Raw genomic sequence first — 121,896 nt, forward strand, 5'->3', positions numbered from 1 at the left:
TCGTGGAAGAAGAGGAAGGGAAATGTACAATGTTCTTAGCATGGATGGAGGCCAATAAAAAAATTGAAGCAGGTCAAACTTTGACGTATGCTGAATTTCCAAATCAATTTGTTTATGATAGAGAATCAAGGGTATGGCATCCACGCAAAAGAGGGTATTCTATCGGGAGGTTAAATTATGTTCCACCGGGTACAGGTGATATTTATTATATGAGAATTTTGTTAGCTGTTCAGAGAGGTTGCACAACATATGAGTCTATTAGGACAGTTAATGGAATTACATATTCTAGCTTCCAAGATGCTTGCTATTCCATGGGACTACTGTGCGATGATAGAGAATTCATTACAGCTATTAATGAGGTAGCTAAACTTGCATCTGGTCATCAATTGAGAAAATTATTTGCGATGCTACTGATATCTAATAGCATTAGCAACCCAGAGCGTGTTTGGAATGCAACTTGGACATTATTGGCTGATGGAATACTATATGAGAGGAGAAAAGCTTTGAAAAACCAAGGTATTTTACTATGTCTTTTTTTTATATCAAGATTGTATTCTCTTATTATCTTTATTTTTATTAAGAATATTAATAGTTTTATTTTAGAATTACTTATTAAATATTTCATAAAACCACTATGTGCTTTTTCTAGGACTAAACATGACTGATGACGAATTGAAAAACCTCTGCCTTATTGAGATTGAGAAGATACTCAACAGCAATGCGAGATCTTTAAGAGACTATCAATCAATGCCATATCCTGAGATGTCTCATGTTCGCCTTTTTCAGAATAAGCTAATAGAGGAGGAGTTAGCATATGACACAAATGAGTTGACTCATACAAACTTATATACAGAACAAAAGATGACTCATGAGCAAAGGTTAGTATTTGATGAGATACTCAATGCTGTTGTTACAGACTCTGGTGGTTTTTACTTCGTTTATGGGCATGGTGGGTGTGGTAAGACATTTATTTGGAATGGACTTTCTTCTGCTATTCGGTCTAGAGAAAAAATTGTTTTAAATGTCGCATCCAGTGGAATTGCTTCTTTACTCCTACCTGGTGGCAGAACGGCTCATTCTAGACCCTTGCTAATGTGCTGGCTAGTCTTCCTTCATGACTGTAGATTGTTAAATCTTGAATTTGATCAATTGGTTGAAAGTTTCCTGGGAAGACGGACATGAATATTACTTGGTGTGCTGGAACTAAGCATTCTTCTTCTTCACTAAAAATAGGTTGACTATTTGTAAATTTTAGGGATATATCCCTTGGATTTACATTGTCAATCATATTTTTAAATCTCTTTACTGCATCAACAAATCCTGCAGGAAACTCACTAATAATTTTTAGATCATTAAAAATTAAAATTGTATCAATTAATCCATACTGGAAAAACTGATAAGTGTCAGATGGGGAAGCCTTTGGAAAAATAACCAGCTTTGTTGGTTGTTCTTTGGCAATAGGATAGTATCCCAAACTTGTCCTTTTTTCTTCGGTCCAATTCAGGACTATATTAAGGGTTTCTCTGAGATTTGATCTACAGACCCTTTTCTTGATTTCAGCCCTTGTAGGAATGTTTCTCATTATTCCTGTTCTTTGGGCTTGAATTGGAGCTTTATCTGCTCTTTTTAGGGTTTGCTCTGGATGAAGAGTTTCATATTCCCTGAAGGATTCCTTTACCTCTTCTAGTGTTAAAAATCCTCCTTTATGAACTATCTTTGATTGATGTGTGAATGGTGCTGCTTTTTTCCAAGCATCATATACTCCTTTCATGGGGCCATTATAAATTATATAATATTTTTTATCTTATGTGGATTTTTTAATAATTTCAGCAATTATTTTATTTTCTGAAATTTTTTCTTCACTTGAATTGTCCACCATGCTTAGCTGGCCGAACTCTGATGGTTTTGCTTGTTGTGTTGATTTCATTGCTTCAATTGCTTTCTTGAGGGATTGGATCTGTGCCCTTATTTGCAGACAATGCTTGCATTCTTCGAGTTCTTGCTGATATTTTTGAATTTTTTGATTTAATGCGTTGTAAACGAACTCCATTCTCTTGTCAATGTATCTGCAATAATATTTTTGTCATCCTTAATATATTCAATTTTTATTAGATATTGTAACAAAAATAATTGCCATCTTACCAATCTCCCATGATTATAATCAACTTTTAAATTGTATCGAATGAAACCTGTTAGGTAACTTGAATCTGTCCTTAATGTAAATTCTTTGGGTAGTAAATCAATTTTCTATTTTTTAAGACATTTAATTGCTGCTAGAGTTTTCTTTTCATGAGTAGTATATCTCTGTTCTGTTGGAGTAAAAGTCCCTGAAATATACCTGCAAAGTAATTTCTTTGGGGAATATTTAGAATCTAGTGATTCTTTTTCTTGTTCCAAACTTTTTATAACTTTCTTAGCTTTTAGACATCTTGACCAGGTTATGTCTGAAGCATCTGTTTCTACTATTAAGTAGTCATTTTCTACTGGAATATAAAGTTTCGGAAGCTTTTCACATAATTCTTTGATTCTTTGAATTTGCATACTATCTTTTTCTTCCCATTTTCATTCTTTTTTTAGTACTTATTTTTGGAAATAAGTTTTTAGTGTATTCTGTTATGTTCTTTAAAAATCCTTGATCAGAAATATAATTTATACACCCTAAAAATCTTTGTAATTGTTTTCTATTTTCTATTTTATTAGGAAATAAATTTACATTTTCTAAAATATTTGGTTGAAGTTTTAGCTTTTCTTGAGTGGATAAAATTAACCCAAGAAACTCCATTTCTTGTCTTGCTATTTTTGCTTTCTTTTTGCTAAGAACTAATCCTTTTTCTTTACATCTTTCTAAAACTATTAATAATTTTTGAAGATGATCTTCTTTATCCTGTTTTGTAAAAATTAATATATCATCAATGTAAACTAGAATAAATTCATTTAACTCTTTTAGATTTTCTTCCATAAATCTTTGATAGATGCCTGGGCCTTGTTTTAATCCGAATGGTAAAAACATTCCATTCATAGAGCAACACACTTGCTGATTCTTTTGTTGAGCAAGTAAAAGCAGTTAATTTCTTTGTTTCTTCGTCTAAACGAAGTTGCCAATATCCTGATTTTGCATCAAGAGATGAAAACCAAGTTGCTCCTTTGATTTTTTTCAAAATAGAGAGCATCACCAATAGTTGCTTCATTCATTTTCTTATAATTAATTACCATTCTTCGTTTTTCCCTTTTAATTTCATTATTGTTTTCGACATAAAAGGCTGGAGCCGCATGAGGACTTTTGCTTAATCTTATAATTCCTTTTTCCAAAAGATCTTTACATTCTAATGAGAACTCTTCTCTATCTCTTGTGGAATAAAAAATTTTATTTGGAACATTTATTTTTTTTGTAGGATCTTTTAATTTAATGCTTACTAATTTTTTATTTGTATTTTTAACATTTAAAGAATTTTCAGCGCAAGTTTCATCCAAAAGTTCTTCTATTTTTATTTCAAGATTATTTTTTGGGATATTTATCTGAAAATATAAATTTAAATAACATTTTTCTAATATAGAAAACATTTTAAATTTTAAAATCTTATCTATGGTAGTAGTTAGTATCTTTATACGTTTTGATTTTTGATTTATTGAAGAATTGTGTGGAGCTTTTAAAACTATATATGTTAATTCTTGAATGAATGGATGATATAGCTTTAAGAAGTTATTTCCTATGATAAAATCCATCCCAGAATCTAACATATATATGGATAGAACAATGAACCTATAATTTTGAATAAATATTTCAGCCATTTATGATTTTTGGTCAATTTTATGTATTGATTTGTCAGCTATTCTAACTCTTAATGATTTCTTTAATTTTTTCCAATCAAGTTTTATATTTGTACTAACAAAGCATTGTGTTACTCAAGTATCTATGAAAGTATTTATAAACTTTTCTGTTATTTTTATAGTAATAAATGTGGCATTATTGTTCAGTCTCTGAGTCTGTTTCTGAGACATATTCAAAAATATAGTCTAAATTATCATCTGATTCTTCTAATGGTTCCATGAAACAAGACTTAACAATTTTTAATTGTTTGGTAAGGTCTTTTTTATCCTTCTTTTTTGGACATTCATTTGCATAGTGTCCTTCTTCTTGACAATACCAACACTTACAATTTTCTTTTTTATTTGGGCAATAGTCATTTTTTTGGTTTTTGTTTTTATTGTTACTTCTTTTTCTAAAATACCTCTTTTTTTTCCAATTTGGATAGTATTTTCTTTTTCTAAATTGATATTTTCTTTTTCTTTGAAAATTTTTATTAAGACCATATTTTTGAGGTATTTCTTCATTATCCTGACAGCAAATTCTAATTATATTTTCAAATCTTTTTTGAGTTGCTTCTTGCATACAACGTTCTTTTATTTCCTCTCTTATTGCAGAGGTTGCTCCTCCAAAATTATTTCAATTGTTCTTCTATTTATTTCTCTTATAAATCTTCCCATTATAAATTCATTAGCAGGGTATGGAAATTTTGTTATATACATACTAAGATAATGGTTTTTATCTTCTTCTTTTAGTTTATAATAATGTATTCTATATTCACATATGTAAGATTTCACATTACATAAATCATATATTTGAATATTAGCTAAATGGTTTTTCACTTCTTGATATTTTTTATTATAGACTTCTTGTCTATGATCTATAATATTTTTTCCAAAAAATTCTTTATATAGAATCATCATTATATGTAATATCTTATCGTAAACTGTTGTTTTTGTTGCTAATTCTTCTATTATTTGGTTTTCTATTGATGTCATATAATCTCTTACAGTTCCTTTAGTATGAAACCCTATATAATTCCAGATATCTCCTCCAGACAATTCACTAAGTTTTGGATTAGTAAATGCTTCTAATAAGAAGGAATTCAACCAGTTCTCGAAAATTTCTTTTTCATTCTTTTTACAGTCCAAATCGAGCATTCTTTCTCCTTCTGTTTCCTGGATTTTAGGAACGTACTTTGATGGTATTTTTGTATATTTTGTATTTTTATTTATAAATCCCTTTTTAAAAGTATAATTTTCAAAACTTGTTTCCCATTTAAATTGAGATTGATTATCCTTAGATGTTCCAGCTTCATTTTTTCTTGTATTGGAATTACTGGTTCTTCATCACTTGAATAATCTAGGATGTGTTTTTCATTTTCTATATTTTCAGAATTTACTAATTCTTCTTCTATTTGAAATTCTTGTTCCATAATATTATTTTCTTGAGCCATTTTTAATTGTTTAAAAAGCATTGTAACTTCTTCTAATTTTTCTTCAATATTCATAATTTCAATGGTGGTTTTACTTTTAATTTTGTTATGTTGACTATATTTTGAATTTTTTCTTCTTTGAGATTCTCTTTCTGAAAACATTTATTTAATATTTGTTTAATTTCGTTTATATTAGGTTCTTCTTTTTCCTTATTTCTTTGAAAATTTATGGATACTAATATTTCTTCAAGCATATCTACTATAGAATTTAATTGTGGGTTAAACGTATGATAGAGATGTGGGGAATCATTTCTATGGTAGCATTTTTTAGAAATTCCATGTGAAATATAAGTTTTTTCAGGTTTTTGAAATCCTTCAATAAAACTTATAGTAAAATAAAGATTTTGAGAAAAATCATTTTGTATTGATTTTAAGAATTCGGTATCATTACAATTAATATTAGTTAAAATTATTAGTTTTTGATTTATTAATTTTGATAATTTAATTATTTCTTTTCTTAAATCTTCTAATTTACTTTTTTTCATTAGGTGACGCTTTTCTCATAAAATGCTATGATTTTAAGTGTTATGTAGTTAAAAGTGTGATTTTAAAATGTATGGTTTAGATTTTGCCACGTAAGCGTCTTTAGAAAAAGTTATTTTTGGAGTCTTTATTTGAGTGGTGCCTTTATGTAGGACTTGCAATCGATAAGAGAGAATAATATTTAAATTTTATTCTAATTTTATTCGTGAGTTTATATTTTTTTAAATATTTTATTTTATTTTATTTACAAGTTAAGAATTTTTTAATTTTAATTCTAACTGTACCGTAAAAATTTATATTTGATTCAATTTATAAAAAATTATTTTTAATTAAATATAATATTTAATTATTTTATATTTTATAATCATACTAATAAAACAAAAAATATAAAATTAATTATATGATAAAATTAAAAATAATAAAATTATAATAAAATCTATATTAAAATTACAAAAAAAGAAGATATGAGTTCAATTTTTAACTATGTACTATAATATATATTAGAAGGCTACGTCTCTAGTACCTGTGGCTATGGTGGCTAACGGTGACTATGAGTTGACTCTTCAATTAAATGTTTACAAGTGAAATATTTTTTAGTGTGGTTAAGTTGTCTTAACAAGATTAAACACGGTCAAGTTTTGTTGTTTTACCGTGGGGATACCATAGCTATTAAGTGATATGCGAAGGTTAGAAATGTCAAATCATGCAACCTGTGCATAGCAGATAGCAGCGCCGCGCCGAATCTACTGTCGAAAGTCGCAATTTCTTCATCAACCAGATGGGCATCTCTACAAAGACTTCGGCAAGGACAAAGACCACAACAGAGGACAGAGGACTTCAATGGTAACAGCAGCGACATCAGGAGCGAAGCTACATGTATGGGAAGGGGGCAATGGCCCCCCAAATTTTTAATTTTTGTTAAAAAAAAAGAAATAATAGACATAGTTCCAATTTTTTTATTTTCCAGCCCCCTCTTTTTTTTTGGTACACTTTTTTAATCCTCTTTTCATTCATAAAAAAAATCAGTCTATTTTTATATAACATTAACAAAGTATTATAGTTTTAGACTTAGTCTAATAGTTTACTTTATTTAAAAAATAAAATATACATTTTTTTCTCTCAATATCTTCATCCACTCAAATTTCTCACTTTTACTTTGTAGCAGGTAATAATTTTAATAAATTATTAAATACCACCCCCCTAAATAGTTAGTCTAACTTCGTCCCTGAACGACATAGCACACACAGGAATGAAAATCCATAAAACATCTATGTCGAAGCACGTTCGGCGGGAGGGAGTCATGTCACCATGGATGCACCACCAATGGTCTGCTCCCGCGTGAAGATCCATTAAGAGGGAGCTAAAGATCAAAATGTGTTACAGTATTGGAAGAGTTACCGTTTGGATACCGGGTCGGGATATTCATATTATTATTGGTTTCTAGTCTGGGTCGGGTTTGGCTAAGGTCTTGTCTAGAAGAAAAAAAAAGTGTTGCAGGTAGTCATGGTTGAACAGTTGAAGGTGTAACAGTGAGAAAATGAAGAAGAATTGTATAAAATTTTATTCTTTTTTAATTTTTCTAACATAAATTTGCATCATTAAAAAACTTATCAACCACTAAATGTTTACCGTCCCTACTTAGTGTTCGTGATTAATAATATAGAAGTCAAAAAAAATATCTTTTTTTGTTTACGTGTAAAAAAATAATTGTAACAATTAGCATAGGCATCATAGCCACAGCAAATTTGTGACCACCATAGATTGCACCATATTAGAATTGCGAATTAGTCGAATAAGGTTAAATCTAAATTTGTATCTGACACTACTCACAGTTTAATATATTTCATTTTTAATTTAATATATTGCGGGTTAAATTGTCAATTCTACTCGAATAAATTGATTCAGATTAAATACTCGCAAATATAATTAATATTACTAACCCTACTTCTATCACCGATGAACCCAAAGTCATAGGTGACTCCTTAGTTATTTGCTGAATTTTGGTATTACTTAAAATACTACAGTTATTACTTATGAATACTCTCTGTTTAGGGCTACTTTTATTTTATTTGGATATTCACCATATTTTTATTAAAAGAAATCGGCAAGTTTCCTAATTTTTATGGTTGACAATAATTGACATGCTATGGGGTAGATCTCAATTTTTTTTTTTTGGCGGGAAGGAGGTATTGGTGGTTGTGTGTTTTCAACCTCCGCCCCTCTTCAAGAGAAAGAGTTAAGACAATCGATGTTTTCCAAATTATATTAGACTAATTACTCCAAATAAAAGTTTAAATATGAATAGTACTATAATAATATCGGTTAGCGACACTGTTTTAGAGGTAGTTTCAAAAACAGCCATTATTTACCAGTTTAGTAACAATTTTAAGAGGAGCTGTTATATATGAAGGGTGCTAGAAAGTCAATAATTTTTGTGTTATATAATTATTAATTGATTAATAATAATATTTTTAATGATGTGAGATTACATCTAATAATAAAAAATTATTCATTTTTTTGTGTGATTAATTGCTGACCACAAAACATAAAAAATGCTGATCCCTAAATTTTCTCGTTATTATATATATAGTCTTAGTTGGCAAAGGTTTAAGCATAAATAATCGCTATTTGTATTTTTCTTATTCGCATAGGTTCAGCTCAGTGGTGGAGCTTAGTTCAGACAAGGGGTGGCCATGGCCCCCCAAACTTTTATTAAAAAAATTAGTAATATTTTTTTAAAAAATAAAAAATAGTTCAGTTGCCTCAAATATTTTATTATGACTTAAAATACCAAAGTTTAATCTTCATCTCTTACTTTTATTGCACAATAATTTTTAGTTTTAAACATTCAAAATATATTGGATTTGGAATGAATTGAGTGTATTCGCATTTCGCAGCTCTCTATTCAATAAGCAACACTCCCTTTACCTTTGAGTTCAAATATAAAAAATTATGTATTTTTTATTTATGTAATTTAATATTATTTTATATTTTACCGTTTATTTAATTTAATTTTTTATATGATAAAAAATATTAGAATATTCAATAAGTATTGATATTATTGTATGCGTATAAATTGATAAAAAAAAATTCAATAAATATTATAAATTTTAATATTTGTTCTTCTAATTTCTTTTTTACATATTTTACTGGATATATATTCAAATTTTTATATAAAATAGTCATAAAAAATCAAAGAGTTGATGATGCATTTTTTAAGAGGAAGGCTAATATTCAAAAAGGAAAACATATAACTTTTATAATATCAACATTTGTAGATAGTTCTTCTACTTTAATGAATCACGAAGAAAGTAAGATACAACCTTCAAAAGTTTAAAGAGTTACGTCTGATGAGTTTGACCTTAATTCTTTAGAACGATACCCTAAAAAATGGTTTTAAATTTGGCAATATTACCCAAATCAGAAAGATGAGGTTAGACGAGCTTATCTTAAATGAGATTCATATCAAAAGCATCTTGACAATTATCTTCTATCTGGCCCCCCCAAAATTTCGTTTCAAGCTCCGCCACTGGTTCAGCTTGTCCTTCTTTTTCAAATTTAGTAGAAAATTGTAGCCATAATTTTTAAAACTCTCATGAAAAATCATGACAGTTTAAAGCTGTTGCATATATTTTAAACTGACAATGAAATAGTGGCGATTATAATCCCTCATAAATTACTTGCTTTACAATAGCTGTTCTAGTGATTAGTTAAAATAGCTGTTAAACTGCTAATGACACCTAATATAATCATCAGTAATACTATATATAAGCATTTTTGGGTTCAATTTTATGGATATGGAAGGTTTGGATGTACTATTTCTAGATGTGGAGTTATAGCGTACAAGACAAAAATGTGGGACAAATTTTTTTGAGTCAAAGGTAGAACAATTCGGACCATGCGAGTTTTTTGGAAACGAAATTTTGCTACACAAATCGCATGGTCCGATTTGTAGCCGATGGAATTTGAAATCTGGAACACGCAACTCGGACCCTTCGTTTTGCTTGTTCTGACTAAATTTGTTGAGCAAAACGCTACTCGAACCGTCCGTTTTCAGGAACACAACTCGCAGAGTCCGAATTCTAGTTTCTCTGATCCCACAACAAGGTGAAGCACCTCTTCTCCCCATACGCGAGTCCAACACCTCCTTTCCTTTCATATTCAAATTAAAAAAACGGCATTTTTGTAACAAAGTCTAATTAAGTTAGCATAAATCCAACGAAAAAAATGCTAGCATACGTCACCATTTTTTTTGTGTTTTTACAACGCGGAATTTTTTTATGGAGAGTACAGAAATTTATTGATATAGCACAAAAATTTTTGTTCATAGCACACAATTTTTTACACATAACACAAACTTATCGATATAGTTTAAAAATTTTTGCATATAGCACATAAATATTTTTACATAACACATAAATTTTTGCTGCAAATAAATTTTGTTAGTTAAATAAGTCAATATTTTGAGTATGTAGTATTCCAAAAAAAAATTTGTTGTGCACCGAAACTTTATACTGTGCATATTTTGTTGATTGGATATTAATATTCTAAAATGTGGTCCTTAAAAAAATTTATACTATATACTAAAATTTATGTATGGTATATTAAAATTTTTATACTCTAATTTTCTGAATAGATATAAAAAAAGGGAAAGAAGAAGAGAAGAAGAAAAAATAATGTCTACATACGTACGAAAGAGAAAAAACACGTAATGACTTGATTCAAAATTTAGTTTAAAAAATGTTTAAACACCTAATTTTATTGTATAATCATGAGTGATATCTCCATCCGACCCTGACAATTATTTCAAAAGGACTACGAGGTCCTAAAAAAAACACGCAACTCAATCTCTGATCGTTTTTTTAGAAATTGATTAGCCTCTATGCTAAAAGAAATAACATTAATTTTTTTTGACACAAAAACTAATTAGTCTCATACAAATAAAAATAAAAAATTAGGTTGATTTTTTTTATTAAAAATCTCGTTATTTTTTAAAATAATTGGCAGCGCGTTTAAATTTTTTTTTTCTATAATCATTGGTTGAAAAGTTACTGTAAAACCGTCTCAAAATCCCCCACAACCTTCTGATGCTTTTGGTGTAGTGAGTAAATTACCTCTATAAAAATTATCAACACTAAGAATCCTATTCTAAATTTATCCTAGTGGTTCAATGATAACGATTCTAGATTTAACTCTAAATAAACAAGAGATTTGATTTAGTTAATTCATATATAAAATTTATATTAAAATATAAAATATAAATTAAAATAAGTTATAATATATATATATATATATATATATATTTTTGTAATTTTGTATACAAATATATAGGAAGTAATTTTTAGTGGGTAGATAAAATCTTTTAATGTAAAAGATGCAGAGTAGTGTGAAGAAAAGCGATGAGTGATTAGTAAAACCGAACCCTTAGCTTATGCTTGAAGAAAGTCCTTCCAACCAATTAATGACCGCACGATTGATTTGTCCCTATCCTCATGTGAAATAATGTCTGACCTCTTCTTTAATTTCACCTTGTGCACTACGGTTTAAAATAACAGGTTGCAGTTTACACGGTTCATAAACATCAAGACCTTGACACATCATTATTAATTAATTAATTAATTTTTAGTATTTACTTAAAAGTTCAAAGCAAGTTCTTTAGTATGTAGGGCCCATGCATGCAAGCAACCATTGTTGAATTGAAGTTCGAAGTCTCTCCGGCCTCCGCCAGTTTGGCCTGGAACTTGAACGGGTAAACCGCTAGACTGAAGTACAGACATTGATGCCAACACAAAAGAGTAAAGACACACATAAGATAAGGAATATTAATTTAAAGTTTTTCTTAAATCCAAATATTAATTTTGATGAACTATCCATTGCAAAAATAATTTTACATATAAATTTAATTATATAATTTTATATTAATAAAAATAATTATTTATAGTATTAATTGTATAAATAGTTATTCAAAAAATTAAATATAATTAAACAACTATATAAATTATTTTATATGGTCACTACATCAAAATATATATATATATATATATATATATATATATATATATATAAGTTTTTGTTCAAATAAATTATAACAATATTTTAATATTTTATAAAAATTAAAGTGTAAATTATCTATTATTAATTAAGTTTAAACTTATTTTGGGTTTCGCATCAATTTTGACTCTAACATTTTAATTTATCATATTAAAACTCCTAAATATTGAATAATGATTTACATTTATCTTTGAAGTGATATTCTTAACAAAATATTGATGTAACACGTTAAATTATCAAGATGTATTTTTACATGGATTTTAGATTACCATGATAGAAGAATAATAGATATATGATATGATAAAGTTTCATATGACGCAAATGACTCCCTCCAAAAAAGAGTCAAAACTCTAAATCGTAGCCCCATTTTCGACCTTGTGAAAAAGATGATGGGTTTACGCAGCCTAGGTTCAAGGAGCTATGCCAGGTTGTGTTCTTACAGGTCTTCTATGAGAAATCCTAATCGTAGCAGATTGGAGAAGATTTCAGATTGGTGTAATTGTAGAACACATTCTATGTTTCGATGGTATGGGACGGACACAAATCTTGAGAAATTCTTTTATGGGTACTCATATTATAATGTAAGTTTTTTGTTGTTTGATTTTTCTCTTCTATGTTGTCTTTTTCAATCTGTTATTATTAAAAAATTTTCTTCTTGGGTATTCTTCTAATGTTTTGTTTCTTTGTTGTTGCTAGAATGATAGACTGTTGGGAAGATGTGCTATGCTTTTTTGTGTCGACAAATAGTGAAAAAGATGGCAGTGCAGTGGGAAGACCACAACTTATTCACAATAATGATAATTGAAAGATGAATTTAGTATGGAGAATTAACACAATAAAATCTGAAATTAGACATTTGAAAATATAAATTTCTTTTTTGAGTTTGATCATTTGCTTGGGAGGAAAATAGGAGGTAATATGGGGGAAGTGATTGACGTAAACTTTTTCTCGATGAAAAGTAAAGAGAATCGTATTTTAAAAGTGAAGATCAGATTGGATGTCACAAAATCACTAAGGAGATCATTGAGAATTGCTGGTCCTAACAAAATGATCATTGAACTCTCTATCAAACATGAAAAGATTGGGTGCTTCTGTAACTACTGCAGACATCTAGGTCATGAAGTTAGGAGCTGTGAAATTTTTTTGGAGGACTCGATGACAAGAGATGTTATGGAGGAAAGGCGGAAAAATTGGCTAAAGACAGAGTAGATTGGATGAAAAATTTTGGAGCAAAAGAAGAACTGTGACCCCAATATGCCTAAAGTTGAAATAAGCCTGAGGGAGAACTCAAATCAACTCCAGTAAGTTTGCTCAAAGGATTTGCTAATCTGTCCATGCAAGAGAGTAGTCGAGATAAAAAGTTAGATGATTGTATATCAACTGGTCAAATAGGGGGGTTTGGAAAATGAGAAAGATAAAGGCGACTCGAATGATGGGGGATAGGTGGGTTCAAGGTGATAGAGTTAGTGTTCAAAGGAGATAACCAGTAAAGAAGTCGTGCATTATGAGGAGAAAGAGGGACAACGAGTGGATAAATGACCAGAGATAGAAGAGGCTGTCAAACATAGTTTTCACATTGGCAAACCATCCAGTGAAAAAAAATCAGAAATGCAAAACTGTTAAAATTAAATATATGGCGAGGAAGATGGGAGAGGGAGGTAGCAGCAGATTGAGTGGAGAAAAAAAAACAAAAGGAGGAAGAAAAAGGAGTAACAACGAAGAAGCAGTGCAATGATGATGAAAGAATGTTGAATATAGGGGTGGGTGCCAACCCAAAAATGGCACCCCACAGAGAATGAAGATAGTGATGTGGAACTGTCGGGGTTTGGGGAACTCCCTGACAGTTCACAACATACAAGAGATCCAAAGATCTCATTCCCCTGAGGTTTTATTTTTGTGTGAAACTAAAAACAATTCTTCGATGGCAACTATGCACTATACGAAGTTTGGTTTCGAAAAGGTATATTGTGTGAAACCACATGAGATAGCAGGAGGTTTGGCATTGGCTTGGAAAAGTACTACTGATATTACAGCGATGAATAATGGAGAATACTTCATTCATTGGAGATGGGAGGATACAATAAAAAATTTGAAGTGGCATATAGTGGGAGTTCACCTTCATAGTGATAAAAATCAACGAAATCGACAATATGAGGAGCTATTAAATCTAATAGCAAGGTTAGAAGGTGATTATGTGATAATGGGAGACTTTAATGCTATAACGGCGTACCATGAAAAGGAAAGGGGCAGATCAAAATCAACCTCATCTATTGAAGGTTTCAATAATTTTCTCAACATGGGTGGTATGGTGGATTTGGGGTTTAAAGGGTGTAGATTCACATAGAGTAATAAGCAATATGGAGGCAACCTTGTCCGAGAACGGCTTGATCGGTGTTTGGCTACATCAAATTATTGCGAGGCCTACCCTAAATCTGCCGTGGTGCACCTAAATGATCAAGGTTCAGATCATAGGCATATTCTGTTGATCACACAGGAGGAGTAGAGGAGGATCGAAAGACGATTTAGATTTTAGGAGAGATGGTGTTATAAGGAAGAGGTTGGACAGATAATTAGAGAAGGATGGAAAGAAGCAGTGCAAGGGTCTCCAATGTTTCAATTATTTACCAAACTCAAGAGATGTCATCATCACTTGGTTGAGTGGCAATGGAGCAAGGGCAGCAACTCGCTGCAACAAATTAATTATATAAAATAGCAAATTGATGAAGAGAAAGATAAAGGCAACCAAGCGGACAAGCATCAGATTCTGGTTTTAGAAGAGGAATTGGCAGAAGCATACTTAAAAGAAGAAAGGTTCTGGCGAAAAAAGGCAAGGGTTCAATGGCTCAATTATGGAGATCAAAATACAAATTTTTTCACTCAAAAGCACATATCAGAAACCAATATAATAGAATTCAACAGCTGGAAGGTGAAGATGGAGCAATGCATTCAGATTCAAAAGGTATTAGACAGGTAACTCAACATTATTTTGAGTCTCTTTTCAATTCGCAAGGTGTACATGATCCTACAACAACTATTTCCATTATGAGAAAAAAAGTAACAGGGCAGAATAACTGGTTGCTTACAAGACCAATAACTGAAATTGAAATTAAAAAAAGTAGTTTTCTCAATAAATCCATTCTCAGCTCCAGGGGAAGACAGATTTACAGCAAATTTTTTTTAATTTTTCTGGTGTGTTGTTAGAGAAGAGACAGTTAGAGCAGTGCAAAATTTTTTCTCAAGTGAAAGAATGCTCAAATCCTTCAATCATACTCATATATGTCTAATTCCAAAAATTCCAAATGCAACGAGAATGACCCAGGTACGACCGATTAGCCTAAGTTTGGTCTTTTCAAAATTATTTCGAAGATATTGGTGAATTGTATGCAATTTCTTATTAATAAAGTGATTAGTAATAATCAAAGTGCATTTATTAAAGGCAGACTTATTACAGATAATGTACTAATTGCACATGAATAAATGCATTTCTTAAAGAATAAAAGAAATGGGGATTGGGATATGGCATTTAAACTAGACATGAGTAAAGCTTATGACAAAGTGGAATGGAGTTTTTTTGTGGAAGGTGATGAAACAACTGGGTTTTTGTAACCGGTGGATTAATTGGCTTAAAGAGTGTGTGATGACTGTTTTCTATTCTGTTACTGTCGATAGACAACCTAAAGTTTTGTTTAAACCTACAAGAGGTCTTCGTCAAGGAGATCCTCTTTCTCCTTATCTTTTCATATTTTGTGCAGACGGACTAGCCATCTACTCCACAGAAGAGAACAGAATCATGAGTTGGTTAGTTTAAAAATTAACAGTAATTGCCCTATTATAAGCCACTTATTTTTTTCTGATGACTCTATCATATTCACAAAGACAAATTCTACTTCTTGTCAGAACGTACTAAATATTTTGCAGATATATGGAGGATTAAGTGGTCAAGAAATTAACCTAGCTAATTCGGCAATTTTCTTTAGCCGTAACACACCGCAACAAGAGGGTAAGATTGGCGAATTTGCTACAAGTTCCAATTGTGGGAGCACAAGACAAGTATCTGGGTCTGCCTACAACTATACAAAGATCCAAAACATCCACATTTAGTTATGTAAAAGAGAAAGTGGCAAAAAAAATTACAACAGTGAAAGAGATCATTACTATCAGTAAGCAGTCGGGAGGTGCTAATAAAGGTTGTTGGAGCTGTCATCCCACTCTACACCTTTGGATGTTTCAAACTGCCTGAAAAACTCATAGAAGATATTCAAAGACAATTAATGCAGTTTTGGTGGGGTCAAAAACATGATGAATGAAAATTACAGTGGATCAGTTGGGACACATTGTGCAAACCAAAATGTCAAAGAGGTATGGGTTTTAAAGATCTCAAAGCTTTCAATCTTGCGATATTGGAAAAGCAAGGGTGGCGATTTCTTACAAAACCTTATTCACTGGTTACAAGAGTCTTTAAAAGCAAGTTCTTCAGATACTGTAATTTCTTGAAAGTAGGTATTGGGAATAATCCTTTATGGGCATGGAGAAGTCTACTAAAAGGGAGAAAAATCATTGAACAGGGGGCAATTTGGAAAGTCGGGAGACGGAGCTCAATAAATATTTGGGAAGCAAACTGGGTTGACAAAGAAGGGCCCTTAATAGCCAAACCACACATTCAAATTTAGCCAAAACTCATATGAGTTTCTCAATTGATAACAGACTCGGGAGAATGTAATTTACAATTAATTAATAGTTGTTTCCCAACAGAAATTGCCCAATCAATTCATAGAGTCAAGATATATGAAGACGGTGATAAATTGATATGGAACAAGGAAAGAAAGGGAGCTTACTCAGTCAGATCAGGTTATGGAATTGCTTTTCAGCTATACCATCCTCCAATTGAATTTCTCACTGATAGATTTAAGAACAAAGCTCTATGGAATTCTGTATGGAACTTGGAGACACCAGAGAAGGTAAAGGTTCATATGCGAAAAACGCTCCATGGAAGGCTCCCTGTCCACAGAAGAATAGCTACAATCTCTGAAACATGTCCTCACTACAACCAAGCTCTAGAATCAATTATGCATTGCTTTATCTCTAGACTATACTCAAAGCTTATTTGGCAGCTTACTGACATGTATGGAGGAATTGGAGAGGAAGATGATGAGACTTTTCGCACATAGTGGATGGGGGTAATAAGGAGGCCGAACAAAAGATCTAATACTCAGATGCGGAGTAGTTTAGTTGCTATGGAGAATATGGTTAGTAAGAAACAAATGAATTTTTGAAGAAAGGAAAATGGCACCTCAAGAAGTATGGAAAGAAGGAGTAGAACTCAATGAAGAATATCGTTTCAAAACCAAGCTAATGCAGTAGCACTAAAGTTTTCTTTTTTCTCTTAATGTTTATTTTATTATCTGATTTTTGGGATGACTGTAAGAACTGGTATAACCGTTTTAATAAAATAATAATTTTAAAGTGTCTGGGGTAGATTCAAAATTTAGAAATTTTAAATTGAAAATTTAAAGGTGAAATTTGGATTCAGTGAATTTTTCTAAGTGGAAAAATGTATCTTTTTCGAAAAGTTTTTGTAAAAATGCGTACTAGCACTTAAGCCAGCAGATCTAAAACGCTAACGGGTTGGACCAGGCCTAAAGTGGGCCCAAGGTCCAACATATATATTGTGTTTAATGAGCTTTCAGCTTATTTTATACATAGAGAGTGAGAGGGGGCGCAGCATAGAGAAGAGAGGAGAAGAGGGTGATGTTATTATTCATCACCATCTTCTGGGAGCCATATTTTGAGCTACGGAGCTCTAATTGACGAGTCGTTTGCGGCCACGCGAAGCTCTTGCCGAGTTCGTCATTTCTAGCTAGGTCCTGTTGGTAAGAACTTGAAACTCGCACTCCAGTTTCCTGACCTAATATTCTGCATTTTTGGGGTTTGGTTTTTGAGTAAGTTTTGTAGTTTTGGTTGTTTAGGTGATCTTTAGTAGTGAGTAATTGTTAGGTTTTACCCCTAATCTCGTTGGATAAGGTAAGGTTTGACTAAACCCTTGTGTTTAGTTATTTTTGTGAACCCTAGGTTTGATGTTTGTATGTTATATGATGTTAGTTTGAGCTTTGGTGCTTGTTGGAGTTGCCTTGGCTTTTTAGAAGCTTGTTTGGACTCAAAGTGGTGTTTTGTGCCTTTCTCTATGTAATATGTAATATTCTGGACACTTAGACTAGTAGGCCTTAGGATAGGGTTGAATTGATGGTAATTGTTGGTTGTTTTTTATTATTGTGGTTGATGATGATTGTTGGGAACTATTGGTGTCGATGAGTATTGATGGTGGGTTGAATTATGTATGAGACATGTGAATTGTGATGAATATTTTATGAGTTGTATGTATTGGATAGTGATTATGATGTTGTTGAGGAAATTGATAGTTGGTGTTGTTGATGAGAATTGATAGATGTAGTGGTGGTGTTGTGTGGAATGAATTAGAATAATAATAATGATGATCATATGATTTGATGATGAATGATGATAATTGGGTATATAACTTGTATATGGAATAATGTTATTGTAATTGGGATTAGTGAATGAATTGAGGAATGGAAGTGATTTGGGTATTTTGGTAGTGATATATGTTGGATTTGTGGTGGGAAAATTTGGAAGAGAATGAGTGATTAGGTGTAGAAATGTTTGGGATATGATTGAGGGATAATGGTAAAGGTGTGGTAGTGTTTTGGTAATGAATTATGGTTGTAAATGTTTGGTTTGGTTTGAGTTTTGAAAAAATTGAGAACCTTGTGAAATTTGGTAAAAAATGGATTTTTGGTGCACTTTGACAGATCATATCTTAAGCTACGGTTTTTGAAATTGAATGATTTTTGTATCAAATTAGAGATAATTTAAAGAGCTTAAAATGGTATAGATTTTGTAAAAATCGAAATTTTGCAGAGAAAGATATGATCGTCAGAAGTTGGTGCCAGAAATCTGAATTCTATGAAGTTACAGAATTTGTGATTTCTAATTTGTGTGCGCACGCACATTGCTGTGCGCGTGCTTTGAACAGTGGCTATGCTTTAACTTGTGCGTACGCACAGCCTTGTGCACACACACACCCTGTGAATTTTTGAAACTGTGCGTACGAACAATCTCGTGCGCACACATACACAGGGATATGCCTACTGTTAGGGGGTGCTAGCACACTCTGGTGTACACGCTCACCTTACGAATTTTGCAAGTTGTGCGTACGCACATCCCCGTGCGCATGCACACGCTGGAAGGTGCATTCTATTGAGGGCATTCACACGTATCTGTGCGTATACGCATAATAGAAAATTTTACTTTCTGTGCGTACGCACACTGCGCTGTCTTTTAAGTAAAGCTTTGTTTTTAACTGTTTTACCTTTCCGGCAAGCTCGTAAACTTTTGTAACACTTATTTAGGATGTCTTAACTTGTTTTTAGGCCTTGGAACATAGAGACTATCCCAAGTGAGTTTAACTAGATATTTTCTGGTAATAAGTTAGAAGGCGGAGGTTTACGTTCCTGGTGTACATGGGGATGGACTAGTTGGGTATCTGACGACGTGCTATATTGATGATGAACTTGTGATATTAAGGATGGATGATGAGTTTAAGACTTGGAAATGAATGTGTATGGTTAATGAGATGAGTATAAGCAGACTTGTGCTATGAGCAGTGACATCTGAGATTGAATATGTGATTACGATATGCATTATTCTCCGTCGTAGGTGCTGTAGCAGTCTCCTGCCTACGTTTAGATGTGAGGGTTGAAGCTGGGCTTCTCACTCATATTTATCGTTCAAGAGGAAGGTGGTAGAGCACTCTCCCTCGGAACGTTTCCCTCTGAAAGGAGAAGGTGGTAGGGCACTCATCCCTCGGAATTATTCCTTCTGAGCATGCGTTTTCTCTCTGGTTGCATGGTGGTAGGGCACTATCCCTCGAAATCATGCGGCATCTAGAGAAAGGTGGTAGGGCACTCTCCCTCGGAACATTTCCCTCTGAAAGGAGAAGGTGGTAGGGCACTCATCCCTCATAATTATTCCTCCTGAGTATGCGCAACAGAGAGACTAATCTGGGAGTTGCCGTCTGAATTTTCTGTCGGGTTTGGCACTATAACCGATAAGTGATATCACGAGCCAATAGGACAGGCATTCATCATATGCATCTCTTAAGTGCTTGTTTGCTTTAATTACTTAAGTTTGCCTAATTGTGTAATATGCCTACTTGCTTCTTGAATTACTTGTTATATATGATTACTGTCTGTGTTTTACTTGCTTGCATTATCTGTGATTGTCTGGTGCTGAGGAGGTTAGGTAGGCGGTGGCGATGGGATCGGTTGGAGGGTAAGTTGGTGAAGGCTGTGGGATAGCGGTGACTAGTTTTAGTTAGAAATCCCTTAAGTTTAGATAACCATATTTATGGTTTATGGTTTAAGTTATTTCTTTTGTTTTAAGCTTAAATATTCTGTATTAATGTGAATTTCTAGGATTGCCTCTAGCGTCCCGGGGTCTTACATTTTACATTACTGGTCATTGTTACCATACTGAGAATATCTGGTTCTCATTCCATACTTTGTTGTTGTTTTTCAGATGCAGGTCATAACCCACCTCGGTGAGTTGCGGACATGGTGACAAAGTGGAGTATGGTTTCTTCCTTGTTTATTTCTATTTTATTTTGCTGTAGTACTTTCTCTCACCTTTCTGTTTTAGACTTTATGGCCTTAGAGGCTTGATTTGAGAGATAAGTTGTATAAGTTGTTTAAACTTAAAAAATTCTTTATAGTTCAGTTTGATTAGCCGGCCTAAACTCCGCAGGCTGTATGTACTTCTCTTTTGGTATTTCATACTTATATATATATATATATATATATATATATATATATATATATATATATATATATATCTTGTCAATTTGATTATTACCTTGTACATCCTGGAGCTATCTACAAGGTTTATATGTATTATGTCTTATCCTGTTCGTGCTTACGCATTTAGTTATCATGTGTGAACAATTCGCGTTTTGTATTTCCACTTTATGCGACTTTGAGCTTCATTCGTTCATCGGGCTTCTAGTTATATCTATTTTTGGACATATATTATATATTATAAGCTTTAAAACTACCGTGACACTTTGTTATTCTTTACTTTACTGTTAGAAGTAAAATTTGGAGTAACAGAGTGTTACAATGACCCTTCCTATTCCTTGTGCGTGTCTTGTAAAAACTTTTTTGTACTCATTTTTACCATAAATATAATCCTATCTTAGTTTAAAAAAAAATAACTTAGTAAAGATATTGTCAATTAATTTTGTTTTTTAAATATACAACCACAAAATTATCATTTTTAAATTCAAGCCCATATCTTATCTTTCTTTAAATTTTGAATACGGGTTTGGTTTGAGTTTTAACCCTGTTTATGCACCAAAAGTAGAAGAGAAGGTTAAAGTTATAAAACGTCATCGTTTTGGAGGCGCATAGTTGGGTTACTTGCGAAAGTGGCAATACAAAAGGTGTTTAGAGAACCACAAACATAACGTTCCGTGTTCCACTTGAACTCAAATCTAAGCTAACTAACAAAAGCAACAAATCTTCAGCTAAAACCATAACTAAGACTTTTGTGGGGAAAACAAAAAATTCTAAAACCCTAATTTCAATTATATATCCTCTTTCATTATCCATCCCACTCCATCGCCTCTGTTTCGTTGAGAGAATAGAGACAACAAAAACAGAGGATCCTTTCGTGTTAGGTATGTAATCCTAATTCCTTGGTTTTCCTGAAAAAGCATTCAGTTTTTCTTCTTCTTGCTTCTTCTTCTTTTCGCTTTGTTCGTGGAAGCTGTGGTTTCTGATGTTTCACTGTTTGAGAATTGCAGGCACCGCCAATTCTGTTTCCAGTTTCAATATGGCCAAAATCTCCTTCAAGCTTCAACATCCTTTGGGTATTCTCTTTCTTTTTTTCAATTAATTTATTCTTTTCCCAATATGGAAGGGGTTTGCTTTCTGTAATGATGATTATGTTGGCATGATTATTGTTCAATTCCACTATGCTAAACACAGCTTACTGTTTTTTATACCTCAGAGAGAAGGCAAGGTGAAGCTTCTCGAATTCGAGAGAAGTATCCTGATAGAATACCTGTATGTATTCATTCCATGTTTATGTTATTTTTTATATCTTCGAGTACTCTTATTCATACGTGAGAATTGGGTGCAGGTGATTGTGGAGAAAGCTGACAGAAGTGATATTCCGGAGATTGATAAGAAGAAGTAAGTGTTTTTATCATGTGCTATTTTTAACCCTTCTGATTGTATGACTTGGAATATTAGTTTGCTACCTGATTTTTTTGTTCATTTATTATATGTGTGATGGTTTTATGTAAATATTTGGAATGTCATAAAAAAAATTGCATGTTCTGATGATGGTAATGAGTTTTATTATGTTATAGGAGTGTTGAAGAAGTTTGAGTATGATATAGTTTTTGTTTGCCACTTGATAACATCATGCAAAATTGTATTGAACTATTCGTAAGAGATTAACAAGTTAGGCATGCTCTGAATTTCAATGACCAAACCTTTTTTAATTTGCATATTTTATATTCGATCAATATGATTATATCTATTTATGTTGATGGATGTATGTCGTTGATTAGAGTCTGTGCACTAGAGGATTCTCAGTTGATTTTGTTGCAACTCTTGTGATGTTGCAGATACCTTGTCCCAGCTGATTTAACTGTCGGTCAGTTTGTCTACGTTGTCCGCAAAAGAATGATGCTCGGTGCTGAGAAGGCTATTTTCGTTTTTGTCAATAACACACTACCTCCAACTGGTAAGTGTCATCACTCATTAACCCAAATGTTGTTTTTGCCCTTCGTGGAAGCGCTTCTGAACTGAGTCCCCTGTTGTTGCAGCTTCATTGATGTCTGCTATTTATGAGGAACATAAGGATCAGGATGGATTTCTTTACATGACTTATAGTGGGGAGAACACCTTTGGATCTTGCTAAGCGAAATTTATGATGACCTCGGTAAATAGTTTCTGCAAGATGTAAATTATTTGCAGCTAATCATCAGTACAAAGTCCTTTGAGTAATTTCTTTTTGGTGGTATATTGAGCAATGTTATCTTACACCTTATTTTAAATTATGAATTTCAATGGATGAATTTAATATTGATTACTACACTTTCTTTTTAATTCTTAGTTGCATTGTTCGAGTAACATCATCCTCTTCTTGATGCTATAATTTGCACAAACACATTCTTAAGAGTTCCCAAATTTCCATTAGTGTTAATTAATCTTGAAGGAAGATTGATCTTTTTATTGTTATTTTTTTCCTGAGTAACAATGAAGTACACCATTAAGAATGTGTGCATCCAAAATTCCGGAGTTGTTAGGTCATTGGAGCTGTGTTCCCGTCTGACATTGTAATTTTTCGTGGCTTACTAGCTCTATCAAAGAACAATCTAATGTGAGAACGAAAAGGATGATTTTTGATTAAATCTGAACTCCTTTATAGGTTTGGGTATTTTCACAATTTAATAGTGTCTGTTAACAGGAGCTATTATACACAGTGGCAAACTATACAGAAAAAACTCTTTATTTTGAATTTTTGATCACCAATCATGTTGAGTTGGGCAAAGTATTGTGACTTACTAATACTAAAGAATGTCTTGATCCGGAAATTTAAATGTATGTCATTTAGGATTCATTTATTTTTTATTCTAAAAAACTTATGATTCGTTTATAAAATTTATAGAAATATTTTTTTAGTAAAAGGTAAGGTTTTTTTCAGTAAAAACTCAAAACATTTGTCAATTGGCACAAACATCCTCAATCAATATTAATATGATTTTTGGTTTGGGGGAAAAACAAAATTGATATTTGCAAAGCAAAACTGCTACCAGAAATTAGAAAGTATACTATGTCTCATGCTCTAATTTGTTGATCTCACTTTCATTTTCCTAATTTTTAGTAGATAACTTTTATCTTTATCACTGATACAATGTGATCAATAATAAAAAATGAGAATAAAGAGAACCACTTATTTTCGGAACATATAAAATTTTCTGTACTATAACTAGATTTAGGAAGTGTATGCAGTTGGGCACCCAGTGAAATAATCAAATAATAAAAACAAGAGTGGAGTGGGCATCCCAATTTATTTGGATGTAGTCTTTCTCTTGAGTTGGATCTTGATCCAATTGACACAAATTAAAGTGCCACTTTTGATTTTGAGCACACCTATCATTGCAAATGCTTTGACTTTGGTGAAACCACCGCCACCCTTGGTAGATTTCTTGGTGTTGTTGGCGGTATCCATGTCATTTTGGGATCTGCTGCCAATGGCATCATCATTTTCCATAGCACCAATACCTCCAGCACCCCACACATCAGCCCAACTTTCACTTCCCATGTCTCCTAGTACCATCAGAATAATTTATTAAAAAATAAATTCGTTAACAAAATGTTTCTTTTTTAGCTTATTTAACGAATATTTTAAGAATACTTGTTAATGTTTTCAAACCAGAATGTTTTAATTGAAAAATTTTAAATTTTAAATGTATCTATTAAGTTAAAAAGTTTCAAAATCCACTCTCCTTAATTACACAAGTGTTACAGCTAAACAATAAAAAATAATAAAGAATATCTTTTTTTTTCTTTTGTCTAATGTACACGTTTAAAATACTGGTTAAAAATAATAGATTAAAAAAAACTACTTTTTTTTCACACTTCCGTTTTTTTAATTGATGTCCTGAAGGAATTATTAACCGAAAAAAAAGGGGAAAAAAAGAATAGTGCTCATGTATATGGAAAATATTTTGGAAATGATACACTAAAAATATCGTGAAGATGTTATATAAATGAATTGTAAAGTTCAAATAGGTGGAAACTCAGGTGCAGTCGATTTCACGTGAAGTTGATAACTGAGAGTCATTAAATGATTTGATTGATATGACTAAATTTTTATCTAACAGTTCTCAGTTATCAACTTAACGTGAAGTCGACTGCACCTGAGTTTTCACTGTAACATCATCTTTCAAGATGGAGGAGATAGAGGCTCAAATACATACATTACTAGTCTTAGCTTGAAATTTGTTGAAACTTGCAACTTTTCATATTTGCATGTCATAAATAATACTCAAATGTGTAAATTCTAAGACCATGTCAAGTTTTCAACGCTACTACCATAATTATTAGAAAGTCTTAACTCTTAAGAGTTGCTCATAATCATAGAGGAGACGTGAATAGTACCTTGTATGAGTCGGTGTTAGATGCACTAGATTTGGGAAACTCTATAGGGAGGAGGAGGAGTTGTTAAAACGAACAAAGTGATGCGGTGTTAGAAATGGCCTATTTTTTCCTGCTATTTGCTTTTTATTTCTTCAAAGTTATATTTATCTTGTAACAATTGAGTGGCCAACCCACCAATTTTATTATTTCCATCTAACCAAAGAAAACTTTGTTTATAATTGAATTTTAAAATCCTCAAACTTGTCTCATTGTCGTGATACTTCGGCCAGCATTTGTTAAACTTGTCATAGTTGCATAGTTAGTCCAAAAGTATTTGTCGTCGTCCACTTAGATTGTATCAATGCATGGATTCTCCCTGCTCTTGTTGTATCTGCTAAGAATTAATATAATGTCATTTATTCCTTGTAATATCGTCATCTAGTAACATATATATGATTTCCGTTATTAGTGTTTATAAATTATGTTCCGATGCTATATCTAGTAAAATAAAACCTAGAAATTGTATCTTTATTTCAACACATACTAGTCAGAAGGAAATTTTGGTCAAAGATCTGGTTACTCAAGACTTTAAAAAAGAAAAAGGAAATAAAGCCTCGTCCAAAACGAGGAGGAAAAGGAACGTAACGAAAGATCACAAGGAAGTAATGTTTACGTATAAGGGAGACTGAGTTGTGTATATATGAAAATAAAATAAAGCTGTAAAGGCAAATGGAGCCTAATTCAAGTGAATGTAGTTGAATCATACTGTATGAAAATTGTTATAACCAACCCAATACTTACGCCTACGAAGCTCGGACACTATTTTTATTGTCGGATACATTTCAGATACGATACACGTCGATATATATTCTTTCGATACACATATTTTCTATGTCCAACAACTATGTCTTAACTTTTAATAAAAAATACATGTAAGTATCATTATGTATTAGTGTGTCCAATTTTATTTTTAATATGTATTATTAAAATGAGTTTAAAAATAGTATATATTATTAATTATTAAAATAAAATATATTTTAAATATTTTATATAATTAAAAAATATTAAAAATAATTAACAAATTAATTTATACATTAATGTTAATAAAATACTAATATATTATTACAATTTATGTGAAAAATATTTTATATTTTATATATATATACTGTACGGTAGAACTATATAAGAATTTTAATTCAGGTATCACATGTAAGTGTCATCATAGCTTAGGGCGTTATATTAAGCAGTCAAAAAGCACAATGGGTTGCCTCATCTTTAATCATTCTCCAAGACCATATCAAACACTTCTTTCTATTACTAGAAATTGTTGAATGACTTGTGAAAAGAACGCATGTTATTATTTTGGAATCACTGCACTAAACAAATTGAAGTGGACATTCTGGGTACAGAGCAGGGACTGAACGATTACCTAACAAAATAAATGCATGTACAGCAGCAAATTTAGAGAGCACAAGCCACTTGTGATTCTCATTGCCATATTTTTTGGTGGGTACAAGAGTTTAGTTTTCTGGAATATTGACATTGAAAAGAAAAGAAAGTTACCACTTTGCCACTACATGACGATAGGAAGGGAATGCTATTAGAAACGATAAAGTTAAACTTGGCCATCGGTTCTACCACGAAACCTTAATTCCCCTTTCCCTTTCAATTCCTGGCACCATACTCAAAAAGGCAATACAACGTCAACCACAGATAAAAAAAGAAAAAAAAAATCTATCTATTACTAAGGTATTACGAACAGAAACCACGAAATAAGCAAAGTGATTCAGTTCTAACTTGTAAGTAATGACACCTTTTATCAATCAGTATTGATTAGAAATTGAATCTGACGGCCGTGACATATTAACTGCATAACAAATACAAGTTTTAGCACCAAAACATAATCATTCCTTATTCATTATGTCACTTATGAATTATCTTCCTAGTCAGACTCCAAGTCAATATTTCTAATTTCTCAGTTACTTGGGCTTTCTCACAGGCTTGGGCTTCTTTCCTTTCCGTGATCTATCATCTATGTTACTAATCCACCTATACCCATCAGGTATAGCAAAAGGGTCTGAATCCAAATTCAAATCTAAAGCCACCGAAGAAGAAGATGATGAGGAGGATGAAAATGAAGACGACAAGGAAGAATACTCTCTTTCTGGTTTTCGCTGAGCATCATCATCGTCATCTTCACTGAACAAATGTGAAGGACTCGAGGATGGAGTATAGAATTGCTCGAAAGGTTTCAGCTCCATGAACTTGGTGAAAGTAATCACCACCTTCACCGTAGGGACCACCGGTATCGCAACCTGACCCCACACCAAAACAAATCATTCATCCCTAGAAATAATTATTTAATTATTGAACAATAATGTGATTACAGGTTGTATTTGTAATTTTGTATTGTCAAATCACATGTTTAATCCATTGAGCGGACAAGGTCCAACACTCAGAAGTCAAATCCAGTCAGTTGTTACATCTAATAATATTTTCATATCATAATCTATTATTTTCCAATTCCAAGCCTAACTGTTCTGTTTGTGGGACCCAACAAACCTAACCGTCAACCAACTAACCATCACAAGGGAGAGCGAGACGTTACCTTCACCGGGAAACTCCCCGCCGGGAGCTTTGTTGTGAGCAGCTCTCTGAGCCTCCTCACTGCTTTCACCTTGTTCGCCAGAATGTCCAGTAACGGCAGCAGCTCCTCTGTCTTCAAAGGAAACTGCTCCGTCAGCCACACCGACGGCCGCAAGCTTTTCACATATTCCTTCTCCTTCGTCTGCACCGGCAAAGGCGCTGCCGTGTTTATGTTCGCCGATGACCTCCTTGGTGGCAGGGGTGCTGTCATGTTAACGCTCGCCGATGATCTCCTTGGTGGCTGAGGTGGCACCGCTTTAATGCTCGCCGATGACCTCCTTGCAGGCTGAAGGGCTGCCGAAGGAAGCACTACGTCCACACTTTTTCTTGCCATCGGAACACACTCCCTATCTTCCCTCACGAAACTGCTGTGTCTTCTCATGTCATTGTTCATACCAAAACTCGGATACTCCGCCACGAGAAAACCATCGTCGTCTTCGTCCAGTTCCAACGGCAGCACTTTCTCGCTCGCCGTCGCGTCGGCTTCTCCAGTGACGGTGCCGCTGGTGGAAGCGGCCTTTCGTGACCGGAAACTGAAAACCACGTTGTGCACTTCGTAAACCCTAGCTTTCCACTCTCCAACTGTCTCCGTTTTCTCCTGCCGCCTCCAGTTCGTTCTTCCGACAAACTCCGCCTTCGTCACGTCCATTCCTGGACGGTAGACGCTTGTCTCGGAGCAGATCCCAGCGGCGTCTGAATAGCTCATAGGAGCTCCCGCGTGCTCGAACGCATCGAAGATTGTCCGATCGTCGCGGTTCAGCACGAGCAGTGAGCCGGAGGGGATTCGAAGCTCTGAATTGCTGTCGCCGAAGAAGAGAAAGCTCTGATCGGCGCGTTGGATTTTGAGGCCGTCGAATCCGGCGAGAGATGTATCAGCTCGGAGGTTCCCGTCACGCTTCCAGATTCGGTAGGTGTCCGACGGAGTGATCTTGCCGATAAATGGAATCACGGAACTCTCGAAGTGAAACGAGATCTCCATGTAGAAGTCTCGCATGCGACGGAGAGCGGTAACAAGACGCGGAAGGCGGCGGCGCCACTTGCCCCATGCAGAACGGTGGTGGAGGCGAACGAGGAGTTGCGCGATGTCGGAGGAGCGCCGGCAGAGCGCCTCCTGGAGCGGGTTCCATCCGGCGGCGTTCTGGAGGGATGCGTCGGCGCCGGCGAGAGCCAAAGCGCGGACAGCGTGGTAGTCGTTGAGGCGGACGGCAAGGTGGAGAGGTGTTTCTCGTAGCGGGACGTCGCGGCGGTCGAGGACGGCGGAAATCTTTTCGAAAAGTAGTTCTTGAGAGAGTGCGTCGGAGTCGGTTTTGATTTGGTCCGGGTCGGGGAATGGGGCAGCTCAGAGATGATTCTAGAAAGTGCGTTGTGGTCAGCCATAACGACGGCGTAGTGGGCGGGGCTGTGAGAATACTGCTCTGGCTTAATGACCTGAGACGACGTAGTTTCATGAGCGGCTTGCTTGGCCATCTTTGGAAAAATTGCTTCTCTGAGAGGAAGATGTGTGGGTTGGTTTCGTAAGTTGGTGGGAGTGATCAGTGATGGATGAATGAGTACGTAATAACTGTTATGCTATGCAAAGGGAACAAGCTTGCTCCGTGGATTAAGCCATCCTCTGTTTTCTTGTGCCTTTTCTTTTTCCTTCTAACTTCTCTTCTATTATTACCCTTCCCTGTTGCCATGTCACTTATCTTACTTTATTATTATAATAATAAAAATTAGGAGATGCATGCAGGGGGTAGTATATGAGCTGCATGTATGCAGTTAAGTATCAGTATGCTAAGGTTATATGAAAAGAAAATTAAGAAGCCAATAAGACAAGGTGTTGCGGAGTGATCTACTGACAAAAGGCTGCTTCTTCCACTTTGGGAGTTAGGACCATGTCTCTTTTAATATCAAATATTTTTATAAAAATATAATATGGCAGTATTACATTTCTTTTGTGATGTTGCTGTTTCCCCAATCCAATATATATTTTTTAAACAATGCAATTAAATAAAAAAAAATCAGATTAGTCCTTGAATAACTAGATTAGATGGAGGTAGACCTAAACAAAATCCACATTTGCAGGTGTCTAAAAAAGTGTTTTCAAACTTTAAGCTATTCACATAGATAGTATTAAGCTATTTCGTTCCATATACTTGCCATAATACTTGAATAGATGGTCTCTTATAATATGAAAAGAAAGTTAAATAAAGATATATAAAGAGAGATGTTAAAGAGCTATTAAAATTTATTGTTTTTAATTATTAATCTAATTTTTTTAGTCTAATAATCAAACAACATATTTTATCTTATACTTTTAAATATCAATAGCTAACACTAATTAAAAATAATAAATTCTAATAATTTTCTAATTTTTTCATACGTAAATAAAAGAGCATTTCAATGTTGGTCTAAAGTTGAGATTGAAAGTCACAAAGCATAGACCAGTCCAGAAGGTGCAACGTTCAATTTATTTATTTATTTTTCTTCTAATTACCATTGTATACACACTGTTGGGTCGAGGAGATTGGGACCATATTTGATGCCAATGTCCCCATCTAGGTAACACAATCGCCAATATTTGCCAATTATCGAAAGAGACTAATGCTAAGCGAACCTTCAATCTTACACACAGTTATTTTATGGATAAAAACGTAACACATATATCATATTTAAACATACTACTTATAATAGTAAAACTGATTTCATGAACTTATCATGTCCAACATACATTCACTTGCTCTATCGATCAAATTCATTGTGAAAGTATTCAACAATTTTCTTTGGCTTACAGCAGCAGCAAATTTCCATGAAAGTCAAACTACAGGAATCTTAAGAGATGCATCTTACAAGTAGAGTTCATCTTTTATGTACGTTGCCCATTGGTCCCCTAGAAAACTGCTACGTGAAAAGAAAACAGCTTTATTAGCTTTTGTTTCTGTTTTTTTCTTTTTTAGAAAATTAAAACTTGACTTATTCATTTTTTTATCTTTACTTTGGTTAATTGGGGAGAGAGAAAGACAAAAACCATAGGAATCAAAATGACAGCCCTAAATGAATCCCTACCTAGCTTTTCTGTACAAGTTCTATGACTTTTTACTGAAACTTGCTTGAATGCTTTTCTTTCTCGTTATGGGATTTTACAGTAATGATCATTTGTTGGCTTTTTATTTTTAATATGAAAAAGAGTGTAAGGTGATACAACGTTATAGAAAATAAGGGTGTTTTCTCTACATGTGGTGTCAGGAGAGCTGAAATCGGACCGAAGAATTTAGATCCAAGAATTCAGACAGTCCAATTAAAGGATATCTACAAAAAAAATATTTTTTAATAAAACTCGGAGGATCCGTTTTGATTTTAGGAGAAAAAAACAAAAAATCTAACGGAGGATCCGTTTTGATTTTAAGAAAAAAATAATAAAATGTGTAAACGGAGGGTCTATTTTGGTTTTAAAAAAACGAAAAAAAACAAATAGTCTAAAACAGAGAATCCGTTTTGTTTTTAAGAAAAAAAAACTAATCAGACGGTCCGATTAATGGTCAACGAATTTTTTAACAAAGAATTCGGACAGTCCGATTTCTCTCTGTTATTGTTCAGAAAAACTTGTTCCCACATCTGTGTCTAACATCTGTATACACTATAACCAAGCACAACTCCCACACTCTTTCAATATCGAAAAAAATTAGCCTCATTTGTTCCTTGAAATCGATTAAATGAATTAATTTGTTTTTTGATATTTTAAAATGATCAATTAAATAGCTCATTTTAAATGATGTATACAGTTAAATACTATTTTGATATGGTAACAATTATTTAATATAGTTACTTTTTAATTATATTTAATATGGTATTCAAAATTGATCAAAATTAGTAGACATCAATTACTTCATATGAATCAATTTCAATATTCACATAAGTTATTTTTTTAAAATAAATTATACACGCTAGTCATTATTCTCTTTACACAAACACCTCTTTATCGTGGAATCATCCATGACGTGACATTAACTGTCAATAAACTTAAGGTTGTGAGGCAAAACTTTAACATCTATCAGAAGCTACATTTTTTAAAGTAGAAAACTTATCATTTAAAAAAATTAAAAGATAAATTGACTCATCTGTTTAATTTCAAAAATATTTCACTCACTATCTAATATCTGAAGATGTTGGTAATATGTCTTAGCTAAGATCACCATTACACACAGATAGATCATAGATGGTTTGAATTTTAGTGATAATAGCCAATTAAAATGTGTCAAAAAATAACAGCAAATGGGAAAAAGGGAAAAACTTGGTCCTAGAATGTATAATACTGTAATTTTATGAAGCACAGTGGAAATAGGAGTTTTATTAACCGAGTTTAGAGTCAATTACATTACATATGGATAAAGAAACATGCTCATCACTACTCAAAGCTAGACACACATGACACATCTTATCTTATTCGTACAGAAGAAGTACTACTTCATATTTTGTGAAAAGCCAGCAGAGAGCTGTTCACTGCAGTTCCTTCAGGAAATCTTCGTTGTCCACCAACACCTACAAAAATGAATCCAACCACATAGTTATCATTCATAATGGAAGTGAATCCAACAAAGGGAAAATTAATTAATAAGAAATCATACTATCAGATAAGGCAGTTTTCTTTTCCAAACAAAACAAGTAAGAGGAAATTTTTATTTTTTATTCAAGTCAATACCATGTGTAATTGAAAAGCATGACACCTTCCTTAATTACACTTTCATGTACTAACTGAAACATCTTATTCTAATTTTGAATTTCTGATAAGTTTATGTAGGTAGTCAGGATGAACTCCATGATGCCAAGTAACAAAAGCAGAAAGGATGCATTCTTTTTATTTTGTGACTACAAATCCTTTATAATTTATATCATGAGAAACTCCCTGCCTTAACTTCACAGTTGTTACTGATTTACATCAAGCTAAACACAACAAAGAAAATGAATGTTGTTCATATTCATAATCAGAATCAACTAGATACAGGGCGAGTTATCAAGTGGAAATTAACAGAACACAATATGAGAAAAAATAAAATAAAAGCTTACAGTTTTCCATCCATCCGGATCCAAGAAAGAAACAATCTTGGTGTTAATGCCAGGAATTGGCCCTGGTTGGCGAGTAATCTTTCCTCCAAGCTCTTGTGTTACATGGTTGATTACCTCAGCGCTCTTGTATACATCATCGGTACCAATAGCAACCTGTTATACATGACACACAAATTTAAGAGGTACAGAGGAGTAACAACGGTAACCAGTTTAGGTCCAGAAGGTAAATATTAAATAATAAAATAACTATCAACCAACCTGTGCATAAGCATTTCCCTTGGTGTATTCGGTGACACCATAGTTATATGTCAACTCCAACACAGTTGTCTCGTGCTCCTCTGCATATCCAAGCATAGCTATGGTGTACTGCAAGATATACAACATGATTCAAGAAAATCTCAGGCATTAAACAATTTGTTGCCATGTAAGTTACTATGATTGCTAAGATCAGGACAAGAGAATTCACCTTGTATTCAGGTCTGTCAACTTTCTTCACCACCTTCATACCTAAAGCCTAAACAAATATGAGGTCTTTGTTAATAAAAGCATATTTGGTTTGATAAGCAACATTAAAATCATAATATATCAGTGCAGTTTTCAAGGGTTTACTGCATGCATTACAAGAATAAACCTCTATCGAATTCTAGATCTGTAATGCAACACAAAGTGGACAAACATTTTTGTCTGGTTACCCAAATGAATAGTCAATTACAACATTGCAGCTAACTCTACTTCTAGGATTGAAAAGCTTGAAACCATAAATGAAAGATTTACTTATAGAATCCAGCTGAATGTAACGAACACAGAACACATTCCTTCAAATTATTCTACTGCTTCAGCACAAACATTTGCAGTTGCTTTGCCCATTAAAACAAGTATATGATTCAATGGATGCTCATTTTTTGTTTCGATCTTCAGGTTTTATCATAAAAGTACTATTCAGATTCACCATATTAGCAGGCCAGGTTTCTGTATGCAAAAAAGCAGAATAATAACAATAAAAAGTTCATGCCCAAAAAAGGTTTATGCAACTTTCATATAACCATACAACATAATAAGGGTTTATGGAAATGACAATAGCAGTTACCTTTTCGTAAAACTTAATCGAGCGCTCTAAATCACCAACACGAAGCATTACTTGACACAGTGGCTCAGGGGTTGAAGCTCTTTGGATGAGCTCGAAAGTGTAACCATCAGGATCCTTGACAAAGGCAATAACCGATGACCCGCCCTTAACAGGACCAGGCTCCCTAGTGACATTTCCACCCTTAGCCCTGATGTCTTCAACCAATTTGTAAACCTATAATTGGTACATATATACACAACTTATTCTCAGTACAAGGAACACACCAATACACAAGCCTTTTTGCAAAGTAAGACTCGCTTACATCTGGAGTTGCAATAGCAAAATGTCCAAATCCAGTTCCAATATCGTACGATGTAACCCCATAATCTGACAATTAACATCATATATGCAAATATTTCATAATCAGTTCAATCCAACACATAACATATAGTTAGAGAACTAAAAGTCTAAAACAAATACTACAAATCAAGCACTGTTGAGAGAGAAACATACTATATGTCAATTCCACAACAAAGTTGGAGTGTTCAGGGCCAAATCCAAGAAAAGCATTGGCATATTTCTCCTCGGGAACATCCCTTTTCCTCAAGAGCTTCATTCCAAAAGCTTCAGTATAAAACCTGAGAGGTAATCACTAATTTGAATGAATAATCTAAGACACACATGATGGGAAAAAATCAACTAACAGAGTGAACAAAATTCGTACTTGATGGTGCGATCAAGGTCACCAACACGGTACACAGCATGAAGGAAGCGGCGCTTATCTTTCTTCGGCCATTCCAACAACTCAGCATTAGGTTGTGCAGTCTCAGCCATATTTAACGTGGAAGCAAATGCTCTGCAAACAGAACCCTTTTATAAATTAGACAAAAGTAAAGCATGGACGAAGATGGGGAAGCTCAATTAACAAAAAATCTGAAATGGGGTTAGTGCAAAACCTAGAAAAATCCGTTCTTTTAGCGACTTTAAGATGAAGAAGCGATTGATTAACAAGTTACATACAACAATAAAAAAGAGATTGTAATAAGTCTGGAAATTATAAAAAAAAAAAGAAGAGTGGACTAACCAGTTAGCAGAGTATGGAAGGAAGAGTGAAGCGCTCAGTAGAAGAATCAAGAATCTACAGCTCGAAAGTGGAGTCTGGGTTGGATTTTATACTATCACCATCTGAGTGAGTGAGTTGGTGAGAAATGAGAATGAGAATAGAGTAACAGCCTGTGACTTTTTGGGTAGTGTGTGCACGTGGAATTTGCTCCTTTTTTTTGGACTCCATAACTAAAATAATGGATAACTTTGTTAATGTTTTAAGTGTAAAAACTAAAAAGTGTATAAAATTAGTATCGTATTACAAAAAAAAATTATAAGTTTAAGAAATTTATTAATTTGACAACTTAAAATTTTAAATTAAATATAGTATCTTTTTATTTTATATTATTTCTGTTAATTTTTTTCTAAAATTTTTCAATGGTCGAGAGTTTTTCAATCAATTTTACAAAATTATTTTTAGATTACGGACACGTTATTATTTGATTTGATAAAAAAATTAATTTATTTTATACAAATAATTTTTGTTTAAATCAGTTTGGATAAATTAAATAATAATCTTTTAAAGTTTTTTTTATTTTTCTGCATATTATCTCTAAATAATAAATTTGATATGTTTTTTTTCTTATTTTTTTTGACTAAATTTATCTTTTACTTTTATTTATTTAATTTTATATGTAAACAGATTGTTTGAAAAAATAAAGTTTAATATTCTGAAAGAAAAAAAAAACAAAAAACAAAACTTGTGTCTTTTTAGTATAGAAATGATGAAGGAGGAAAAATTAGAAATCAAAAATAAAAGAGAAAAAAATAGAATTTACATAGAAAGAAGAAACCGAACTTAAATCTGACAAGTAACGGCAACACAATCAATTTCTGTGTTGATTATAGACAAAATTGTGAATAGTAAATCTTTTAAAATTGTTGTCCAACGTCCAACCAATTTCGTCCTAAATATCAAATGATCCGATGAAATGAACAGTTACGTATTTATTAAATGATTTTTATCATTCATAAAAAATTAAATAAAAACAAAAACTAAAAAATACATTTGAAATAAAAAATTTAATTAAGAAATACGAATAAGAAGAATATACTCAATTAAAAGTTTGAGATTAATTTTAAAAAATTAAAAGAAAACGAATTTTAAGAATGTAACAAAGAAAAAAAATAAAAATAACTGCAACTTAAATTAATTTTTTAATTAAATTATTTATATACAATAAATCAATTTTTTTTAAACTAAATAATAACATGTGTTAACAATTAAAAAACAACTTTATAAAAAATTGATTGTAGATAAATTTTTGTCTTATTTATTATGTAAATATATTTTTTTAAAAAGTTAAAAATATAAATTATAACTATTTAAAATTATTTTTAATTTTTTAATAATTTATTTTTATTATTAAAAATTTATTAAACACACCAAAAATATCATTCAAAAAAATGTTTGAATAAACACAAAAGAGAGAAATAACAATATTTATTAAACACACTAAATTTTTTTTTTAGTGTGGCGTCTATCGTTTTCTTTCCCTTAGAAGGATAAACACAAAAGTATACTATTTTTCTAATAAAATCCTTGCATACTCTTAAAATAACAAAGGTTATTGTTCTGTCTTATATATTGAAAAACAAATATGCATGTGGGAAATAAAAATATCTTTTGAAAAATAGATAGAAATAAAATTCATTAAAATAATATTCCAATAATTTTTTATATCTTAAAATAAAAGATACAACAAATATATTTTGAGAATGATTTTATAGCTAAAATGGAAAAGAGAGAGGAAACACACACCTCTATAATCATGATTTTATTTTCTTCCTTTTTTATTCCCCCAACTTTGAAGTTAGCACAATAATTACAAAAATTCTATTGGATTGCCTTGAATAAAAGGAAATGATACTATATAAATGACATTATGTTGACTATCTGAGTCTTTATATCTATTTATTAAATTATTACATTAGCATGACTATATTTAATTTCGGTAATAATAATAATAATATATGTTAAATGATAAATTCTATAAATATTCACAAATCACAAAATATTTAAAATAAATTAGTTTCCTAAAGTGACATTTATTTATTGAAAGATGGAGGAGTGTATGTGGACAGGGTTATGGACTTCGTGAAAGTTTATGCTACTGATCATTGACTGTCTTTTAAAGCAAACGGTTGTAATTCGTTGACACCTCGTGCTTTTTAATTTCAGGATTTCAAGACATGGTGGTAGCTTCTTCTTTGATCTTTGTTCTTGTTTATTTTTCCCCTCTCTTGTTGTGGATCATCAATCATGGTAGTACGTGGCTTTGTCTAAAAAAAAGAAAGTAGTGGTCTACATCAAGCGGATCAATTCTGAGGAGCCGAAATGTTTAATAACTAAAGAAAACAGTTAAAAATAATTAGAATTTGTTTTATTTAGTATTTATTAATTATTATAATATTAAATAAGATAAAATAAGTTTTGACTATTTTTTTTGTCTCTCTGGTATTATCTTTTAAGTCGAAAGAAATCACTTTAATAAAGATACTAAAAATATATTTTTTTAAATATTTACATATGTTATGTTATTATTAGATATCTTTATTAAATTGGTTAATAATTTATTTTTTATTATAAACTAGAATAAAATTGGTTTATTATAACAACAATAATAAACTCAATTGTCTGTATTATAATTATTATACCCGATTTGATTTGATCGAATTATATCATCTAAATCGAATATCTTTAACTTTTTTGATAAAAAGACTATTATATCCCTGATTTTTTATTTTTCAGACATTTAAATACCTAAAAATTTAAAAATACAGTTAAATCCTAAAAAAAATTGGGTTTATTGTTATTGTTATAAAAAAATTGGTTTTATTCTAATTTGTTAAGAAATTAAAAAATAACCAGTTCATCAATATGTCCAATAATAATACGATACGTAAATGTCTTTACATAAAGACGTTTTACGCATCTTTATGGGAGTATCCCTCTAAACCGAATAACTTTAAAAAACTTTAAATTAATTTAAATTTTTCTATTAGTCACTATTTTATTTAAATAAATATTAAAATTTTAAATTTTATTTTATACATGCAATAATTTATTAATGACAGCTTATTAGATACCATAAAAAAAACCTTAAAAAGTTTGAAAATAAATGAAGATAATTGTCAAATAAACTGTATACATAAGTCATTATTTTGACAATTCAGTTTTAGAAGAATGTTAGTATTTTAATTTTTAATTTTGAAAAAAAATTTCTTACAATCTATTTGATTTTTGTCTTATATATTTTTTCTTTAAAATTTTCCTTTTTTAATTATTTTCTGAAAGTGATTTTTGCTTTATAATCTTTTGAAAAACAAATTATGTTTGGATTGAAAAAATAATTTGTTTTGGGCTTGATTTGTTTTATGGATTTAAGTCCAAGAGCAACATTGCAGGGACTGGATGGGGGCAGAGAAGCCCTATGGAGGTAAAGCCCAACATACACCTAGTCCAAGTTTCCTAAACGAACTCGATGCTCTTCATGTAAAAAATTCCTGATGGAAGAGAAAGACCACACAAATTCTCAATTTGTTTCCTTGTTGCTGTTGAACTGTTGATAAATGACATCAATCCTAATCCACAGACCTTGTTTATGCGGAATTCGGCCTCTCTAGTTTAAGTGACGAGTGAGTTAACTGACCAACCCAAGTTGGCTTGTACCATCACTAGTTACATATTAATGTGAAAGGGTAGATATTATGGTAGCGAAAGTGTAGAGTGTAGACATTATGGTACAGGTTATTAAAGTACATTATACTTTATCAAAAGGTAGCATGGAAATGGAACTTTGAACTATGTTTTGAGTTACTTAGAAGGCATATTGAAGAATCGATACTGATTATTACACATCTTCATTTCTTCGTCATCCACCATGCGGTATCACTTACTCCGCTTCCTTCCTAAAGCTTTTGTTGTTAATCAAAACTTATAAAATTGAATCATTTATTGTTCGTATTTTTTGGATTAAAACGAGATGAATAGTTTTTGAGATTCCGATTAGAGCTGTGTTCATACCAAGTGGGAAAGACTTCCTGCAAATATACTCTGATGTTTAAGTTAGTAGTGTTTGCTAAAAGTAATGATGAAATCTCTTTTTTTATATGTTTCGAGCTCTTTTGTTCTCGATTTTATATCCTTTTTGAGTATCCGTTAAGATATTTATTGCTTCGGATGTACATTTTATTTCTAACGCTTTTCCGTTTCGCTAAGTAGCATTGTCTTTTATTGTTAGGTTCGTGTAACGTTCGAAACTAGAGAATAGGTTTTCTGATTATCTGTTCTTGTCTAGAACAGTGTCCTAACTCAGATTTCTTGACTTTCGGCCTTGTCATGTATACACAAATTTTGATGGATCAAGGCCCAATTTGATTTTTTTATTTTTTGGGAACAAAAAATTTTGAGGAGTCTTTTCAGTTTTTTCAAGCAGTTGTAACTTTTTCACAGTTTTTGAACCGTCAGCTTTATTTTGCATTTCTCTCGTTTATCATCAATCAATCTCACATTTAATTCTACTAGTGGGAACTTCTACTTCCACTTATTTTCCCATTCTCAACTTTATTTCGAAAATCATTTCTCTTCCTCTCTTTCGACTGAAAAACCTCCCATTTTCTCTCGTCTGCGTCAAGCGTTCAGGGTTCTCTTTTCTTCTTCTTTTGGAGGTTGCTCAATCATACCTAGGTAAGAGAACTTGTCTTTTCAATATTCTTCTTTTCTTGTTTTTTTATTTGTGGTCTCAGAGTTGATTTATGGATGGAATTTTTTTCTTCCTCTTATTGCTCTTTGAACGTATTGTGACTTTATTTGCTTTATTTTCTGTTGCGCTGCTTATTTCGAGTATTTTGGTTATTTTGAGTAATCAATCATTTTAGTAGAGGTACCATTATTTAGTTTTACGTACTTCAATGTTCCAGTAATTTTAGGTTTTTCCCTCTTTCCTGGAAATTACAGTGTGTTTGTTCTTTAGAGGAATGTGGAAATTTTTTCTCTTTATGATTTAGTGGTGGTGCCCCTGTAGGTATATCCGAGATGCCGAGGAAGAAAGTAATAGCCTCTCGTGAGTGAGTTGGGACATCATCCTCAGGACCACTTCCACGACTTGTCTCGACTCGGCGAGTGGATCCCCACTCTTGGGTTTCTGAGGAGGTAAAGTCTACTCCTTCCACAGTTAACCAGGACGAGTTAGATTCCCTGCGAAAAGCTGGGTCGTCTTTAATTTTGATTTATGTATCTTACACGTTTTTTCTATTCCTCACAAGAATGACTGTCTTTGTTACTACAACAAATATACGAACTTGCAACCTGATTGACTGTAGATGTACAAGACTCTCTTTATCCGCCTTGGGATTCATCTTCCTTTTACTGACTTTCAGTGGGACATCCTGGGATATACTAAATGTGCCCCTTCTCAGTTTTATCCAAACACTTGGGCCATCATTTGAGGATTTGAGCTTATGTGCTCCTTCTTAGGATTGGAAGCCTCCTATAGAATTTTTTTTCTACTGCTTTAACTTGACAATGCCTTTCAATTTTCATGATCGTGGTTTCATCTCCTTCCATGGTAACCCAAATAGGAGGATTTTCAACATATTTGAAGAATCCTATCAGGATTTTAAATAGAGATTTTTAAAAATAGAGAGAGTGGAGGGGATTACACGTTTTTTATAACTTTGAGAAATGAAAAAAGATTTAATTTGTACTGGAAGTTTAATTGTTTCTTCTCCCAAGATTCAATTACAAGGTGTCAATGCTTTCGAGTTCACAAGCATCTAAATACTTTTAGAACTCTAGAATCTTCTTAGTCTTTGTACTATTTTGGCTTATGAGCATACTGCTCGAAATGCTATTGGTAAATTTTGCACTCTTTTTGCCTTCTCTTTTTTGTTTCTTTATCTTATCTTTAAACAATCTTATGCTTTCTTTTTGTAGATGACATGGTCGTCGGCTTAGAAGCTATTATAGCAATGAGGAGGAGGTTAGCCTCTTTGGATCCTACCCACATTATAAACCTGGGAGGACAGAGATGGGGTTTCTTCTTCTGCCACTTTAAGCAGCATACCTCCCCCTCCAAAATTTTACCCGGGAGCAGATCCCAAAGTTCATGATATTGATGACCTTTCTCTCTTCAATTCTCTTAAAAAGAAAAAACAAAAGAAAGGGAAAGGACAAGTTGAAGTAGAAGAAGTCCCTCCTCCAACCTCCTTTGGTCGTATTTTGGAAAAGGAGTTTCAAGCTCCAAAATTCATTGACTGTTGACCGAGGTGATTAAGTCGGGCTTAGCCAAGCTTTCCCTTGAAGAAACCTTACCCCGTGTCCAAAGAATGTTACTTCGATCGGCTACTTATATTAGGGATGCTGAGAAAGAGATTGCTATTTTTCGATCTGAGGTTTTGGAGCATGAGAATGAGTTGAAGGAGGTTAAGTCGGAGGCTTTGAGTTTGAGAAAATCTCTAGCTACTCTTAAAGAGGAAAAGGAGAACATTCAAACCAAAGTTAAGACTTTGGAGGAGGCGAAAAAAACTTCTGAAGAGAAATACAAGAAGAAAATCTCCGAGCTTATGAAGCATATTGAGGATCTTTCTGCCTCAGTTAAGAAAGCCAAACAAGCTGCCATTATTTGATGTCGAGAAGAACATGCTTAAGTAGATTAAACTTTTAGCTCCCAACTTCGATGTCTCCGGAGTCGGTGCTTTCAAGAAAGTATTTGATGAAAAAATAGTTAACATAATTTAACTTTCCTTTGTGAAATTTGTCTAAGTTTTTTTGTGAACAAAACTTTTTTTTCTGTTTTTGTCTTGTTGAAATCGATTTGGCTGTAGCAGACTTTTATTTAGGTTGCTACTTGCACTTTAAGTGTTTCCCGGTTTTCAAACGTTATTTTGGGTGCGCCTTTTTCGTTATTTATTCTCGGCGTCAACTCACGTAATCAAATTTAAATTACACAATCACTTTTTTACAATTGGTTTATCATATAATGAATTCAGTACAAAAATTCTAAGGTAAAGCCTCATTAAAAACCTAAATTAATTAGGAAAGAGTGCCTTTTATTAAATATTAAAATACCTAAGAGTAACATTTACTCATACATCCAGTCATCTAAGAATAATAATTCTTCAAGTGAATAACATTCCACGTCTTCGAGACATCGGAACCTTCCACGCTTTCTAACTTATAAGCCCCTTTGCCTAGACTCCCCTTAATTCTGAAGGGTCCTTTCCATGTGGGAGTCAGCTTTCCTTAGGTACCTGAGACTCCAACATCAGCTTGTCTTAGCATAAGATCGCAAATCTGGAAACACCTAGGCTTAACCTTGGTGTTATACCTCTTTACAATCCTTTGCTTTAAGGCTTGTTCACCTAAGTTGGTTGTGGATCTTACTTCATCGATGGGATTTAAGTCGGGATGACTTCCCATTCCTCCGAGAAGAAGCCATGGGTTTGATTCACTAATTTCCACTGGTATCACCGCTTCCTCACCATAGGTAAGTCAGAATGATGTTTTCCTCGTAGAAGATTGGGGTGTAGTGTGATAAGATTATAGCACCGTCCATAACTCGTCAGCCCATGATCCCAGAAAGCCATCTAACCTTTTCTTTAAACCCTTAAGGATTATCTTATTTGTGGCCTCAACTTGCCCATTAGGCTAGGGGTGTTCCACTGATACAAACACTTGGTGTATACCGAAGCCACTTAAGTACTCCCGAAATTTAAAATCTGGAAATTGAGTTCTGTTATCCGTCACTATCACCTCATGGATCCCAAACCTGATTAAGACGTCTCTCCACATGAATTTCCGACATTGACATGCTGTTATTTTCGACAATGGCATAGCTTCAATCTACTTAGTGAAATAATCAATTCTCATTATAAAAAAATTGACTTGGCCAGGTCCTTATGAAAAAAGTCCTAGCAAGTTTACCCCCATTTTGCAAAAAATCTCATCAGAATTATGGAAACGAGCTCCTGAGGTAGAGCTTGATAGAGATTGCTATATACATGACACTTTAAACGTCTTTTGACATAGTTCATTGCATCTTTTATGATTGTGGACCAATAGTATCCTGCTCTTATGACCTGTGCCAACGACTTGCCTCCCATATGGTATCCACAACACTCTTTATAGTCTCTTGTAACATAATTTATTTGCTGAGGTTTAAGACATTTAAGTAGAGGCTGTGAAATGCCTCTTTTATTTAATTCTCCATTAATTATGGTATACTTTGCTAAGTTTAAATGTAACTTCCTGGCTTCCTTTGGATCATTAGGAAGAAACCCATGCTCTAGATACATACATATGGGATTTAGCCAGGAAGTGTTATTTCTTACATGGGATACCGTAATATCAGAAATACCTACGAATGGTTCTGAAAGTACTTCCTGAATTAGGCTTCAGTTACCACTACCTGGTTTAGTGCTGGCTAACTTTGATAGGACGTCAGCTCGTGTGTTTTGCTCTCGGGGCACATGCTTAATATAAAATGATTTAAAGTTTGAAATTTTGCTTTATACCTTCTTGAGATATAATTATAAGATTAGGCCTCATGCTTGATACTCTCCATTAACTTGAGAGGTTACAATTTGAAAATTATTGAACACCATGAGCTCTGTTACCCCAACTTGTATGCTAATGCTAATCCTGTAATTAAGACTTTATATTCAACTTGATTGTTTGAAATTGAGAAATCAAACTTAATGGAGATTTCAATGACCGAATCTTCTCCCTTAGTCAGGATGATTCCTGCACCTCCAAATTTCATATTCAAAGCCCCATCAATATGGAGTTCCCAGGTTGGGAGTTCGGGAGTAGAATAGGTCATATCGGCAAAAAAATCTACCATTGCTTGTGCTTTTATAGCAGAGCATGGTTCGTATTGTATATCAAATTGTGATAACTCTATTGATCAGCTCATCATCCGACTGCCAAATCAGTTTTTTGCAAAAAAAAATTTATTAGTTTGTCAGTTCGTACAATTATTAAGTAAATTTGGAAATATTGTCTTAACCAACGTGCTGATGTTAAAAGTGCAAAAACAAATTTTTCTAATATTGAGTATCTTAATTCGGGACTTTGGAGGACCCTACTAATAAAATGCACAGGTCGCTGTTGTTTGCTGTCCCATTCCAATACTAAAACTGAAGCAACAGATTCATTAGTTATAGATAAGTACAAATATAACGGCTTTCCAGACTTCAGCTTTGCTAGGACAAGAGGAGAGGATAACAAAGTTTTAAAGTTTTTGAAGGCATCCTCACACTCCTTCGTCAATTCAAAAGTAACTCATTTTCTTAGTAAATTAAAGAAAGGCTTTGCCTTTTCGACTGAGGCCCCTAAAAACCTCGATAAAGCGGGCAGACGACCTGTAAGCCTTTGCACTTCTTTGAGGCTTTTAGGGCTTGACATATCCAAAATAGCTTGATATTTTTCAAGGTTAGCTTCAATACCACTTTGGGTTACCATCAACCTCATCTTATGAAGCTGGAAGCAATGGAAAGTTTCTCGCAAATTAGTAATCAAGTCAGCATTTGTTTTGGTTTTTATCAACATATCGTCGACATAAACCTCCAAATTTCTTTCAACTTGCTCCTTGAACACTTTAGCCATCAATCTTTGATAAGTGGCTTCTGTATTTTTTAAACAAAAAGACATTACAGTATAATAGTAAATTCCTTCTAGAGTAATAAAAGCAGTTTTATCTTCATCTGGTCGGTGCATCGAAATTTGGTTGTAACCGCTATATGCATCTAAAAAATTTAATATCCAATAACCAGATGAAGAATCAATCATATTCTCAATGTTAGGTAAAGAAAAACAGTCTTTGGGACAAGCTTTATTTAAATCGGTGTAATCTATATACATTTTCAATTTTTTGTTAGACTTTTTTTTACCATTACAACATTGGACAACCGTGTTGAATATGTGAGTTTTCTAATAAAACCAGCATTCAATAACCCTTGGACTTGCCTCTTGACCTCGTCAACTCGATCTTGTGACATCTTATGACGTTGCTGTGCAACCGACTTGTGAGTAAGGTCAATAGTAAGGCGGTGGGACATGAACGTAGGATTAATGCCTACATATCGGATGGTTCCCATGCAAACAGATTGATATTACTTCTCAAGAAATCTTGGAGTTCCGACTTCAGGGAATAGAAAAAGTCTTTGTTGATCAGTATGTATTTTTCCGCATCATACCCAATTTGGAATTTTTTCAAGTTCCCATTGGACTCAGGTCTCAGTTTTTCTTGAATTCGGAAATCCAAATTCACTAGAAATATACTCGTAGACTCATTTGCTTTATCTCTCAGGGTCAAACTTGCATTGTTAGATTTGATAGCCGCTACGCGATCTCCACGGATTGTTGCAACCCATCCTTTGGACGTTAGATACTTCATGATAGAAAACTTTGTTGAAATGAAAGCAAAGATCATTAAGCGTTTTCTGTCGGAGAATCACATTATACGCTGTTGAATCTTTCAAAATGACGAATTCTGCTTGTACAACCCGAGCTTCGGATCCCTCTCCTATTGTAAAGAAGAGGTCGATAGCTCCATTAGGTTGGATATAATGGTCCCCCAAACCCACTACCCCAGGTAACTGTGGTTTGAGATGTTGATCTTTAAGGCCTGACGCATCAAATGCATTTTTGAACAACAAATTTGAGTGTGTCCCTATATCTACTAAGATTCTTCTCACAATCCCGTTACCCAACAGTTTTGACCACCAAAGGCTCATCATCTTCTAGTGTTGCATATTGAAAATTCTCAGCAGTAAATTGGACAATTGAAAAATTCTATATTTTTAGGACTTTAGAACTTACATCCTTAGCATCCTTTGTTACTGCATTTCTGGATTTTATTGAATCATTTTTTTCACAACTATGTTTACCACTACTTGTGCGGTAGCATCCTGGTTCTCACTAGGTTTGGTGTTTCTGGGATTTTGACTTCTCGGTCCTCATTGTCGTTATGCCGTCGAGGCGTCCTAATGTGTTGGATGATTTTCGGAAACTTTTCTTCTTAGATGACTTGTTCCAAAGCGTCCTTCAAATTTATATAGTCTTTCATTCTGTGACCATATGACTTATGGTAATCACAATATTGTGATTTATTTAAGGAAGCCCATGGCCTTATTTGTTTGGCTTTAGAAAGTATGCCCCTATGCGACACCTGGTGAAAAACCTCGGTCAATGATGCGACTAGAGGTGCGTAAGTGGAGAACTTGCCCACTCGAAGAGTTAACGGCTTCAGTATTGTTTGTCCCGAGTTTGTGGCCTTATTAGGTGATGGAGCTGGGTTCTTCCGTTTAGTCAAGACTATTCTGGTGACATCCCTATCTCTCATGTATTCCAAAACATTTTGGTGGATTTTCTTTGTAGATTTGACATTTTTAGAAGTAAGATGCCTCCAGAAGTCGCCCTCAAGCAACCCAGCTATAAGGCAAAGACAGACAACTTTGGGAGTTCGTGTGTTGACCTTCAAAAGTACTTTATTGAAACGGTTCAGGTAATCCTGTATACTTTTTCCGACCCTTTGTTCTATATCGAGCAGTGAGATAAGATGCTTAGCTTGGGTTAGCCTCATGGTAAAGTGAGCAAGAAATTTAATTTTGATATCATGAAATGAGAATATTGAACCAAAGGGTAAAGTATTGAACCATGTCATCGCTGGTCTAGATAGTGTAATCGAAAATGCCTTACATCTTATAGCATCTCCTACCCCTTCTAGATTTATGCGTGCTTCAAAGGCATCGATATGCTCATAAGGATTTGTTTTGCCCTCGTATATGTGATCTATTGATTTGTCAAAATGTTTAGGCAACTTGACTTGAAGAACATGCGAGGCAAATAGGGTTTGCCCCCATGATGATGTGCTCCCGAGAATCCCTATACCTCTTAGGACTCGGACTCCTTTACGGAGTTCGTTTTTTTTTTTTTAAATTAGGCAAACTGGAAATTGGATCTTCCTTGGCTTTCATACTTCTCATGATCTCAGTACCTCCCCTTGCGTCGAGGAGACTCTCTCCTATCTCGTCGCGATGAGTGATAAGGTCGGTAGCCATCTTCCCTGCTATCACCTCGAAGTTTTTCTGGGGTCCTTTCTTGGCTATTTCTCTATCCCTTAATCGTATGACTCCGAGGTCAGGATCGGCGAGATTGTGAGCGCTAAGCTATCTTACACTCTAATTCTTACATCTGATGACGCATTTTTTGCATTGCATGGAAATAATCCGGTGGACCCAAACTAATGAAGTGCCAAGTTCTGGAATAATTATTTTGAGGTTGCTCCAAAATCTGGAGGGACTTGATGTTCCTTCGTAAATTCGTGAAGCGTTTCCTTGTGAGGGGTATTTCGGTCAATGATTGATTGAATTTTGTGGTCAGCCATGGTGTGAAAAGATTCAGGGGTCCCCACAAACAGCCCTAATATTTTTTGAGTTAGAACGAGATGAATAGTTCTGGAGACCTCGACTTGAGTTGTGTTCACACCAGATTGAGAGAATTTTTTGCAAAAATACTCCGATGTTTAAGTTAATAGTGTTTGCTAAAAGTAATAATAATATCTATTTTTTCTATATGTCTCGAACTCTTTTGTTCCTAGTTTTATATTATATCTTTTTTGGGTATCCATGAAGGAATTTACTGCCTCGAATATATGTTTTGTTCTTAACGATTTTTCATTTCGCTAAGTAACGTTGTCTTCTATTATTATATTTGTGTAACATTCAAAACCGGATAATACATTTCCTGATTCTTCATTCTTGTCCAGAACATTCATGTACCCAAATATACATTTGGTAATGACAAAAATTTAAGTCAGATTCACTTCCTTAGCTTGTTTACTACTCAAATCTAAATATATTGTTTATCCAATTTAATTAACCCCAAAATCATCTTTTCCTACATTACTCGTAATAACATTTGAATTTAAGATTACGTCAACTACTCAAAGCTTCCCGCAGCTAACCACTTTAATTTTCTCCCATCCTAATTACTTCAAGAACAGAGTTATTTATCTTACGAAGTAACAAAGTATTATTGGCAATAGCTGCATAGCAGAGCATAGTGGGAGACTGGGAGGTAGCGGATGATGAAAAATTATATAAAATGCACAAGATATTTATTTTCTGCCTTCCTAGTACGTACTGATGAGTGATGATCTCGTCCAATTCATATCTTTATGACTAATAGTTTAATTATTCGAAGCCCAGCATGGAATCTCCTTTAATTAGTTATAATTTTTAAAACCATGTTTTTTCTTTTCACCTTTTCACTATTTATTGATTTGTGAGTAGGAGTATCGTGTATGGTGGTCCCATCATTATTGCATCTTATAAATTCTTAATTCATAGCAAAAATATTTTAAACCTTTCAGATCCCCAAGGGGTGGGTTTCGTTTTGTGGTGTACCTATCATCATGAACCAATCATGTGATATACCTCTTTAATCTATACAGTACCTTAATTTAATCTTGAGTTTTAGTAATAGTTTTTTTTCCCTCATCATTTAGTGGAAACTTTCGAAAATTAAACCTCAAATTAGGGTTTTGTTTGTTATGAAATGACCACCTCCAATAATATATAACGTAGAGGGTTACGTAAACAATGATCATCTTGAATAACATGAACAACTATCAATCAAATAAAAATATATTACACTCTAATTTAATATTATTAATTAAATTTACTCTTTTAATTTTATTAATTCATATTATTCACACATTATTCAAAAATGTTGTTGGTTATCTATACTTTTCCATATATAATACATCGTTTTCCACAATTTGAGTCCCACTTGCCCTGAGCCTCATATATATTGATAGTAGATTCATAGGCATGATGGATGCTTTTTCAACTTTAAAAGCCAATTGCCCTCTTTGCCTTGCAGCCTCATATTAATCATAGCATCTTTTTCAATATTCATAGCTCGTGGCTTCAATCAACTATATGTGTCCAATTCAAGTACTAAGAGTCACATGAATAAATGAAAAAATCTAACCCACAAAATCAGTTTGTGATTGGAAAATTAAAGACAAGAAACAAAAAAACATATAAACGATCGGCCAACAGCAACATATATATAATTAAAATTCTTGAGGCAAAATAGACAAAATTGAGGTTCAGTAAACTAGAATATTGGAATAACAAAGAGGGGATAGAGCACAAAAAGAACGGAATAATACGAAAGCAAGATAGAAAAGCAGACAGAATATTTATATAGATTATAGAGAATATGCTAGTACCATGGTCGCATATAATAATTTAATTGGCAGATTCCACCCTTCTCACCATTTTAAAGAGATTATTTAGCACCACCACATGGAAAAAATTTATAAATAAAATATTTTATTTTTAAATTAAGTAAAATCCCCGTTAATTCTTGTTAGATGAATGAATATTGGGAGAGAAAGTAGAGAGTGTATTCTGTTATTGATGCAGAAGAATAATGTTTTATTATCCGTACAGTGATATATATAAAAAAATATTATTTATACATTAAAATTTGTCAATAAAATTAATTATCAATGTATTTGTATATAAATATATGAATAGTTTAATTTATTTTTATTGTGTATTTATATTTTAATATGTATTTTATACTGATAACTAATTTTAGTGTACATATAACAAAATTAATATATATATTATTCTGTTAAAGTTAAACTTAAAGCAAGACTCTCAATCATTATAACTTAACTAATTCTAACTAATTTAATATACCCATCACCCAAACTTGGAGTATGAGTTAACAATTCTTAAAACAAATAAACGAAATTTAACAATAAATCCGACAGACAAAACGTCTTAACTAAAATTATGATTTAATGTAATTACGCCATGAATTAAGGAGTTTTTATTGATGCCTTTTGGATTTTAAAAACTAACGTGAATTTTAAATGTTTTAAAAAATTAAGTAATTTAAATATTGAATAATTCTATAGGACAAGTAAATATTATTATTATTTTAAATTAATATTTAATCAATAATAATTTATATCTATATTTATAAAAATTACATATAAAAAATATATAATTTATACTTATATTTATCAAAATTTAAAAACATAAATTAATACAATTTATATTTATATTTTTTAAAATTTATACACATAAATTAAAAAATATATTTATTAAAAATAATTTAATATTTATATTAATTAAATAAGAACTAAAATTACTAAAAATACTTGTTTCCAAAAGTTTTTCTTTTTTTATTATATTATTAGTGTTACGTAAAACAAATATTAAATGAAAAAAAGGGAAAAGACAGAGAAATATGTCATGTATGACACCTTGATGATCTACAGTTCGAACACAACAGCCCGGTCTAACTTGGGCGCTCAATCTTACGGAAGCCACGCGCCATCGTTTTCCTCTCCACCAATAACCACACGCCACGTAAGCACCAATAACAAACCCGTTATTCCGTCCAGGTTCAATGAACCTGCACTCTTTATATGCAAACCCTCTCTTTCCCTCATTTCTTCTCTCTCAAGCTCCATTGAAACATTGCAACAACACAATCATTTCTAGATTTTAGAGCTACCATTTCTTCTTCTATGGCGCTCGCTGTTACTTCCTCCTCTTCTACTACCGCCGCGTCAACCTCCTTCTTCTCCCGAATTGCTTCCTCCTCCGATCCCAAAGGTGTGCTTTTTATTTTGATCTATTTTTTTTTTTTTTTGAATTGCTTGTTTAATTGGATTCATTTTTAGGGTTTGACTAATGTCTCAGTGTTTCTATTGTTTTCAGCTCCTGAAATTGGTTCCTTTAAGGTTCCAGAGAGACCAAATGGTTCGTCTGGAGTTGTTAATTTGACCCAAAGACGCTCCTTGGTGAGGCGCGTCAACGCCGAGCCTCAACGTAGGGATTCCATTGTTCCTCTTGCTGCGACTATAGCAACTCCTGGTACGTGTTTTCTCTTGTTAGTGGATTGTTTGAGGGAAAATTTTGAACTTTTCTTTTTGAAATTAGTTAGTTGGTTAGTTACTTGTGCGACTGAGTTAATTGGTATTGGGATTTGCAGAGGTTAGTGAGAAGCAAGACGAGGAAGACTATGAGCAATTGGCGAGAGACCTTGAAAATGCTTCTCCTCTTGAGATAATGGACAAAGCCCTTGAGAAATTTGGCAACGACATCGCTATTGCCTTCAGGTGGGTCGAAATGTTTCATCTTTGCATGGTAATTGATGAGATAGTGTTGAATTTGCTAACTAACATTTTGGAGACTATTACTCTAGCATACATTTCAAGTTGTCATTTGCTACTACTAATTAGGGGAAAAAAGTCAAATGTATCTGGACAATTGTTTTGTAGCCTTTATTGGGAATTTTTTTATTTTTTTTATACTTTTTTATATATGCTGCCAATAAAAATTCAAAATAGTGATTAATTTTTATTCCCATTTATCACAATTTTGCAATTTATTGAACTTTTGTTACTTGCCGATAAATATGCTTTTCAGTGTATAAATGTTAAAATCAATTGATGAATTAAATCTTATCATATATCAATAAGAATTTAATTTATATATATTTATAGAAGTTTTATATAGACATTTAATCATGTGTTTAGCAGAAGTGTTTGACTCAGTCCCCATTATTCCATAAGCCCTACCTACTAGCAAATGCAGGCATGATTATAGTGTTTGTCATACAGAACAGTTAAGTTTGGTTGGTATACTCTTTGTAGATATCTTTGGACTTGGAGTTTAATGAGTAAGTTTTTTCCTTTTGCAGTGGTGCTGAAGATGTTGCTTTGATTGAGTATGCACATTTGACTGGTCGGCCCTTCAGGGTATTCAGTTTGGACACTGGGAGGTTGAATCCAGAAACTTACAGACTTTTTGATGATGTTGAGAAGCGTTATGGAATTCACATTGAATACATGTTCCCGGATGCTGTTGAGGTTCAGGCCTTAGTAAGGACTAAGGGGCTCTTCTCGTTCTATGAGGATGGCCATCAAGAGTGCTGTCGAGTGAGGAAGGTGAGACCTTTAAGGAGGGCTCTGAAAGGTCTCAAGGCGTGGATAACTGGACAGAGAAAAGACCAGTCTCCTGGTACTAGGTCTGAGATACCTGTTGTCCAGGTTGATCCGGTTTTTGAAGGATTGGATGGTGGAATTGGTAGCCTTGTAAAGTGGAACCCGGTTGCAAACGTGAAAGGCAACGACATATGGACCTTCCTTAGGACCATGAATGTGCCTGTTAATGCATTGCATTCCCAAGGATATGTTTCAATTGGTTGTGAGCCATGCACAAGGCCAGTTTTACCTGGACAACATGAAAGGGAGGGAAGATGGTGGTGGGAGGATGCCAAAGCTAAGGAGTGTGGTCTTCACAAGGGAAATATAAAACAAGATGCGGCCCAGCTTAATGGAAATGGGGTTGCCCACGAGAACAGCACTGCCACAGTTGCCGACATATTTGACACCCAAAATGTGGTTAGCTTGAGCAGGAGTGGAATTGAAAACTTGGCAAAATCGGAGGAACGAAAAGAACCCTGGGTTGTTGTTCTGTATGCACCATGGTGCCAATTCTGTCAGGTAAAATCACATTCCTTGAAGCTTAAGTATTCTAATTAAGGCTCTCAGTTTGGTTTGTTATTGCTTGAGATTATGATTGTCTAATAGCAAGTTTGTTCTGAACTAACAGGCTATGGAGCAATCATATGTTGAGTTGGCAGATAAGCTAGCAGGGTCAGGAGTGAAGGTTGGAAAATTCAGAGCGGATGGTGAGCAGAAAGAATATGCGAAGAGTGAGCTTCAACTGGGAAGCTTTCCCACAATACTCTTGTTCCCAAAACACTCTTCTCGGCCAATCAAGTATCCTTCCGAAAAGAGAGACGTTGATTCTTTGATGGCATTCGTGAATGCCCTCAGGTGATGATTATCAACTGAAATGAGTATATTGCTCGATTCATGATCCGTCAAACCATACCGTCAATAAATTTATTCACAGATTTTGGCAATACGGTGGAAGAGTGAAAGTGGGAACTGTAGTTTTGGTAGCAAAACGAATGTTCTCATGGCCTTGGTAATTGACTAATCGGTATCTATGTATACTAGTTTTAGGAAGAAACCTTCCTCAAATTTGAAGTGTATTGTTTGCTCGGCAAGGAGGGATTGATTTACTGTTTTATCCACATTAGCTGTCCTGTTTCCTCTCTTGGTGGTAAGATTTTGCGAGTTTACTTGAGCTCATGCCAAACGAAAATGGTCTAATACTAGTACCAGTCAATAAAAAAAAGTATTACTATACTAGTAACAGTTGGTGTGTTTGAAATGATAATAAGCAAGTTGCTTTGCGTAATAAGTCTAGAGCATGAGGAAAGTTAGTGTGTAAAAAAGCTATAGAAAGCACAAACTAAAGTATTTACAGTAATTATCTCTTCCCCATAATGCAAGAGCAAAAACAAATAAATGAAGGTAAAAAAGACTAAAGAAGAGAATGAAAGTAGAAAACCCAGGATTAAAGAATTGTTGAGCATACAAGTGGTAACTAATGACTAACGGGCTCTTCTAAGGGTCTTAGGGCCCAACTTAACCTGCAGACTCTGGATCCCATACAAATTAAATAGAATCGCAGAGTCATGTTGGAAAATTCTGTGGTACAGAAAGCCCAACTCATAGATCCTACAGCAACATACGAGTGCTATAATCCTATCCATTATCAATTACAAAAAAGCAACACATGATCTTGAAGACATGAACAATATGTATTATGTAGATGTCAAATTAATCTGACAAGTAAAAGATAAAAATCAATTTTCAAAAGCTAAAATTAAATTTATCAAACAAATTGTCAAACTTAAGTCATTTAAAATATTTATAAAATCCTAAAAGCATGAATGAGTAGTAATTCAAGGTTTTTGTATACACGTTAAAAAAACTGTATAAGTTTCATCGGTTCTTGTAATTGTTAACTCACTGGTTTACTCTATCATCGGAATATATTACATATTGCAGTTAGCCAGTTACGAACTATATAATGTGAAGCAGATAATCCTATTTGCAGAATTATCTTAACAAGATACTTCTTGGTTTTTGCATACAGATTCAGCAAGTATATTGAAGAGCTTAAAAGACCAACCTAAAATATTCTATTTGTGTGGTTATCTTATTCAACTTCTATAATTTGCTTTCATCGTTTATGAAAATGTCAAATTAAATTTATGCCCCAATTTTAAATCCTACACTAGTATGTTCTTTCTTCATGCTCTGAACTTATTTTTCTCGTCCTCCAAGACTATTTCTCTCATGTGCTCATCAATAATGATGAATCCAATCTACTATAAAAAAATAAATAAATTCAAATAGGCAGATATGCCAATATTGCATTATGCCAATATTGCCTATTTCATTATGCATCCTGGTTCTTTTTAGAGAAAAACCTAAATCAGTCCCTGACAATTACTTCGAAAGCCAATGAGGCCCCTGACTAAAAAAAAAAATCCAACCCGACCCCTGACAATTACCTTGAAAGGACAACGAGACCTCTGTGGACCGGATTGGGTGTTTTTTTTTCACTCTTCTTTTTAAGGATCAAAATATTCTTTTACCACCATAGAAAGCTCCATCTTTTCCTTTCCTTATTTCGTTCTAGCTCTTCATATTCCCATTTGTGATCACTGAATATTCAACCCCTTGTTTTAGTTAAAGCGTCAATATTTCTTCCTTAGTATTTGGTTTTTCAGCATAGGCAATGCCAGAACATCTTAGTCAATTACTCAATTAATAAATAATCATTACTTTATCTCAATCTAAGGCCTGCCTTTTTCTTTTGCTTTTGCCTCTTTTTTCCATGCAAAGGTTCATTCTTTTCTTAACTTTTATCATAGGATTGGGAACCTTGCCACTTTGCTAATCACTATTGAGCAACCCCACTTTAGGTCATTTATCTCATTCTTTCAATCCATGAAAGAGAGTATTTTAAGTAATCTTTGGAAGAGAGATAAAGTCTGAAAGATTGAGATTGAGAGACATAGATTAAGAGATAGAGATTGAAATATGTATTGTGTTTAATGTAAGGTGGAAGATAAAGACTGAAATAAGATTGAAGTTCTAATTTAATTTGTACAAAGAGTAAAATTAAAATTAATTAATTAAAATGAAAATATTTTAGGTATAAAATATTATTGAAGTTTTAGTCTCCTATGTCTCCACGTACTAGTCCCTAGGTTCACAAACATGATATTAAGTTTCAATCTCCCTGTCTGTGTTATCCTGCACTTCTTCTTACTTATCCAAGGTTGGCTAAGCAAACTGTTTAACAGATTTTTTGCATATCAAAATTGAAAGAATTTTTGCAAGAAATTTTTGGATTGGTTCAAAATATAATATTTAGGAGCAAAACCTACTCTCTTTAATGATATCAGTTTATCATACATCAAAGTCTTCCATTTCTGTAATGATAAAAATATTTTTATTATTTTTTAACGGTAGACTAATGAATGGAAAGCAAATTAACTTCGAAAATTAAGTGCTTGAAAAGAAAATGAAACTAGAATAGAAATTAAACTATTATGAAAACAACTTAAAAGCAAATGCACAACTATCAACATTAATCTTAATCTTGCTGGAAAAATAAATTTCATAAAGGTAAAAGAATATAAAAACATGGAAAGAAACTTACAGAAATTAATTTAAGACTAAGAATCTCAAAAAGTAGGTAGGAATGTGAGATTTTGTGAGTGTTTCTGAGAAAAATTTTCAACCCCAAAATCCTTATTTGTTATCTTATTTATAAGGGTAAAGTATACTTTTTGTCTTTGAAGTTTGGCAAAAGTTTTAAAAATATCCTTAAGTTTTATTTTGTTTCAATTTTGTCCCAGAAGTTTTCGATTTGCATCAAATATACCCCCGACGGCTAAATTTTCAAAAAAATTAAGACCAATCTAATAATAATGCCTGAAAATGATGCTTGATTTGCTTGTGTTGAGGGTTGTTCTTATGAAATTGTTGTTGAATTGGTCTTAAATTTTTTGAAAAATTAGCCGCTAAGGATATATTTGATGCAAATCGAAAACTTCTAGGACAAAATTGAAACAAAATAAAACTTAGGAATATTTTTGAAACTTTTGTCAAACTTTAGGGACAAAAAATATATTTTACCCTATTTATAAACATCTTCCACCAATCTCCTACTCACACTTTCGATCTGATAATGACTCAACAAAGTAACTGCTCCGTCAAGTATAACTTGATAACTGCTCCAAAAACCACGTCCATCACTCTGCAAAAACTGCTTTACAATCCCAAATCAAAATTTAACACTATCAAAATCAATTCGAATCTTTTTTACTATCGAATTTATATAGACAAACATTTGCCTTGCCAACTTTATCAATCGAACCCCTTCTCAACGAATGTTACTAATCTAAAACATGACTCATCGATTCTCAAAACTTTTTATCGAGTAACATAAACATAATGATTAATATTCTTTTTACTAATTATTTCGGTTTTTATTAAAAGTTTCTAAAAAACTACTAGCTGTTGCTACTATACACGGGGAAATTCTGTGTAACCGAAAGGTTCCTTTATGAGACTAAGCAAGCAATAGATGAAGTGAAGGGCTATTCAATAGTTTGATAATGGTGAAGGGATGATAAGAGCCTTGTTAATATTATAATCTGTTATTGGTGCACATGTGAATGTGATCCTTTCATTATGGTGGTGCATTATGTCTTCTATGATGTGTTCATCAAATTTTAATTATGATCATTTTGTTTAAAGTTTGTCTTTCATTTAAAATAAAACCATACTTTAATTTATTTTATAATAATGAGATAATAAATTCTAAATGAATAGATAAGAAATAGTCCTTTTATTGCTATACCTTTTACATTTTAAGGCAAACTACTTGTTCTTTAGAATTATGTTTGTATTGTTGTTGGCAGCAAAAGATTTCTCACATGTGCAAAATACTATTCACTAGCAAATTGAAATTCGATTAGTGTAACTATTAAAATTTCTTTTTTGAATTCACCCATGCCATAAAAGGCCAAAAGTAAATAATCATACTTATGTTGGGAGAACTTTTTTCAAAAGCATACACCATAGAGGCAAAATGCAGATCCTAAATAAATGAGTGAAATAATACTGAGCCTTTCAATATCCCAAAAGTTAAATTATGTTAATGAACACGTTTATGTCCACAAAGTAAATGCCTCTAGTAATCTCATTGCTGCTTTTTGAACGGACAATGCTATATGTGATGACCCCTTCACCCAATCTTAATTAATTATTCTGCTGCATAAGATTCTATATTATAGTGGCCTAGTGGGTTGTGTGTTTGGTTTTCTTATGAAATTACATCTATTTCTGAGAATGTGCTGGAAGTTTAAAGTAAGAGAGACTTTTTGAATGTTGCAGTAAACAAGCAAAGTCTCTCTCTCTCTCTCCAAGCCAGGTTGTCCTGTTGAAATTTTAAATCTATCTCTATCTAGAAAAGTTCAATTTCATTGCTAATTAGTAATTACATACATTTTTGTATGTATGTGTGTATTACATTAAAATGATGTAACAGGTTGCCGCTTAGCAAGAATAAGTAGGAGTAGGACCATATTATTAGTTAAAAGTAGGACACTCGGAGTAATACACCAACCCATTGATTTAACTTTCTTATTACTTTTATCTTGCAATTTGCAAATTCATATTTTCATCAGCAAGCATAACTTATGAGCAGTAGCCACTAGTGTCGGTTTCAGCTTTCAACAGGATTCTAGAAAGGGCCATATTTCCATCACATGGAAACTTGTTGAACCAAACAAAACAAATCCTCTGGGCCACAACAAAGAAATAATGCAGAAAGCTCCAATAACAGTTAAGCACTCCCTTTGCAAAAATAGTTGTCACGTTTAGTAAAGAATGAACTCAAAGTTTAATAGTATAATGATCTTAGTCTTACTCCAAAAGATACAGTAAAAGTGTAAAACACTCCCTTTAAAGTCTCCTACCAAACCAGTATCTTCTTCCATCCACCATTAACCACTTTAAATCTCAACACCATTTTCAATCTTCTTCCATTGAATCACCCAAGCCAAGAAAAATTAACCCCAACCCACCAACCCATGTCCAAAATCTCAATCCCAACAGAAAACTCAAAAACAAAGAGCATTTTTAGAAGACAATGCAAGAAGGATCCTCAACAACTGAACCAGAAGCAGAAGATGAAGAAATACTGAATCCAAATCCCCCTTATCATATGATCAATGGCAAAACCTAATCTTAACAACCTCATAATTCACACCCTCTTGCAGCTCATCATAGCCTTCACTCAATTCCCGACATCACCACTAGGTAATAAAAAGCCTGAAACTTTAAGCAAGCCCATTTGTTTCTGTTCTTGATTCTCACTTCAATTCTTCAACTTTCCTTGCAGCTGAATCCTCAAACAAGAACGAACCCTTCGTGGGAGTGAACATAGGAACTGATGTCTCAAACCTTCTTGCACCATCAGAGATAGTTTCGTTCCTGAAGAAGCAGAAGATAACACATATTCGAATCTACGACGCCAACCCAGACATCCTCGGAGCCTTGTCGGGTTCCAACATCAGCGTCACCATCAGCGTACCAAACAACCAGCTCCTCGGAATCGGTTCCTCCAACACCACCGCTCTTTCATGGATCCGAAAAAACGTCGTCGCTTACTACCCCAAAACTCTGATCGCCGGAATCTCCGTCGGCGACGAGGTGCTCACCACCGTGCCCTCCTCCGCCCCTCTCCTCCTCCCCGCCCTCGAATCCCTCTACACCGCACTCGTTGCATCAAAACTTGAAAACTCAATCAAAATCTCAACTCCTCACTCTGCTTCCATAATTCAAGAACCTTTTCCTCCTTCTCAAGCATTCTTCAACCAGAGCCTCTCCTCAATAATCCTCCCTCTCCTTCAGTTTCACTCGAGAACCGGGTCGCCGTTAATGCTTAACCTTTACCCTTATTATGTGTTTATGCAAAACAAAGATTTGGTTCCTCTTGAATACTCACTCTTCAAGCCTTTGAAATCTTCTAAGGAAATGGTTGATCCCAATACTCTGCTTCATTATACCAACGTTTATGATGCTATGATCGATGCTGCTTATTTCTCAATGAAGAATTTCAATATCACTGATGTTGTGATCCTTGTAACCGAAACCGGTTGGCCTAGTGAGGGTGATTCAAAAGAACCGTATGCTACTAAAGAGAATGCTGATACTTATAACTCAAATTTGATAAAGCATGTTTTTGATCGGAGTGGGACACCATTACATCCGGAAACTACTTCCAGTGTGTATATATATGAGTTGTTCAATGAGGATTTGAGGTCTGAACCCGTTTCAGAAGCAAATTGGGGTTTGTTCTATGGAAATGCTACACCTTCTTACTTGCTTCGTGTGTCTGGTGTTGGGGGTTTTCTGGCAAATGATAGTGCTAATCAGACATACTGTGTTGCAATGGATGGTGTTGATGGCAAGACTCTTCAGGCGGCATTGGATTGGGCTTGTGGTCCGGGCAGGGCCAATTGTTCTGATATTCAGCCTGGGGAGACTTGTTTTGAGCCTAATAATGTCAAGAACCATGCTTCTTATGCTTTTGATAGTTATTACCACAACCAAGGGAAGGCTACTGAGTCTTGTGACTTCAAGGGTGTAGCTATGATCACTACCAGTGACCCCAGTAAGTGCCTCATTCAATTTAAATCTTTGATACTGATGTTGAGTTCAATTTCACAAGATGCTTAGTGATCTGTATTCGAATTTATGGATTTCTGTGTGACACTGGATTTGACTATACTACTGAGTGGGGAGGGTTTCAATTTTCATATGTCCATTATGGTTTGGGTAAATTACATCTAGCTCCTATATGAGATTTTAGGTAATGTTACATATGACACTCCTCCATGTGAAGTAGACCCTTTTTCACTTCTTCTGAGATTTATGATAGTTATACATGATATCACCTAATCTTAGAGGAGTTTATGTTGTTTTCAATTATACTTGTGAGAAAATTCTTGTTATGCATGCTTAGTTTATTGAAGGAGTGCTTGTGTATTGGTATAAGCAACTCCTCTTTCACACTTTGTATATAAAATTGGAACTGTGGGAGTGGAGAGGCATGATTTCTTAAATGAAATACATTTGTGAGTGGCACCTGCATGTTACAAAGGCACTTTGGTTGTTTTGAATTTTTATGTGGGAAAAAAGGAGGAAGAGGACTGTTAATGGTATAGGCTTTGTTCAATGGGGGAACCAATTCTTGGTAATGTTGGTTTGTCTTAGAGCCCCTTGTTTTTCCTGACAATTGCAAAGATTCTGTGCATGGTGCTTAGGTATTACCTTAGTATATTATTAATCAAGTCTTACTTTTCCAGTTTCCAAAGAGGCAGTTGTTGGCAGCATTCTTGCTTGTAAATTTAAGTTTATTAAGTATGCTGCAACTAATGTTATCTCTTTGTTGGTATAGAGAAATATTCTTTTACTCGCTCTTCTTCGCACACTAAACTGGCTCACTCCTCTCACTATTGAATGAGATGTATGACCCAATTGATTTGAGTCACACATCTCATCGAATAGGGAAGGAGAGTAAGTCGTTTTAGTGTACGAATAAGATTAAGATTGAATACATGATACAACACAACCTTGGTGTAAATGACTAACAATTGTGACTGACATTATTTCTTGTTTATTGTTTCTTGCAGGTCACGGGAGCTGTATATTTCCTGGAAGGTAAGAAAAAGTGAAAAACTGTCTGCTTAGTTTGAATGCTTCTACAATTAAGATCCTCCCCCCCCCCCCCCCCCACACAAAATCTTGACTTTGATAATTTATTTCATATGATGCAGCAAACAACTGATCAACAATACCAAGCAAGTGGTGAATTCTACTCAGTCAAGCAATGCTGGGGAGAAGTTGAGTTTCATGGCCTTTAAGAGCACTCAAATTTGTGCAAGTAATAACATTTTGTACATCAGCTTGGTTGCTGCTTTCCCCTTTGTGTTTCTATTCATTTTGTGAGGTGCAAATAAATAATTCAATTTTGAGGGGGCCGCTGGTCATGTCTGGTATTATTGTTTTGAATTTTTTTTAGAGCAATGGAAAGAGAGGAGGGTGCAGGTCCAAACTTAGTGCTGAAATTAGGGTGAATAATTTTCATGTGGGGTTCCTGTAATTAATTATGTATCTCTTGAAATCATATTTGTTAGCCAAGTTGGGTACCGTATGTAACATAATGTAGACATCACCACTGATTTGTAGAGAGCTTTGTTTCTTGCTTTGTCAAATATTGTCTCCTTTTTTTTTCCTTTTAAGAGATGAGAGTGGATCTCGAAGTAGAGAATGTTATAGGTTGTGAAGCGCTTACCTTGTTACTTGTTAGGGTCACCATTTGCAAAGTGATTCTAAGTTTACCTAATTTCAGTGAAGACAGAAGTGGAAGCTATCAAGCTAGAGGGCAAGAAAATATTAAAAATAGGAAAAAATGCGGTGAGCGTTGATCGAACACGCGACCTTCAGATCTTCAGTCTGACGCTCTCCCAACTGAGCTATCCCCGCGTGTTGTTGTAATATTCCTTTAAAACTTTTATCAATAAAATCCTCAATAACGCTCTTAGATCAAGAGGCTAAAAATTTAAATATGGGACAAATTGTGGTATTTGCAAATATATTATCTTTTTCGCTTATTCTCCAAAATGTGAATTTTTTATTATGTGAAAAGTGAAATCAAAGAGTACAATTTTAACTTTAAAGATACTTTAATTTTCTGAAGACAGAAATTAAATTTTTCGATTTTAATGTTATAAAATTTTTTAATGATTTGACTACAAACGGACTATCCGATTTGTAAAATGGTTACATTGGTATCATTCACTCTTTCTAAATCACATGCGTGCATTTTTCATCATTGTTTGACCATAAAATAATGGCAACTACTTCAAGAAAATGTCAAAAATATTCTTTTATAATAATTTTAATTTAAAAAGTGTGATTTATTTATTTTGTTATATTTTAAATAAAGATAATATTTTTATACTATATGAAAATCAAGTCCTAAAATCTATTATTTAATGGTCAAAATAAATATCTTTACATGATAATAATTATAAAATTTTCCTTAAAATATTCACCACTTTGCATAATCAAGATGCATGAAAAGTTGAAAACTAACTTGTACCAAAATACATCATGAGTAAAAAAAAAAAAAAGCAGAGAGTGCGTTGAATCAGCCAGTTATATAAATGTGAGATGCAAGTTCATCAATTTCAATAACACCAACCACTAGTGGAATTTGTTCGAGTCTTCTCGTGCATGCATGGCAATACTCATACCTGGCACACTCTAACAACAACGTAACAGTGTGGCAGTGAAATAGGCCTTGTGGAATCTAAGGCTTCATAAATAGCAAGTTAGCAACACATACACTCCTTTTTGCTTCTTTTACAAGTTCCAATCAACCACCCTTAGTTTCTTGCTTCTTGGTCGTGAAAGTGTGTTCAGTATTCACAATGGGAGCATGCTATGCTCATTCTTCTTCCTTCATTCTTGTTGCTGCCATTGCATTCTTTTGTGTTGGCAGTGTCAACTCTGAAAACCCATACAGGTTCTTCACTTGGAAGGTCACCTATGGTGACATTTATCCTCTTGGTGTTAAGCAACAGGTTCTGTCACGATCCCTTTTTCCTTAATCTTAATGCACTCATCATTTACTTTCTTCTTTGTTGTTGATTACAATTCAAGAATTGCATTTCTTCTTCGTTTGTGGCTGATGCATGCTTAGTCTTTTGTTGAACAAGTTTTAGCTCATTGCAGTTCTTGATTTCTTTCTTTCAATTTTGTAGGGGATCTTGATTAATGGGCAATTTCCAGGGCCCACTATAGATGCGGTTACAAATGATAACCTGATCATCAGTGTCTATAACGACCTTAGAGAACCATTCCTCATTTCATGGTAACAATTCTTTCTTGCATCGTTTATTTTTTTTTTCTTTCTTTTTCCAATCCTATACTTTGTGTTTTGTTAATTTGTTCATATGATCATATTGCATATTTTGATTTCTGAGTGAGACAGAGGAATGGATGTATGCTATGAATAATGAGTCATCAATCTCTGATTATCAGAAAGATATTATAGCCTTGGTCCAGGAAGAGGAGTTAGCTATTTTTGTCTGATTCCATATGTTGAGGATAATAAAGTTGTCCTATTTCTTATTCTGTGTTTGTTGGGAATTCAAGTATGAAGGGAAAAATGATCTGAATATCACATCATTCATTTGAAATTTGATATTGTTAAGATACAATGATATATTATGCATTATGCAGGAATGGATTACAGAATAGAAGGAACTCATGGCAGGATGGAGTTGAAGGCACAAACTGTCCAATCCCACCAGGGAAGAACTTCACTTATGTTATTCAGCTGAAAGACCAGATTGGAAGCTTCTTCTACTTCCCTTCTCTTAAAATGCAAAAAGCCGCCGGAGGATTCGGCGCCATCAGGATCTGGAGCCGGCCAGGGATTCCGGTTCCTTTTCCTCCTCCTGCTCAGGACTTTATCATACTTGCTGGAGATTGGTACAAGAGAGGCCATCATGTAAGGAAAACCACCATCCATTTCCAATATTAAATAATGCATTTGTTTCAATTCCTTGACTTAAATTGTTTCTATGTTACTCTATAATAGAAATTGATGCATAGCCTATGGCGTGGTCATAATCTTCCTTTTCCTGATGGACTTGTTATCAATGGACGTGGTTGGAATGGAATCACATTCACTGTTGATCAAGGTTGGTTTCCAATCTAACACAGTATTGTTTTATGTAACTACTCTTCATGTCACACATATGAGTACTACTACTACTACTACTCTTCATGCAGGTAATACATATAGATTGCGGATATCAAATGTGGGGTTGACAACATCAATCAACATGAGAATCCAAGGGCACAAGATGAAACTTGTGGAGGTAGAAGGGTCTCACACCATACAGAACACTTACTCTTCCCTTGACATCCATCTTGGACAGACCTATTCTGTTCTTGTCACTGCTGATCAACCTCCAAAGGATTATTACATAGTTGTCTCCACTAGATTCACCAGAAGGGTACTCACCACCACTGCAATTCTTCACTATAGCAACTCAAATCGGCATCTATCTGCTACTCCTCCCCGAGGGCCTACCCAAGATATTGCTTCCTCTCTTTATCAAGCCAAAACTATACGGTATAGTAGAGTGTGTGCATATTACATGTTACATATTATTAGAATTAAGTAACTAAGACAATCAAGTTCTGAAGTAGTTTGAATGAAATTAGTTGGAATCTGACAGCAAGTGGACCAAGACCAAACCCACAAGGATCATACCCCTACGGACTAATCAAACCAACAAGAACCATAATTCTGGCAAACTCTGCTCATTTCATAAATGGAAAACAGAGGTATGCTGTGAATGGTGTGTCATATGTTGCACCAGATACACCATTGAAGCTAGCTGACTACTTCAACATCCCTGGAGTTTTCTCTGTTGGGACCATCCCTACAACCCCTTCAAGGGGAACCAATAATGCCTACCTCCAAACCTCTGTGATGGGGGCAAGTTTCCATGACTTTGTGGAGATTGTGTTCCAAAATGGAGAGAAGTCTGTGCAGTCATGGCATCTTGATGGACATTCCTTCTTTGTTGTAGGGTAATAAGCTTATAATTATGCTCTCTTAATCTATGTCCATGCTTTGTGTATATACATTTATGTGAGATTGTGTAACAGGTTCGGTAGTGGAAGGTGGACACCTCAAAGTAGAGCACATTACAATCTGAGAGATGCTGTATATAGATGCACCACTCAGGTACAAAGTAATAACCATGAATGCATAGTGTTATATAATTGTAACAATAGTAATGAATATATATATATATATGGATTGAGCAATCTAAGTAACCAATAACTTTCTTAAACAATGTGAATAATTATCAATTAAATCAAAACACACTATACATCTAAATTATCTGAATCTTAATATTAGAATAATTATCCGCACACTTAGTGAAATGAATATTCAATATATTCATTGTTCACATTGTTTAATATTTTCATTGTATATTTATACTTTTTCATATGGATTTGGTGAAATTATTAGGTGTACCCCAAGTCATGGACAGCAATCTACGTGGCACTAGACAACGTGGGAATGTGGAATCTAAGGTCTGAGAATTGGGGAAGGCAATACTTGGGGCAGCAACTGTATGTGAGGGTATACACACCTTCCAAATCATTCAGAGATGAACTTCCGATCCCAAAGAATGCACTCCTTTGTGGCAGGGCAAGGGGTCGCTACACTAGGCCTTTTTAATTTCATCAACACTAAAACTCTAGAACCAATGCATGTATCATGTATGGAGAATGATAATATGATATCAACACAATGCTTTTGCAAATTAAATTAGTGGCTATAGTTAGTTCCAGTGCCCGATTTGGAATTTCATAACAGGGGTCAAACAAATGCGAACCATAATTCATACAATTATATTTTATATCTTAAGTTATTAATTATATTTATATTATATAAATTAAAAAAGTCATGATGGAAGAATATACTTCACAGATGTTAAAATATTTCATAACACTAAAGTTGATAATAATTATATTTGAAGTGAATTGCAAGATTAAAAGTCTCTTGTATTTACGGCTTTTACTTATTTGATTTTTTAAATTTTAATTGCGCTATAGAAATTTTTTAAATTAGAGTGAGACTAAGGCAATGCGGGAAGAGTCAAATTAATTATACTATATAGTGTATTTTAATATAAGTATTATATTATTTAAAAATTGATTAGATAATATATAAATTAATATTAAATTTAAATTATTTTATATTACATCTTAATTTATTATTTTTATTTTTATATTTATTTTAGTTGTCATATTTTATCTCTCATATGGTGTTTTTTGGATTGTAAATAACTAAAGAAAAAAATTTTAAAAATGAATGAGAAAGAAAAACACCAAAAATATAAATTAATTTTATAATCATGATATATTTGAATATACCTAGTAAGGAGATATGTTAAATTTAAATTTAATTGAGTTTAGAAAAATGAATGAAAATAAAAAAGATAACAAAATATAAATATAAAATTATAAATTAATTTTATAATTATAGTATATTTGAATGTATTTAATAAGAAATTGTGACAAATTTAAATTTATTTAAAATAATTTTCGTTAATTGGTATGAGAGATTAAAAAATAAAGAGTAGTAGAGTCTTATGCAGTATATATATAATATAGTAGTAAGAGTATTAATATATTTAAATTGTAGAAATTAAATATTTGTAACTGAAAATTTTTATAATTATTATGATATTTTTAATGTATATTTAATATATTTAATTAGTATTTTATGTTTTAATCGAATAATAATAGATAATTTTTTTATTTTTTTATATATTTTTTACTAAAATATAATTGATTAATGTTTAAATTTTAACAAATAAAATTGTTGATATAATATTATTGAAAAAAATATCACTTAAATATAATATAAAAAAATTTAAGTATCAATTTTTATATAATAAAAATAGATAAATAGATAGATAAAAATTATGGACAGTGTGTAAAATTTTTGTGTAATTGGACACCATATATTCTCTCTATATTTTTTGGCACCAATTCAACAAATGCAATAATCATGTGGGCTGTGGCACTTAATGAATATTTTTGTTTCGCACTCAATGAAGGCCGATTGGACACTAAATGAAACATGGTCGTTTCACACAAGTCCAAAGTGGTAACTGGTAAGAAAGTGTCACATTATCACTGTGTTTGTTAATCCAATACCAAAAAAAGATCTAGAACTTATTATAGCTAGTGTCCAGAATTCAATTTAAAAGATCACTATAATATAATTAAAATTTGAAAGGCCAAATTAATAAAAGTTGTGAATCTAGCCGATTATGTAGAAATTTAATCAAATTTTGGAACTAAATTTCCAATATAATGTTATTGAATAGGTTATTTAATTACTTAATAGTTTATCCGTAACATTATTAATCTCACTTAGAATATTGGACCAAAATATCTAACTCTTAGTTCAAATTATTTTTAGATTAAAAAAAAATATTAAGCGATTATTTTTTTCTTATATTTGAGTCAATATTAATTTTTTTTGCTAAAAATATTGTTATTAATATTTCTTATTAAATTATACAGTATTCTCTATGAAATACAGATACTTTACTGAGTTATTATGTCGATATTGAAAGGTATTAGAATCTAAGCTAAAATAAGAAAGGAGAATGAGTCAAGAAAACTCGAGGAACAGAGCTCAGAGAACAAGAAAGAAAGAAAGAGAGAGAGAGAGAGAGAGAGAGAGATGAAAGGAAAGGAAAAGTTGCTTCTATTGTTATGAACTGTGAATACTGAACTGAACTGGCTAAACTAAAACAGTTACAAAATTCACTATTTATAGTCAAACTAATTATAGCTGGCATATTGTTCTGGTTGAGATTTAACTACCTTTTAACTATATTCTACTTGAAGAGTTACTCAATGCTCTATCATGCTCCCTACTTAAGCTGGCCTCTCTTTTTAATGAGTTGCTCAATACTCTGTCATGCTCCCTGTCTTCAAACAATTCTATTTGTTTAGAAACTTCTAAGTTTACTTTGTCGCAGTCTGCTTCTTGCCTCATGTCATGCCATTCTTCTATTTCTGTATTCTTGCTAAGACTTCTACTCACATTTAGCAAGTCACAAAAATTCAGAAACATAGCAGCTGGAAGAGCTTTTGTTAGCACATCAGCTATTTGTACTGACCCTGGAATGTGGCTAATTGTCACTACCTTCTTTGTGACATAATCTCGCACAAAGTGTAAGTCAGTTTTAAAATGCTTGGACTTAGAGTGTAGTATCGGATTTGCAGCCAGTAGAACAGCACTTAAATTGTCACAATAGATTAGAGGAGGAGTTGTGCTGTCAAGCTTCAATTCAACAATCAAACTCTTGATCCAGACCAGCTCAGCCACCAAGTCTGCTAGTGCTTTGTATTCGGCCTCAGTGCTGGATCGTGCCACCACTGGTTACTTTTTGGCACTTCATGATATGATGTTCCTTCCTAGGAAAACGCAGAAGCCTTCTGTGGACTTCCTGTCATCTGGGTCACCTCCCCAATCTGAGTCACTGTAGGCTGTGATCTTCATGGAGCAGCCTTTGTGTAGATGCAGACCATAGTTGCTAGTGCCTTGTACATACCTCAAAATCTTTTTGACTATTTTTCAGTGCTCAATCAAAGGATTTTGAACAAACTATGACACTTTATTAACTGCATAAGCTAACTCAGACCTTGTGATGGTTAGGTATTGTAAGCTACCCACCACTGACCTATATAGTTTGGGGTTATCAAAGCTGGGACCTCCAAAGGCAGAGAATCTCGTGGAGGAAGGAAGAGGAGTTTGACATGGTTTACACCCAGCCATTCCTGTTTTAACAAGTAAGTCTTTTACATATTTTTCCTGTGTAAGAAGCAGACCATCATCACCGAACTTAGAGACTTGAATTCCCAGGAAGTAGTGTAAATTTCCTAGATCTTTGAGCGCAAATCTGCTGTTCAACTGCTGAATCACTTGATCAATTTCTGTACTAGAGCTCCCTGTTATGATAATGTCATCGACATATACCAAAACGAAGGTCCTACATGAACCTGAGAACTTTGTGAACACTGAGATGTCTGACTTTATGGCAGTAAACCCTAAATGGTTCAGGGTTGTTGATAGTTTTTGTTACCAGGCCCTGGGTGCTTGCTTTAATCCATATAGTGCCTTTGTAAGCTTACACACTAAGGTGTTTTTGTTTATTTAAAACCCCTGTGGCTGATGCATGTACACGTCTTTACTTAAGTCACCATGCAGAAATGCATTATTGACATCAAGTTGGCAAATGCTCCAGTTCATTGTAAATGCTGCTGTTAGAATTACTCTAATTAAAGTTGGTTTTACCACTGGACTATAGGTTTTAGTGTAGTCATTCCCAGGCTTTTGAGAGAATCCTTGTGCCACTAATCTAGCCTTGTATTTTTGTAATGAGCCGTCAGCATTATATTTCACTCTAAACACCCATTTGCTTCCGATTGCTTCTTTCCCTGGTGATAACAGCACCAGTTTCCATGTCTGGTTTCTCATTAGTGCTTCATATTCTGCATCCATAGCCTGCTTCCATTTAAGATGAGCTAGAGCTTCTTTGACATTTCTTGGCTCAACTGTAGCTTGCATGACTCTTGACTTAAAAATTCCATGTTTACTTCTGGTCATCATTGGGTGATTGTTGGTGGTGTTTGCATAACTTGGAACTTCATTTGGGAGAGCTGAAGGAACAATCTCTAGATAAGAGATGGGTACCAAAATTGGAGTGTTGGAATGGGCTGTGGTGAGGATAGGCAGTGTTGTAGAAGGGCCTTGCGAGGATGAGCAGCCTTGCTGATGCTGAGACCTGAGTTTCTGTTCTTGAGAATCAACTTGCAGAATGGCTTGTTGGGTTGATTGGGGTTGAGGGTGTAATGTGGGAGGTTGAGATGGAGCTGATTGATTTTGGTGGGGTGTAGGGGGTTGTTTTCGGGTCAGGGGCCTTGGTAAGAGAGGTATGCTTGGTATGGTAGGGAGAGCACTTGCTGAGGGTTCTTTGTTAGGTGAGTTACCCAGAAAATTTCCTTCTTTGAATGGAAATCTTTCTTCAACAAATTATTATATTTCTAGTTAAGATCACTTTGCCATTGCTTGTAAGGCATTTGTACCCTTTATGAAATGAGCTATAGCCAATGAAAACAGCGGGGGATGAACGAAAGTCAAACTTGTGCTTGTTGTATGGCCTTAGGTGAGGGAAACAAAGGCAACCAAATACTCTGAGGCTGTGATAATCTAGTTTTCTGCTAAATAACTTCTCCAAGGGTGAAAGATTGTTAAGAGTGGGTGTAGAGAGTCGATTTATCAGATGGACAGCTGCAGAGAATGCCTCTCCCCAATAGTTTGTTAACATACCAGCTCCAGCTAGTATTGCTAGATCTTTCTCCACAGCATGCCTGTTTTTCCTCTCTGCATTTCCATTCTGTTGGTGAATGTGAGGACAGGAGAATCTGTGTATAACTCCCCAAGCCTGCAAATCCTTAGACAAACTAACATATTCAGCAGCATTGTCAGTTTGAAGTATTTTCAATTTAGTGCTCAATTGCAATTCAACCATTTGTTGGAAAGAATTAAAAATTGATTTGAGCTGAGACCTTACTCGAATTAGATACAACCAAGTGAATTTTGAGAAGGCATCAATGAATAAAACAAAGTAATAGTTTCCATTACTTTCAGGGGTGGGGGCAGGACCCCAAATATCATAATACACCAATTGCAATAGTTCAGTGTACACAGAATTTGACATAGGAAAAGGTAATTGGTGAAACTTTCCTATACAGCAGGCCTCACACACAGATTTATTGAAATCAAATTGAACATTACAAGATTTTAAAATTGTAGACACTACATTATTCGCTGGGTGACCCAGTCTGTTATGCCAAATCAAAAACTTGTCTTTGCTGGCAATTGACTTTATTGAGGATTTGAAATCAAGGAATTTGTACATCCCTTTTTCAACTTGTCCATGTATAACCACTTCACTGGTTTCTTGTGATTTCACACGTCACTTGTTAGAATGAAACTCAAAAAATACTGCATTATCACAGCAAAACTGATAGACACTCAACAAATTTTTGGTTATGTCAGGCACATGTAGTAACTTTTGTAGGATAAACTTTCTATTGCTCAAACCAGATTTAAAACTAGATTTTTCAACAAGGTTTATATGCAAACCTGAGCCGTTTCCAACAATCACTTAATCTGAGCCTTCATACGCCTCTCCTTCTATTAGATTTTGCTAATTTGGAGTCATGTGGTGTGTTGCTCCCGAGTCCAGGTACCAATTTAAGTCATGGATGGCTGCAGGTGTTGCAAGCAGTGCTTGAGGAGCCTAGGATGACTGAGCTGCTTGTTGGCTTTGAGAGTGTTGCATCTCTGCCTGTGAACCAAATTCAGGTCCAAAGTTGTTGCTCCTTTCATATCTGTACCAGCAGTTCTTGGCTATATGGCTAATCTTGTCACAGACTTGACACACGGGTCTATCATTGCTTGTTGCCCTTCTATTTTCATTCCTTCATGTATTGTTGTAGTAACCGGATCTTGAATAGCCATTTTGATAGGCCCCTCCATTATATTGATTGTTGTAATTTCTTCCATCAAATTCTTCATTGTTCTGAAATTGCCCTGAAAATCTATTGCCATCATTGTATGAGAACCTTCCTCTGCCTGATCTTTCGTCCCGATTTCGAGAGTCACCTCTTCTATAGTTTCCTCGAAAGCCTTGTGCCATGTTAGCTTGGATAAACACCTCTGGTTTTCTGAATCTTTCCAACATACTCTCATGTGTCAAGAGTAATGCTTCAAGTTCACCAACTGTGATGCCTCCTGGCCGTGCAATCACTTTAGTGATTAGAGGCCCATAGTCTTCTGTTAAGCCGTTCAAGATTGCATTCACGTGATCGCTTTCTCTCATTGGTTCTCCAACTGATGCCAATGTATCTATGGTTCCTTTTAGGGCAAGAACATACTTATTCACCGAATTTCCAATCTTGATGCAGCTAAGTTTGTTCTTCAATTGTATGAATTTTTTTCTTGATTTGAGAAGTAAAATGATCATCTAATCTCTTCCATACCTCATATGCATATATGCACCCTACCATTCTGGTTGTGAACGGTTTGGCCATCGATGCCAGCAGCCACGATTTTAGTAAGGCGTCTTGCCTTTTTCACACTGCAATTTGCTTCTCCATTTTCTTTGAATCTCATTGGTATTCCTTCACCAGTAATGTGATGCAACAAATTGTGTCCTTCGATTGTTGATTCGACTTGATCTTTTCACTGCAAAAATTTATCTTCATCAAGTTTCATTGAGATTGGGGAAGAAGAGAAATTAGGTCGTGCAGCTTGTTCCTCAACCATGATTGTGGATCTGGGCTCTGATACCATGAAAGGTATCAGAATCTAAGCTGAAGTAAGAAAGGAGAATGAGTCAAGAAGACTCAAGGAACAGAGCTCAGAGAGAGAGAGAGAGAGAGAGAGAGAGAGAGAGAGAGAGAGAGAGAGAGAGAGAGAGAGAGAGAGAGAGAGATGAAAGGAAAGAGAAAGTTGCTTCTATTGTTATGAACTGTGAATACTGAACTGAACTGGCTAAACTGAAACAATTACAAAATCCACTACTTATAGTCAAACTAATTACAGCTGGCATACTGTTCTGGTTGAGATATAACTACCTTCTAACAGTATTCTACTTGAAGAGTTACTCAATGCTCTATCAGATATATTAGATACATTTTGGATGAAATATCCATTTGATACTCGTTTGATATGTATATTTTTGGTGTCTAATTGTATCTTAATAAAATTTTTTTTTAACATATTTAAACATACTTAAATACTATCATGTATCAATTATATCTAACTTTATTCTTGACATATATTTTTAAAATAAATTTATAAATCATATATATTCTTATTTATTAACACAAAAAAATTATTTTAAATATTTTACAAATTAAAAATAACATTAAAAACAATTACAATATTAATTTATATTTTAATATAATTAAAACATAAAATATTATTATAATTTATTTAATATATATATATATATATATATATATATATATATATATATATATATATATATATATATATAGGCCACGTCTCTGGTGGCTACAATTTTGGTGACTAGTGGTGGCTATTCATTGACCATCCAATGAGAAGATGACAAGTGGCATCATAGTTAGTTAGGTTAATCTTTATTTAAGAAATTAATTACAGTAACTCTTGTCTCTTTTATCGGGGGTATTAGTAGAAATTGCTATCCTTTAGCAAGGGTATGAAGGTCAAGGGTTCAATGGATATCGGCGAGAGACGGCGTCGCCGGCAGCCTCAAGAAATAGGGTAGGTTGCGGCGGACGTCGTTCCAGAAAATGAGGTCGAGAGTTGATGAAGCAATATTAGTTTTGTATCGATGGTGTTGGATTTATTATTGGCCGGAGGCATGGTAGAATGCGAAACGTTGATTTTGAAGTTATTGGCGTGTTTAATGGTGAAGACTGAAGACGAGACTAAGGCGACATTGATGTTTGCGTCAATAACGTTTGATAATGTCGTTCGTTACAGAACCAGTTTATTATAGCCACTAGGTTTGCTTCAGACTCCGGAGCACAAGGTAGTAACTTGGATGAGGCGCTCCTCTCCCGGTGATGTATGAAGGGAACACCAACTTGTTCCACCTACAACATTCCACTCATGGTTTCGAAGATACTCTCCACGAATACTCCCCCGGTGATGTATGAAGGGAACACCAATTTGTTCCACCTACAACATTCCACTCATGGTTTCGAAGATACTCTCCACGAATACTAGAGACGTTACACTATCAACGACAACTTCTCCACCACACGGTCACCAAGTCGTTCACAAAAAAGGACCCTGCGCTGATAGACTCAAGAAAAGTACAACAGAAGCATAATTTATTTTTTCCCAAATCAAATACCGAATAAAATTTTAATTTTTAAAAATTTTTTTTGTGAAATTTTTGTTAATTCAGTTTTAACCACAGCAACATATATTTATTGTGTTTCATTAACAATTTTATCGTCATTAATATAGTGCATCTGAAAGTCAAACAATCTCTAAACTCTCCAGATGTCAGGCACTGGTTGGTTCAGCCGGCTTAGCCATTGTAGCCATTCAACATTTACTGCCACCATAGATAGCACCATATATATATATACCGTATTTTTATATCTTATAAAAAAATTATAATTTGTGTATCTATATATTTTATATTGTATCATATCTTGTAACTGTATCAACGTCTGATTCTTTATAGAATATTCTTAAGTGGACTGAAATTACTATATCCATGTTAAATGATATAATACATTTACAGAGGATTTAATAATACACTTAACACATTCACATATATCTGATGACATATAATTAAAACTTCTATAAACCTTGGGGAGATTTAGGCCCTTGGTTCTGCCACTGCTCAATTAGTACAATCATATTTATATCTATATCTATATTGTATATAATGAGAGGAGGATTAGTATCTAATTTATTTTTTAAAAAATATTTTTATTATATATAATTTAACAAATTGTATTTTTTTTTAAGATTTGAACACCAAAACCTTTTAATTAAATTATAAATTATTTACTTTTTTAATTAACTCAGTCTTTATTATTCTTATATATATTTAATAATAGAGTAAATCAATAGACATATTGATATGTTAGTAGTATTATATAATAGTATTTGTTATGATATCTAATTATTAAAAATAGTTAAATATTTAATTTAATTTAAAAATATAAAAATTAATAAATTTTAAATCTTTAAATTTGCTATAAAAGATAAATTAAACAAAAATTAAACACCAAATAAAAAATAACATAGAATTGGCCTTCTATATATAATAGCAATTATCATAGAGAGTCTCTTAGCATATTGATGGTGATGCTGAATACCTGCTTGACTTGTCCCTAAGATGAACAAAATTCTTCTGTCACCATCTATGACTTTGTGGTTTACAATATGACCATGAATGAGTATATAGTCACTATGCATAATCACTTTTTTGCAGCTTTAGTAATTATTCAATAAAACTCTGATTGTCGCAACTGTACTTTCATCCTACCAACAAGTAAGCGATAGTGACAAACACGTAGGTGCTTAATAATAATAACACATATACACGAATATTACTGTATGTGAATGTGATAAATTGATTCTTTTTATGTATGTGAGTATCTCTAAAATTTTGGTGATTCATTTTATAATTCATTGTTAATAGAACCTTTTGTGTTCAACTCATCTTACATTCGTTGGCCAACGAGTTTCTATCAAGGTGGTGAAGAAGTGGTGAAATTAAAATTTCAATCCGAATTTGAAATTGATTTGATTAAGTAATTCACGTGTGACCCACAATTGGACTTCGAGAATGAAGTACTTACCTGATCAAAAGAAGGTTTTCTAATTTCTTTTTCATTTCTTTGTATAAATCAAATTTTTATTTTCATATGTCCAAAAAAAATCAAACTATTAAATAGAGGAATATAAAAATCAATAATTCTAGAGAACCAAATTTTTTATGTAATCAAGTCTAATAAAATTATGATATTTTTCATTCTTTCTTTTTTTTTTTTAATTTTTTTTGTTTTTCTTTTTCTTCTCTTTTTTTATTATTATCATCATCACCCTCAATCTTTTATCTATATTATTTTTTTATACAATTTTTTATTGTTCTTATTCATTTTCTTTGTTTGTTTATTTAATTATTTGTGTATTTTAAAAATTTTATGAAAGAGAAGAATAAAAAAATAGAACACAAAAAATGATGATGATAATAAAATAAAAATAACACCAAAATTTGTTATATCAAACGCAGAAATTTTTTTTTATAAAAAACACATAATTTAAATTAATCTCTACGTCACATTGCAAGATAGTTTATTGTTTAAAACTTAAAAGTATACAATTTAATTTTAAAATAAAATTGTTTAGATAAAATCCTTTATTTTTAAAGTAAAACATAACACGATACAAAAAATATTGTATCAATAACAAAACATGAAAAAGAATAACATGTTCAAAGAAAAAAAAGGATAAAATATGAAGAAAAAAATAAAAGAAGATATGTTGGAAAAATTTTCATGTCTCAATTGAAAAATTTCAATGCTATGTTTAAGAAATTTCAGTGTTATTTTTATTTTCGATAACTTTTAATTAGTTAAGAATTTCCTGTGTCGCTACTCACTAGTTAAAAAAATTTTGGTGTTAAAATTAAAAAAATTTCTATGTCAAACTTAAAAAATTATTTTTCTGATAAATTTTGTATAATTCAAATATATCAACCTCCTCTTTTTCATCTTGTCATCATCTTTTTCTTTTTTTTTTCTTTGTCTTTTTTTTATTTTATTTTCACATAATTTTTTTTACCATGATAAAAGAAACAACAACAAGAAAAAACTAAAAAAAATAAAAAATACTGTAATAACACTAAAATCAAAAAAAAGAGGAGAAGAAAAAAAAAGAAATAGATGCAGCAATTGTAATGAAAAAACAATACAAAAAAAACATAAAAAAGAAGTGCGCGATTCAAGCGCATTTTATATCACGGATAGTTTTTGTTAAATTTAAAACAACTTAATTAAATTTAATTGATAAAAATATTTAAATTAAATGTATAACAAAATTCACAAATAATTTTTTAGTCGTTATCTTGTAGAAAAATAGTAAGTGCTTAATATTTTTTATTTAAATTAATATTAACTAATTATTTATTTTTTTACTAAAAATATTGATGGGATAGATATCTCTTAGCAGCATTCTCCAAAATAAAAAATTTATTTTTTGAAGGGGAAGAATAAATTATATCGAATTATAGATGATTCTAGCTAGATGTCATAGCAGGAGTGATGATTTGATGATTTTTGTTACGGCCTTTAAATTTGTTATGCATGGGTCTCGGTCTCTCCATCTTCTCCATACTATCATTCATTGTGCTTATGAAGACTGCACAAAAACACATGTCACAAATTCTGCTGGGATAGATATCTCTTAGCAGCATTCTCCAAAATAAAAAATTTATTTTTTGAAGGAGAAGAATAAATTATATCGAATTATAGATGATTCTAGCTAGATGTCATAGCAGGAGTGATGATTTGATGATTTTTGTTACGGCCTTTAAATCTGTTATGCATGGGTCTCGGTCTCTTCATCTTCTCCATACTATCATTCATTGTGCTTACGAAGACTGCACAAAAACACATGTCACAAATTCTGCCAAAATTTTCAATGAAATATATTCTCCCCATATTTTAAACCGCCTTATCATTACCTCCATGCTTTTGCTGTTTTGCTGCAACAAAAATCCTAGCAACAGATCCAGCTATTGTTTACTAATACCGCAATTTTAGATGCATTTGTATTTTTTGAATCATGGATATATATACACCACAACAATTATTTTTAGTGTTAATTTTTTAATAACAATAATATAATTATTATTATATATTTTATTAAATTTATTATATATTTATTATTATTATTATTATTATTATTATTATTATTATTATTATTATGGCAATTATATATTTTTTATAATCATTAAAATACTATTTATCGGTAATTATATAGAAAAAAATACTAAAAAATTAACATTCTCAATGTAGAAAAAGTAGTGGACTATTAATTTAAATATATGGCAAAATAACAAAAACATTGGTGTATAATACTTCTAAAAATATACATATTATTCCTGGAGAAGGAAAAAATTATCCCATTTATTTGTATGAGCTAAGCCTACTAATAAGGATTGTTACTTAAGATTATTTTTTTATTAATAATAAATATAATTTATTTGTTATAATTTTTTAATTAGAGTACATAAAGAGTACATAATATATAAAGTATTATAACTCAATAAATATTAAAAAAATATTATTTTTAAAATGAAAAAATTAATTTTTTAATAATTTTAAAATATTGCGTTCTAACTAAAAGAAATTATAAATAAATCTAAATCTACTATTAATAAAAAAATAATCTAAATATCAAAGATGATTATAGAAAAAAAATTAGGAGTTCACTTCCGCCATTCTAAAACTATCTGGGTGCGAAAGTTTTCATGCATGAGATAGATGATGGCCATACTAACCACACTATTTTTCAATTTTCGAAACGTTTATTTACTCACATAAAAACAGCAATAATGACAACTTCTCACACAAAGAGGTGTAAGCTCGAGAAGAAAATCAGACATGTAAAGCATATCTACATATCCACGTGGCAATGCCGGATTGATCATGGTGCATGTGAAATTGTGAATGTGAAATTGTGAATGTTGGTCGGAATATGAGGGCCTTTCGTAATAGTGTCGGAATTTTGGATTGAAGAGACTTTATTTGCTCATGGTATTTGAGTTTTCAAGAAAAAATGGTTAAAGGGACGGAAAATCGGGCCGACCTTTGTGTTGTTTTTTGTGGGACATTCAATGTTACTTATATCATTCATATTTTTAATAAGGTGAAAGTTTTTATACAATTATGTTTATGTGAAATTATTAGTTGAAAATTTTTAAATAACAGTTTTATCAAACACGTCAAATTATCTAATAAAAATAATTACATATAAATTTTTGACACTCTTTCTTAACCCGCTACCTTTTTTAACAAACATAACACGATACAAAAAATATTGTATCAATAACAAAACATGAAAAAGAACAACATGTTCAAAGAAAAAAAAGGATAAAATATGAAGAAAAAAATAAAAGAAGATATGTTGGAAAAATTTTCATGTCTCAATTGAAAAATTTCAATGTTATGTTTAAGAAATTTCAGTGTTATTTTTATTTTCGATAACTTTTAATTAGTTAAGAATTTCCTGTGTCGCTACTCACTAGTTAAAAAAATTTTGGTGTTAAAATTAAAAAAATTTCTATGTCAAACTTAAAAAATTATTTTTCTGATAAATTTTGTATAATTCAAATATATCAACCTCCTCTTTTTCATCTTGTCATCATCTTTTTCTTTTTTTTCTTTATCTTTTTTTTATTTTATTTTCACATAATTTTTTTTACCATGATAAAAGAAACAACAACAAGAAAAAACTAAAAAAAATAAAAAATACTGTAATAACAGTAAAATCAAAAAAAAAGAGGAGAAGAAAAAAAAAAGAAATAGATGCAGCAATTGTAATGAAAAAACAATACAAAAAAACATAAAAAAGAAGTGCGCGATTCAAGCGCATTTTATATCACGGATAGTTTTTGTTAAATTTAAAACAACTTAATTAAATTTAATTGATAAAAATATTTAAATTAAATGTATAACAAAATTCACAAATAATTTTTTAGTCGTTATCTTGTAGAAAAATAGTAAGTGCTTAATATTTTTTATTTAAATTAATATTAACTAATTATTTATTTTTTTACTAAAAATATTGATGGGATAGATATCTCTTAGCAGCATTCTCCAAAATAAAAAATTATTTTTTGAAGGAGAAGAATAAATTATATCGAATTATAGATGATTCTAGCTAGATGTCATAGCAGGAGTGATGATTTGATGATTTTTGTTACGGCCTTTAAATCTGTTATGCATGGGTCTCGGTCTCTCCATCTTCTCCATACTATCATTCATTGTGCTTACGAAGACTGCACAAAAACACATGTCACAAATTCTGCTGGGATAGATATCTCTTAGCAGCATTCTCCAAAATAAAAAATTTATTTTTTGAAGGGGAAAAATAAATTATATCGAATTATAGATGATTCTAGATAGATGTCATAGCAGGAGTGATGATTTGATGATTTTTGTTACGGCCTTTAAATCTGTTATGCATGGGTCTCGGTCTCTCCATCTTCTCCATACTATCATTCATTGTGCTTACGAAGACTGCACAAAAACACATGTCACAAATTCTGCCAAAATTTTCAATGAAATATATTCTCCCCATATTTTAAACCGCCTTATCATTACCTCCATGCTTTTACTGTTTTGCTGCAACAAAAATATTAGCAACAGATCCAGCTATTGTTTACTAATACCGCAATTTTAGATGCATTTGTATTTTTTAAATCATGGATATATATACACCACAACAATTATTTTTAATGTTAATTTTTTAATAACAATAATATAATTATTATTATATATTTTATTAAATTTATTATATATTTATTATTATTATTATTATTATTATTATTATTATTATTATTATTATTATTATGACAATTATATATTTTTTATAATCATTAAAATACTATTTATCGGTAATTATATAGAAAAAAATACTAAAAAGTTAACATTCTCAATGTAGAAGAAGTAGTGGACTATTAATTTAAATATATGGCAAAATAACAAAAACATTGGTGTATAATACTTCTAAAAATATACATATTATTCCTGGAGAAAGAAAAAATTATCCCATTTATTTGTATGAGTTAAGCCTACTAATAACAATTGTTACTTAAGATTATTTTTTTATTAATAATAAATATAATTTATTTGTTATAATTTTTTAATTAGAGTACATAAAGAGTACATAATATATAAAGTATTATAATTCAATAAATATTTAAAAAAATAATATTTTTAAAATGAAAAAAAATTAATTTTTTAATAATTTTAAAATATTGCGTTCTAACTGAAAGAAATTATAAATAAATCTAAATCTACTATTAATAAAAAAAATAATCTAAATATCAAAGATGATTATAGAAAAAAATTAGGAGTTCACTTCAGCCATTCTAAAACTATCTGCGTGCGAAAGTTTTCATGCATGAGATAGATGATGGCCATACTAACCACACTATTTTTTAATTTTCGAAACGTTTATTTACACACATAAAAATAGCAATAATGACAACTTCTCACACAAAGAGGTGTAAGCTCGAGAAGAAAATCAGACATGTAAAGCATATCTACATATCCACGTGGCAATGCCAGATTGATCATGGTGCATGTGAAATTGTGAATGTTGGTCGGAATATGAGGGCCTTTCGTAATAGTGTCGGGATTTTGGATTGAAGAGACTTTATTTGCTCATGGTATTTGAGTTTTCAAGAAAAAATGGTTAAAGGGACGGAGAATCAGGCCGACCTTTGTGTTGTTTTTTGTGGGACATTCAATGTTACTTATATCATTCATATTTTTAATAAGGTGAAAATTTTTATACAATTATGTTTATGTGAAATTATTAGTTGAAAATTTTTAAATAACAGTTTTATCAAACACGTTAAATTATCTAATAAAAATAATTACATATAAATTTTTGACACTCTTTCTTAACCCGCTACCTTTTTTAACAAACATAACACGATACAAAAAATATTGTATCAATAACAAAACATGAAAAAGAACAACATGTTCAAAGAAAAAAAAGGATAAAATATGAAGAAAAAAATAAAAGAAGATATATTGAAAAAAATTTTATGTCTCAATTGAAAAATTTCAATGCTATGTTTAAGAAATTTCAGTGTTATTTTTATTTTCGATAACTTTTAATTAGTTAAGAATTTCCTGTGTCGCTACTCACTAGTTAAAAAAATTTTGGTGTTAAAATTAAAAAAATTTCTATGTCAAACTTAAAAAATTATTTTTCTGATAAATTTTGTATAATTCAAATATATCAACCTCCTCTTTTTCATCTTGTCATCATCTTTTTCTTTTTTTTTCTTTGTCTTTTTTTTATTTTATTTTCACATAATTTTTTTTACCATGATAAAAGAAACAACAACAAGAAAAAACTAAAAAAAATAAAAAATACTGTAATAACACTAAAATCAAAAAAAAGAGGAGAAGAAAAAAAAAGAAATAGATGCAGCAATTGTAATGAAAAAATAATACAAAAAAAACATAAAAAAGAAGTGCGCGATTCAAGCGCATTTTATATCACGGATAGTTTTTGTTAAATTTAAAACAACTTAATTAAATTTAATTGATAAAAATATTTAAATTAAATGTATAACAAAATTCACAAATAATTTTTTAGTCGTTATCTTGTAGAAAAATAGTAAGTGCTTAATATTTTTTATTTAAATTAATATTAACTAATTATTTATTTTTTTACTAAAAATATTGATGGGATAGATATCTCTTAGCAGCATTCTCCAAAATAAAAAATTTATTTTTTGAAGGGGAAGAATAAATTATATCGAATTATAGATGATTCTAGCTAGATGTCATAGCAGGAGTGATGATTTGATGATTTTTGTTACGGCCTTTAAATCTGTTATGCATGGATCTCGGTCTCTCCATCTTCTCCATACTATCATTCATTGTACTTATGAAGACTGCACAAAAACACATGTCACAAATTCTGCCAAAATTTTCAATGGAATATATTCTCCCCATATTTTAAACCGCCTTATCATTACCTCCATGCTTTTGCTGTTTTGCTGCAACAAAAATCCTAGCAACAGATCCAGCTATTGTTTACTAATACCGCAATTTTAGATGCATTTGTATTTTTTGAATCATGGATATATATACACCACAACAATTATTTTTAGTGTTAATTTTTTAATAACAATAATATAATTATTATTATATATTTTATTAAATTTATTATATATTTATTATTATTATTATTATTATTATTATTATTATTATTATGGCAATTATATATTTTTTATAATCATTAAAATACTATTTATCGGTAATTATATAGAAAAAAATACTAAAAAATTAACATTCTCAATGTAGAAGAAGTAGTGGACTATTAATTTAAATATATGGCAAAATAACAAAAACATTGGTGTATAATACTTCTAAAAATATACATATTATTCCTGGAGAAGGAAAAAATTATCCCATTTATTTGTATGAGCTAAGCCTACTAATAAGGATTGTTACTTAAGATTATTTTTTTATTAATAATAAATATAATTTATTTGTTATAATTTTTTAATTAGAGTACATAAAGAGTACATAATATATAAAGTATTATAACTCAATAAATATTAAAAAAAATATTATTTTTAAAATGAAAAAAATTAATTTTTTAATAATTTTAAAATATTGCGTTCTAACTAAAAGAAATTATAAATAAATCTAAATCTACTATTAATAAAAAAATAATCTAAATATCAAAGATGATTATAGAAAAAAATTAGGAGTTCACTTCAGCCATTCTAAAACTATCTGCGTGCGAAAGTTTTCATGCATGAGATAGATGATGGTCATACTAACCACACTATTTTTCAATTTTCGAAACGTTTATTTACACACATAAAAACAGCAATAATGACAACTTCTCACACAAAGAGGTGTAAGCTCGAGAAGAAAATCAGACATGCAAAGCATATCTACATATCCACGTGGCAATGCCGGATTGATCATGGTGCATGTGAATTGTGAATGTTGGCCGGAATATGAGGGCCTTTCGTAATAGTGTCGGGATTTTGGATTGAAGAGACTTTATTTGCTCATGGCATTTGAGTTTTCAAGAAAAAAATGGTTAAAGGGACGGAAAATCGGGCCGACCTTTGTGTTGTTTTTTGTGGGACATTCAATGTTACTTATATCATTCATATTTTTAATAAGGTGAAAATTTTTATACAATTATGTTTATGTGAAATTATTAGTTAAAAATTTTTAAATAACAGTTTTATCAAACACGTCAAATTATCTAATAAAAATAATTACATATAAATTTTTGACACTCTTTCTTAACCTGCTACCTTTTTTAACACTTTTTCTTAACAGCTACATCACTCTTTAGTTTTTTTTCTTTTAGGCCGGCAACTTTTCACATTACTGTATTTAAGAAATTTCGGCCTTCTAGTAACACTAAAGATAGACTACTACCTTAGTGTGGTTGGCAAGCAGTTCTAGATGATAGACTCTGTTAACGTATATGTAATTATAATGACTATGATCATTATATAAATATTGTTAAAATAAATTATATTTTTTTATACTTTAGTAATTTTTTTAGTTTTTAAATTAAAAATATTAAATAATAAAAAATATTATTTAAATTTTAACAATACATATTGATATGACCAGTAAGATCGGTTACGAATTATAGCTCGGTAACGCACCGACAATAATGGCCGAACATTCGCAATAATCAGCATTCATCTCCATAACGTCGGACATGCGATTAATGCTCTCCTCAGACATTACAACGTAGACAAAACGGTCATCCCAATCCGAACAAATATAAAAGCAAAGGCCAGAAACGAAAGAGGTATGCAATCTTTCTAAAAAAGACTCCTCGTATATTTTTCACCTATTGACTTGAGCGTCGGAGTGCCTTTGCAGGTACCCACCTCCACCTCTCTCTTACCGACGAAGTCCGGGACGTATCTCGGGAGCTTGCCGACCTTACCAGAAAGAGCGACCTATACCTCGGACCAGCCTGGTAAGAACATTGGCGCCCACCGTGGGGCCCAAAAAGATTCTAAAAATATCATTCGTAGCAGGCCCCAAAAATTACATACACTTCCATGGCTAACGTTCCCCCGCCAACTCCATCCGAACTTCTGAGGATGGTGACTGAACTCCAACAAGCAAATCAGCGAATGGCAGAGGAAAACCAGAGAATGCAAAACCAAATCGCACAATTAGAACAAGCTCGGCTAGAGCATCAAAATCACGATCATGAAAACAACGAACGAACTCATGTCTCAGAGACGCCGCAGAGCGACAATGAAGGAAATCCGCGCCATGATGAAACCCAACCCGATAACGAAGAAGAACAACCCGACAACTCGGCAGGGGCATTCACAGCAGATATAATGAACTTCCAACTCCCCCGACAATTCACTCTGCCGACGACTTTAACCCCATACGACGGGTTGGGTGACCCAAAACAGCACGTCAAGAAGTTCCGATCTATCATGATCGTTAACGGTGCATCTGACCCAATTCTTTGTCGATGTTTTCCATCTTTTTTAGACGGTCCTGCACTTGACTGGTTCTGTTCTTTGCCTGCAGATTCGATATCTCGTTTTCAGGAGCTGGCCGCCCAATTTGAGGATCATTTTGCAGCATCCGCGATATATCTCCACGATTCTGATTACTTGACGACCATAAAACAGGGAGCACAAGAAAGTCTGAAGGACTATATCACCCGCTTTACAAAGGTCGCCATGAGAATTCCCGACCTCCATCCAGAAGTTCATTTGCACGCCATAAAAAGCGGCCTTCGCCCTGGCAAATTCCAGGAAACTATTGCAGTAACCAAACCAAAAACCTTAGCCGAATTTCGTGAAAAGGCCAAGGGGCAGATCGACGTTGAGGAACTCAGACAAGCAAGGAAAACGGAAAGATCGGCAACGAATAAGGACGACGATAAACCTCGGGATAGCAGAAAAGCATTTAAGCCGGTTCCACGATATGACTCATACACCAAATTCAATACAAAAAGGGATGATATCATAAAGGAGATATTAAACTCCAAACTAATCAAGCCTCCTCGCAAAGCTGGCAATTACCCCGAGTCAAAGGGCGTCGACAGATCAAAGTATTGCACCTTTCACCAGAAACACGGACACACCACCGACGAATGTGTCATCGCCAAAGATCTCCTCGAACGGCTAGCAAGACAAGGACATCTCGATAAATTTATTGCAGGGCAGATACAGAAAAATACTAGCCCCACACCAGATGCATCAGCAGCTGGCACCTCCTCAAAAGGAAAGGACAAAGCACCGGCACAACCTAGAGAGGTAATAAACTGTATCTCAGGAGGCTATGCTGGAGGAGGACACACAAGCTCAGCCAGAAAGCGTACTTACAGGGCTATGCTAGCAATTACGGATGCCCCAAGCGATCCTCGGCCACCGACGACCATTTCAGAAGTAACCTTCAGACCAACCGACTTCAACGGTGCCGACGCCAATCTAGACGACCCTGTTGTCATTTCAATTCAGCTGGGGGACCTGATAGTGAAGAAAGTTTTACTCGACCCAGGAAGCAGTGCAGATGTTCTATTTTTCACCACCTTTGAAAAGATGAAGCTGAGTAACAACATTCTGCAGCCATACATGGGAGACCTGGTTGGATTTTCAGGGGAACGAGTTCCTGTACTCGGATCAGTGTGGTTACAAACCACACTCGGTGAGCAACCGTTGCACAATACACAAGATGTCCAGTATCTTGTGGTCGACTGTTTTAGCCCATACAACGTTATATTAGGCAGACCATTTTTAAACAAATTCGCCGCAATTGTTTCCACTGTTCACCTCTGTGTTAAGTTCCCTGTGCAGGACAATGTCATAGCTACAGTCCACGGAGATCTCCAGGAGGCGAGACAATGCTACAACACAAGCCTAAAGCCACCCAAAAAAGTCGGACAATCACATGTCAACACTATAAAGTCGGAACAGATAATAATATCCGAGCTTGACCCACGGGCCGACTTTCAGGACCGGCCTATGCCGAACGAGGAGTTGACAAAAATCGTTTTAAAAGACGATCCACTAAAATTTACTTTTGTAGGTACTTCCATGACTCCAGAAGATACGAAAAGTCTGACAAGCTTCCTGCAGGAGAATGCCGACTTATTCGCATGGACCTCCGCTGACATGCCAGGAATAGACCCTTCTATTATAACACATAAATTGGCACTGAATCCAGCAGCTAGGCCGATCTCCCAGAAAAAAAGAAACCTCGGCACCGAAAAGCGACAAGCATCAATAGCCGAGGTACAAAAGCTCATTCATGCAAACTTCATCAGAGAAATCCGATTTACAACATGGCTCGCTAATGTGGTTATGGTAAGAAAAAACAATGGTAAGTGGCGCATGTGCGTCGATTTCACTGATTTAAATAAAGCATGCCCAAAAGATGCTTACCCTCTCCCTTGTATTGATACACTGGTTGATAACTCTTGTGGCTATGGTACTTTAAGCTTTATGGACGCATACTCTGTCTACAACCAGATTCTTATGCACAAAATGGACCAGGAAAAAACGGCTTTCATAACTGAAAACGGAAATTATTGTTATAATGTCATGCCTTTTGGTCTAAAGAATGCAGGAGCCACATATCAACGGCTAATGAACAAGATTTTCCAGCAGCAAATCGGCCGAAATATAGAAGTTTATGTTGATGATATGGTCGCCAAAACAAAGCTCGGCGACTCTCATATCCAAGACCTAGCTGAAATCTTCGGACAGATCCGGCGATACAACATGAGGCTAAATCCAGAAAAATGCGCCTTCGGAGTGCAGGGAGGAAAATTCCTCGGATTCATCCTCACAAGCCGAGGAATTGAAGCAAATCCAGAAAAATGTCAAGCAATACTCACCATGCAAAGCCCATCCACAGTAAAAGAGGTCCAACGGCTAACAGGACGACTAGCCGCTTTATCCAGATTTTTACCATGCTTAGCACCTAAATCGTCAAATTTCTTTCAATGTTTAAAAAAGAATGCAAAGCATTTTCAATGGAACCAGGACTGTGAGCTGGCCTTCCAGAAATTAAAGGAGTTTCTTTCAAAACCCCCTGTCTTACAAAAGCCAACACCCGGCGAGCCATTATACTTATACTTATCTATCACTGACAATGCTATCAGTTCTGTACTTGTAACAGAAACAGATCGGAACCAACAGCCAGTCTATTTTGTCAGCAAGGCCTTACAAAACGCCGAGCTTCGCTACCCAAGGTTGGAAAAGCTCGCCTTAGCTTTAGTGTTCTCATCAAGACGCCTCCGACCATATTTCCAAAGTCACACAATCATCGTCAGAACAGGACAACCTTTGCGACAAGTTCTTTCAAAACCCGAATTAGCAGGAAGACTAATTAAGTGGGCTATCGAGTTGTCAGAATTTGACATTCAATACCAGCCACGAGGGTCGGTCAAGTCCCAATACCTCGTAGACTTTATCGCCGAGCTTACAGAACCATGCTCAGACACATCAAGTCCAACCTGGACCTTATTTGTAGACGGGGCTTCCAACCCTCAAGGCGCGGGCGCTGGAATACTGCTCGAAAATTCGGACGGGATAGTGCTCGAACACTCCCTCAGATTCTCATTCAAGGCCAGCAACAACCAATCCGAATATGAAGCCCTCATCGCAGGGCTCAGGTTAGCAACCGATCTACATATTGATAGTTTAAGAGTTTACTGTGATTCATTATTAATTGTCCAGCAAGTAAACCACACTTTTCAAACAAAAGACCCGATCTTATTAAAGTACTTGGATATTGTTCATCAACTGTTACAACATTTTTCAACAATAGACATCATTCATATTCCTAGGGAACAAAACCATAGAGCAGATATTCTGTCAAAATTAGCAACTACACAGACATACACCACTACCCTCCTACAGTCAACACTAGATAAGCCGAGCATTGATACACATAACGTTCTAAACATTGTTGATAAAGAAAATTGGCAACAACCTTACATTCAATACCTCCGCTCGGGAGCAATTCCGAACTACATTGACAATAAGGGAAAATTTAGAAGACAGGCTTCCTATTATACACTGTTAAATGATAACCTGTACAGGCGAGGATACTCTCGACCTCTACTCAAATGTTTGAACAGGGCAGATGCCGAACTTGTACTATCAGAAGCACACGAGGGAATCTGTGGAATACACTCTGGAGCTCGAAGCCTATCACAGAAAATCCTCTGAGCCGGTTTCTACTGGCCGACCATATGGGAAGATAGCAAACACAAGGTCAGAACATGTGACAATTGTCAGCGGCATTCGCCGATCATTCATCTACCGGCAGAGCATCTTCACCATTCGACGGTAAGCTGGCCATTCGAAAAATGGGGAATCGATATTCTAGGACCTTTCCCCACTGCTCCAAGACAGGTAAAATACTTGGTAGTGGCAATTGATTACTTTTCCAAATGGATTGAAGCACAGCCTTTGGCAAAAATCACATCCGCACAAATGATAAGCTTCGTTTGGAAAAACATAATATGCAAATTTGGCATACCGAGTAATATTATAACTGACAATGGCCGTCAATTTATCGACCAAAGTTTTAAAGCTTTTTTGCAGAATCTTAAAATAAAACAGCATTTTTCTTCAGTCGAACATCCACAGTCAAACGGATTAGCAGAAGCCGCCAATAAGGTTATTCTCCAAGCTTTAAAGAAAAAGCTGGACGACGCAAAAGGATTATGGGCCGAGCTCGTACCAGAAGTGTTATGGGCATATAATACTACCGCTCATTCAACAACAAAAGAAAGCCCATTCCGTTTGGTATACGGATCTGAAGCCATGATCCCCATAGAAGTCTCACATGGCTCAATGCGGACGATAGCTAAAGAGCATGACCAAGCTCGGCAAGCAGAACTCGATCTAATTGAGGAAATACGAGAAACAGCAGCCATTCGACACCGAGCACTGCAACAACAACTCAGCCGACGATATGGACAGAAGGTGAGACCGAGGACCTTTAACACTGGTGACTTGGTACTCAGAAAAACCGAACAAGCCCGCCGACCTCCTTCTCATGGGAAACTCGCCGCAACATGGGATGGTCCCTACAAAATATCTGAAGTCCTCGGCAGAGGGGCGTACAAGTTAGAAGACATTAATGGCACTCAACTTCCTAGCACATGGAACGTCGGCTCCCTGAAGCGATACTACAGTTAAGTAAATCAGCAGGCCAGTACTCTTTTTCCTACCACGAGAATTTTTCCCAAAGGGTTTTTGCTCGTGGAGGTTTTAACGAGGCTGGCTTACCTTGAAAAAATTATACATTTCACAGGTACTGCTGTTAATACATTGTAATTTACATTTCACTTTAATAAAACTGATCACTCATTCCCCGAATGGGTCTTACTCCAGACCAAATTACACTCCTTTAAAGGAGAAACAGATTACATCCAAAAGTCGCATTATTACTATACGAATGCGCAAATGCAATAATCTAAACTGTCATTAAAGCCATCAGAAGGCAACAAAATACACGGTGGGGAAAGCAAACAAACCCCAATCAAAACAGTTTTCTGACAGATAAATACTTAGATACAAAATATTTCTGCTCAGTCATAATAAAACCAGATCCTCAATTCAAAACAAAAAATTTTTCTTTTCTAAAAATAAAATATCAGTTATTGTCACCGCCTTCTTCCTCTTCATCATCAACAAGATTACCATCCCGAATTACTTTACCGGGATCCATGGCGGAAAAGTCTTCTTCCGGACACAAAAACCTCGCCTGATTAACAGCCCGTTGAAAACCCTCAGCAAAAGCATCCAGCACATCTCCTTCCCTACGACTCTCAAGATCTTTCATCTTCGCCGATACCTCAATCACCTGAGTACTCAAACTCGACAAATCATTTTCCTTTTTCTTCAGCAGACCAGAAATCTCCTCATAACACTCTTTTTGGACCTTCAGTTCATTCTCGACCTCAGACAGCTTTTTCTTCAACTCAACTATGCTCGTTTCTTTCAACAAAAGTTGTTCCTTCAATTCAGAAACTTGCGAAACCTCACCAACCGACTTCCTATGTTTTTTCTCTTGGCTGCGACCAATGGAAGCTAGCCGAAACCCCAACACCTAGTACCCACAGATCAAGATTCAGTAAAAAAAAAAAAAAAACAACAACAAAAACAAGAACAACCGATACCTGTAAAAACTGATCAACACCTATATCCCCAACCTCCTCTACTCGCCTAACGTCCGTCACAGTCTGAACGACTTCATCAGCAACAATATTAAATGGAAACTTTTGGCTCCACACAGACGAGCTCTCACCTTCCTCTTCAAATACGTGTAGCCTCTGCTGCTTCGTCAAAAAGCTCGATAAATCATCCAGCCGAACATTTTCACCCTTATCCTGCATATCTCCCGACAAAGTTGACTCTGTCTTCCTTTTCTTAAAAACAATTGCCTTCCTCCTCGGTGGGGGCTGATTAACCTCGGCACCCCCATCAACCTTATCCTGATTAGACGACGAACCCTCAAAGTTTTTTGCTTTAAAACGAGACCTTAAGCTGGATGCGGTCACCCCTGGAAAAGCACCAGCTGAAAACACCAAACAGTTATTTAGCTAGGCAATCAAAAACACATAACATTAAGAAACAGTTTTTCGAAACCTTACCAAAGTATTCTATAACAGAGCCCTTATCTTCCTCCCAAGGAAGTAAATCAGACACAGAAATCAAACCACTTTTCTCAACCATCTCTAGCAGAAATGAAATTATACACTCATTTTGACCGTTTATAAACTCGGGGCCCAGTATGTGTTGCGGATGGCAACACCAATACATAGGAAATTTCTCCCCCAAATTTTCATCAATGTAAAAAGGAAATTCTTCATCAACGGATTTCACTTTCAGATACATTTCCTTGAAATCCTTAAAAGAAGATTTATAAAGTTTAAAAACCGAAAAACCTGGCGTACTATTCAGATTAATCCATACACCTTTCCATACCCCCTTAGCCTGAAACAAACAGAAAAACAGTTCTAAATCCGGCTTAACTCCAAGGAAATCCATCAAACCTTGGAAACATCTAATAAAAGCCCAGCCATTAGGATGTACTTGGGAGGGCGCACAGTTCAGTTGTTTCAAAACACTACATTCAAAACTAGTAAAGGGAAGCTTTACTCGCAACTCCTCCATAACACAGCTATACATATAAAAACTCTGAAAATCGTTCCTTCTATGAAAAACACGATCCGACCGGTTGCATGGCAACAGTTCCAGCCGAAACCCAGCCCTAGCTATCCTACCCAGATTTACCCTGTTGACACTCTCAACGTCAGAAAACAGTGAGCCTCGAATGTGCACGTCCCTGTCAACCCAACTATAATCCTCAAAACCTTCGATTTGAGGTAAAAACTTTTTCTTTTTATCACCCATTCCCAAGAAAAATTTAACAAACAAAGAGGTGGGAGAAGGTTTACTAACCTCTAGTACTCATGCTTCTATGAAAAACTGAAAGCTTCAAACTTAAACGGGAAAACAGAAAAGCCACTCTCCTTTCAAGTCACTAATTAAATGAACTTTTCAGTTCCATTATTTAATCCAAACCACACATCAACACCCACTTAGAACGGTTATGAACCAACTTGGGAAGTTGAACCAAATCATAATAACTATGCACAAGGCCCAACAAAAACAGGCCCTACACTAATACATTTCGAAATCTCTAATTAAAAAATAAAAAGAAGCAAAAAATACTACTGAGTGAGCCACGTTGACCTGGGGGCTCCATACACCGAGCTATAACCCGGCAAAAAAGCTCAACCCGTCTCCTCAAAGCCAGGCTAAGCTTGGGGGCTGTGATATGACCAGTAAGATCGGTTACGAATTATAGCTCGGTAACGCACCGACAATAATGGCCGAACATTCGCAATAATCAGCATTCATCTCCATAACGTCGGACATGCGATTAATGCTCTCCTCAGACGTTACAACGTAGACAAAACGGTCATCCCAATCCGAACAAATATAAAAGCAAAGGACAGAAACGAAAGAGGTATGCAATCTTTCTAAAAAAGACTCCTCATATATTTTTCACCTATTGACTTGAGCGTCGGAGTGCCTTTGCAGGTACCCACCTCCACCTCTCTCTTACCGACGAAGTCCGGGACGTATCTCGGGAGCTTGCCGACCTTACCAGAAGGAGCGACCTATACCTCGGACCAGCCTGGTAAGAACACATATATATCATTTTAAACTGAAAAAATAATGTATTAACATTTGTACTATTTTTATATATTTTTATGATTTAAAATTATTGACTATTTTTATTATTAAAAGTGAATAATGTACACAAAAAAAACAATATATTTCTTATCGTAAATTTGTTATGTTATTATTTTTACGCATATACATGTGTTTTTAAATGTTTTTTTTTCTTTTTAGTTGCTTTAGGAGACTGAAATAGTGTGTTATACTATTATGTTTTAGTTTTTTTCTGTGCTATACTATTTTTAGAGCATTTAATTATTTGCGTGTTAGTCTATTCATTTCAAAAATATTTATCGACACTCTTTTAGGATAATAAATAACGAACGCGTTAACTTCTTTTTCTAAGAAGCAAAATGATGTTAATTAATTAAAAAAATGTCAGAGAAAAAATAGAGATACTTTTATTTATTTGTAGTATTTTAATTCTGTTGACGTTCATGATTTTTATTTTTTTTTCCATGTTTTGGATGTAATAATGATGAGAAGTTGAATTGTGAAAAGAGACAGTATGTATATAGTACCACTACCATAATGTTTTTTAGGAAGCAACTAAAAAGAAAACTCTTTCTTTATTTTGCTATTTTGAGTTCCAAGAATTTTACAGTCTTTAACTTTTTATACTGTATTTTTAAAAATTTTGATGCTGGGATTCCCCACATTTTATAATGAAATCTAATTAGTTTGGCTAGAAATATGGTACATAAATGACTGGTGTAACAGCAAAAATGCTAAGTACACACTAAATATTAGTTATGATATATTTATATTTAAATATATATATATATATAATTTAATTTATTTTTAATATATATTAAATATTAATAACTAATTTTAATATATATTTAATATGATTAATGTAACAACATTCTAATTGTTGTTAATTTTGATTTGGAATAGAAATTTTTTTGGTATTGGGATGTCAATATATTATATTAGTAAGCTATCAGGGTTCTTTCGGATTTGATTCATATAATAAATTAGATTACATTTGTTTATCATACAAAAGGGATACACAAAGACATAGGCATAAGAATATAAACACAATAAAAATTGTGTTTGGTAAGAATAAGAATTTTTTTTACCCTCAGTTAAGAAGCATTATCAATTTTATTATTTCATCTTTTTCTTCCACCAATGTCAAAAATAACCTTTTTCTCAAAAAAAAATTACAGAACCAAGAATCAAAATAATTATATCTGCAAAATCTTATAACAAATTTAAACAAAATTTAATAGAGGGGTAAAATTAAAAAAGAAAACAAAGATAAGGATTTGCAAATCATGTAAAAGAAGTGAGAAATTATATGTTAGCATGCATTGACGTATTAAGATCTTTATTCTTTGTGCAACGGTAGGCAATGAACAACCTTCTTCGTTCCTGTAATAATGACGGCATTAAATCTGTGATGACAATCAACGACACTAGAAACGAAAACAAAGATAAAAGAGATGCAGGTAAATTTTTGCATGTCGTAGGAAATTTTTTATTGTTTTGATATTAGTAGGAGGAAATAATTGCTCAATTACTTCCACTTTAGTTTGATCTACTTCTATCCCCTTATTTGAGATCTGATATCCGAGAACAATGCCTTTAGTTACCATGAAGTGGCATTTCTCCCAGTTTAGAACTAGGTTTGTCTCTTGACATCTTTTCAGAATTAGGGTCAGATGATCAAGACAGGAGTTAAATGAGTCTCTAAAAATAGAGAAGTCATCCATGAACACTTCAAGAAACTTCTCTACCATATCAGAGAAGATGGATAACATACATCTCTGAAAAGTGGCAGGCGCATTGCACAGGCCAAATGGCATTCGCCTGTAGGCAAACACGCCAGATGGGCATGTGAATTCCGTCTTCTCTTGATCCTGTGAATCCACTACTATTTGATTATACTCGGAATATCCATCTAAAAAACAATAAAAAGCATGCCCTGCTAGTCTTTCTAGTATTTGGTCAATAATTGGTAAAGGAAAATTATCCTTCCTGGTGGTGTCATTGAGTCTTCTATAGTCAATGCACATATGCTACTCTGTAACTATCCTTTTAGGGATCAGTTTATTCTTTTCATTATGAACCACTGTCATGCCTCCCTTTTTGGGAACAACTTGGATAGAGCTCACCCAGGAGCTGTCAGAAATGGAATAAATGATTCCAGCCTCCCAGAGCTTAGTGACTTCGTTCTACACTACTTCCTTCATAGCCAGATTCAATCGCCTCTGTGGTTGTACCACTGGTTTGGCATTATCCTCCAACAGGATTTTATGCATGCATCAGACTGGGTTAATGCCCTTAAGGTCACTTATAGTCCACCTAAGGGCGGTCCTATGTGTTTTGAGCACTTTGATTAGTGTTTCTTCTTCCTGTGACTCTAAAGCAGAGCTTATGACTACATGATAAGTATCTCCATCTCCCATAAATGCATATTTCATGGAAGATGGTAATGGCTTGAACTCAAGTTTTGGAGGCTTCTCTTTTTCCTTAGGAATTTCCAAAGGATCCTCCAAGTCAGGCTGTTCATCAGTAAGGATGTCATTCAGCCTTTCCCTGAGACTCTCAACCATGTTTACTTCTTCCACTAGAGAATCAATGAGGTCAATGCTCATGCATTCCTCTGGGGTGTCTTGATGCTGCATGGCTTTTACAGCATTCAATACGAACTTTTTCTCATTAACTCTCAGGATTACTTCTCCTTTTTCAACATCAATGAGAGTTCGTCCTGTAACTAGGAAGAGTATCTCTAGGATAAGGGACGCACTCTTGTGTCCTTCCATGTCCAACACCACAAAGTCAGTGAAAAAAGTAAAGGGTCCAACCCTAACAATCATGTCTTCAATTATGCTTGATGGTATCTTAATAGAGCCATCAGCAAGTTGAAGACATATGCGGGTTGGTTTGACTTCATCAGTCAAGCAAAGCTTCTTTATTAATGAAGCAGGTATTAGGTTGATGATTGCTCCAAGGTCACATAGAGCTGTCCTTGTACAAGCATCACCTAGAGTACATGGTATCATAAAGCTTCCAGGATCCTTAAATTTTTCTGGTAAGCTATTTTGAATGATTGCATTGCACTCTTCAATGAGGATGACTGTTTCTGTCTCTCTCCAATCCTTCTTATAACTTAAGATGTCTTTCATGAACTTAGCATAAGAAAGTATATGTTCAAGAGCCTCTACAAAAGGGATCTTGATCTCTAGTGTTCTGAGATAATCCGCAAAGCAGGCAAATTATTTATCTTTTTTTTCTTGATGGAGCTTCTGAGAAAATGGCATTTTAGCCTTATACTCATCAACTTTGGTTGATGAAGACCGAGTGCCATGTGTGTTGGAAGGGGAGGTTACTAGCTTGCTTAGGAGGGTTGCTATCAGTATGTGACTGGCCTCACTTGTTTGGGCGTTCAACTCCCATGTTGCTGCCCCCTTCCTAGTGTTAAGCGCTAGGGGTATCATTCCTTTGTGGGCGTTCAACGCCAATTGTGCACGAATGAGAAAGACAAATCCAAAGAAAGAATCGTCAATCTTGTGAGTAAATACGAAGTGTTTCAAATTTGGGATAGTGGAGGATGAAATGCAGCAAATTTGAGAGATGAGGAGTTGAGACTGAGAAGCAACAGAAGAGAGACGGAGGAAGGGAGAAGAGAAGAAATACGATGATGGGGTTTTATGGTCATTTTGGAATTTAAAAAATTAGTAAGGATAAAATTGTCCAAAAATATATTTTAATTTATATTTTAAACAACATATTTGTGTTTTAATTTTTTTAAAAGATACAAAATACATATTTTTTATGGATATAAATGGATGAGAATATTTGTCTTTAATTTGTGTCTCGTAAAATAAATAATATACATGTGTTAGTGTGTCAATATTTTAAATAGAAGCGAACATCAACTAAACAATACCTTAAAGATCAACATGATGATAATACGTTTTTTTTTTCTTTAGAAATTTGTTGCCCTACTCTCTTAAATTACCAAATTATATAAATAGGTTAATCAATAATTAGTTGATGATTAAATTAAAATTAGAGTTAGATTTCAAGATTTGGTTAAAACATAAATATAATCAATAAAATTAGATGTCCAAATTTTCTTAAACAAGTAATCAATCAAGTCACAATGTGCTTTTTCAAACGTATGTATAAATGCATTATCGGTGCTGCTTCTTCATCTTTTTCCTTTTCTTCCTCCTCTTTTTCCTTCTTTATTATTGTCGTTGTCATTATCTTCTTCTTCAACAACATTGTCATTATCGTTATCGTCATCATCTTCTTCTCTTGTTCTTCTTCAACGTCTTCTTTTATTTGATTTTTTCTCCTTTTTTTCATTCGCATCCTCCTTCATCATCATCATCGTTTTTTCTTTATCTTCTTTTTCTCCTATATATGTCAGAAAACTAGAGCATAGAAATTTTGATACCCTACATATACAGAATATTAACACTCAACCAACAAAATACATAATTTTAGTGCGCATAACATAAAATTTAGTGCACAACACATAAATTTTGGTACACTGTACAAAATTTTTGAAGAATTATATATCTAACAAACATTGACGCCCAATCAACAATATACATACAACATAGAAAATTTTTTGAGGTAAATACCAAATTGGTACTTGAAAGATTCTGACGCTGATAAAATGGTACTTGATATTTGTTATTGACAAAATGATCCCCGAAAGATTTTAAAATTTGACAAAAACTATCAATTGAGTTACCTAGAGTTAAGGTTTAAAGGTGACGTGTCAGTTAACAATTACAATAATTACAAAATTTAATCACTTTTAATTTTTATAATTTTAAAAACACTCCAATTTAATTTTTTAAAAGTCCTAATCCCCTTTCTTCTGAAACTCTCATCTCTTCCCCTTCCTCATCATCATCCACCAATTTTCTTTCCTAATTAAATCCTCTTTATTTTCATTCGTTGCTGCCTCTACTTTCCTCCTTCTTCTTATTCTTCTAACCAAAGATGCTTCTCTGATAATCAACCTCTTCTTCTCAAGACTCAACCCCTTTTTCATTTCTTATTTTTTTTCTCATATGCCATTAGCTCGTCCAAAAGCTTCTCCACCTCGTAGCTCTTCTTCTTTTTTTGATGTTGGTGATCACCACTTGACCCATTTGCCACCTCCGATATCAAATCAAAACCAAATCCATACTCAGAATTATCATCAATACAACTCACAAATGGATCTGCGTTGATGGCACCACCAACACCAATATCTCCTCCATAATTCGAATCGTAACCAAACTCTAAGTTGAGGTTCAGAATCCTTACCTGGTTGTTCATGTTGTTGTTATTTTTGTTATTGGCATCACCATATTGATACAGAGGAGGATGATTACTCGATCTTCAAATGGGAGGAGGAGGAAGGTTTGGAATAATATTATAAGATTGTTGAATGGAGTGTTCGTCATTCTCGTTAGAAAAGTTCACTTTAGCTTTCTTTCTGCGAATCTTACGAGCTTCTCTATCATAGGCCTTGGTGGCTTTTTTGGTGGTGTTGAAGGTTCCAAGCCAAACGCGAACGCCTTTCCTTGGATCGCAAATCTCTGCCGCCGATTTCTCTCTTTACACGCCTTCCCAATCGCAAACTGAACCATTGTCTCAAGAACATAGGGTCTTCCATGCGATGCCTCTGCAGAAGATCCCACCCCCTCTGCCGCTATCACCACCACCACCACAACTACAACCAGAGCCTCGTTAATCACTATCTGATTCCCAAAAATAGCATCGTTAAGAGGAAAAAGAAGAAAAAAAGGAGATTAGGGTTTTAGAAAATGATGATGATTTAGAAAAAGAGACGAGAGTTTTAGGGGAAAAAAGAGGATTAGGGTTTTTAAAAAAATTGAAATTGGAGTTTTTTTTATTATAAAAATTAAAAGTGGATAAATTTTGTATATGATAATTGTTAACTGACACGTCACCTCTAAACCTTAACTCCAGGTAATTCAATTGGCAATTGGTCATTTTCGTAAAATTTTAAAATTTTTGAGGAATAATTTTATCAATAACAAAGATCAGATACTATTTTATCAGTATCAGAATTTTTCGGATACTGATTTGGTATTTACCTTAAATTTTTTTATATACAACATAATAATTTTTGAAGGATCATATGTTCAGAACATCGACTTATCATCCAACCAAAAAATTACATTCGCAGCAAAAAATTATATGTTATGTACAAAAATTTTTATACTATATTAACAAAATTTTTGCTATGTATAAAATTTTATGTGCTATTTTTTTATTAGACTTATATTAACTTAGTTAAACTTAACTACAAAAATGCTTATATGTGTAACATCACCAAAAAAATAATTATAGATCAAGAATAGGTATAAAATTTCAAGGCCAAATATATTTGTTTTTTAACAGTAATATAAAAAGAACTTGTTTGAAATGAACTAAAAGAGAAGAATTAAACAGTTAATACGAGATTACAAGTTTTTTTTATCGCGTACTTCGTTAATGTACTAAAAGAGAAATTAAATTAATGTCTGTTTATTTTGTTTTCTCTTTTATTATTTTCCTTAATTACTATGCAATTATTTACTTGTATTGGTATGTTGCTCTCCAATAGTATTTGTAACAATAAACATGCGTAGAGGGCTGATTCTCTTTTCCTCAAGAGACAAAGAATGTCAGGAAAAGACCGAAGGAATGTCTAAAGAAAATGATATCACCAAGACTCTCTCCGTCGGAACAACGGCACATTCCCTTTTTTAACCTTTAATTTTCACCCAATCATCAAGCCATTTTTTAAAACCCCAAAAATAATAATAAAAGCAAATTAAAAAATATTTTTGAATTATCAAATCGATAATAACTCTAATTTTGTTAATAATAAAAATATTTTTAAAATACTTTAAATTTGTAACAAAAATATTTACTACAAAAAAATGACCATCTTCGTTAATGGAAACGGTTGATGTGATAATAAAAAATATCGACATGACTTTGTTAAATTGATATGACAATGATATAACTTTTTGAATTTTTTAATGTCAATCCTAATTTTCTAAAATTTTTAAATTATGAATCGTAATTTTCTTAACATGAAATGAATACAGAAAATTAATAGCAGAAAATCAGTTGAATCTACCAAACTGATTCACAAAATCGACCAAAAAAATAGATTGTATCAAAATTTTTCGTCCACTAAATTAAAAAAAATGACAAGCATGTTTCGCAAAAATCATAGATTTTAGTACAAGACAGGATGAACTAACACGATTATTTTAAGAAAAAAAGATGAAAATTACAAAAATATATATACAAACTATTTTCTAAGATTTTTACCATTTTTAACTTTTTATATTATAAATCTTAATACAAATTGATATGACAATGTTATAACTTTCTAAATACAAACTTGAATTTTTCAATGTCAACCCTAATTTTCTAAAATTTTTAAATTATGAATCTTAAGTTTTTTAACATGAAATGAATACAGAGAATTAATGGCAGAAAATTAGTCGAATCTACCAAACTGATTCACAAAATCGACCAAAAATATAAATTGTACCAAGATTTTTAATCCATTAAATTAAAAAAAATGACAAGCATGTTTCGCAAAAACCATAGGTTTTAATATAGGACAGGACAAACTAACACGATTATTTTAAAAAAAAAAGATGAGAATTACGAAAATATATATACAAACTATTTTCTAAGATTTTTACCATCTTTAACATTTTATATTATAAATCTTAATACAAATTGATATGACAATGTTATAACTTTCTAAATACAAATTTTAATTTTTTACTGTCAACTCTAATTTTCTAAAATTTTTAAATTATGAATCTTAATTTTCTAACATGAAATGAATACAGAGAATTAATGATAAAAAATCAGTCGAATTTACCAAACCAATTCATAAAATTAGCCAAAAAAGTAGATTGTACCGAAATTTTTAGTCCACTAAATTTTAAAAAACATGTCAAGTATGTTTTGCAAAAACCATAAATTTTAATACGGGGATGGACGAACTAACGCGATTATTTAAAAAAAAATGAAAATTACAAAAATATATATACAAACTATTTTTCAAGATTTTTACCGTCTTTAACTTTTTATATTATAAATTTTAATACAAATTAATATGACAATGTTATAATTTTTTAAATACAAATTCTATTTTTTTACTGTCAACTCTAATTTTCTAAAATTTTTAAATTATAAATTTTAATTTTTCTAACATGAAATGAATACAGAGAGAATTAATAGTAGAAAATTTTCCTAACATAAAATAAATACAAAAAATTAGTATCAAAAAACAAGTCAAATCTGCCAAACCGATTCATAAAATTGGCAAAAAAAATAGGTTGGACCGAGACTTTTAGCCTACTAAATTTATGAAAATGACAAGTATATTTCACAAAAACCATAAATTTTAATTCAGGACATGACATACTAATGCAATTATTTTAAGAAAAAAATAAGAATTACAAAAATATATATACAAAAGTTAAAAATTAGAATTTTAAAGTACATCTCTTTTATTATTTTTTTCTGTGTATTTTTTCTTTATTTATTGAAAATTGTTATTATTTTATTCTGTAATAATTTAATAACATTATGATGAACAATTCTATTAAGATTGAAAATTAAAAAATTGAAAACATGTGTTGTAATTTAATTATTTTTAATTTGTTTTTGAATTATTATTAGATTAATTTTAATTAATTCTGCAATTAAAAAAGAGTTAAGTGTGTTGGCGGCTAATCCAAAAAAAAAAAAAAAGAATAGACTAATATTTTAGACATATTTTATTTTGACAGAGCTAAATGAAACATGTAGTCTATTTTATCATCCCTATAGAAAATGACGGATGATCCCAAATCACTGCCATTAACCACTCATGACCTAATCACATATTCAATCTAATAAAACAACACAAATAATCCTCTAACAAATATTAAGCCAAATCTAAAACAACACAAATTTCTCTAACACATATCAATCAGTTTAATGAAACTCACTACATAAGCATTTTTGTTTGTCACATCAGTCGTATTTATTAATGGGTTCGGGTATTTTTTTTTCCATAATCAGAAATAATTATAATAATTATTGATTCTTTTGGTTTAAGTAGATTAAAACGTATGTTATTTTAATATTATAAATGAAGGAGATATATAATTTATAAATAGAAAAAAAAGTGTTATTTAAATAAAGAGAACGTATATTTTATAAATAAAAAAAATATTGTTTAAGAGATAATACTCAGTTTGTTTGTTAAATTTGCATGCAAACTTCAATTTAATTTTAAAATTTTAATTATTTTTATTTAATTTTCAAATTTTATAAACATGACTCACATTAATTTTGGACAATCTTGAGACACACAAATATTAATGGAGTGCGATAAAAATAGTCAGAAATCTTGTTAAAACTAAATAATTCAAAAATAACGTTGTATCATTTATTTTAAGAACAAAATTTCAATAAAAAATCACTTAAAATATTATTTTTGGACTATTTGAATATTCCAGAATTGTCACCACCATAATATTTGATTATTCACATCACCGTTTCGTTTAAGACAAACATGAGTCATATTCAAAAAATTTAAAAAATAAATAAAAATAATAAAACTTCAAAAACTAAACTAAAACTTACCCGTAAAATGAATATTATCTCTGTCATTTAAATTGTTACAGAAGAAAGAGTCATTTTCTCTAAAATTTAAAGATAATAACGTGATCTCAGCAATAGAAAGTACAATAATATATATTTGAAAAAACTGGGTATCTCTGAGTTTGGGTGTCTGAAATTCCTATTTTGTTTTCCTTTTATCCATCGAAAGTGTTTAGGACCGAAAACTGAGGCTTGTATAGAGATCAGAGGGTAACACAAAAGCAGCGCTAAAAGACAAGGGCTTCGAGGAAGAGTAGGGTCTGGCTTAGTATTTATTATCTCTTGTTTCTTCATAAGACATTCACACTTTCTTCAATTCTCTCTCCCTCCTATTACTAACTCTCTCTCCAACACCTCCTTCATTAGGAAAGAGAGAAGCTAAAGAAAGAAACAAAACAAAAGCAAACATTTATTGTACTTGAATTAGTAGTGTTCAATGAAGAGTGAAGACGAGCGCGTTCTCATAATCGTCAAAAGTTCACCAACTACAAGTATGTCAGCGTCATCATCATCTTCTTCTTCTTCTTGTGCTTCTTTCTCTCTAGCTAGCAGTGGTGAGCCTTTGTCAACAGCTCTAAGCTTGAAGGCACCAATGGTTAGGCCTTATGTCAGATCCAGAATGCCTCGAATTTGTTGGACACCAGATCTCCACCGTTGCTTCCTGCATGCAATCCAACGGCTTGGAGGAGTTGATAGTAAGCGCTCTCATCTTCATGATTATTTCTTTCTGTAATCCTGTTTTGAGATAGATATCAAAACACGGCTCTGTACATACATGATGATGTCAACATTATTATTATTATTATTATTATTATTATCATTCCATTCTTCCTTTGCTCTTAATTAATTAATTAATTCCTTCTACTGATTTTCTGGTAACGAATTAAATTACTTATATTATACGCAGGGGCGACGCCAAAGATGGTTATGCAGCTAATGAATGTTAAGGGGGTTACCATATCTCATGTTAAAAGCCACCTACAGGTAGGTATCTTCCATTATTTTAGGCGTACACTAAAATCAGCTATTAAAGTCTGTCACTAGTATAACGAATAACATTTATTTGAATTTAGTTATGCAACATGCATAAATAGTTAATTTGAAGTTAGAAGTAAATTGAATCTGTATGTATTGACAGATGTACAGGAGCGTGAAGCAGGAAGAGATGAAACAAGGTATATAAATCGCACTACTACTGTGGCATGCCATGAGTGAGTTAATTAATAGAGATCTCTAATTCAAGAAAATAACTAGCCGTATAGGGCATTAGACATATTGTTTGGTACAATTCAGGAAATTACATATATTTATCATAAGCAGAGGTATATATAGTGGCGTCACCATAACCGATAATTATTTTGATTCCCCTTTTCCGTCACCAAAGAAAATCAAACCTACGTTACGTAAAAAATATTCTATTATTCTTTCTTCAATTCTTCCACATCTTCCAAATTTTATTAGTCCTGGAAAAATTTTGCTAAATGAATTATTAATTATCTTAACTAATATACATGATTCAATTAATTAATTAACAGCCGAAAGGAAGAAGAAAATAACGGCATCAAAAGAATTGCTGCTGCTTTCTTCATTGTCGTCACCAAGCATTAAACCATTAAGGTGGACCGGTCAACAGAGTCTTCTGCAAGGGAGCTATGGAATTAGTTATTATACCGAAGAATTTGCTCGCACCAGACTCCAAGATCTTTGGTATTTCTAATTTTAGGAATATTTTTTAATTCACATCTGGCCCTAAAATTAAAAATAAAGTTGAACAATATATAATTTCGTTACAAGTTTAGCAATATGTTATGCAAACAGGAATGAGCAGCAGCAGCAAGAGTCTCAGAATTATGCAAAGCTAGGGAGTAAGCAGTCTACTATAGTTTGTAAGGAGAATGATGAACAGAAGACTCACACTTACATCATTTTCCGAGATATTCTCACACCCCACACTGCCCAAGTAATAATCCCTTCTCCTCCTACTCCTCAGTTTTTCATCTACAATAATGATTTTGGAAGAAAATTCAGCTTTTTAATTAGTTTTCTTTTACACAACTCCTTCAAATTTTAAATGCATGCGTAATGTCACAAAATAAAATATACATATAATTATTCATGCATTTTTTTCTATTAATTTAAATTTAAAAAATTATAATTTAGTATCAAAACTTTTATGATATAAAAATTTAGAATTTTATTATTATTTAATATAATAAATTATATATTATGTTAAATATATAAGCATTCATGTAACTGTCTACCTCTTTTTATCGGTTTAAATTTTTAGAAAAAAAACTCATCTCAATTATATTATTTACTATTATTATTATATATTATAATGATAATTATATACTTTGTTATTAAAAAGATTTTTATCGAACCAACGAGTTATAAGTTAAATGACATAGTTTTGTCTTCTTCACCTAGAGATTTTATATTCGAGTCTCACTTACCGACAATTATATAATTATCACTAAAATTTATTAATAACAAAACGTAAGAAAATTAATATATAATTATCGATGAATATGTTAACATCTATTTTTATTGTCTCTAAAAATAAAATAAGGCGCCGCTAATTTTTTAGTAGTCACGTTATTTTCATAAAAGGATAATACTTGTTTCGATAGATAATAATAATGATTTATTTCTTACAATAAACAACTATTACCGTAGTATTAATTGCAAAAGTGTTTACCAGAAGAAGGTAAAAGTGTTTCTTTGTTCACTCATTCCTTAAACCATCCTCTAATGGCACATAATGATTAAAGTCAACTCATTATTAATTAGACAAACAAGAAATATAAACTCAAATAGAAAATTACTTCTATTAAAAAATTAACTTGTAAAACTCTGATTAATTCTCATAAAGTTTAATAATTATTATTATGATTACTGCCTATAAGTTTGCTATAAATAAGATACGCATATATTGAATATATATAAAATCATTGTTCGTTGATAGAGTTCCTTGTAAAAATATATGATTTGATGTTATATATATAAAATATTTTTCAGGGGAACAATAAGGATGGTGGGGGTAGAAAGGTGTCATCATCAGAAGAGATTGGTACAAGTAGCAGATTCGAAGATAGAAGCGAGAAAGGAAAGAGAGTGAGAGTGTGTGATGAAGGAAAAAACAACATGGCGTCTCTGTCACAGATGATGAGTCCAGTTAGGAATGATATCTCCCTTGAGCTCAAGCTTTCTTTATCACATCATCATCATATGCCATAGGCCCCATGAGGGGCCACCCCAGAACAAATTAATATACATTAATGTTACCTTTCTGAATTCTCATCTGTTCCCCCTTCTGCTGCAACTAGAGTATATGTCGCACTATATATGCAGTAATGTGATGGACTTAACTAGTATTTTATTAGTAATTAACTATATTTGCTAGCTGCTTCATTATTTCGTCTGATCTAAATTATATATTGGGATGTAATAGCTACGGTCAATTTGGAAAATAAAACATGAAACATTTGTGAAAAAATTGTGAGGAAAATTATATATTTTTATTTTTTTAAGTAAATAATAAATATTGGACTATCAAATTAGTTTGGATTTTGATTTTGCAAACCTGATTACATTCAGATCGTATGTAGTGGTGGCATGTATGAAAATGTAGGTATTGGTATCGAAGATGGATGACATGCAATTAACGTGGGACAACGGCAAAATTGAAGGCATAACGAACATACATAGCCAGTGGCTCCTGAATTCTGAGTGTTGTGCTATTATATATACATAGATAGGAGATTAGGAGTTGAAGAGCGAGCAAACATCTGATTAGTGATTAATTAGTAGTTAATTGATGAGTATGGTAATCATGATTTCCAAGTTGCTTTTGGTAGCTTTTATTGCTACAATAACATCATGTACCACACTCTTGCAGGCTACTACTCATGGATCTCCCCACCAGAGGCCATATCGCCTCTTGCAGGCCTACGGTGGCGGATACGCCGGTGGTTCTGGTGCCGGAATGGGAGGCGCTGGAGGATTTGGAGGCGGTTCTGGTGGTGGTGGTGGTGGTGTCATCATAGGAGGTGGATATGGTGGCGGCAATGGAGGTGGAAATAATAATGGAGGCTATGGTGGCGGCGGCGGTGGTGCTGGATATGGTGGTGGTGGTGGTGGTGCTGGATACGGTGGTGGTGGTGCTGGATACGGTGGTGGAATAGGAGGGTTTGGTGGCGGATTAGGCAGTGGTTTTGGTGGGGGCATTGGTGGACACGTTGTCAATGGGCTGCGACCATGACTTGGAAACTCCACGCTACATACAATTTCTTTCTTCTTTTTTTGTGGGCTTTTTTTCTCTTTTTTTTTTGTTTCTTAATGTTTTGTGCTTATAATTTTCAAAGGAAAAAAAATCTTCTAAAGTAGTAATATTTATTAAGGTGATAATACAAACTTGAGAAGATTCGAATCCTTTTTAAAGAGATCTAAATTTATTTAGAGTCTTTGATAATAAATTATGTAGGGACAGATGTTGTTAACATTTAGAAATAAATCTATACTTTTATTATCATAATTAAATAATAAAAATTTCAACAAAATTATTAGTTTTATTATTGTTGTGCATTTTATTTTATTTTATTTTATTTGAATTTACTTTCTATTTAATTATTATAGTCAATGAAATAAAAATAAAAAAAATCAATAGTAATATAATGCTTAATTATCTGTATTTTATTCAATTTTTATTAGGACTATTGATACTTTAAAATTAAACTTTTTATTATTTTTATTGTTATATATTAATCTCAACAATGTTAATGAACCAAAGAAATAAATATCTAATAATTAATTTATTAATTCACTTAAACAAATGTGAATTTTTTTTTTATTTTATGTATGTAATAATTTATTAGCTAACAATAAATTTTAATAAATAGAATTTAGATCTGTGAGGAAGATTTGAGAGATAGTGTAAAAACAAAAAATAAAAAAAGGATAGTGCTAGAGAGCTAATGACCTAAGTGTATAATGTGTACAATGGATTAAATCTTTGGTCCATAAATAAAATGAACATCATCCACACTATCCAGAATAACCATGTCATAAACCCACTCATCCCAAAAGCGTAACCTGACAGGACAATGTAACACTAATGGTCATATCTCTAATACTTCCTAAACTTCCATTATACACATTGTACGCTTAGACTATTGGCTTTCTATACTTTTCCATAAAAAAATACATCCTAGAGGTTGTTAGGAAATAAACTCTTTGCCTTTAAGGGGAAAAAAAAAACTAATACAATAAGAAAAAAGTATCCTATAAATGAGGAGGTAAAAACTAGAAAAATGAAAAGAAATGTAAAAAGTAGTTAAAATTTTGATGCAATCCCTTGGCTTGTTTACATACGGTGAAGAAATAGAATGAAAAAAAAGTCAAATATAAAATGTAAATTTATGAAATATACCAAAATGGCAAAATTGTCTTCAACTCTTCATGAATGTAAACATAAAATGGCCTTAACCCGTCTGCTTTAGAACACATTGGTACGCTCATCACTTACGAAAACTAACCAATCCCATAGTTATTGATAATTGCAAAATTTGAGCATCATCATTCATCCGCAACCCCTTATGATAATTAATTAATTAGAGATTAGAGGACATTATTCTCATTATTCTTAAATCTTAACTCCACTTGCAATTGCTAAGGCGGTCTAATATCAAGATAAAAATGGAAGACTACTGGAACTTTCCTAACAACCTCATCTCCTTGCATTTCATGTGGCACTGACACCTTAGTTTGCATAAGTTGGAAAACTCACAAATTAATATATATTTCACCCAATTCTAATATTCGAAAATAGTAGTGCACTATTTAGAAAGTGGCACATGAAATGAGGTCATGCTAAATTGGTAATTGAAAAAAAAAAACACACACACATATTATATATATATTAAATTGGTAATTAAAAAAAAAAACACACACACACATATTATATATATATATATATATATATATATATATATATATATACGATATTTTATAATTTAACAAATAAAAAATTAATTATCACAAATTAAAATTTTATTTAAAAATTTATTATTAATCAATAAATTAATGTATATATAATATAAAATTTAAATCTTTTGACATTCACTTAAATAACGAATAAAATTAATTACTTCATCAATTCAAATTGATTGCATCACATATATTTAATTATCGTAATTAGAGAACATAAGATCGACTAATCAATTTTTTTTTCAAATACTAACATATTTAATTTGTCTAAACATTTTCAACAGCATAAACTAATAATTTGAAAGTTTACTTAAAATAATCACCAAAAAATAATGAAAATTGCATTCGCATCAACTAGTTAATTATATCTTTTTATAGTATATGTTTTTCTCTCAAGAGTCTAGTCACATGTACAAATCTCATTACCGACTTGTTATTTTATTATACAAAATAATAAATAAATCCTTGATTTTTTTACTCGTAAATATTTAAATTTTTAAAAATTTAAAAATATATTTAAATTTTTTATTTTTTAAAATTTGAATATATTGATTTCTGAGTTTAATTTATTCTATTTTAAAAATTTTTCTTACATTTATATTTGTATATCAATTAGATCAGTTCAACATAAATCACGTTTAATTTTTTTATTGAATATAAATAAAAAGATCGCAGTGTCTAAATTTTAATAAAATCAATAATTTATATATTTTTTTAATTTTTAAAAAAATACCTATAAATTAAAAATTAAAAATTTATTTTTTTTCTTTTATTATTTACTACTCCCGCCTTGGGTAGTTGAAAGAGTGAAACGGCACTTAATCACTTATACCGCGTGTGAAGGAGATATACATATAGAACCTCATTATATTGAATTATGTCCTGGAATATATATTATTTCGGGTGAAAACATATATAAGTTTCATATTATAAAAGAGAAATAATAAATAATTAATATTTTTATATATTTATCTTATATTTCAGGTAATATTAATTTCTTTTTACACTAAAAATATTGAAAACAATACTTTTTTTGGGACAAAAAAATTGAAAACAATACTAAATGACTAATGATAAACACTGTTATTGAAGGATAAAAGAAAGATCCAATTAAAATTTGTCATAAGTTGAGAATAGCTGTCAGATAAAACTAATCGATCAAATAAATTAATCACTTAATTTTTTTTTTTAAAATTAGTGACACCAATATGTATGCGTATACAAATATTTTTTTCCGTTGATTATCATATGGGTTTATATATATATCCTTACACCTGGAAGAAAATTTTATAAAATTGATCAGAAGCAGAAGTGGGAGTAGCTGGACGTTAATTTAATTGCTCATAGATATCTTATTATAAATTCATTAAGATTTATCTATCATAAAAAAATTCAGAAGAATTTGATAAACAATATTCTCTTACCATTATAAGTAAGATCTTTGAAGGATCATTAACCTGAAACAGCTTTTAAAAATGTTACATATGCTGCTCCTAATTGATTTTTTTTTTTTTTGGAGATTAAAAAACTTTGTACATAATACATACTCTTTTAGCTTTTTTAATTAAAATGCGTCAAATTTTAGAACACTAGGAAGCATTTGCATAAAACACAATGATCTTGAGACACATGATAAGAGCTATATACACTCCATATGCAGATACTTCAATCTGCTCTCCAAATAAACAATTAATCAGGTCTCTTGAAGTCTTTATTATTCTTTTAATTCTTTACCAGGAAATGTTTGACTTTTGTTTTGCTTGATTTCGGGAAGAAAATTATATAGTGAGGTTTCCATGCAGACGCCTAAAAATTATACTGACAATAGTTATGAATTGGTACATATTAAACTAAAGAAATTAAAACTAACTATTATTGAAACGAAATGATTTTCTCTATATATAGTGTCTATATATATATTTTGTATGACATTGACTACAATACTGAAAATTTTATTGACAAAATTTAAAATAGCAACGATTCATCACATGCTTGATTAAAGTGGTATACAATAAATATTAGGAATAATAAGTACTTTTTCTTTGTTTAATTAATGCAAAGATATATAAAGATTTATCAAAAGATTTGGTGCTTGTTGGTAGATTGCCACTATCGATCAAACCAACAAGCCAAGCTGTCTTAAACTTTTGGTATCAATGATGAAATTGCAGTAGTCCTACAAGTGGGATTTGCTTGTAGTTCGTTAGGCACAATTATTTCAAGTGTTCAAGCTAAGCCATTGCAAAACCAAACAGAAAAGCCTTTCATTATTACACTTTTAACAATTTATTTATATGAATTCATGTTTAGAAAAAAAGAAATAAATTATAGAGTGTGAAAATTATCCGAAAATGCAACAATAATGGAAGGGAAGACAATAAAAAATATTGGTTTTTATACAGGAATATGTAATGACGATTATAAATCAAATAATAAACTTTGGCACTACAAAGAAGAAAGTTAAGCAGCCAAAACTCGAGAATTGATTGGTTACTGGTCACATGGCAATCACTTGGCCGATTTGGCATTCATTTTGCTTATATGGCCAACTAATCGATGATTATTGCTATTAGAGATATAATTAAAAAAATAGTATTATGATAATATATTCATTAGTTTGCAATAATTAAAGATAAGAGGGAAGATTAGATTAGAAGCAGTTAATTACATTCTAGAATCAAAGGAATAAGCTAATTAGTGATTGACACATGCATATGTACTTATGTAGTGCCAATTATGTATGTATGTATCATTAAAGTACTAATTAAATCTGATTTAATATCTCTCAAAATAAGGGTATTATACCTACTCCACTACACATAATATGTAATATTATAGCGCGCTGTTTGCCCAGCAAGCTCGAGATAATTAGTATTAAAATGCAAGATATGAAGCTATATTGTTGGATTTGTATTAGAGTAGCGAGAAATTAATGATAATATACATAGGTGTGATATAATTCAGGTAAATTATTGTAATATTTGGTGTCGGCCATGGTTGACCAATTTAGAAACTTGCTGAACCTTTTCTAGTAGGCTTGGTAGTTGAATTCTGTCTAGTGAGTGAGACAGTGATCCACTTCACTTTTCAGGCTCAATTATGAGGTTTGGGAGTTGTTTTAGCGGATGTCACATGCTATATAAAGAGAAGCAGAATGCAATGCAAGCAACAAAACGAAAAGCACTTGAATTATATTCTCTGCTTGTGAATTGTGAATGCAAATTAAGATTTGAGAGAATCGAAGATGGGTGTAAATGATAAGTGTTTGTACTTGGGTTTGGTTCTTTTGAGCACGCTTTGTGCTTTGAGTGGCATTGGTCATGGGAGTTATGTGGATGGTGGCGGTTTTGCTGATCCTAGTCGGTGGAGGTATGGTGATGATGATAATAACTGTGCGTATAGAAGTTGGAGGGGGTGTGGGAGCTTCGTTGGAGGAGGAGGAGGAGGAGGAGGAGGAGGAGGAGGAAGAGGAGGAGTTGACGGGAGTGGCGAAGGGTTTGGTCATGGGAGCGGTTTTGGTGCAGGGGGAGGCATTGGAAGTCTTGGTGGAGGAGGAGGAGGTGGTGGTGGCAGTGGAGGAGGTGGAGGTGGAGGGAGAGGGAGAGGTGAAGGTAGTGGTTTTGGAGTAGGTGGGGGAAATGGAGGAAGCAGTGGTGGGGGAGGAGGAGGAGGAGGTGGAGAAGGTGGTGGGAGTGGGAGTGGTGCTAACGGTGGACAAGGTCACGGCAGTGGCTATGGTGCTGGTGGAGGAATGGGCGGCATTGGAGGAGGTGGAGGTGGTGGTGGAGGTGGAGGTGAGGGTGGAGGAGGTGGCAGCAATGGAGGCCAAGGTCAAGGAAGTGGTTTTGGTGCAGGTGCAGGCGGAGGGATAGGCGGCATGGGAGGAGGTGCAGGAGGAGGAGGTGGTGGTGGTGAAGGTGGTGGCAATGGAGGACAAGGTCACGGTAGTGGTTATGGCGCGGGCGCAGGTGCAGGAGTAACCAGCATGGGAGGAGTAGGAGGAGGAGGAGGTGGCGGTGGTGGTGGTGGTGGTGAAGGAAGTGACAATGGAGGGCAAGGTCATGGTAGCGGTTATGGTGCAGGGGCAGGCATGGGTGTGATGGGAGGAGGAAATGGTGATGGTGAAGGTGGCGGTTATGGACTTGGCGGGGGAAATGGTCATAATAACGGTAATGGGATGGGAATGGGTATTGGAATGGGGATGGGGATGGGTTTTGGTTTTGGCATTGGAAGCAATCAAGTACGTGTTACCAATCATGGCCCTTAATTGTCATTTATCTCTTCACACATCACATATTGTAATAAATTACTATTTGTTATTCGGTTATTCCAAAATTCCTACTCTTAAGACTCTGCTGCTTCTTTTGCTTTATCTAATTGCAATGAGGTACATGCTCCTACTAAACGTAATCTTATATGGAAAAGTCTATGGGCCAGCAATTTTTGTGATTGTTAGCCATCAATAATGATTTGATGGTGTGAGATTGGTGTGAGATTTCATCCAATGGCTCACTTTTCTCTGCTGGTTACATGCTGGCCAAAATTCAATAAAACTGCTGGTCCCTAGCATTGCTCGTCTTATATATGCATTAACCTTCATCATGCATGCAGATTTGTAGAACCAAAGTAGTCTGATTTGCTGCCTCATGATTTCTTTTTTTTTTTTTGGTATGATAATGGGGCCTAAGCCCAAGAGAACAAAAACAAAATATTACTTAATGATTTTGGGGCAAGGTGACCCCATTAGCATCATCACTCAATAACGGAAGAAGTTTAAAGGGGGAAGAATCTAAGAAGCAAAAAACTTTCTTATACTTAAAAGATAGCATTCCAGTGTATAGAAGAAGTTCAAACTTGCAATAGGAATATCGTGATTAGAGAGATAAGAGAGATGAAGAAAAGGCCATGGAAATTGGAATTCAAACTTATCTATCGCGAGGCTAATCGCTGTGCTGATCGGTTAGCAAGGTCTAATGTGGATAATGAAGAGTTTTGCTTCATGGATCTTCCTCCTGAAGAGCTTATTCCACTTCTAACGGAAGATTTGAATGGAAATTTTGTAACCCGTTCTATAGAGTTATGTTATAGTTAGTGTTTTTTGTTCCTTGGGCTTGGCCCCTATTTTATACCAAAAAAAAAAAACTTTCTTATACTTAATGCTGGTTTGAGCTAACCAATGGACGCATTTATTTGTTTCTCTTCCCACGTGATTGAAGGAGATCTCCTATGGCCTCCTAATCAAAGTCAGGATTTCTCTTAAAACTTGATTATGACAAGTGGTTATTTTAGTGTGATCTTTCAACATCTCATAAACCTTCATTGCATCAACTTCAACAACCACTCTTCGCATTTTCAAGTTAGTAGCCATTCTCAGACCATGTAGAATCCCTTGCAGCTCCGTTTGGACCGCATCCGCATTGCACATTCCCAAATTCGCACGAAAGCCTCCAATCCATTCTCCCTTACTCGATCTCAATAGTCCGCCGCAGCCTGCTTTGCTTGTCCATTCCTGTGCGGCGCCATTGGTGTTAAGTTTGACCCACTCTTATTGTGGTGGTATCCATGATGAGTTCCTTATAATTTTGGTGGGAATATGCTGCATGCTGAAGCTCAAATTTTAACAAATAGAAGCCCCATCTGCTTTCTGAACTAATCCTCTGATCTCCGTCCAAAAACAGAAAACTTGTGTGCTCAACTGCTGATCCAGACCCCCAAAAAACTTATAAAGAAAACAGTTGTCATCATCTCTTGTTAAGCTTAGCTTTCTACAAAATATAATCAGCCTAAAGTCACAAATTAATGAAATTATAGATAGAAAGAATTAGCGATTTAAAATGGACTAAATCTATCGGGTCAATTTGTTTATTTATTTAAATGGGTGAATTTTGTCTCTAAAATTAAGTTTATTTAAATTTTGGGTTAAACAGTCTGAGCCCGATTAATCCGAAAAAAATGACAGGTTAAATCGACTACTATTAGCTTGGATGCTGAGAATTTCCTTCTTTCCTACTAGTAGCTTGTAAAGGATTCTCCGCTCATAAATAAAATTAGTACGTGAACTACACATCGGGCAGGATATCAATGTGGTTGTAAATTATGTTATTATGGCATTAAATAATACAAAAAAAATATATATATGATAGTGGGAATATTGTAAAATAATAACAATAAAAATAAAATGTTTCTTCGAAATTTTAAACTGATTCACTATTTATGACTTTAGCAAAAAATAAAAAAGAAAATTATTGATATTTAAATAATTTCTATGTAAAAAATTGGTGTGTGATGTACTTTTTTATAAAAAAGGTTCCGGTTTCTTTTTAATATGATTTTTTTAAATTATTATTAAACAAATCAAACGGTGAGATTTATTAAGGAGAGAAGAGAATAAAGTCAATGTGTCAAATTTGTGTATTTTAAAATTTTAAAAAATTCAAGTTCATAATTCAGAGAGTTAAATTTCTTATTTTAAAAATAAAAAATACATAATCACAATTTTGAGAATAAAATATTTTATTTAAAAAAATAAAAAATTTATAAAACAAATCTAACTCTAAAATTTAACCCACAAATTTTAATACCCAAATCTAAACTTTTGATTTCTTCTTTTTTATTTTTTACAATTTCGCAATACATCCTCACTCATAAGTCATAACAACGTAAAATACACGTTGCTCGCCCATATTAAAAATAAAAAGAGGAAGGATGAAGAATATATTATATAACTAATAATAATTTGTCTTTGTAGAAATTACGAAACAAAATGCTAAATGGCTATTAAATTTTATTATTTTAACTATTAATTAGTTATTAATATTTAAAAATATAAGATAAAATATATTATTAAAATTAATAATTAAAGAGCAATGTTAGGGGTCAATAATTTTTGTGATTGTTAGCTATCAACTAGTCATCAATGATGATTTGATGATGTAAGATTGTTGTAAGATTTCATTCAATGACTCACATTTCTTTGTTGATTATATACTGGCCAAAATTCAATAAAATTGTTAGCCCCTAGACTTTTCTATAATTAAATAATAATAAAAAATAATAAATTTTTATACCTGACATTTTTCTATCTGAAATAGTAGATCTAAGCTAAGGATGATCTCCTAAAGTAGGTGGGGCAAAATGAACGGCTAAGATTAGTTGAAGATGGGGTTGGGATGCAGCAGCGTAGGATAGAGAGAAAGCATGAAGTGCAAAATAGATAGGATAGGAGAAGACAAGGTTACCCCTTTCGGTAGTGTTCCTACCACTCACTAACGATGGGGTATCCCAATCTGAACACTCTCAGTCTCAGCCACCAACCCCCACACCCCCCAACACAATATTTTTAGTATTTTATTCAAAATGATATATACAGGTCCACCAGGATAAGCAAAGTTTTTAATTTCATACACATATAACATATATATAGAGAAAAAGGTTATCTATTTCATTCTCATGACACCCTTCTATCTTGTGCCATTGCCACTGCTCCTATAACTTTGTTCCGGACACCCAACATAACCAACTCTGTAAGTTCTTTCAACGTTTTCTGTTACTTTCTCAATGTTACATTTTTGTCATCGATTATTCTGCTGATTCTCAATCTATGATTTGAAGCTTAGATCTATACATTTGATAAGATTCAATTTTTCCCGGTTATGGATTTGTTTCTTTTAATCTCATGATTCCCCTTGGCATGTGTGATGCGTCACTTGCCGCCTTGCATTGATGTTGATTCCATTTCTGAGTTCTCCGTATCACTTCTGGTTGAGGATAAGAACTCGAATTGTTCTCAAAGGTTTCACCTTTTTAGGAATCTGGCAACTGGGCAGTGGCTATTTAGCATCATATTTGTTTCTGCCTGCAGCGTTTTGATCAGTTCTTGAACTGTCTCATATCTCAATGAATTAGCATCTAGTTGTTTGTTTATGAGCTGGGAGAGTAAATTAATGAGCAATGTACTATACTTGAATTCACACGATTCCTTATCAATGACATGAAATTCTTTTATGTCTCAGATAACAGAAAATGAGGGGGGGATTGTGGCAGCTTGGGCAATCAATCACCCGCCGACTTGGCCATGGTGATAAGAAGGCTGTTGCTCGTCGATTTTTCGCCTCTGAAGCTGAGCTGAAAAAGACAGTTCTGTATGATTTCCATATCGCTAATAGTGGGAAGATGGTGCCATTTGCTGGATGGAGCATGCCAATCCAATACAAGGATTCAATCATGGACTCAACAATAAACTGTAGAGAGAATGGCAGCCTTTTCGATGTTTCCCATATGTGTGGGCTAAGCCTGAAGGGAAAGGACTGTGTTCCATTCCTTGAAAAGCTTGTCATTGCTGATGTTGCTGGGCTTGCCCCGGGAACTGGATCTTTGACTGTTTTTACAAATGAGAAAGGAGGGGCGATCGACGACTCGGTGATTACCAAGGTGAAGGATGATCACATATACTTGGTTGTGAATGCTGGCTGTAGAGATAAGGATCTGGCTCATATTGAGGAGCATATGAAGGCATTCAAGGCCAAAGGTGGTGATGTGTCGTGGCACATCCATGATGAGAGATCCCTACTTGCTCTGCAGGTCATTTGTCACACTCTTGTACATTTGCTTCATGTGTCTTAACACACTTTGAACTTGCTGTGTTTTAGGTTTATTTTCTTGTTTTGAATTTCCTTTTTTAGCAGTTTCTGTATTTTGTTTGATAAGATCTAGAACTTAATGGCAACCTTTGGGGTGGCAGTAAATATCACCTGCACTCTGGATATTTGATAGAGTAACTCATATGTCATGTATATAGTGGAATTGGACTACTAAATTGTTTAGGTGATTTTTGAAGTTTGAAGTTGACTGCTAAATTGGACTTATGAACCTCTATTCCCGGGGAAAAACTAAGTATCCTAATTTTCTGCAACAGGGTCCTCTTGCTGCTCCTGTTCTTCAACATCTGACAAAAGAGGATTTGAGCAAGCTGTACTTTGGGATGTTCACTGTGATAGACATCAATGGCTCACAGTGTTTTCTCACCCGCACAGGGTATGCTTTCTTGTGATTTCTCTCTAAAATTTGAAATTTACCATAGTAATGCTCTTTGAAATTCTCTCTCATTTCACTTCTGCTACATCAATGTCAAATTCTGTCTCATAATTCAGTTTTTCTTGTTAGCCATTGGTGTACTTTGCATAATATCACTGAGACTTTCAGGTATACTGGGGAAGATGGTTTTGAGATCTCAGTTCCGTCAGAGAACGCAGTCGATCTTGCCAAGGCAATCCTGGAAAAATCCGAAGGGAAAATAAGACTGACCGGATTGGGTGCTCGAGACAGTCTGCGACTTGAAGCCGGATTATGTCTGTATGGTAACGACATGGAGCAACACATTACACCTGTTGAGGCAGGACTCACATGGGCTATTGGTAAGAGAAGAAGAGCTGAGGGTGGTTTTCTTGGAGCTCAGTTTATACTGAAACAGCTTGAGGAAGGTCCTAAGATCAGACGTGTTGGTTTCTTTTCTACTGGACCACCTCCTAGAAGCCACAGCGAGATTCAAGATGAAGGTGGCAACAACATCGGAGAAATCACCAGTGGTGGATTCAGCCCTTGCCTTAAGAAGAACATAGCGATGGGATATGTGAAATCAGGATTGCACAAGGCAGGAACCAAAGTAAAGATCATTATCCGAGGGAAAGCCAATGAAGGGGTTGTTACAAAAATGCCTTTTGTACCAACCAAATACTACAAGCCCTCCTAATTAACCTTGGATCACTTTGAACATTTCATTCCACATACCCTCTTGACCAGTTTTTCCTTAATCTGAATGTTCAACTTTTATGACACTATCCCTACTCATATCAAGTACAAGGAGAATGATTGATTTGCTTTGATGACTCTTTCATTTAAAACATGTATGATAGTTGAATTCAACCTGTTATCTTGCAGTTGCACACATTGTTCATATAAAATAATTCTACTTTTGTGAGGCCACACCAACTTTAAACTTTTATGCAAATCCAGGATGGCACATTGCCCCTGATACACTTTATGCAAATTAACAATAGAGATCATTATCACAGAAAATGTTTCTTCTAGGGGCTTTTCATACATCAATCAACAATCTTCGAGGATCCTCCACAACATCTTTGATGCGGCGCAAGAAAAAGACGGCCTCTCTTCCATCGATCAGTCGATGATCATATGTAAGTGCAATGTACATCATTGGTCTTGGAACTACCTCACCCCCAACAACCATTGGGCGGTTCACTATAGAGTGCATACCAAGGATTGCTGACTGCCACCATTAAGATATTAGAAAAAGAATTAGTATGTTTACTGATACAATAGATCCATAGAGTCAAATGAAGCATGAAAAATGATAGGTGAGTTGAGCAATCATGTGGCTGGCATAGTATGAATATTTGAATAACCATTAGTTAAAATTCTTCCAGTCCTTTTGGTGATATAATTATAACGGATCTATGGAACTCACCTGAGGGGGGTTAATGATTGGGGTACTTAGAAGGCTTCCATAAACGCCACCATTTGATATGGTGAATGTACCTCCAGCCATTTCATCAATTGATATGGTACCATCGTTTGCCTTCTTTGCAAGCATGTTGATTTGCTTCTCAATGTCAGCAAAATTCAATTTATCAGCATCGCGTAATACCGGAACAACAAGACCCTGAAACAAAACCCCATAAGAGTGAATCAGATATCACAGGCATCAGCAAAGAAAAAGATCAAAATATTTTCAAGAATAAATATGATCTGAAATAGTTATATATAGATTATAGAGATAAGATACACACCTTTGATGTACCAACTGCAATACTAATGTCAATATAATCTCTATAGATGATGTCATCTCCATCAATTACACCGTTGATAACTGGTTGGTGCTGGAGTGCACTAACAGCAGCCTGACATGAGAAGAGTCACTAAATAAACACCATCAAGGTGCTGGAAACACATTGCAATATTGGCATATCTAAGGTACCTTAACAAATCCAGACATAAGTCCTAACTTCACACCATGTCTCTCGAAAAAGGCATCCTTGTAGTCAGCACGAAGCTTCATCAAATTAGTCCTGAACCAGTGAATATTCGAAGCAGCAGAAGTTAAAGATACAATTCAAAACCAGAGGGCACCATGGACAAAACCAAAGCATAGATTTAGTAACTCAATAACAAACAACTTACATATCAACTTCATTAAACGTTGTCAGCATGGCAAAAGTGTTCTGTGCATCCTTCAAGCGCGTCGCCACACGTTTCCTGAGTCTTGTCATAGGAATCTGAGATTTTACAGTTTGAAAACACAAGCAACATGTGACAAATTACAAATCAGTCATCTTAAATAGATCTTTCAACAGGTAAATAAGCAACAGTTAGATGACAGTAACACTTACTCTTCTTTCCCTTTCCTTGGGGGGAAGTTGAGGTTCCTTCACTGAGGATTTAGAAGGCTGTGCTGCCTGTGCATCTGTCGCGGATGATGGACGAGATGAGGCTTTGGGAGAAGAGGGCTTAGCCTTGGGAAGTTCCTCAGTAACAGTTTTCTTTTCTGCCGGAGATGACTCAGGAGGTGGCTTGCTAGTTACTTTTTCAGATGAGGCTACATGAGCAACACCTTCACCAGATTTTGAAATTACAGCTATCTTGATACCGGGTTGAACAACATCGCCTTCTTTGGCAACAAGCTAGGGACAAGTCAACAAACAAAGTCAAAGACATAACCATAACTTCTAAAGGTATAGTACTTTAATTAATCAGATTTAATACCTTCTGTATTATGCCAGCCTCAGGACTATTCACATCAATGGTCACCTACATGTGTCACACAAAGAAATAAGAATTTCATACCCGAATTTGGTTAAAACATAGTCCTCTGAATGCAAAGTCATTTTCCTAAGTACCTTATCTGTTTCTATTTGTGCAATTGGCTCATCAACTTCGACGCGATCACCAGGCTCTGCTCCCATTTTGTAAAATCATTAACACAAGCAACATAAGAAATTTCATGTATAAGAACAAAATCTGCCAATCCAGATCACTTGGTAGTAGATAGCTTACTCTTCAAGAATTTTGCAAGAGTGCCATCACTAATGGATTCACCCATAAAGGGCACAACAGCATCAGCTAAATCTCCTTCAGGGGAACAATAAAATAAAAAAAAAAAAATTTCTCAATATATTGAACTTCAAGTAATAGAACACCTTCAATAGTTTTAAAAGCATGATACCATACCATTTTCTGAAGAGTAAAGCCTAGTCCACATGGACAGAGGAAAAGATACTTGAACATCCCTGCAACAACAAATTGTATTCATGATCTTAATTTATATTAACTCATTTTATGCCTTAGCATCATAAAAACTGAAAGAAAAAAAATGTATACTGCTAGTAAATCATATTCCAGAGGAAAGGAAAATGTCACTGACCTGATATGTTTGACATGAGCTGGATAACCTGCCATCAAGTGTAAGCTAATATAATTCAGATGAAGTAGCAGTATTAATGACTACTTGTTTAACATGAGAATTAAAACCTAACTAGGCATACACTGGCAAATAGAAACTTAAGTAATTACCAGGGCAACCTTGGCGACCAGCAATGTTAACAATGTTTGATCCTCTTCCAAGAAGCACCAACTGCGATCAATAATCGAAACATGTAATTCAAGCAACCAATAAGTTATCCAGTTTTAAACAAGCAGAACTCAAGTTAAATCACGAAATCCTTGAAACTCAGTTGCAAAGAAGAACAAACTCCAAGCCTTAAACCGGGAGATACAGCCAAATACAGAACTAACAGAAGCAATACAGCATCTCACATAATTAAACCTACATTGTAACAGATATAATGCCATCATGAAGATTAAACAAGTTAAGCTCTTAGGAAAGTTAGTCCAAGCTAGTATAAGATTTGTGACTTAATTAGAGAATAAAAACATAGATTGGTTAGTTACTGTTGATGCATTCAACTAGAGCTAGAGCTATATATGTGAATGAATGCGAAGAGTAGGTACCCTTTTTGATATGGTGGCATAACGTGGCGAGTTAGCAGGAGGAGTCCCCTGCAGTGCCTGCTTCAAAACCTGAACTCTCCCAAATTAGAAGGAAGCAAATAAAAGGATGAAGGCATGGAAGCTGAAATTTGAGAATGAATGAAATGCTTACCGAGGGTGTGGAGGAAGCATTAGTAGCAAGTTTGCGCCTGATGATGGTTGGCCACATGATCACAATGTTTTTTTGAATGGTGAAGAACAGAACAGAACAGAACAGAACAGAGAAGAGAGAGAATGAACGACACCTTTTGAATATGAATGGGGCTTCATTCATTCAATAAACTATCAATTTACGTGTCTGGAAATTGTCTGTGTGTGCAGAATGGGAAGCGTCTGGAATGTCCCCACATTTTTTTTTAATTTTCTTTTCAGTTTGTATCATCAAAAAAATCTTTTATTTCTAAAGTAGGAAAATAATGATAACAAAGATGGTAATAAACTTAAGATAAAACAGACATTCTCTCTGATATTTTAATTTGATAAATTACATTAGTACCTAAAAATAAAATAAAAAACTTGAGTGCTAGGATTTTATTCAATATAATTCATTTTAAATTTAGTTTTAAACAAGAAAAGATGCAAGTTGTTTTTGTGTCACTTGTTCTGCCCATCACTTGTGATTGAAACTTTTACAGTTTGTGCAAGATTGGAGAATGCCTGTGACGAGATTTCTTTAGTTCAAATATGGTAAAAGCAACATGAATGAGAATAGGGTTCTTAGTTCTTACCAGTAATTTTACTTTATGCTTTTACTTTCATTATTTCTGCCATTCTTCCTTGAGTGAGAGCAGCATGGGCACGCACTTTCATTGGTTGACATTATCAGTATAGGTACGGTGTACATAAAAATCGAATTGATGCGACGAATATTTTTTTTTTGGGAAAATGACAAATTAGTCCTGAGCTTTTAAATCGTGGATATATTCGTCCCTCACGATCTAAAAATACAAAAACGCCACTCACTATTTAAAACGTGTGACGGATAGATCCTTTCGTGCAAAATGTCCTCCCAGACGTAACGGAGAGGGGTGATGTATC

At 33.2% G+C, this 121,896-nt stretch overlaps 9 protein-coding genes, 1 non-coding gene and 2 pseudogenes across 11 annotated transcripts; 7 read left to right on the plus strand and 5 right to left on the minus strand.

Moving 5' to 3' along the window:
• The first annotated feature begins 21,315 nt into the window (after window positions 1-21,315).
• On the plus strand, window positions 21,316-23,023 carry LOC112795919 (autophagy-related protein 8C-like). The gene is made up of 6 exons (XM_025838133.2): window positions 21,316-21,582; window positions 21,709-21,774; window positions 21,915-21,970; window positions 22,047-22,099; window positions 22,540-22,658; window positions 22,741-23,023. The coding sequence occupies exons 2-6, from the start codon at window positions 21,738-21,740 to the stop codon at window positions 22,833-22,835; spliced, it is 360 nt and encodes a 119-aa protein (XP_025693918.1). The 5' UTR covers window positions 21,316-21,582; window positions 21,709-21,737; the 3' UTR covers window positions 22,836-23,023.
• Window positions 23,024-26,584: 3,561 nt separating this feature from the next.
• LOC112795920 (uncharacterized) lies at window positions 26,585-29,326 on the minus strand (annotated as a pseudogene).
• Window positions 29,327-32,006: 2,680 nt separating this feature from the next.
• On the minus strand, window positions 32,007-35,109 carry LOC112795921 (lactoylglutathione lyase GLX1). Of its 2 annotated transcripts, none has more exons than XM_025838135.3 (9): window positions 34,903-35,109; window positions 34,543-34,674; window positions 34,332-34,456; window positions 34,141-34,205; window positions 33,840-34,052; window positions 33,219-33,266; window positions 33,011-33,118; window positions 32,753-32,905; window positions 32,007-32,227 (listed from the first exon to the last, which is right to left on the minus strand). In XM_025838135.3, the coding sequence occupies exons 2-9, from the start codon at window positions 34,650-34,652 to the stop codon at window positions 32,186-32,188; spliced, it is 864 nt and encodes a 287-aa protein (XP_025693920.1). In that variant the 5' UTR covers window positions 34,653-34,674; window positions 34,903-35,109; the 3' UTR covers window positions 32,007-32,185. The 2 variants fall into 2 exon arrangements, with proteins under 2 accessions (XP_025693920.1, XP_025693921.1); XM_025838136.3 differs by having other exon boundaries at window positions 34,775-34,907.
• Window positions 35,110-50,361: 15,252 nt separating this feature from the next.
• LOC112795922 (5'-adenylylsulfate reductase 3, chloroplastic) lies at window positions 50,362-53,189 on the plus strand. The gene is made up of 5 exons (XM_025838137.2): window positions 50,362-50,573; window positions 50,679-50,834; window positions 50,953-51,079; window positions 51,664-52,468; window positions 52,578-53,189. Exons 1-5 carry the CDS (start codon window positions 50,486-50,488, stop codon window positions 52,806-52,808), a joined length of 1,407 nt encoding a protein of 468 aa, XP_025693922.1. The 5' UTR covers window positions 50,362-50,485; the 3' UTR covers window positions 52,809-53,189.
• A 4,377-nt stretch (window positions 53,190-57,566) lies between these two features.
• Window positions 57,567-61,185, plus strand: LOC112795923 (glucan endo-1,3-beta-glucosidase 1). Its single transcript, XM_025838138.3, has 4 exons — window positions 57,567-58,225; window positions 58,308-59,582; window positions 60,604-60,631; window positions 60,748-61,185. Exons 1-4 carry the CDS (start codon window positions 58,138-58,140, stop codon window positions 60,917-60,919), a joined length of 1,563 nt encoding a protein of 520 aa, XP_025693923.1. The 5' UTR covers window positions 57,567-58,137; the 3' UTR covers window positions 60,920-61,185.
• A 198-nt stretch (window positions 61,186-61,383) lies between these two features.
• On the minus strand, window positions 61,384-61,456 carry TRNAF-GAA (transfer RNA phenylalanine (anticodon GAA)). The gene has a single exon. It is a non-coding gene; the product is annotated as a tRNA-Phe (tRNA).
• A 950-nt stretch (window positions 61,457-62,406) lies between these two features.
• On the plus strand, window positions 62,407-65,261 carry LOC112795924 (L-ascorbate oxidase homolog). The gene is made up of 8 exons (XM_025838139.3): window positions 62,407-62,559; window positions 62,740-62,849; window positions 63,221-63,491; window positions 63,582-63,684; window positions 63,776-64,121; window positions 64,214-64,585; window positions 64,664-64,742; window positions 65,034-65,261. The coding sequence occupies exons 1-8, from the start codon at window positions 62,407-62,409 to the stop codon at window positions 65,244-65,246; spliced, it is 1,647 nt and encodes a 548-aa protein (XP_025693924.1). The 3' UTR covers window positions 65,247-65,261.
• Window positions 65,262-83,982: 18,721 nt separating this feature from the next.
• On the plus strand, window positions 83,983-88,128 carry LOC112794525 (uncharacterized). Its single transcript, XM_025836522.1, has one exon. The coding sequence runs from the start codon at window positions 83,983-83,985 to the stop codon at window positions 88,126-88,128; it is 4,146 nt and encodes a 1,381-aa protein (XP_025692307.1).
• Window positions 88,129-97,179: 9,051 nt separating this feature from the next.
• LOC112794526 (ethylene-responsive transcription factor RAP2-12-like) lies at window positions 97,180-98,133 on the minus strand (annotated as a pseudogene).
• A 3,761-nt stretch (window positions 98,134-101,894) lies between these two features.
• On the plus strand, window positions 101,895-105,225 carry LOC112795925 (uncharacterized). Its single transcript, XM_025838140.3, has 6 exons — window positions 101,895-102,506; window positions 102,719-102,795; window positions 102,950-102,986; window positions 103,347-103,518; window positions 103,630-103,771; window positions 104,830-105,225. Exons 1-6 carry the CDS (start codon window positions 102,248-102,250, stop codon window positions 105,046-105,048), a joined length of 906 nt encoding a protein of 301 aa, XP_025693925.1. The 5' UTR covers window positions 101,895-102,247; the 3' UTR covers window positions 105,049-105,225.
• Window positions 105,226-115,011: 9,786 nt separating this feature from the next.
• Window positions 115,012-117,777, plus strand: LOC112795927 (aminomethyltransferase, mitochondrial). Its single transcript, XM_025838144.2, has 4 exons — window positions 115,012-115,319; window positions 115,809-116,376; window positions 116,711-116,829; window positions 116,998-117,777. Exons 2-4 carry the CDS (start codon window positions 115,819-115,821, stop codon window positions 117,542-117,544), a joined length of 1,224 nt encoding a protein of 407 aa, XP_025693929.1. The 5' UTR covers window positions 115,012-115,319; window positions 115,809-115,818; the 3' UTR covers window positions 117,545-117,777.
• Window positions 117,668-121,637, minus strand: LOC112795926 (dihydrolipoyllysine-residue succinyltransferase component of 2-oxoglutarate dehydrogenase complex 1, mitochondrial). Its single transcript, XM_025838142.3, has 14 exons — window positions 120,971-121,637; window positions 120,820-120,888; window positions 120,382-120,442; window positions 120,233-120,260; window positions 120,040-120,098; window positions 119,866-119,940; window positions 119,709-119,764; window positions 119,575-119,619; window positions 119,202-119,492; window positions 118,993-119,087; window positions 118,790-118,880; window positions 118,602-118,712; window positions 118,280-118,474; window positions 117,668-118,081 (listed from the first exon to the last, which is right to left on the minus strand). Exons 1-14 carry the CDS (start codon window positions 121,130-121,132, stop codon window positions 117,890-117,892), a joined length of 1,530 nt encoding a protein of 509 aa, XP_025693927.1. The 5' UTR covers window positions 121,133-121,637; the 3' UTR covers window positions 117,668-117,889.
• Window positions 121,638-121,896: the final 259 nt, after the last annotated feature.

The sequence above is a fragment of the Arachis hypogaea genome, chromosome 4 (genome assembly GCF_003086295.3).
Source record: "Arachis hypogaea cultivar Tifrunner chromosome 4, arahy.Tifrunner.gnm2.J5K5, whole genome shotgun sequence".
NCBI classification, from domain to species: Eukaryota; Viridiplantae; Streptophyta; class Magnoliopsida; order Fabales; family Fabaceae; genus Arachis; species Arachis hypogaea.

What these genes read in the sequence shown, in the direction of transcription:
- LOC112795925 (XM_025838140.3), top strand. Translation starts at nt 102,248, where the DNA reads ATGAAGAGTGAAGACGAGCGCGTTCTCATAATCGTCAAAAGTTCACCA. An exon ending in ACGGCTTGGAGGAGTTGATA is followed by an intron (nt 102,507 to 102,718) that starts GTAAGCGCTCTC and finishes TATTATACGCAG; the next exon opens with GGGCGACGCCAAAGATGGTT. An exon ending in ATGTTAAAAGCCACCTACAG is followed by an intron (nt 102,796 to 102,949) that starts GTAGGTATCTTC and finishes ATGTATTGACAG; the next exon opens with ATGTACAGGAGCGTGAAGCA.
- LOC112795922 (XM_025838137.2), top strand. Translation starts at nt 50,486, where the DNA reads ATGGCGCTCGCTGTTACTTCCTCCTCTTCTACTACCGCCGCGTCAACC. An exon ending in TTCCTCCTCCGATCCCAAAG is followed by an intron (nt 50,574 to 50,678) that starts GTGTGCTTTTTA and finishes TATTGTTTTCAG; the next exon opens with CTCCTGAAATTGGTTCCTTT. An exon ending in GACATCGCTATTGCCTTCAG is followed by an intron (nt 51,080 to 51,663) that starts GTGGGTCGAAAT and finishes TTCCTTTTGCAG; the next exon opens with TGGTGCTGAAGATGTTGCTT.
- LOC112795923 (XM_025838138.3), top strand. Translation starts at nt 58,138, where the DNA reads ATGGCAAAACCTAATCTTAACAACCTCATAATTCACACCCTCTTGCAG. An exon ending in ATTCCCGACATCACCACTAG is followed by an intron (nt 58,226 to 58,307) that starts GTAATAAAAAGC and finishes CTTTCCTTGCAG; the next exon opens with CTGAATCCTCAAACAAGAAC. An exon ending in AGCTGTATATTTCCTGGAAG is followed by an intron (nt 60,632 to 60,747) that starts GTAAGAAAAAGT and finishes CATATGATGCAG; the next exon opens with CAAACAACTGATCAACAATA.
- LOC112794525 (XM_025836522.1), top strand. Translation starts at nt 83,983, where the DNA reads ATGGCTAACGTTCCCCCGCCAACTCCATCCGAACTTCTGAGGATGGTG.
- LOC112795921 (XM_025838135.3), bottom strand. Translation starts at nt 34,652, where the DNA reads ATGGCTGAGACTGCACAACCTAATGCTGAGTTGTTGGAATGGCCGAAG. An exon ending in TGTTGTGGAATTGACATATA is followed by an intron (nt 34,206 to 34,331) that starts GTATGTTTCTCT and finishes GTTAATTGTCAG; the next exon opens with ATTATGGGGTTACATCGTAC. An exon ending in TTGACAGACCTGAATACAAG is followed by an intron (nt 33,119 to 33,218) that starts GTGAATTCTCTT and finishes TATATCTTGCAG; the next exon opens with TACACCATAGCTATGCTTGG.
- LOC112795927 (XM_025838144.2), top strand. Translation starts at nt 115,819, where the DNA reads ATGAGGGGGGGATTGTGGCAGCTTGGGCAATCAATCACCCGCCGACTT. An exon ending in GATCCCTACTTGCTCTGCAG is followed by an intron (nt 116,377 to 116,710) that starts GTCATTTGTCAC and finishes TTTCTGCAACAG; the next exon opens with GGTCCTCTTGCTGCTCCTGT. An exon ending in TGTTTTCTCACCCGCACAGG is followed by an intron (nt 116,830 to 116,997) that starts GTATGCTTTCTT and finishes TGAGACTTTCAG; the next exon opens with GTATACTGGGGAAGATGGTT.
- LOC112795926 (XM_025838142.3), bottom strand. Translation starts at nt 121,132, where the DNA reads ATGAATGAAGCCCCATTCATATTCAAAAGGTGTCGTTCATTCTCTCTC. An exon ending in AGGCTGGCATAATACAGAAG is followed by an intron (nt 119,493 to 119,574) that starts GTATTAAATCTG and finishes ACTTGTCCCTAG; the next exon opens with CTTGTTGCCAAAGAAGGCGA. An exon ending in CAATCATTAACCCCCCTCAG is followed by an intron (nt 118,082 to 118,279) that starts GTGAGTTCCATA and finishes TAATGGTGGCAG; the next exon opens with TCAGCAATCCTTGGTATGCA.
- LOC112795919 (XM_025838133.2), top strand. Translation starts at nt 21,738, where the DNA reads ATGGCCAAAATCTCCTTCAAGCTTCAACATCCTTTGG. An exon ending in CAAGCTTCAACATCCTTTGG is followed by an intron (nt 21,775 to 21,914) that starts GTATTCTCTTTC and finishes TTTATACCTCAG; the next exon opens with AGAGAAGGCAAGGTGAAGCT. An exon ending in TAACACACTACCTCCAACTG is followed by an intron (nt 22,659 to 22,740) that starts GTAAGTGTCATC and finishes CTGTTGTTGCAG; the next exon opens with CTTCATTGATGTCTGCTATT.
- LOC112795924 (XM_025838139.3), top strand. Translation starts at nt 62,407, where the DNA reads ATGGGAGCATGCTATGCTCATTCTTCTTCCTTCATTCTTGTTGCTGCC. An exon ending in TATCAAGCCAAAACTATACG is followed by an intron (nt 64,122 to 64,213) that starts GTATAGTAGAGT and finishes GAATGAAATTAG; the next exon opens with TTGGAATCTGACAGCAAGTG. An exon ending in CATTCCTTCTTTGTTGTAGG is followed by an intron (nt 64,586 to 64,663) that starts GTAATAAGCTTA and finishes ATTGTGTAACAG; the next exon opens with GTTCGGTAGTGGAAGGTGGA.